Source organism: Antechinus flavipes, chromosome 6 (assembly GCF_016432865.1).
Source record: "Antechinus flavipes isolate AdamAnt ecotype Samford, QLD, Australia chromosome 6, AdamAnt_v2, whole genome shotgun sequence".
NCBI classification, from domain to species: domain Eukaryota; kingdom Metazoa; phylum Chordata; class Mammalia; order Dasyuromorphia; family Dasyuridae; genus Antechinus; species Antechinus flavipes.
The window spans coordinates 9,116,692-9,238,587 of record NC_067403.1 but is presented as its reverse complement, the minus strand read 5'-3'; the positions used below and the strand labels follow the sequence as shown (position 1 = coordinate 9,238,587).

The following is a 121,896-nucleotide window of genomic DNA, read 5'->3' as shown; positions in this document are numbered from 1 at the left end:
CCCGAGGTCCCTCTCCGCCACTGGGGGGCTGTCCTGGCCCGGCGCTGATAGGGCCCCGGCTCTCCCACCCCTGGCGCGCCTCAGGCCCCGGGCAGCGGCTGCCGCATTCGCTCCGCGGTCCCCCGAGCACGCCCCGCGCCCGCTCGGGCGCCCAGCTCCCTCGGCACGGCCCCTCCCATCTCCCCCCTCCCCGGCGGAGGTGACCCTCGCCAGCTCAGCCCCCGGGCTGCCGGCCCGCGGCCGCTTCACGCGGGAGGCTGCGGGGGCTGGAGCCCAGAGTGCCGCGGGGAGACCCTGCCTGCTCCGGCTGGGGGGAGTGGTCCTGCCTTCCCCAAGTAAAGGAGCCAGGAAGGGCAAAGAGCGGATCCCGCGTCCCCGGGGCCTCTGCCTTCGGGCGTCCCGGCCCTCCCGTGCCCACCTCCGCGCTCCGGGGAGACTGCCTCAGCTCCGGGCCGGGAGGTCCCAGCTCCCCGGGCTCCCCAGCTTTCCCCCGGCGCCCGAATTCCCAGTTCCCTGCGGCTGCCCGTGGCGGAGGGGCACCGGGGGGAGACCGCGCCTGGCACACGGGCTTCTGCCGGCTCGGGCTTCCGAGGGAGGGTGATCTGCGGAGGCGCGGGAGCGGAGACAGCTCGGGGGGCGCCGGTCCCTACGCATTGCCGGGGGCAGCCGGGGAGGAGACCCCGCTGCTGACGGGGGCGGGACTGCAGCAGAGCCGCTCTCTGCTTCCAAGTCACCCGCGCGCCTCCTCCGGCGTCTCCCCCGCCCGCCGCGGTGGGCGAGGAATTAAAGCAGCCCCCAGCCCGATGGCTTCTGCTCTGAACGGCAAGCTCCCCCCGCCCGGGCCGGGCAATGGCTCCAAGACGGCTCCGCGCGGCGGCGGCGGCTCCCGGGAGGAACCCACCCCGGACATCCACGTGAAAATGTGCAAGAAGATCGCCCAGCTCACCAAGGTAAGTGCGCCGGGCCGGGCCGGGCCGAGGCTGCCTGGCTGCGCCCGGGCCACCGAGCCCCCTCCGGCCCGGGCGAATCGGGGAAAGCGGGCTCGGAAACTTGGGCTGGAGGCGGCCGCCTTCTCCTCCTCCCCCCCCCCCGGCGCCTCACGGTCAAGGGCAGAAAGCGGGGGTCCCGCTCGGGCCGGCACAGCGGCGGCAGGGGGGCCTGCCCGAGCTCGCGGTCCCGGGGCGCTGCGGCGGAGTTGGAGCCCGCTTCCCTGTGGGACGGGACTCCCCCGCCCACCCCGGCCCGCCCTGCCGCACTGGGGCCGGCTGGAGTCGGGGGGCTCCGGAGCCCTTCCGTCCGTGCCTTCGGCAGGTGTTGGTCGCCCCTGGGCCAGTGCGGGCGGGCGGCGCGGACCCTGGCCGATAGAGCTCGCCCCTCCCCGGCCCGAGCACGAGGGGGGACTAAGCCTGGAATCCAGGGGATTCCCAAAGACCTTGAGGGGTCACGGAGGCTAGACCCCCGGCCTGGGGTTCGTCCAGGTGCTACCCCTGCCAGCCGGCGGCGGCGCCCACGCGTCCCCTCCCGCAAAACCACGAGTGGAACTAGAACCCGCTGAGGGGGCCCTGCCCTGCCTGCACCGCCGCTCCCGCCGCCGGGGTCTCGGGGACCCAGAAACTTCCCTGCCAGAGAAGCCCTGCGGGGGACCGACCCCAAGGCCCTGCTTCCGGGCTGAGCGAGGACATCTGCGGCCGACAGAGGGGACGGGGAGGGACCTAACCCACTCTGGGGGTTGGGGACCTTGGCGAGGGCCTCCGAGCCTCAGTTTCCTCCGCTGGGTGAGGAGGAGCAGCCCCGTGACTTCTCTGCTGGCCACTTAGCTCGGGCCTGGCTCTCGGCCGGCTCTCACTGATGCTTGGGCTCTTCCTTCAAGCCTGCCCGGAGAGCTTTTCCCCTTAGAAGGCCCGGCTGTGGAGACCTGAGAGGCAGTGCCCGGATCCATTCCAGGGTCCCGGGGGCAGGGGGTGCAGAGCCAGAAGGGGGGCGGCCTTCTGGCTCCGTCCTGCCATCTCTGCCTGGTTCCTGGGCCTCCTCGGCCCCTCTCCCAGGCTGCCTCCCCCCAATTCCCAGAAACAGCCCGACACAAAGCGGAGACCCCCAGGGCGGCACTGGCCTTCCCGCTGTTTGCTCACCCTCCCCAAGCTGCCCAGGAGCTCTCGGTGCAAGCCAATGCGGCCCCAAGTCTTAGTTAAGAAGCACTTGTTAAGCTTCTAGCATGTCCGGGGGACTGTGCTGCTCACCCCGAAGGGAAAGCGTTCCTGCCCTCCCAGAGTTTGCATTCTCTCAGGGGGGACACCCGGAGCATCTCTCAGGCAGAGCAGGGCCCTCCAGAAAGGGAAGGCGGGTCAGCCTCCCGGGGACAGTCTGGCCCGTGTGTTTCTGGCGGAGGAGGGAAGCGCACCACCCGGGGCCTTGGGGATTCCGGGGAGGCAGCCTGGGAGAGGGGTCTCTTCCGTGAGGAACAGGGCCCTGAGGAGGGCACGGAGGCACCCCAGGCACGGGCTGCAGCGCTGCCCAAGGTGGGGCAGTCAGGGCCAGGCCAGGGAGCCAGGGAAGGAGATAGCGAGAGCCTGTCAGACATCAAGCATTTATTAAGCGCTTACTGTGCGCCAGTTACTGTGCTAAACCATGGACCCCCTGTGATCTTGATCAAGTTAAGTCACACCTCTGAGTCTCACTTTCTTCTGTGGAAAAGGAAGAAGTCTAAGATTTCTTCTAGCTTGAAATCCTTTGACCCAGGGAAATACAGCTCTTCTCCTCAGAGGGCATTCCCTAAGGTGGTTACAGACACAGGGAATGCTGACTTAGGGCAATTCTGGGCCCTGGTGAAAATCAGCAAGATTCCCAGAAGAGCCTTAGCTTTTATTGTTGGGCCATTGAGGGAGGGTAGGGCATTTGGGGGCTTTGACAAGACTTTACTCTTTTGCTGTTTTGTTGATGACCAGAAGACATACCCCCCAAGGATCTTCCTCCTTTCCAGCTTTTAAGTGGGGACAGAATGAATGTATTTTGCCTGTGGGCTCCCCCCACTCCCGAAGGCTAGCTTCTTGCAGTGTCCCTGGCTTGGGTGCTTCTGATACCTCCAGCCTCTCCCATTTCTTTTTTTTCCCATTCCTCCTCACTCAAACTTCTCAGGTTTCTTGAGATATTACTGTACTCTGGCTCCGATCCCAGACCAGTGAGGTCAGAAACAAGTGCCTTCCACTGACTTTCCATTTTCTAAGGGGGAGGGGAGAAGCACTCTGGGGTCACTGTATCTCTGTTTTAAGCCCACTCTTAGTTTTCTGTTTAAATGGTTCCTTAAAATGATTTCTTCTAGAAAAGCCATTCCTGACTTTGTAGTGTAAACTGGGCTTGTAAATCCAACCTCTGTATCAGAGGACACCGTAAAAAATTATTGGTTGTTAAAATGGCCCATGAACACAAATTTTAGGATTAGGGTAGAATACTAATCACGGCAGACCTGGCCAAAGAAACTGAAAAAGTATACAATGGGTTCTTTTCAATCTTCTTTCCAGAGGAAAAGCTGGGAGGGAGATTTTCAGTATGAAGAAGCAATGGAAGGACTTTTACACAGATCAGCAATATCATGCAATTAAGCAATTTTGTTCGAGCAGGTGCATTGTAGTGGGTAAGAAAAGAAAGAAAGAAATAGCTTTGAGATATGGTTGTAGGAGAGGTTATGATCCATTATTCTTTTCCTCAATCCCCCACAGAGGTTGAATGAGATGTCGAAACTCAGAATTTAGATTAGAGTGAGATTAGCTGAATAAGAAAGCAGTGACAATCAGAGAATTCTTGCTTCAGAATTTTCAGCTAATAATTGTGAGAACTTACAAGGGGTTTTGATACTAAAATAGACTGAAGCTGTGGAACAAGAGACATGTCAAAAAATGTTTTGTTATTCTTAAGAGAAACAAGGGGAATTACAAACAAGAAAGCTGAAGGAAATTTGGGGGTGGAGTAGATTAAGGGAAATGAAGAATGGCCAATACAGTTAATTGTACCAAGGCTTATTAAAACTTTGCTATGAAGTCTTTAAAAATGTAGCAGTCATTACTATTATTGGGGGGAAAAACTTGTTGAAAGACATATATATATATTTAGCATTGCCTTCATTTTCAAATATATCCTTTTCTCTCTTCACCTAGAGAGCCACATCTTGTAATGAAGAATAAAAAAGAAAGGAAAAATTGTTGTTCAGCAAAACTGACACATAAATCAAGTCTGATAGCAAATTCAATAGTCTCCCATTTCTGGAAAAATATGGGAGCTTGTCTTCTTCTCTGAGACTAAACAAGCTTGGTGGTCATATAGTTATATAGTATTGGGTTTCATTTCTTTCCCCCCTATTTATTGTGTATATTGTTCCCCTAGTTCTGCTGTCTTCCTTATGCATCAGTTCAGTGCGAGCTTTCCCATACTTGTCTGATACAGTACATCAGCTGGCATTTTACATCCATGTAGCACAATTTCCTTAGCCATCGTCCACTTGATGGACCTCTACTTTGTTGCCAGTTCTTTGCCGTCCCAAAAAGGGCTGCTGTGAATATTGGAGCATCTATGGGACCTTTACGGGCCTATGGATTCTCTTGGTCAAAAAGAGTGAACATTTTAGTTACATTTTTTATCCCAATTCAAAACTGCTTTATAGAATGGTTGGACCAGAATGAATGTTTCTTACCCTTACTTGTCTTGAGAAAGATTTTTATATCAATGAAGGAAGCAGTGAGAAAATATGCTGTTGATTCAATTAACTCATAATGTTTCTTCTTGAAGCTTAGTTGCCTGGACCATTGGGCCATCTTGCCCGATTGCATTCCCAATCATCGGCTATAGGCAAAGTCCTTAGGAAGAAAGGGAAAGATTCAAGTGCTAAGTCTACAAAGCTAGAAATAAAGTGCCAAAAGTAAGGGTACAACCCCAGCTTCATCTTGCTTCTTATCTCTAGCTTTCTAGGAGGAAGTCGAAATAATAGAACCAAAACAGTAGGTAGAAAACAGAATCAAGAGCCAGCTGCGATCTCAAGTCAGGTAATAATGCCTGAGAAACACCTCGGAACTTTGTTAACCGATTTCTGAAGCAATTTCGTGTTTAACGAGTTCTTACCCTCATTTGAAAGATGAAAAACTGGAGGCTCCCAGCAATTTTGTGCCTCTGGAGGCCTTAGGAAGAGAAGGAATTCAGTTCTCCTAACGAGTCCAGGTCTCGGAGTCTTTAAAGTTTTAGGGTAGAAACTTGACCTTCAGACATCTTAAACTTGGGATGGAACTTCTTGTGGCCAGAACCAGTGACCAGCCTCCTTTCGAGCACTTGCTCTTTCTCAAGCACCTCTTACAGCTTGGACACAGTAGAATACTCTGACTTTCAAGGAGCTCCTGTTGTAATGGAGGAAGAGGACTGGGCTGTAGGTGTGTGAGTGATTAGCAGGATGCTGCAGCGGGCAGACAGTGAGGACTCTGGTTAGGAGAGAGCAGCGGCCGTAGAAATGGCAGCGCTCAGGAAGGCCTGAGCATCTTGTGTCTGAAGTTCTTTTGCATCATGGGCTGTTTGGACAAGGTCATGGTGTAGCCATAGCCCCACTGCTGTTATCCCCTGCTCTATTCTAACTACTCCTGCAAACCTGGGCTTGTTACACTTTGAAAACTCATTATAACTGAAATCTGTGCCCCTAACATCAGCTGAACCAACAAAGAAGGCGCCTGGCCATCAGAAGAGATTGTCCGAGGCGCCATATTTAACAGGCTATACAAATAAAGGCTCAGAAATTCGGTTTAACTAAGCAGACAAAGGTAATGTATCTGGTCATAGACATGTGGGATTCAGCTCGCAGGGCAGAGAGACCAGCAGGGGATTCATCGACAATAGAAGCTGCTTCCTTTCTTTTTCACCTGACTTCCTGTATTTTTGGATCCAGCCACCCTGCCCCTTTTTGCCCAAGACTCTCTTCTCCAGGCCGTTCCCCAGCCCCAAATGCCCTCCCTTCTCCTTCCCATCTGCTGGTCTGACAGTCCCACCTCCGGCAGGCCTTTCCCGGCCCCCCTCACTTCCTGAGACTGCCCCCAATGTGTTCAGTGCCCACGGTTGTTTGCCTGCTGTCTTTCTCATTAGAACCTTTCTTTTTTGCCTTTCTTTGTATTCTCAATCATTATTCCCACTGCTTAGCACTGCATTAGGTCTATAGGGAGCTTTTAAGAAGTGCTGATCGATGGGCTGACTGTAGTGAACTCTGAAAACAGAAGCTGCTTTTTGTTTATTTTTTGCCTTTCTTTGAATCTTGGCACTTAGCAGAATGAGGGACACATAGTAGGCATTTAATAAGTGGTTATTTCCTTTTTTCCTGTGTAAAAAGTTCTGTAAAGTGCTATGCATCTAGGAGCTTATTTCTCATTTTTAGTACTTATAAAATGAGAAACTATCCAAATCCAATTTGTAAATTAGAGTGTGCATGTTAGTCGGGATATGTCTTTGGTACAAAACCGTGTTTATTGATAGAGTTAGTGGTTAAAGTGGCCCAAGAGTGTTTTATTCTTAGATTCCCTTCCAGAATTTCAGATTCTCTTCTTCTGAGAAGTCATTTGACCAAACCCTCCAACCAAAGAGTAAGGGACAAATTGGGGGTCTAGCAGATTACTTCTCTTACCACTTAGGAAATTGTCCTCATCAAAACTTGGTGAAAGAGTGCAGTGCAATCTACTCCTGAGGCTAGAAAACCCCCAGCACAACAGCAAGCCGGCCCTCTCCATGGTAGGAACAAAACCTGCCAATGCTTACTGGCCCGAGGGCTCCGAGCAGCAAGCGGGCACCAGTCATGGTTGGCTGTGGCACAGATGAGTCGCAAAGGCACCCGATGAGTGAGGAGATCCCTGGGGAGGGGCACATGTCTCTGGGAGTGTCCCGGATGGGGCAGCTGGACCGAGTGCCCAGCGGGCAGTGACATTGTGAGCCCTGAGTGACATGTGGGTGTGGAGTACTGGCTATTTCCACCTCACTAAAAATACTGCCGTGCCCGCTGGAACACCCCCAGGTATGTGCTTACACATTTGATCCAGATCTCCTTCGGCATTCTCCATATCGACGAGTACCGATCTCTTTTAACCAGTTTCTGTCTTGTAAAAAGGATTCATGCGCCGCACAGCTCATACAGTAGGAGTGGGTTTCACAAGACAGGATGCCAATAAAGGAAACGATTTCTCCGAGCCTTAAGGTGTCCATTGTAGGGAAACTGAGCAATCAGTACCTCTTAGTCGAGAGTCTGCTATACACTGATCATTCTCAGATGTCTATGATGGACTTTCCTGAAAAAGAATTGCTACAGACATAGACAGCACATTCATGCTGCTCCTAAAATTGCAATTCCATTTGTCCAACCATTCTGGAAACCAAATTGGACTTAGACCTTAAAAATCATGAAATTGTCCTTTCATACCTTTTGACCTTGAAATACCACTGATAGACTTACATCTCCCAAGAGAGTTAAGAAAAAAAGAAAGGGACGCCTATATTAAAAGATTTGTAGAATTTTTTTTCATATTAGCAAAGAACTGGAAACTAAGGGGATGCCCACCTGTTGGGGAATGAATAAATAAACTAAGGTAGATAAATATAATGGAATATTATTTTCCCATGAAAATTGATGAAACAGAATTTCTGAGGATGTTTTGAAGGCCTCTTTGAACTGATGCAGAATGAAGTAAACAGATCTAGAAGAGGGATTTATACAATAACAACATTATGAAGGAAAGCAATTTTAAGAGACTAGAATTCTCTTTTATCTTTTTTATTGAAGGTTTTTATTTTCAAAACATATGCAAGGATAATTTTTCAGTATTGACCCTTGCAAATCTTTTGTTCTAATTTCTCCCTCTTCCCCCCACCTCCTCTCCTGGATGGCAAGTAATCTAATATATGTTAAACATGGTAAAAAATATATATGTAAATCCAATATAGGCAGATATATTTATACAATTATTTTGCTGTAGAAGAAGAATCAGATCAAAAAGGAAAAAATGAGAAAGAAAACAAAATTCAAGCAAACAACAACAGAAAGAGTGAGATTGTTATGTTGTGATCCACACTCAGTTCCCACAGTCCTCTCTCTGGGTGTAGATGGCTCTCTCCATCACAATATTATTGGAACTGGCTTGACTCGAAAAGACTAGAATTCTGATCATTACAGTGATATCTGATGAATGGATTCCTGCTTCCCACCTCCTACCAGAGAGATGATGGACTTAAAAGTCAGAATGAGATGTACATTTAAATATGGCCAAGGTGAAAATTTGTTTGGGTTTTTTGACTGTGGATATTTATTATTAGGGTTTTATTCTTTAATCTTGTTCAAGTAGGAGAGGGAAATGAAAGAGATAATAAGTCTGTGTGTGAAAATAAGTAAAATTAAATTCTAATTTAACATATTTAGATAATTTGAAAAGTAAAGGGGGGAAATGACCAATCTTGGGAGGGTTTGTGTCCAAAACGGGGAAAATCTAAAATATTCTCCATCAATTGGGAAGAAAAGTGTAACTGTAAGGAAGGCTAGTTATCAAAAAGCACTAGACCTGATGGCTTCTCTTTTCTTTGATCAATCCATTTTAAAAGTCATCACACATTAGGGGAAAGAGGCCCGGGCTTGATATCTATCTGGAAGTTAGAGTTGTGACTCTGGCTGACTGAGGATAGAGCCTTTATGATCCTGGTTCAGCTTCCCTGCCTCTTTGCCAGGGTTAGGATACCCGGATTCTGCACCTTCCAGGCTTAACCTCTGGCGATCTGTACTTTATTTTTATGGGTCATGGCCAGGGGCAGGGCCCCCACCAGCCCCACCTTCTTTAGCAGAGGACGCCTTAGGGCTGAGAGGATACAGCAAACAATAGAAACCTTTTCAGACTTCAGGTATTAGCCAGGAAGATGGGCTCTTCTAAAAAAGGATGTATAATTGTCATTTAAACTTAAATGGCACTTTTTAAGTTTTCCAAGGCACTTAGCTGACAACCCTGTCATTTATGTCCCTGTTTTACTGAAGGGGAAACGGGCTCAGAGAGAATTATTTTACTCGCTGGACTTCTTGTGGGTAGGAAGGCTCAGTGCTCGATTCAGGCTCCTGCTGCTTCTCCCCATTGCACACGCATCCAACCTGGCTAACACAAACCCTGCATATTTCAAATGGCTTATGCTTTATTTTTTGTCTCTCCCCCGACTCCTAACACTGAAACAGTTCAGCTAGAACAAAACATGTTTATAGAACCAATGGTGTCATTTCTTTCTACTACCGATGGGTATTATGATGGTGGCTGACTGTTCTTATTCTCACCTTTGCAAAAGTTGTTGTGAAATAAACCCTTTGAAATGCCTTTTTATACTGTTGGTGGGCTCTTGAGAAAGAGGAATTATCCAGAAAAGGCTCCCAAGTTGCCCTTAGATGGCAAGTGAATGATATCCTCTCACCATTCACTGAATGATTAGGATGAAGAACACATGAGCAATTCTTCTTGCCTTCAGCTAATTCAGTTTCTGTCACTGGACCATCAGACTGAGAGTTTCCAGAAGCAGTGATATCATTTAATTTAATTTAAACCTTTGGAGATGAAACTGAAAATTTGTCCTGCATCTGGCAATGGCTCTCTGGGAAAAGCAACTTGCCCTCTTAACTTCCGAAGTAACCATTTATTAAAGTGGATCTAAATGGTAGTTGATGCTATTTCAAGGATAACACAGTTTCTGAACTCCACCCTCTCCTCCAAGTATTTTTCTTCCTATCCCTTACTCTAGACTCCTGGCTGATGCCCAAATCCCATATTAAAGTATATTTAGTGTTTTAGCTTTTTAACCAATTTGGATTCTTCCAATACTCTCAGAAATCTGTGATCCCATGGATGTGGGTCGTCTCTAAAGATCAAGATCCTAACCCTGTGATTCTCATTCATGGCCTCTAATAAGATAGGGCATCCCTTTCTCAATCCCGTCTTAATCCTCTCAATTTGCTGTGGTTCTTCCTCAGGTTCTTTCTATTTCATGACTGAATGGAATATATCGACTGCTCATTGACTAGGACTTCCTCACTAGCCTGTCTTTTTTTTTTTTTCCCAATCATACCATTTTTTGATGATCTCTTTTATGCAACTTTTCCTGGGGAATTCCTTCTTCCTGATGTATTACAGGGGGCAGCAGGTGGTATAGTAGATAAGAGCATTGGGTCTGAAGACAAAAGACCGAAATTTAAATAAGATCTCAGATACTTATTAGTTGTGTAACCCTTGACAAGTCACCTAAAGCCTGCATGCATATGAGCAGAAAAGGAAATGATCCCTAGACACTTGGTCCAGACAGTCATGTAGAGTCAGACAGGATTGAACAGAAATAATGTCTCATTGTCATGTGGGCGATCCTCAGTACAAAGGTTATCCTCTGTAACTCCTAGTCACCCGATGTCATTAGAGGAATATTGGTATTAAAAGGGGAGCCCTTTGTTTCAGAGTTAAGGTCATTCGTTAGAGTCCAGCTCCTGTAGTGAGATGAGGGATGTGAAGACATATTGGAGCCAGGAGAAGAAATCCTGGTTATGGACTCTGAAGTTTATTGATTAGAGACACAAGTACATATACCTTAAGTGCACAAAGTGCACTCTTTTAAAATTCCTATAGCCTAACAAAATTTTGCTATGATGTAAATGATTAAACCCCTTGAGCTCTGGATCTGGGGTACTTAGACAAAGATGTAAATAGTTGAGATACCATCAGAGTAAAGTTTATCATATACTATCTCAGGTATCTTTCTCCCAAATACCTTTAGTCTCCTTGTGGACATTCTTTCCTGTCCTAAATTCAAAGGTTTAGCTTTTGATCCAAAGAGGAGTGTTTGCCTTTTCCTTCAGTCGCTAGATTATTAATTTATTCTATTAATAAGCAGTCTCTGCTATTTCAATAAGGGAGTTTTGGTGAGCCAAGTTATTGTGAGACTCAAAACCTGGAATATGGAGTCTTACCTCCTGGTCCTCTAGTCATTTAAAAAAAAAAATCAAAAATCAAAAAGTAGTTCAACTTTCTCTTCTCATTCCAGTCCATTCTGGACCAAATTGATTGTCCCTTGGTAGTATCTATCCATTTACACCGATGGACACTCCTGCCTGGACAATAGGTGTCAGCCACTGGTTTTTGATTGGGTGAGACTTCCTGGAACTATTAGAGATTTCATTATGAAGATTCCTCAGTGTTCTGAGCCAATATCACATCATCGACAGCCTCAGCTTCTAGAAAAACTCACCATTTAACAGGGATCCCATTGCAACTTGAATTTTGTGCTGAAGTTAAAAAAACCGCACATATTCCCTAGATCGAAACTTCCTTCTTCCTGCACATTTTCTGTTTCTCCAATTTGATTAGGAGATTCTCTTTGTGCTTACTGATAATGTCTATAGGGAGAAAAGAACATTGGTCAATAGAAAGGGCAAGAGTCAAGCACCAAGGGAGCTGGGGTGATGGAGGCTGAAGATCCAGGCAGACCTCTCTTGTTTAATGATTTTACTTTGGTCTGGTTTGGATTCCGAGGAAATGGGAAAGATCTTGCATTTCTGTTCATTTACCAGTTCCGTGCCTCTGGAGAGCTGGCCAGCATTTGCACTTCTTCATGCTGGTTCTAGTCCATCATAAATCAAATGTTCTGACAAAGAAATGGCGAATTGCACTAACGTGCTTATCAGTAGCTACAGTGTGCCTTTTATGTAAGATGAGGATCTAGTAAGTACTCTTTAAAACCTGAGGGCACAGGTCAGTTTTCTTTCAAGGGAGACTATGATAGGATCTGTAAGAGCTTGGAATATTTTCAACATTCATTTAACAAAGCTTTTCTGCTCATTGCTGCCAAGAAACCTCCACCCAAACTCGATATTCCTGCCCTTGGAGCACTTTGGAGCCGAGCCCATTCGTCATAAGATCTATCAAATTATCTGATGATAAAATCCAAATAAATATGATCGAGAGGATTGGAACCAAAGTGTGGGTTTTGTTGAGTGTGAGTGGGACTGATGTAAAGGCAGGCCCCAAGAAAGTAAAAAGCAGGCATTAGCTCACTACCTTTACGAAGCCCTTCTGATCTAGTCGGCCTTCATTGCCAAGTGCCGGGTCAGCATTGCTGAGTACCCAGGTGCCTCAAGTTGTCCCTAGGGGAAATAATCTGAGAGGGAAGAAAGGAAACAAAACATTACCCTGCATCTGACACTGGATGTTAGAGATGGAAAAGATGTTTTACGAATTATCTTCTCCATTGGTTCTCAGACTTTGGGTGATGGCAGAACATTCACATTCTTACTGTTTAATTTTAAAATTGATGCTTTTTTGGACATAGCGGATGCATTACAACAAACCCCCAAAGACCCTTAATAAGCTGCGTGAATTACTGAGGGTTGGAGGACTGACCTCATGGACTTGGTCGTTCAGTTGAATTATTTAATTGAGCTCTCAATTTATTCTTAGTCAAAAAGGAATTCTGAAGACCTTGTTAACTCTAATTTTCTATGAATTGCATTTGTTGGATGTAAAGGACTGCTTGCCATCTGGGGGAGGGGATGGAGGGTGGGAGGGGAAAAATCGGAACAGAAGTGAGTGCAAGGGATGATGTTGTAAAAAAAATTACCCTGGCATGGGTTCTGTCAATAAAAAGTTATTTTAAAAAAAAATGCATTTCTTGGGTAAACCTACAATTTATAATAACACAAAAAGAAAATCTCTTTGATTTGAGACCAGGAACATAAGAAACATTGGTTAACTCAGGTCAGTATTTCTGGAATTATTTTGAATTTTGTTTGTTATGTGAGCTCTAGGGAAAGTGAATCTATATGAAATATAGTAAGCCTCTGGGAAATAGAAAAACCATGTTACCTTTTTAATCTTGGGAGCTTTCTTCTGTTTTTATTTAAGGCCCATTGTACATTCTGCTCTCTTCTCATAACGTCTTCCTTGACCATTCCAGGCCACGCTGTCTTCTCTTGCATGAGAAATTGGTAATAATCACAGTAGTTAGCATTTGTGTAGAGATTTAAGTTCACAAAATGCTTTACAAATATTATTTTCATTTTATCTCCACCTTAGAGGACAGATGCTATTTCTTGCCCAATATTAGAGATGAGTAAACTGAGACTGCCGGGGATAAGTAACACTCTCTCTCACACAGTTAATGTGTGTGAGACTGGATTTGAACTCATTTCTTCTGGACTCTAGAACTCTATCCTCTGCCCCACTCAGCAGTATTCACTGTTACAACTGTTAATATGTTGCTTTGTCAAGAAGTTCCCCCCAAATACTCATTCCCCACAAGCACACACAAAAACACACCACCAACACCATCACCACACAAGAGATATATTCCCAGAAAACAGCTAGGCCATCCTTAAAGGGAAGTAGGAACTTGCCCTTTAATTTAGCCTTCACCTAGTAATTGTTTTGTTTCCTTTGCATGTCTTATCTGTCCTCTCAGATTGTAAGCTCCTCTTCCAGGGTCCCTAAGCAGATAAGCTGCTAAATACTGGAGGATTTTCTTTTTGAACGTTGGATTAGTAAATATTCCAATTTTTTGGTAACTCAATTTACCGATTAAGCTTCTGTAATGTGTGGAGCATTCTAAGGAGTTTGTAATCTAGTTGGGAAGATGAGAGATATAGAAAAGTATTATAAAAAACATCAGAGAGATACAAATAAAGGCCACGAAGAGCCATTTGCTGCTGAGGGAACTCTTGCTTATTTTTTCTTCTTCCTTTCCATTTTTAAGTCATTTTGCTCCCCAAAGGATGGGGACGATGATAAGAGAAAGGTGGGACTTAATCTGTCAAGGAAGCCCACTGCCAGCTGGTGGGCCTGGAGACTCGGAGGGATGGTGCTGCTTTTTATCTGAAGGAGGCGTTAGAAAGGCCCGAATGTTTGAAGGTGGAGTGGAGTAGGGGGTTGTTTGTGGGGGTGATTTCAGCCTAAATGTCTATTCATGACAATGCACCATTGGCAGGAAAATGAAAAATGAAATAGGGCTTTGTGCAGATAAATCCCAGAGATCTCGTTATCCTCGTGGAAACAAGAGCCCAGAAGGAGAGTGTCTGGCCTGGCCATTCTCTGAAATCGGTTCTGGTCCTTGGAGTCCAAGGCGAGATCGTGTTGCGGGGAGCTGAGAATCTGGGCCTGGAGAACGGAGCCAGAGACAGTTTGGGGAATCGTCTTTGTGCTGGAGAGAGTTAAAATCTGCGGAAAGAGCTTTTCTCGCTGCTAGAGAAGTCACATAAATCAGGAGAGCTCCGGGCAGAAGCGTGAAGGTGGCCGGTGGTTAATGAGCAAAGAGACTGGAGGAAGGAAAGATTAATCAGAGGCGGGAACAGAATCAGCAAAGCCAGGGTCAGAGAAAGGAGAGGGCGAGTGCTGGACGATGGAAACCAGATTTTAAAACGACCAGCGAGGAGGGAGAATACAAGGCAGGATTTTCCTTGCTCTGATTAAAAGAACAAGGGCCCCAACCTTGGGAAAAGCCGATTCTGGCTCTGGCATCACATTGCTTCTGACATTAGTTATTCTTCTGACTTTGCCAGCTTTATTTTTCTTATCTGTCAAATGGGTATAATGCTCCCTCTCATCTCACCATCAATCAATCGGTAAGTATTATCAAGCACCCACAATGGGCCAGGTGTGGGAGGGTCAGGTGCTGAGGATACAAAAGGAGGCCCAAGCCAGGCCGTGGCCGATGAAAACCTCAAAGTGTCATGGGAGAGACAGTGGGGAACAAAAGAAACAGGCCGCGTGTGCCCTGTGAGTTAGTAAGAGCGAGCAGAGGGAAGGAACCGGGACTGTGGGAGGGGCTCCCTACAAACAGGGGCCGCCAAGGAGGCCGGAGGCAGAGTGCAGGCGGGGAAGGCCCAAAGGGCCGTAGGCCGGGAGAGTTCTGGGGGAAAGGTGAGGAGCTGGCCGAGAAGAAATTCCCGCCTTTGTGTCTGGACCGCCAGACAGCTTCGGGGCCTTGGCTACAAACAGGGGGCTGTTGGGTGGCTGTTGACTCCGGACACACATGGCAGTCCTGAAAGAAATCGCTGACTCTGTATTTGAGCCTCATCCCGAGTATGTTCTGAGGGGCAACAAGGAAGAAGTGAACCCGGATGGTTATTTGACAAGAAGAACCAGAAACTGTTGCTTCCTGGATTACCTTTGGTGTTAAGGGGTGGGGGTGTGGGGGGGGTGTCACACAGCAAAGCCACAGACTGGAGCTAAGTTCTACTGAATCTCAGGCCGGGATTTGTCCGACCACCCTACACGGTCCATCTGTGTCCCTGGGGTCGCCACCAAGACCTTGGAAATATCCTTTATCCATAGACATATCTTCAGTTAGTCAGTAAGAAAAAACTCAAAACAGAGTAAGACAAGGATAGTGAGAAAATGAAGGACCCACTCCTATTGTTGTTTTATAGTGGGGGAGGCGACTGCCTCTCGAAGGCAAGATTTCTATACAGGATGTCCCAAAAGTCTCGGTGTGTTTTATGCTACCAAAGCTGCCTTAAGACTTTTAGGAAATCATATACATAAATAAATCACTGTCTATTCATGCATTTTCTTTTTTTAGAGGGAAGAGGAAGAGGGAAGACTAGCAAAAGGATCAAGGAAGGATTTTTTTTTTTTAATTAATTAGCATCCTGATCTTGTCTGGGCTATAGATATAAGGGATTCAGAAATCTTCCATAGGAAGTGAACCCTGTGACATGTAATGCTGTGAAGACCAGGACTGGAGGAACAAAGAGAGTCTGTTCCTTTTAGGGAGTCGGGGGAAGCTGGCAGAACGGGTGGCCCGATGTCCAAACAAAGGCTACCAAAAATGGGTGTTGGGAAAGTCAAAGAAAAGGTGGTTTGTCATCTTGGGCAGATCGAGCCTGTGGTCTCTGGGACCCTCCTGATATTCTGGATGAGCCACAGCTGAGCTAGGGACGCTCTCTTGGCTGATCCAAAACAGGGAAGCCACGTTCAGAAGTCTCTTCTGCAGGATCATACATCAGGGCTCTCTGCTCTGAAGGAAGAGGGTCTTCCACTGACATTTATATAGGCTCTGCAGTCATACACACAGTAGACGCTTGTGGATACTGGTTTAATTCTGCTTTTAATTTTGCATGAACAAATTGAAGTTCCCGTAACTAGAGCAGTAGTTTTTTGCATCAGTTCATGTCAGTCTTTCTCTGCTTCTCTATATTAATCATGTTCATCATTTATTTTCAATCTTATCAAAGTACCATAATTTGTGTAGCCATTCTCCCACTAACAGACATTGATTTTGCTGGCAGAAGTAAAAGTGCCGTTCTGGATAATTGGATGCCCGTGGGCCCTTTCTTTTCCGGCTGGGACTCTTTCTGGGAAATGTCTAGCAGTGAAAGCTCTAAGGATGGGCATCTTATCTCACCCTTTGCACTTCAGATTACTTCCCAAGATTGTTGCACCAATGCAGGCTCCCCCAACAATTTTGGGATGTGCCTTGTCTTTCCCCAACTCCAATGCTGATCAGCCCCATCTTTTATCGTTGTGCTGGGCAGAAACAAGGATTTTGAGATGCATTTATTTTACTCTCAGTAACTTGGAACATTCTTCCAAATGGCTGGCAATAACCTACATTTCATTTTAGAAATCATTGTGCAAATCCTTTGAGATCTTATCCCTTGGGGAATGCTTTTTAATCGTACATATTTCTGTTACTCAGTTGGCCGACTGTGTAATATTGTGGGATCCTTGAAGGTCTCTGAGGGATCTTTTAGCTTTTGACATAGGATCCTATAATCTCAAGGCCCCATATCACTAGCAGCAGCCTTTTCAGACATGTTGCCTATTGATCCCCTTCATGGGACTCACTTCCTAGGGACAGAACTTGAATTTCCTTCTCCCTATAAAAAGGGCAGCCGGCTTCCAGGCATACGGGGATAATCTGCTGACTGCCCATCTGCCCGGGAGCAGGGAAGCTTTGAGGCCTTAATTAATCTCCCTGGGCCCAGCCAGGGACACAGGGGCTCCGATATGGGGGAGCATGGAACCCTTCCCCTTTGGGAATTCTCGGGGACAGGCAGCTCCTCCCCAGCTTCTCTTGTCCTTCAGCCCAGAGAAGGGCAGTCAGCCGGAACTGGAGTCTTCAGGAGTTATCTCCCTGGGGAAACACTTTAGGGCCCAGGGCAAGCAGCCCCACGCTCAGTCCCTACAGGCAGTTCTTGCGGGAGCTGGGTGGGATCTCACCTCTGAGAGCCAGGTCCCCAAATCTGAGCTGTGGATCTGCCTTCCTGACAGTCAGGTGTTGAGGTTCAGAAGGAGACCCTAAGAGGGTGGGGTCCTCATCAGGTGTCTCAAAAGAATCTGCAGAGTCCAGGGCCCAAATTACTTGTAATTGCAACATGAATCCAAGTGGGCTGAGATCCAAAAGAAGTGAGGCAAGAAGAAGGAGCAAGGAGACAAATTTCTAGCAGAACACAGAGATCTGGTCCTTCATCTCACTGAGATGCTAATTTTAGGGCCCAGAGGTAGAGCTGAGGAGCACTTGGGTCTGTGGGCCCCTCACCCTTGTCCCAGAACCCTCAGCTTGTTGTCTGGGGAGCGGGCCCTGCCCAGGCCCCGGGCCCTCAGGGTACTGGCCCACTTCCCCTCGAAGCTTCGTCCTGTCACTGTGACCCAAGCAGGTGGCAACTCCCTGGCTGCTCCCTGGACAGCTCCTGTATTTTTCTGACTCACAGTCTTCCCTCACCTAGAAGCTCTTAGTGACTCCCTAATTTGAGGGCTCTTTATCCTTGAGCTCGCGGCCCAGATCCCGCCTCTGAATCCCAGAATCCCAGGAGGGATCTCCTTTCCCTTGACCCTTCCCCTTTCCCTGCCTCCTCTGTGACTTTTCTCCCACTTTGCTCCGCGCTCCCCCCCCCCTCAACTCCTGGAGGGTCGGGGGCTGGTTTTCAGCCCTATAGCCTCCTCCAGTACCATGTCCGCAGAAAAAATCCAGTCCGGGCAGGATCGTGCCCTGGGCCCAAAGGAGGCACCCAGAGACCGGTTGTAATAAAAAGAATATGCTTAGAAAATGTGTGTGCTAATTGCAGCAATTTTAATGTAAACCATTAAAAAAGCAGTTCGGTGCTGGGTGCGGGCTGCTTAAGTGGGATCCACTGTTGGATAAAAATGGCTTTGGCTGCAAGCACAGCAGCCGCTCTGGAGAAGGGGTCCCCAGGGAAGCCGTTTTCCTGATCTCCCAGGGAGCTCCTTGTTCACCAGGGATTGCTTCCTAGGATGTCATTTTGTGGGATTATTCTGAACCAGCTTTTCTGGGGGCTGCCCCTGAGGGCTTTGCTTTAGTCCTCAGATTTTACAAACAGAAGCTGTTTCTTTTGTCTTGATTTTCCACCAGGTGAGGATGATATAATTGGATCGTGATTATTTGGCAGATATCACTTAATGGCGGGTGAATTCTTGATAAGTCCCTTTTACTCCCCAAAATAATTCTTTTTTGTGCCCATCAGTGCTCCCCGTAGACTCCGCGGCCCTCGGGATATCCCCCATTTTGGGACCCTGAGAATCATTAAGATAAAATATCGAAATGAAAGACCCGTTATGAATGACCCACATAATCACACAAGCGTTGCCATATTTTGCTTGGGATCTGAAAACTAAGCCAACTTATTGGCCTGGATTAAAACGATAGTTCCGGGTTCCGTGGCCCCGATCCCCAAATAGCAGCACCGGGAAAAGGTTCTGTTTTTGCCACCATCTTCCTCTTCCAGGTATTTTCATCTAATTGTTAAAACCTTGTCTGAACGTAATTCATGGGTAATTGTGAGTCTCTTGATTGTACAGCGTATGCTGTTGACTGAAATACACTGTCCCATGGTACATTTAACAGTAACGGAAACGGGCAGTAATGTGTGCAACAAGGTGTGGAGGGGGGCCTTGGGCAGCGGCTCCAGATATAGTTTGTAAGAGAGATGACGTCATTGCGAACGCTAGGCTAGGACTCACTTGAAGACTTGCACTTTGTACAATTGTGACAGTAACTTTCTAGTTTTGTGGCTGGAGTTTTGAAACATTGCCCATGAACTTAAGGATTTTCTTTGGGCCTTTCACATGCATTTCTGATTTATAGTATAAAAACATTCTACTTTTTATTGTTTTCTTTTTTCTGATTATACTTGCATATTGATCTTTTGGATACACATTTCTTTAGGAATCATGTTGGGAGAGAAAAATCAAGGAAAAACCACAAGAGAAAAAAAAAACAAGAAAAAGGAAAAAAGTGAACATAACATATGTTGATTTCTATTCAGTCTCCATAGTTCTCTCTCTCTCTCTCTGTCTCTCTCTGTTTCTCTCTCTGTCTCTCTCTGTGTCTCTGTCTCTGTCTCTCTGTCTCTCTGTCTCTCTCTCTCTCTCTGGATGCAGATGGTTTTCTATGCAAGGTTTGTTGGAATTGCCTTGGATCACTGAATTGCTGAGAAGAACCAAATCTCTTATAGTTGAACATCCGCCTTGCTATTACTGTGTACAATGTATTCCTGGTTCTCCTTCTTTCACTCAGCATCACTTTGTGTAAATGTTTTCAGGCCTTTCTAAAATCAGCTTGTTCACCATTTTTTCATGGAACAAAAGCAATTACTTTTTGTTGTTGAGGAAGTGTTAAGTGTCTGAGGCGGGATTCGAACTCAGGTCCTCCTGACTTCGGGGCTGGTGCTCCGCCCCTGCGCCACCTAGCGGCCCCACAGAATAATTAATTTCCAGAAAGAGTCCTTGTATATGAGGTTCGGATAAACAGAACCTGTCCCCTACAGTCAGTATCAGTATTCCAGTCTCCAGTTCGTTCGTGCCACCGACACCACGAATGAGATTTTAAACTCTAACTTCCACTTTCGTGTAAAAACACGCGAACGCGCTCAGCCCTCAGGGCCTCCCCTGACGAGTCTCCCCCTGACGCACTGGGACCGGGGACAGCGCGCATGCGCCACCGCAGACGGGGGAGGCCTCTGGGGTCTCGCTTAGAGCTCTGTTTCGGGGCGCCGAAGGCACGAGATGCGTCCCAGCTCCTGGGGAAGAGGAAAACGCCTTCTACGCCCGAAGCGCCGGGTGTTTGTTGGGGCTGCGGGCCGGCGGCCGGAGCTTGGTGGCGGGGGACGAGCAGCGGGGAGTGGGACTTAGCCATCGCGGGGCTCCGGACTAAAAGCCAACGTCTTCCAGCAGAGTCCGCTTCAACGGCTCCGCCCAGAGGGACAGGATGCCGGCTGGCCGGAGAGCAGGAGAGAGGCTGGCTCCCCGGCCCTCTCCCGTCTGGGCCCCCGGGCTCCCTGTGGCTGCAGACCCTGAGCTGCCCCCACGCTCTGGTCCCTCTCCCAGGGATTCTCCGGGAGGGGGCTGCTGCTGGGGAAGGAACAAAGGGAAAGGAAAGGGGCACTTGTCCCCCGGCCTCCCCGCCAGAGTTCCGGGGCGTCCGAGCTGTGGCTCCCAGCATCCCGGGCCACCTCTGACCCCGGCCGGGATCCATCTCCGCAGCCAGGCTCAGGGAAGAAGATGCCGGGGTCCGGGAAGGGGCTCAGGACTGGAGAAGGCCTACTGGGAGTGATGGCGGGCAGCATGGACAGGCTGTCCCCCTCCCGCCGTACAGAGCCCGGCTGGCAGAGAGGCAGCGGGCCTGGGAGCAGCTCACTGTGTCCGGTCCCTCGGAGGACATCGTTCTCGGTCCCAGGGAGTTGCCAAGGAGACGGGTCCTAGGCACAGCGGGGCTGTCTGAGAGCTCTTGTCCATACCTGCCAGCCTGGTGGCAGGGGCTTCCGCCAGAGACACAGAGTGCCTGGATTCCCCGGGACACTGAGCGCTCCCGCTCTGGGGTTTGGAAGGGCCAGCCATTGTTCATGCTCATCCGATGGAGCTCAGACAGGAACTGAAGACCGGAGAGCCAGACGTCCTGTTTGAGATCAACACAGCCCCAAGAAATCATGGTCAATCCAATCTTCTCATATCCTCCGATGTCATCCAGCCCAAAGCAAATCAATGAATGGTACCCCTCCCCCCAAAAAAAGATTTTCCTCTGGCTCCCGTTTGATTTTCTTTGGGATTCTAATATTGAATACTGGGTTTAAGAAGAATGGCTACACTGATGCTCACGCATCATTACATAATTTTATGAAACCAAGATATATGGAGCCGCAGAAATTTGGGATTTGGGGCATTGTAAGTTTATTGTATTGGAAACTTATTTTGAAGAAATCCCCTCAACCAGATCTGGAGTTTATAGTGTTGGAGTCGCCTGGGACAGCTAAGAGATTAAATAATGTATCCAGAGACACAGTCTGGTTATGTGTCTGACCCGGGACTCGAATTCAGGTCTTCTTGACTCCGACTGAAGCCACCTAACCACTGCTCCTCTCTGCATCTTTACTAGGAAGTATGTTATATGATGGGCTTTAATTCTGTGGGAGCTACAGCTTATCACTCACCAGGGCCGGCTGGGACTGAGCCAAAGGTCTGGAAGCAGGCTGCGGGCAATAAGGAGAAGGAAGGCTGAAGTACCAGAACAGCTGGGCCCTTCCTCTGCCCATCCCCAGCCTCAACACTATTGCATCTGCTAAAGAACCTACAGAACTTGAGGACCAGAATGAATTTCAGACCTCACTTAAGCCGATTCCATCATTTGCAGATGAAGAAATTGTATTCTAAAAGGTTAAAGGACTATTTAATGACTATTTCTTCAGTTGTTTAGATCTGTCATTATTGACATGAGAAGTGTTTTATAATTGCATTCACATAATTTCTTTGTGTGTCTTGGCAGGTAGATTCCCAAACAATTTATGTTGTCTGAATTTAATCTTTCTTTTATTGTTTTATTTTACATGTGACAACTTTGCTAAAGTTGTTGATTGTTTTAGCTAAGTTTTTTTAGTTAATTTTTTAGGGTTTCTATAAATATATCATCTACAAAAGTTATTATTTTATTTCTTGTTGCCTATGCTTATTCTTTATTTTTTTTTTGTTTTATTGCTATACCTAGCATTCAGTATTGAAGGATAATAGTGATAAGGAAGAGCCTTTCTTTACCCCTGATCTTATTGGTAAGACTTCTAGTTTTTCCCCATTACAGATAACACTTAATCTTGTTTTTTGAGAAACTCTACCAATCCTTTAAAAAGAAAAGCTCCACTTATTCTTGTGTTTTAAAGTATTTTTACCTAGGAATTGGGGTGTATTTTGGCAAAAGTGTTTTCTGCATCTATTGCTATAATCATATATTTATTGGTTTTGTTATTGATAAGGTAAATTATGTTGTAGTTTTCCTAATGTTGAACTAGCTATGCATTCTTGGTATAAATCCAGTCTGGTCATCATGTATGATCTTTATTATATTTTCATTTAGTATTTATATTAATTTCATTATATTTATTTATATGTTTTATTTAAAATGATTGTATATCAATAATCTTAAGAAATTTGGTCTATAGTTTTATTTCTCTATTTATTCTTCTAAGCTTAGATGTCAAAATCATATTTGTGTCATAGAATTTATTAGAACTCCTTTTTCATCTATTTTTTTCCCCATAGTCCATACAGTATTGGAATTAATTGGTATTAAAGTGTTTGGTAAGATTCACTTGTAAATGCATCTAGTCTGGGTTTTTCTTTTTCCTTAGAGAGCTCATTTATTTTAATACCTCGAATAGACACAAGAAAGTCTTACAGTAACTGTAAAAAATCATTGATTATTCCAGGAAACATTCTCACACACTGTCAAAATAAAGTCTGATGTAAACCTCAGTAGATAAAGATTTGTTTGCATTTCTGCTTTTAGGGTTTTGCTTCTTTGCATTGGCTCAAACATATTTGTTCATGTATAAAATATAAAGCGACTCATGGGGGAAGTGACTGGTTTGCAGATGGGCAGCATGAGCCTTCCCAGCTGCTTGGAAACATCTCGAGCTGATCCAGTGACTTGGATGACATACTATAAAGGAAAACAAGGGTCCAGATGGGCAGGATGAACCCAGAACTGCCCGGGGGCAAACGTTGTTTCTCTGCCTTTATAGTCATCTAAGCCAATTTCTCAGAGATTTAATTCGTTGTTTTTTTTTTTTGTTTGTTTGTTTGTTTTTTTTGAGGAGTCTTGTCAGGAGGGAGGACTTTTCTATCACCTTGGGTACTCCAATGGAGTGGGGGTCTCACTGATGTGGGCGTGCACCCAGGCCATACTTACCCATCTTATTTACTCCTTTTGTTGGGGTCCAGTTGTTTTCAGTCATGTCTGACTCTACATAACCCCATTTGGAGTTTTCTTGGTGGAAATCTTGCAGTGACTTGCCATTTCCTTCTCCAGTTCATGTTACAGATAAGGAAACTGAGGCACATAGGGTTGAGGGACTTGCCCAGATCACACAGCCAGGATTATCTGAGGTTGGATTTGAACTTAAGTTTTCCTAACTCCAGTCCCAAGATCATGTGTTTAACTCTATACAGGCTCATGAATTTAGAGCTAGAAAGAACCTTAGAAGCCTCCTGTTTCCACCCTCTTTATCTTGAAGCCCAGAGCATGACAAAGGTAATAGTAAGTAGCAGAGCTAAGACTGGGACCCAATTTCAGGTTCACCTGCTCCAAAATGGGATTCTAGCTACTTGAGCACTGAAGGAGCCCTTAGTGTGTGCCAGGCCCTGCACTAAGCTCTGAATATACAGAGAAAGGCAAAAAGTCCCTGCCCTTGAGGAGTTCCCGGTCTGGTTGGTCTCTCTGTACAGAGAAGATCTATCAAGGGTAACTTGGGGGTAATACAAGGAAAGGGGTTTTAGCCAAGCCCTGCAGGAAGCAGGCTGCTGGAGGCCTGGAGAGCCCTTCAGGCTTGGGGACCGGCAGTCTTGAGAGTCTCTCCTGTTTCCAGCCGCTGACATTGTCAAGGGGTTTGTCATTTTTATTTTTTCTTTGATGGGGGAGACAGGATTAGCTCCCATCCATTGGTAGTTTGGTTTCTGGGGGAAGCCCTAACAGTCACAGGCGGAGACTTGGGATCCTCTGTATGATAAAGAGAGCAGTAATCACATTTATTGTTAGCCATTTCCTGGAATCTCCAGTAGTGAAGGACACTCTGGTAGTCTTCATTCCCCTGAAAAGCTTCAAGACGCATGGCAAGGAACAGGAAACGAGGAGATCCCTGCTCTTCTGAGGGAGTTACTTGCCTTTTAGGGACTCTCACGCTTTATGATTAAGGCTTTTAGATGATAAAGGATTCTCCGGTTTTGATAATTCCAAAACTTGTCTTTTCTTCTCTAGCATCCCTACTCTAACTTGAGGACTGATGCACTGAATAATCTGTGAAGTGAAAGAGAAATAGTTGTGGAATTATACATACACATACGTACATATGTGTATGTTTTTATACAGCTACATCATCAGTAAGATCTCCTGTCATTTTCTAATTCATGAATAATCTGTGAAGTGAAAGGGACAATGATTGTGCAATCACACACACATGTACACCTATGTACACATTTATATAGCTACATCAACAAGACATCTTTTCATTTTCTAGTTTACAGATAATCTGTGAAGTGAAAGGGGGGGATAGTCTAGTGTTGAGTTTGTAACATCCACATGGATTTATTTACGCCCTTAGTAATATCCCAGAAACGCATGTGACTAGATGGGAAGCAAAGGGGAAAATGAAAGGGACACCAGAGAAGAGTTAGAGTCTCTTCTTTGTAGGGGAGAGGAAACCAAGAGTGCAGTTATGAATATGCAGTAAAATGTAAGGGAGAAGTGCTGTAGGCACTGAATAAAGAGAGCACTACCAAGCCTGAATTCAGGAAAAGTGGACACATAAGCCATGTTATAGTTCATAGAAGTGTTTGAATTGGTAAGACAAAATCATATCACCAAGCTAGAAGAACAGAGGTCTTAAAACTATTGTTTTGCAGTCCAGCTACATACATAAGGTTCCAGCAGAAACCTTAGCAGTTAGGCTAAGCTCTTCAAGGGATCAATTCGGTCCCATTAATCAAAGATTTATTAAGCTCCTGCCATATGCACGGCCCTGAGAGTACAACAATAAATCTGACTCGGATCTTACTCTCCAGGAGCTGACTTGGGAGCTAAGTAGGAATGCCTTGTGATACTTTTGTGCCCAGTGCAATCAGCACAGTGTCATCTGCCACAGGCTGCCTGACCTACCTCTGGGAAAAGAGAAAAGCGCTTTCATTTAAGCTTTTCCTAGAAGATCCCCCATGACGCTGAGAATATGGATCCATATGGTATCCATTACTTGGAATTAACACTGACCAAGCAAAATTCTCTCTCTTGTTCCATCTATCAGAATCCCAGTTCATCTTAACATATGCGTGGGGGAAGACTTTTTTAGAGTCATTTTGTGCCACTAAATCAAACACCTGTTATAGTTAACAGGAAGTACCTTTGGATCAGTCGTGGGAGCAGAAAGATATGATCTGCTATCGAAAATCATCTGCAAAAGGCTGGCCATTTCCTGATCACATGTTCCCACAGGATATTGATGAGACCTGCACAGACCATTCTCATAAATTTTTATAGTGACACAACAGCACGCATGTGAGTCAACAATCAAGATCTTATTTTAAAGTTTTGTTTTTTAGTGATGGCACTTTTTTTTTTTTTTTTAAATGTTTCTGGGATCTTTCCTAAAGACATCTTACAAACCATGCCTGAATTGCTTTTGAGCTCATGTTATCTCTAGGACAGATTTCTGCTGCATGTATTTAGCTAAAAGAGTCCAAGCTGCTCTTCTGGATGTCATCTTTTTAATGGGCATCGCCTCTTCCTTACGTCGAAATTAGATGCTGAGTTAGGTGTCAAAGTATGGGGGCTCCACGGTTACTGCTGAGAAGAGATGGCTGCGCCATGTCACGTGGGCCTCCCATTCAACCCATGGTCACGGAGGTGACCAAAGTGCGACTCTGACTAAAGAGGTGAGGAAATAAATAAAACAAAACCAGCAAAAGGCCCCAGATAGGACAAAAACACTTGTAGCAGCACTTTTTGTCTTCCAAAGAGTGAGACAAAGTGGGCGTCCATCAGATTGGGAATGGCTGAAGAAATTATAAGGGAAAATAATGAAATATTTTGTTCCATAAGAATAATTAATGTGAAGTGTGAGAAACTCAGGAAAACTTGTTTGAACTGATATAAAAAAAAGAAAACAGATCCCAGAGAATAAGCTATAGCATGACCTCCATAATAGAAAGCAAAACCACATGAAGCATTCAGGACAATGATCAATGCAATGATGAGTCTTTCCCAAATTCCAGCCCAGCTGTTGAATTTCTCTACTTAAAGCACAAATTTAACCACATCATCCTCTTATTCAATCAACTCCCTGTCACCTCCAGGACCAAATAAAATCCTCTTTTTGTCTTACAGAGCCTTTCAAAGCTCTGCCTCTTGGCTCTATCCCAGTCTTCGTAGTCCTTCCCCTTACCACCTTCCTCGCCCCTAAATACTCTGGGATCCAATGGCACTGGCCTTTCAGCTTCTCCTCAATAAACCCTCTCTTTCCAGACTCCCTGCATATTCATAGTGTTTCCCAAGCCTGGGACTTGCTCCCTATTCTCAGTCTGGGCTACACTGGTGCTGTTCCAGTCTTAGCTAAAATCCCACCTGCCTCAAGAAGCATTTTCCAATCGCCCTTAATGTTAGCTCTGGCTCTCTTGGTTGTCTCTTGTCAGATAACTGGAAGATCAAAAAGATCTCTGGACCCCAAAGCTGGATGGTGTGCCTATCCCTTAATAAGCCTAATCCCTAGGTCAGAACCTCTGATCAAATTCTCACTCTCTCCATCTTAATTACATTTTCTTTCTTTCTCTCTGTTATCTTCTCTATTGAATCCTTCCCATCTTCTCAGGTTTTCCCAATCTTAAAAAAAAGTCTGCTTTTGATCCTCTTCTCCATCTAGCAAATTGTACTGTCTCTTCCCCTTCCCCATCCAGCTTTTGAAAGCATTTGTCTTTAAAGCATTTGTAATATGGTTTTTTTTGCAAATATTTTAATATTTATTGTGTATATATCTTTTTTTTTAATAATTATAACTTTTTATTGACAGAACCCGTGCCTGGGTAATTTTTTACAGCATTATCCCTTGCACTCACTTCTGTTCCGACTTTTCCTCCCTCCCTCCACCCCCTCCCCCAGATGACAAGCAGTCCTATACATGACAAATAAGTCACAGTATATCCTAAATACAATATATGTGTGCAGAACCAAACAGTTCTCTTGTTACACAGGGAGAATTGGATTCAAAAGGTGAAAATAACCTGGGAAGAAAAACAAAAATGCAAACAGTTTACATTCATTTCCCAGTGTTCTTTCTTTGGGTGTAGCTGCTTCTGTCCATCCTTGATCAATTGAAACTGAGTTAGATCTTCTCTTTGTCGAAGAAATCCACTTCCATCAGATACATCCTCATACAGTTGTTGAGGTATATAATGATCTCCTGGTTCTGCTCATTTCACTCAGCATCAGTTCATGTAAGTCTCGCCAGTCCTCTCTGTATTCATCCTGCTGGTCATTTCTTACAGAACAATAATATTCCATAACATTCATATACCACAGTTTACTCAACCATTCTCCAAAGGATGGGCATCCATTCATGTAATGTGGTTTTTATTCCTTCCTTTCTATTGAAATTCTACTTTTAAAGTGATTCCTAATCTCCACATGGAAAAAGTGATGGATTTAGCATCTCAGGACCTAGGTTCAGTTGTAGAATCTGCCATGTGAGACTTTTGGCAAATTATAACCTCTTGGGACCATCCATAAAATAAGAGGTTCGAAAGAGGTTTGGCTGGAAGCTCTCCAAGGTCCTCTCCAATTCTAAATCTTCTGACTTAGATCCATTGGCCATTTTCTATTTGTAGTCCATCTTTAGTAACACTTGACCATGTTAACCATCTGCTCTTCTCTCAGTTTCAGAGAGAAGCTCTCCAACTGCTCTCCCTCCACCTCCTTTGCTTTCTCATCAGCTTCTTTAAATTGAATATTCCTTAAATTTGCCTCTTTGGCACTTTATCATCATGGGTACTCCCTTGGCAAACTCATTTAATTGCATGGCTTCAACCAGTAGTTTTACCCTGCTGACTCCCAGATTTTTATTTCTGGCCCTAACTTTATTCCCAAACTCCAGCCTCACAGCTCATATATATTTCATATAGCTCATATATATAGTATAATCCTACTTTTATGTTTTTCTAGTCTTTTGGATTCAGCGTATGCAAACCAAGCTTTCCAACTTCTCCCTAAGACCCGTGACCCCTTCTGGCCTGACTATTTCTCTCAGGGGCGCCATCTTTTATCCAATCTCCCATGATCAAAATGTTTGTGGCATTTTTCACTCTGTCCTGCCATAGTTTTCCTTTCTTCCATTTCATCCTTAACCCCCTAAATCTATTTTCCAAACCATCTATTCATCTGATTTTCCATCCTCTGGCTCCACTTTTATCCCATCTAAATCCAACTTTGTATTTAGCCAAAGTAACTTTACACTGTTATCTCATGTTCCGTCCTCCCTCCTGCCTCCTTAGGCCATTCTTGCCCAATTTTCTTCTTTTTAAAAACTTTTTAAGCACGCTTTTTATTTTCAAAGCACACGCACAGATAGTTTGACAACACTGACTCTTCCATAGCCTTGTGTTTCAGACTTTTTCTTCCTTCCCCCCTCCCAGATGGCAAGTGATTCAATATATGTTCAACACGGTAAAATATATGTTAAGTCCAATATGTGTAAACATATTTATAGAATTCTCTTGTTGCACAAGAGAAATCAGATCAAAAAAAGCAAGTAAATAGTAAGAAAACAAAATTCTTGTCCAGTTTTCAACCCTGAATCGACCCCATCATTGATCTCTGTTTCTGCTCACCTGGTGCCCAATGCCCACAGAAGAAGCCAGGTAACTGTGGCCTGGGACCTTGCGGCCCTAGTGCAAATAAAGTTGAGTGTCCTTTGGTTCACTCTGTACTCCCCTCGGCACGTGTCCGGAAGAGTGGCCAAGACGGCAGCGGGCCTTCACCTCATCCGGAAGTGACCAGTAGGGGGGTGTTTAGGGGGCTTGGCCTAGGAAGGGAAGATTTGGGGGGTGGAAGGCGTGGCTTTGAAGGGTTGTCACAGGATTCTGGCCCCGGAAAACAGAGCTGGGAGCAGTGGGAAAAGTTGCCCAGGTTTGCCATAGAGAAAACTGTTTTGAGTTGTCCCCAAACGGGACGGTTCCGTTGGCAGGTCGGGTTGTCCCTCAGTTCTCCAGCAAAGGCTGGATCAGACCGCTGGATGTCCAGTCCTTGGACTACAGGGACTCGGGTATATCCTCCAACTCAGCTTCTGTGAAACTTACAATGCAACAATGAGCACTTATTAAGCGCCGGGCTCTACTAGACACTGGGACATAAAGATTCAATAGGAAACAGTCCGGGCGCGGCTGGGGAGGAGCCTCAGACGCTCAGTCTGTGTGGCCCTGGGGGTCCCCGAGCCCCAGGATGGGCGGAGATAATACACATACGAGCTGGTTTACAGTTCGCGCAAGCGAATGTGTGGAGAAGGGCGGAACCGGATTCCGGGTAGAGGTTTCCCAGGGAGGAGAAGCCGTCCAAGGTGACTGCTCTTGCCTGGGGCGCTGAGGGGCTGGGTGAGTCAGTGGTTATGGGGAAGTAGAGATAACGACAATGATAGCTTTTTATTTTATTTATGTATTTTTATGTAGCTTTTTATTTTATTTATTTTTGCTGAGGTAACTGGGGTTAAGTGACGTGCCCAGGGTCACACAGCTAGGAAGGGTTAAGTGTCTGAGGTCACATTTAAACTCGGGTCCTTCGGCCTTCAGGGCTGGTGGTGTGCCCACTGCGCCCCCTAGCGGCGCCTATATAGCACTTTAAGAGAAAACACTGACAGGGCCGATTTGCGCTTCTGGGCCGGTGGCGCGGGGGCTTCTGGGGCGGGCTCAGCGCGCTTTTTGTGTCCTCCCCGCCTCCAGGTGATTTACGCCCTGAACACGCGCAACGATGAGTACGAGGCCAGCTTGGAGGCCCTCCGAGAGGCGCACCAGGGCGAGCTGGAGAACGCCGTGGCCGAGACCAGGGCCAAGCTGCTGCAGGGCCAGGGCGGCGCGGCCGAGCGCGGCCTGCAGAAGCGCGTGCACGCGCTGGAGAGCGCCCTGGAGGAGCAGAAGAGGCTGACGGAGGAGGCCCTGGCCGAGTCCGCCTTGTACAAGAAGCAGGCCCGGGACCGAGAGCCCAGAGCCGAGGCGCCCCTGTCCCCGGAGGCGCCGGGCCCCGATCGCAGCCCCCCGAAGGAAGGCCCGGGCCCGAGGCCGAGGCGGCCCCGAGCCACCGCGAGGAGATGCAGAGGGCGCACAGGGAGCTGGAGAAGCTGCGCGCCGAGAACCGGCAGCTGAGCAAGGACTACGCGCTGCAGGCCCAGCAGCTGCAGGCCGGCTACGAGCGGGAGAGCGAGGCCGCGCGCGAGGCCGTGCAGCAGGCCGTGGCCGAGGCCCTGCGGCGCTGGCAGCAGGACGAGGCCGAGCTCCGCAAGGCCTTCCAGCTGCAGGAGATGGCCCTGCAGGCCCAGGTCCAGAGGCTGGAGGCCGACCTGCAGGCCAAGAGCCAGCGCATCAGCGACCTCAAGAAGTACTCGCTCAAGCTCAAGGAGAAGATCCAGGTAGCGGGGGAGGGGCTTCCGCGCGGGGGCGGAGCCAGCGGGGGAGGGAAAGCTGGGGGCAGGGCGTGCACGCTCCTCCACCTCCTCCATCCTCTCATCCATTTCTGGTCAAGTATCGAACCCTGATTTGGAGCTTGGCCGACCTCTGACCGAGCATGTAACTACCGGTCTTCGGCGCCCCAAGCCCGGGGGTGAGCCCCTAGACAGGAAGGTCGGGGCTGGCAGGGACCGGGAGCTCGCGGGGGGCGGGACCTTTGTCGGCCGGCTGCGTCCTGGGAACCCCTTCCCGAAGGATGCTGAATAATCGCAGAGAACAAAACGCGGAGGAGCCCAAACGCGATTCCCGAGTGTCTCAGAAAATCCCCCCTCGCCCCCATCTACACCAAGGGCGTCCTCTCACGGAGGAGACAGGCGGGGACGGGAGGAGGGGCTCAGAGCCCAGGCCCCGATTTAGGTAAAGCGGCAGCCGTGGCCGCTCGGGGCTCTGGGGATCGGGACACTCTCCCGCCCTCTCCGCCGCGTGGCCCGGACCGTGGCCCTGTAGCCCGCAGAGCAGATGAGGAGGGAGGCCAGGCCGCCGGGCCCGCAGCGTGGGCGGCCTCGGGCCAGAGAAAGGGCCGCTCTGGCGTTTCTTCTAGGACTTGGACGTCCAGCTCAGGGCGGCGCAGCGCGAAAACCTGGAATCCAAGAGCACCGCCAAGCTCCTCGGCGAGAAACTGGCGGCGGCCACGGAGAAACTCACGCTGCAGGAGTGCCAGATCCTGCAGGAAACAGGTGAGGGCCCGGGAGCGGCAAAGAGCCTCCCCGCCCGGAGCGCCGAGGGCGGCCTGGACCCGCAACCCAGGAGCGTAGGGCCGGGCTGGCCTGGGAGGGTGGGGGGGGACGGAAGGGACCCGGAGGCCGTGGGACACTTGGGGAAACCGAGGCCCGGAGAACACGTGGCCGAGGCAGGACTGAAAAACCGGCCCCAGCCCCCTGTGCGCCCCTACTTCCCCCACCGAGGCCTTTCTGCCTCTTCTCTCTCACGGCAGCGGCTGAAGCAGGCGGGGAGTCAGGCTGTCCCCTGTCACCCAGCGGGGCTCCCGCCAGCGGGGGGCGCTCTAGCTGTAGGGGCTCCCGAGACGGCTCTGGCCCTCTCACACCCAGGGCTAGCTAAGCATCGCGCGCGGAGCCCGGGGCGGGACGGGGAGGGGCTTCCCCCACGGGAAAGCAGGCTCTCCTGGGAGCTCCCCAGTTACCCGAGAACAATCCTGAGCACCCGAAGCCTCAGCCCCTCACCTCCTCTTCCCCTGCTTAGTAGGGAGGTTCTAGGGGGAGCCCGGCGTGCCCACGGGGGTCAGTGCCCCCAGGCGTGGTTCGCTGTGAAGGGGAAGGTGGGGGCTGGGCTGGGGGTCAGTGCCCCCAGGCGTGGTGCGCTGTGAAGGGGAAGGTGGGGGCTGGGCTGGGGGTCAGTGCCCCCACAGTGAAAAGGCTGGGAGGATGGGGCTTGGGGATAGAATTCCCACTAAGCGCTGGGCACTTGGGGGGAATAAGCTGAGGTTCCCACCCCGAAGGATGTACATGTTCTCGGGGAGACAAGACTCAAGGCAGAGCAGCCTTGGGCCCTGGGCAGGCTAAGGGAGTGGTGGGGAGAGAAAGCCTTAGAAGGTCAGAGGTCGCACCAGCTGCAGGCCCGAGAAGGGCGCCTGAGTGGCCCAGAGCCCCCAGAGCCCCAGGGTGGACTTGCGGGGCAGAGGGGGAGAGGGTACGCTCCAGCTTTGTGAGGCACACCTGGGAGGGCCTGGAAGAAGCTGCAGGGGGAGCGGGAAGGAGGGAACATGAATGGGGCGCTCTAGACCCAGAGGCAGCCCAGCCCAAGGTGCGGAGCTGGAGGTCAGAGCTGTGGTGGGTTTGGGGGGGCCAAAGCTGAGGGGTTTCTGCGTCCACAGATGAGATGAAGACCTTGCTCAGCTCCCAGAGTGACGCGGATGTCTTTAGAGCCCCCAGTTTCTGCCGGCAGCAGGAGCAGCAGCCCCCCACCGAGTGCGCGTGCACCCAGAGGAGTGAAGGAGCTCAGGTAGGGCGCCCCGATGGTTTGGGTGCAGGGGAAGTTGGGGCGGGGGGCAGCGTGGAGGAAAAAGAGGCCCCTGCCTCCCAGCCCCCTTCTTAAGGAGAGGTGCCCCCTGGGAGGGAAGTGCAGGGCTGTGGGAGGAGTAATCAGGGCGCAGAAGAGGCCTTGGGGGGCTCGGGCACCGGAGCGTGCCGGGGCGTGGAACAGCAGACATAGGGAGAGTGGGGGGTGGGCCGGAGCGAAGATCTGTGCCAGCAGCAGCGGTTCTGGCTGAAGCAGTCACTCCGCCATTTACAAATATGACCACCCTCGTTCCTCACAACAACCTTGGAAGATAGGTGTGTCACCGTCCCATTTTATAGCTGAGGAAACTGAGGCAGTTAGCCATGCAATGGCTTGCTCGGGTCACACAGCTGGGAAGTGGAGAAGGCCAGATCTGGACTTGGGACTTTGCACCCCTGACCTAGCAGCCTCCCCATGGGATGCCGTGATGGAGAGCTCCTCCGGGGAGGGACACAAAGTCGGTCTGGGAAGCTGAGCGGAGGCCAGGTGTCAGAGGTCCAAGGGGTTTGGTTCCGGGGCCCAGAGGAGCGCTGTAGACTGGGGTGAGGATGGTCTGCATGGCCCTCTCTGAATATCCCTGTGACAGCCTGTCCCAGACAGTCTGCGCAGTCTGTCCTAGAACAGGAGCGTGACCTCAATCAAGCGCTGACTGCACGCAGCCTCCCCTCGGGCACTGAGGGGTCCCATCCAGCTGACAGCCAGCCGCCTCTGAGAGCCAGAGGGAGATCCCTCGTCCAGCAGTTCTCTTGGGGTGCTCATGAGTGTCCCCCAAAGGCAGAAGCAGGAGCGAGCGTGAGCCTGTCGGTGGGCTTCTTGCTCCCCCCGCCAGGTCCAGATTGGCTTGATTTACAATCAGAGCAAGCTCTGTTGGGTGGGATTCACAGCCCTGCTTATTCGCCCCTCCATGTGTCCGAAGGCCCTGTTGCTGAGCCCGGCTGGCCTGGGGGTTGTAGCTGAGCCTGACCGATCTGGGCCCTATCACTTTGCCGGGCCGGTCTGGGACCCGTGGCTTTGCCGGGCCGGCCCAGGGGCCGTAGCTGAGCCTGACTGACCTGGGCCCCGTCCCTTTGCCGGGCTGGCCTGGGCCCTGCTAGGCTCTTCAGCCACTTTCTTGGCTGGTGGGAGCTAGCTCAGCAAGCCGTCTCACTCCTCCTTCATCCTGTTCTGACGGCCTCTGCGCCGACCAGACTTCGTGTCTCTCGGGGGCGTTCAGAGAGAAATGAGGTCTCTCAGGGGCATCCCTTCGGTGGGGAGGGAACAAGATGCCGTTCCTTGAGACGGGTTCTCCCTTACCCAGAATAGAGTCAGTCTGTAGAAGAAGGACCGGAGGACCTGGGATGATAAGAGGGAGAGATGGAGCTCTGGCTAGGAGCTGAAGGAAGAGACTGAGGAGGGCCCGAAAGAGGGAAAGGACAACACTGAGCAGGAAAAGAGGAGGAAAAGTCCTGCGGGCCTCAGGTTCAGTCTCACCTCATACGAGGAGGATGGAAGCAGAGATAGTGGTCCGCTCCACCCCCATATCGGACCCCAAGTTAGACACGGCTGTTCCTGAAACGTCACACGACAACAAGAGCTCATCCTGCGGGGTCGGGGGCCGGGCAGCTTGGGCTCAGGTGGACGAAGGAGCTGGCTCTGCAGACCTAGACTCAAGGGAGATACGTAGAAAGGAACCCAAGGAGCAAGAGGACTCAGCAAAGGGAGGGGGCGAGGCGGAGGGAAACCTCAGAAAAGGAGTGGGCAGGGCCAGCGTGGAGGTTCGGCCAGATGCTGTCCAGAGACAAGGACAGTGAGAGCTGAGGAGGCAGACAGAGAGACAGGGAGGTGGACAGAGGAAAAAAGGAGAGAGAGACTGCGGGGAGGGGGCGGTGCAGAGAAAGAGGGAGAGAGAGACAGAGACAGAGATGGAGGGAGAGATACACAGAGAAGAGAGATAGACAGGAGAAGAGAGACAGAGAGAGTAGTAGATGAATAGATGGAGTGAGTCAACATCTATTAAGTGCTTATTGTGTGCTGGGCACAGAGCTAAGGACTGGGATACAAAACTATTAAGTAAAAGAACCTCTAAAATGTCCAAGATAAAAAGCTTATAAAATTCACTGGACCTTTTAATGGCTGCTGTAAAAGCATATCAGCAGTGGAAAGAGTTGTACGGAGCAGAACAAGTTCATTTTGTATTTGGAGTGCTCTACTTTCTCTGCGTCTCTTCCTCCGCTTCTCTGGGTGCCTCTTTCTGTCTCTCCCTTCTCTCTCTGTCTTTTTTCATCTCTCTTTCTCTGTCTCCCTTCTCTGCATGTGTGTGTGTGTGTGTGTGTGTGTGTGTGTGTGTGTGTGTCTCTTTCCATCTTTCTCTATCTCTCCCTCTTTCTCTCTCCATCTCTCTGCGTCTCTCTCTGACTTTCCTCATATGCACATGTGTATTTATGTGTCTCAGGCCCAGGAAGCTGGAGCTTCTTTGGAGAGAGAACACATGAAGCAGAAACAGGAGCTACAGCTTCAGAAAATGCGGCACCAGACGGAGGAGATGAGGACGCACCTCAGGGAGCAGCTGGTGAAGGGCCTGGAGGACCTGGTGAAGAAGCACTCCGTGGAGATCAAGTCTCCGCAGTCCTTGGTGGAAGTGGACAGAAAGAAGCTACAGAAGGTGAGCCTCGCGGGCCTCGGTTATCCGCCCGCGCCTCCGGCCTTGCTTTGCGTCTGCCCCGGGTCTGGCACAGGGAAGGCCGGCACGCTCGACTCCCCGTAGTCTGTGTGTACGTAAGTGTAGACGTTTCTACACCAGCAGATTTAAGCATTTATATAGACTCTGGTCCAGTGCTCGCTCCCCCCACGGGTCGCTGGGTAGGAGCGCTGCCACCTTGGGTTCACGTCTACATCCGCCATCAGCCGTGGACTTTTTGATCTCCCTTTGCCGAGGGAGGGTCTCGGAGCACGTTTGTGGGCCGTGTGTGCTTACACGTATCTTGGGGATAGTAATGACAATAGGTACAGGCCTCGCCTCGTGCCAGGCCCTGCACCAAGCACTCCACAGTAACCCTGGGAGGCAGTAAATGGTCCCCATTTTACAGGTGAGGAGACTGAGGCAGACAGCAGCCAAGTGACGGGCCCCGGGTCGCAGAGCTAGAAAGTGTCTCAGCTGTGATCTGAACCCAGGTCTTCCTGGCTCCGGGAACTGGGCCGTACCCTTTCTCCCTCTGGCTGCCACAGTTATGGATGTTAATAATAAGTCCCACGGTGATGTCATGAAACCGTGTACATGGCATGAATGTAAAACACAGCTAGTCATTAGCATGCAGCACTGTTCCCAGGCTCGTGCTCCTGTTATCATCACTGCCTTCGTTACGATTTAAAGTGGCTGCGGTGGTCTGACCCAGAGAGCGATCGGGCGGTACTGGGCCCATGGGCCCGGGGTCGGGCCTGCCCTTGGAGTCCTGTCCCCAGGGCCACCCTCTCCCTGGGCCGCGACCGGCCAAGGCCCCAGATGCCACCACGCGCCGTGCCCCTCGGCCGGCCAGACTCTTGTCTCCACGGTGGAGCCACAGGTTGCCTTGGTAACGTGCTTGCTCCACAAGGGGCTAAAGGTATAAATCTCACTAAAAGTCCCGTCTGCTGCTGGCTCAAGAAATGAATCATGTTGAAATCATCCATGCTCTCTCCTTTTTCTTGTCTGTTTCTGGTTTTTGCAAAGGTTCTCTTTCCCAGGTGACTTCAGCCTGGAATTTGACATGAGACACAAAATCTGGGAAGAGAAAGCTGCTCTTTCCTGAAAGCGTGGGCTTGCAGACTCAAAATGGCCTCCGTTCTCCCCCGTGTTCCACGGGCACTATCTCCCGGCCACCTTGAGTTTGTGGGGCAGACAGGTCTGCCTGGCACCCCATGTGTCCTTTCAGGGGCATCTTCATCGGGCTGAAGGAAGGGGATTGTGGGTGGTTGGCCCCAGGGCAGGTGACCTTTCTGTGTCCTAGAGAATTCCACCTAAGTCTGAATGGGAGAATGGCACTTTTTCATATGATCCTAGAATGGGGGACCGATGGGGGCTTGTGGAAATCATCGTCTAAATTAAGAAGAAGCCCAAAGGGAGCTCATTAGCATGCACGTACATACACACACGTGTGTTCCTTCTACCGGTTGGGCTGTGAAAAAACAGATTATTCCGTCTAGATTTATTCAACCATTTAAAAGAAAATGTAGCATTTATTCAGCTCAGCCTAAAATGCCCTTGAAGATTTCCTTTGAGAGGAAAAATGGGAAATCTCAGTCTATCTAGGTGAAGAGTAAGAAAGACAAAGGTAGCCAAGTCACGAGGAAACTGAAATTACTCCAAATCCAGGGCTGTCCCCACTGGTCCATACTGCTTATGTAACGGCAAAATTAACCAGTCATTTTCGTATTCATACCTGACATGGATAGGCTTTTGTTCTCTGGAACCGGCTTTTGAAATCTCTCCATTTAAGGGTCGTATAATATGTTGACTGATTTTCTATCATCCCCATACTTAGGGATTTTTAAAATAAATTTTTTATTAAAGCTTTTTATTTTCAAAATATATGCAGGGATCATTCTTCAACATTAACCCTTGCAAAACCTCGTGTTCCAATTTCCCCACTTCCCCCATCTTTCCCCTAGATGGCAGGTATTCCAATATTTGTTAAACATGGTGGAAATATATGATAACTCCAATATATGCGTACATATTTATACAGCTACTTTGCTGCACAAGAAAAATTGGATCAAAAAGGAAAAAAAATGAGAAAGGAAACAAAATGCAAGCACACAGAGAGGGTGAATATGCTGTGTTGTAGTCCACACTCAGTTCCCACCATCCTCTCTTTGAAGGAAGATGGCTCTCTTCATCACTGAACAGTTGGAACCGGTTCGAATCCTCTCATTGTCGAAGAGCCACGTCCATCAGAATCGATCATCTTATAATTTTGTTGTTGCCATGAGCACGGAGGATCACACATTTTAGATTTTAAACAGACTTTAGAAATAGATCACCAAGACCAGACTTTTCACCTCACACATAAAGAAATGTGGGACTGGAGGAACTGACTGACTTGGTGAAGCTGACACAAGATCCAGTGAGCCCTTCCTTGATTAGTTAGAAATAAACTCCCATAGGGATTCAATTTTTAAAAATCAGGTTTCAGGTTATATGTAGGGTAAGCTGACTCGCAGTGGATTAAACTTTCTATATCTGCACTCTTGCATGGTCATAATTTGATATCCAGAAACAGATGCGTAGAACATTCAAGACGGAAGCCATCGCCTTAGACCTAGAGGTCGTCTCCTTGCAGAGGGGAGGAAATCGGGCACAAAGGCTGCGACCAACGGAGCTGGGATCACGCAGGGGGTCAGTGGGACGCGAGTCCGGCTCTCTTAGGTCCTGCTCTGTGCCCGTCACCCGCAGGTCTCTTTCTGCCCCTCTTGAGCTGCATCTTCCCCCCATAAATAGGACTCTTTGAGGTTTGAATGTTCATCTAGTCTCATGTTGAAGCAGGGAGCAGATAAAGGAGAGGCAGGCCCAGGAATGGGAGACCCCGCTTGTTTCTAATTGGGCCATTCATTCACTCCCTCGGGACTGGTCGAGCGCCGCCCACGTACAAGGTCCTGGATGCTCTGAAGGGTCCTGGGGAGGAGGAGGTTGGAACCCTCTCCTCATGGACATTGTAATTTCGTTGGAAAGGTAAAAAGGGACTTTGTAAGTACCATGGAAACGGGACAAGGGAATCACTCTTACTGAGGGCCAATCCCCCAGGTCCCAGTCTTCCCTGTAAGGTAGGAGGGGAATGGACCCAGATAAGATATCTAAGGTGCTGCCCAGAGCTAGTGTTCTATAAAATGCCCTGGGTTCTGCTATTTTCCTGGCCCCCCTGACCCCTATTCACTCCCTTTTAACAAGGACCCATTTCCGCAGCACTTTGACTGACAGGTCCCGGGAGCGAGCACAAGCCTTAGTATTTCTGTTTCGTAGGTGAGCAGACGAGTGCAGAGAGGTCTGACTTGGCTGAAATCGCAGGCCTGGTGAGTGGGGGACCGAGCTGTGGTCTCTCCTTGCTCTCACCTGTGACTCTGAGTGGGGGATGCACTTGGTAGCCCGTGGGGATCTCCCGGAGCTGGAAGTCCGTGGTTCCTATCTTGACCTTGACATCTCTCCTCCTTGGGACGTGGACACTGCTGAATTTCACCTAGATTGAATAGAGTTCAGAACCTTCCAAAATCTTCAAGGTCATTTTAGGCTGAGTTGGATATTGGTACTTTAAAAAAAAGATTATTGAATAATAGCATAGATTATTCATTCATCATCATTCATATTCTTCATCATGTTCATAATTAATAAATCTAGACAGCAGTCTGTTTATTCACAGTCAGCTGGTAGGAGAAGCACACGCGTGTGTGTCTGTAGATATGTGTGTGTACATGCGGATGACGGATGGGCTCCTAGAACAAATGGCTGGCAGAACTCCTGCCGAGTTCTGTAGGACCGAAGTTTAAGTTTTCTAGCACCAAAAAGCTCTATTGAACCCATTCTCCCCCGCCCCCCACTCCTGGACAATTCAGTTTCGAGCTTTTCCCCATAAGGCAGCTGCCGTGGCTGGTTCCTGCGATTGATTCCCATTGTATCATGGGAAGCTTGGTACCGAAAGTAAAAATAGAAAGTCATTTTGTGAGGTGACTGATCTTTTCTCAGAATGACTTTTAATTTCTCTTTGTCACTCACATGAATATGTTTGGGCAGAGTTTGAGAGTATTTATATCTATAGCAAGATGAGTTTTAAATAACCCGTGGAGAAAAAAATTCAAAATATTAGCTGAAGGCTTATTTTGAGAGTTACCTGAGAAGAAGAGCAACCATTCCTTAAATGCTTTTTGGAAACTTGGTGCATTTCCTTTGCCCCTCAGAGGGAAGGGCTATTAGCATTATTCTTCAGATGAAGAAAGTGGGGGACATGAAGAGTGAGTGGGGATTCGGGGACCCACAGCTGCTGAGTCTCCGAAGCTGAACGCCAGCCTCGGTTGACTCCGGGTCAGGGTTTTGTTGGTGTCCGGGCCGTGTCATAAGACCTTCAGTTTCCCAGAGATCTTTGGGAGCTCTCTAGGGCAGTGCTGCTTGGGCTTGGAGTTAAAGCCCCGGAGGGAAGGCCTGGCTCTGCCCTACCAGAGTCTCCCTCGTGATTTGTGAATAATTCATTTGCTGTCCTTGGCTCTTAGTTTCTTTCTGTGAAGTAGGGATAATAATGGTGTCTCTACAAGGTGTTTAACAGTATTGACTGAGCACCTACTGTGTGCCAGTCTTTGTACTCAGCACTGGGGATGCAGAGAGAGGCAGAAGGCAGTTCTGGCCCAGGAGGAGCTGACAACTAGCAAACAAATATGATCAGGGCTGTCTGTGCAATAAATAGGAAGTCATGAGCAGAGGGAAGGACCTAGAAGTAAGAGAGGCTGGAAAGCCTTCCAGGGAAGGGGATTTAGCTGCGACTTAAGCCAAGGAAGCGAATCATTGGAGCGGGGAGAGAGCTCCCAGGAACAGGGGACGGTCCAAGGAAATGCTTCTTTCTTATCCCTCAGCTCCATCCTCCTGCGGTCCCGGGGTTCACCCAGACTCCTCACCCTCAGTGGGCGTTCCTGTGTGATTTGTCTTAGAGTAAAACTGTCTCCAGTTTACTTCGGGTTCCTTGAGGGCTCCGGTTGGGCCATCTGACTATTGTGGGCCAGGAATGACATCTCGTTTTAAAACAGGCGTTCCATGATGGTCTGGTGGTTCCGCTCCCTTAATGAGCAGAGGAGGAAACTTCGGGTGGGGGTGGGGGGAAGAAGGGGAGGAGGCGATGGCTCAGGTTCTGCATTTCCTTGGGATCTTTTAGCTCCTGATTATTAACTGATGTCATTATGGAAGCCATCTCGTGACTTAGTTGCGTATTTTTCATTAGCTCGGCCTCCTCCCAGTCCCGCGGCTTGCCGGTCCCGTCGCCCACCTGGCCTTTGTGCTTTTGTGCTCCCAGCAGGCTTACCTGGACACCCCAGCCTGTCACCTGAATCTCCCTGGGTCTCTCTGCCCTTAGAAGGGGCAGTGGAAAGGGCCCTGAGTTAGAGTGTTGTCTCTCTGTCACTCGCTTCCAGTGTCTGCGTGTGGAAGCTAGTTCACCACATGGGCCTCAGTTTCTGGGTCTGTAACATGGGAGGCTTTGCTCAGATGACTTTCAGGTGATCCCTCCCAGCTCTCCATCTAGGGTCCCGTGTCCCGGGGGCTGCGGCAGAGCAGGCCTCCCGGCGCCTTTTCCATGCTCTTTGGCCATGTTCCTGTACCTTCCTGTCTGAATGATTTCATTCCTGTTTAGGAGGTTCAAAAGCAGTTGGAGGAAATGAAGAAGAAATCTGAGAATGAAATGAAACGCCTGGAAGAAGAGAAAGCCGCCCTGAACATGAAGCTTCAGGATTCCTTGCTTGAGGTGAGCTCTCCCTGGAGTAGGGAGGGGATGCCGCCGGCAGGGCCCGGCTCTCAGACCTGGGTCAGCAAGTCCCTTATCCTGGGATCTCTGTGTCCTCACCCACAGAACACAATCCCTGATGTGAAAAGTGAACCAGGGAAAGTGATACACACAAGGCCCACAAAAACAAGGGGAGCTGGAAAAGGTGGGAAAAGGCAGCTGGGAAAGGTGAAGGAGACAGACTGATCCAAGGCTGGTCCTGGGCCACACCAGGTCCTACCTTACAACTGTGGGACTGATTTTTTTCCCCAAAAAAACAGAGACTGGGAAGTAGCACTTTCTGAATTTGCTATTCCATTGTTGACTTCACCAAAAGTTTGTATGATGAGCCTTAGCTATTGGGGCAGGATTTTTTAACCTGGAGTCCAGGAACTTATTTATAAAAAGATTTTGATAACTATATCTTCACATTTTGCTTTCCTTTTTTATTCTGTGTACTTATTTTATGCACTCTAAACAAGGAGTCCTTGACACAAAAAAAGATTAAGAATTCTGTATTAAAGGATTTTAATTTCATTTGATTTATTCAGTATCCTCTACTCCCTCCCTTTTATCCATTGTAGCAAATCCATTTAGAGGTAGAATGGCATGCTAAGAGTCATGGAATTAATCAATCCAGCCTAAATTTCTTCTTCTTTTTTTTTAATCATTTCGACTTTCTTTTTTTGTTTGGTTTTTATAAAAAAAAATTTTTTTATTACAACTTTTTATTGACTGAACCCATGCCTGGGTAATTTTTTACAACATTATTGGAGGGGATGCGGGAAAACGGGGACATTGATGCATTGTTGGTGGAGTTGTGAACGAATCCAGCCATTCTGGAGAGCGATCTGGAATTATGCCCAAAAAGTTATCAAACTGTGCATACCCTTTGATCCAGCAGTGTTTCTATTGGGCTTATACCCCAAAGAGATACTAAAAAAGGGAAGGGGACCTGTATGTGCCAAAATGTTTGTAGCAGCCCTGTTTGTAGTGGCTAGAAGCTGGAAAATGAATGGATGCCCATCAATTGGAGAATGGCTGGGTAAACTGTGGTATATGAATGTTATGGAATATTATTGCTCTGTAAGGAATGACCAGCAGGATGAATACAGAGAGGCTTGGAGAGACCTACATGGACTGATGCTAAGTGAGATGAGCAGAACCAGGAGATCATTATACACTTCGACAACGATATTGTATGAGGATGTATTCTGATGGAAGTGGATTTCTCTGACAAAGAGACTTAACTGAGTTTCATTGGAGAAATGATGGACAGAAACAGCTACACCCAAAGAAGGAATACTGGGAAATGAATTTGAACTATTTGCATTTTTGATTTTCTTCCCGAGTTATTTTTACCTTCTGAATCCAATTCTCCCTATGCAACAAGAGAACTGTTCGGTTCTGCAAATATGTATTGTATCTAGGATATACTGCAACATGTTTAGCATATATAGGACTGCTTGCCATCCTGGGGGGGGGGGGAGGGAGGGAGGGGAAAAAACGAAACATAAGTGATTGCAAGGGATAATGTCGTGTAGAAATTATCCTGGCATGGATTCTGTCAATGCGAAGTTATTATTAAATAAAATAAAATTTATTAAAAAAAAAAATTTTTTTTTACAACATTATCCCTTGCACTCACTGCTGTTCTGACTTTTCCCCTCCCTCCTTCCACCCCCTCCCCTAGATGGCAGGGACTCTTTTACATGTTAAATATGTTATAGTGTACTCTAGATACAATATATGTTTGTATAACCGAACAGTTTTCTTGTTGCACAGGGAGAATTGGATTCAGAAGGTAGAAATAACCTGGGAAGAAAAACCAAAATGCAAACACTTTACATTCATTTCCCAGTGTTCTTTCTTTGGGTGTAGCTGCTTCTGTCCATCATTTATCCATTGAAACTGAGCCTTTGTCAAAGAAATCCACTTCCATCAGAATACATCCTCAAACAGTATCGTTGTTGAAGTGTATAATGATCTCCTGGTCCTGCTCATTTCACTTAGCATCAGTTCATGTGAGTCTCGCCAGTCCTCTCTGTATTCATCCTGCTGGTCATTCCTTACAGAACAGTAATATTCCATAACGTTCATATACCACAATTTACTCAACCATTCTCCAATGGATGGGCATCCATTCATTTCCCAGTTTCTAGCCACTACAAAGAGGGCTGCCACAAACATTTTGGCACATACAGGTCCCTTTCCCTTCTTTAGTATCTTTTTGGGACAGGCTAAATTTCTAAGACTATTTTACATTAAGTATGATTTAAAATGAGGCCTTTGCTTAAGGTAAAAGGCAAAGACATGGCCTCAGGCAGGGTCTATACACCCATGGGGTTTCTGTTGGGCACGTGGGGCTCTTTCAGTATAAATCTGCACAGTCACAAAGGATGAATCTGTCTCCAGGCATTGGACTTAGTCCAGAATTGGACAAATGCCTCTAGTATCCATAGGACATGGAGCCCATGTCCTTATTTCCTTGCCTTAAAGTACCGAGCTCCCACTAAGCCTCATCACTTTCCATTGTTGCCATTTGGGAACTCCTCTCCCTAGCTAACTTTAAAAAAAAAAAAGCTTTATTTTGGGGTTTTATTTTTACATTACAGATATTTGCAGATTGGTGAGAGGTCTCTTGTACAAAGCAAAATAAGTAATACAGGACTTGATTTGAAAATATATGAAAATCTATAGCATGTCCCAGTTTTTTTTTTTACATTATTTTAAAAATCAATAGGAATCTATTTTCTCTTTCCTCCCGCAATCCCAGTCCCATTGGGGAAAAAAAAAAAAGAGGAAAAAACCCCAAATTCTTTGTAAGAAATATGTATGTAATATTGTATCTAGGATATACTGCAACATATCTAACATATATAGGACTGCTTGCCATCTGGGGAAGGGGTGGAAGGAGGGAGGGGAAAAATCGGAACAGAAACAAGTGCAAGGGATAATGTTGTAAAAAAAAAATTACCCTGGCATGGATTATGTCAATATAAAGTTATTATTAAATAAAATAAAATATAAAAAAAAAAAGAAATATGTATATATGTCTCATACTGCACCTTAAATCTATCAGCTCTCTGTCAGGAGATGAGTTATATGTGTTTCGTCATCATGTGTCTTCTGTAATTGTGGATATCAATCATTACTATGTCTTTGTATTGCTGTTGGCATCTTTCTGGTTTTCATTTTTAATATACTGACGCATTAATATCCTTTTTTGGTTCTGCTCACTTTGCTCTCTGTTGATACAAGTTCTCCCATGTTTCTCTGAAATTTATTTTCTCATTTCTCAAATACCATCGTAATTCTGTGCCATTCATATGCCACAGCTGACTCAGCTGTTCTTCAGTTGATAGACGTTCCACTATAAACATTTCCTTACATTGTTTAATCTTTGAGAGATAAGAGGTACAGGTTTAGCAGAGGGAGAATTGGATCAAAAATACACCTAGTTTCCCCAATGCTTATATTGGGTCACAAGTCTACCCATTGTGCATCTGTATGCCTCTTTCCCTATAACTTCTACATTTATCTCTTTCCCTTTTTTTCCCAGATGGCAAAGGGTGTGAGGTAGAATCTGTTGTGATTTGGAGCATTTTTTAGATGGCAGGAGAGAGCCTAGTTTATTGGGAGTGATCATTCCCCACGTGGAATTCCCAGAATGGCAATGTCATCCCCCAGGGCCCATGGGCCGGCCCCAGACATTGTTCGAAGCACCGAGATGATATGATGCAGCTGCGGGCGGGAGGAGAGGGGGAGAAGGGGAGAGGGGGTCCACACGAGACCCCGGCTCTCTGTGGCAGCCATCTACCAGCTTCTCCTGAGTCACATGCCTGGGGAACATCTAGATCTTCTGTTCATCTTTCTGTGAGATTTTTGAGGGCAGGAGTCAGCAGAGGGACCCCAGATGGGCCAGTCGGACTCACAGGCGACAGAGCTCGCAGGAGCCGATCCTGCAGCCGGCATCCTGACATGATCATGGCCCCAAGAGACCCCAATGGCTCACATCTTCATTGTCTAGCACAGTTTTGGGCACACAGCAGGTGCCCAGTAAATGCTTCCTGATAGAATTGCTTAAAAACTAGAAATGTGATTTCATTTATGCATAGAGCCAGTCTGGCTTCCTGGGCAGGAAGTCTGGCTCTTGCAGCTTTTGCAGCCTTACAGGGGGGTGGGGGACGATACTGACTCTTTATCAAGGAGGCATTAGGAGCACAAGAATCAGCACTTTAATCGAGGAGGAAGCCAGACCCCGTGCTCAGAACAACGAAGGGCAGAGTCCCAGAAGGAGAAGCAATAAAGCAGTTCCCTCTGTCTTCCTGACCCCTTTCCTCCCCCTCTGCTAATGAAATATCTACCAGGCATAGATTTAGAATTAGATTACAGACGGGGACACCGAGGCTCAGCTGGACAGTGGTGTCCGAGCGGAGATGCGGAAGCAGCTCTGTAGCCATCGTCCCCCGCGTGTTCGTGTTACCATCATCTCCTGGCCTGTCAGCATGTTTTAACGCCCGTGCTCTTCGGCATCTGTCTGGCCAGCTGGGCAAGGTCACCCATGCAGGGGCCCATTCAGTCGCCAAGGGGAGGATCTTCTCCAGACTTAGGGTTTGTCCAAGGACGGAGGGAAATTCGCCCGCCTGCAATCATTGGGATCGGCTCAGGGCCTTCCCAGGGCATCTCCCTAATTCTGCAGACTAGAATCATCTTGGGCTTTCTAAAAGCCCTCCATCTATGAAATATGTACTTTTCAGCTCTGCAGAGAACCAGTTGGGGTCCTCCCTACGGTAGTCATGGTTTTTGCCGTCGTCACAGCCGATTTCTATTTCAGATATGCTCTGGAAGCCTAAGAACCAGAGATGCAAGTTACAGAGGAGGAGCAAACTCAGGGCTTCCAAACAGCTTCCCCAGCTTTTCCTGGCTTTTCCCACATCTTCCAAACCTTCTCTTTGGAGGCCCTGTGGCTTTCTCGTAGCTAAATATCCCCAGGAGAGACGAAGGCAAAAATCAATCCGTTTTATTGAACGATTTTAAGTTTTTGTTTGTGCTTCCGCCAAACTGGTCTGCTTAAATCTATAAATGACCTGAGCCTTTAAACAGTAGCGTCCCTGTTCTCCTGTTTTCGTGATCCATTGGCACTCCGATCTACGTATTTATAACCTGTATATTTATATCGGATCTGTATATTTATAACCAGGTGACTCATGGGCTGCCATGCGGGCGGGGAGTTTGCTCGTGGGTCTCCCAGTCACTTGAGATAATTGGGACATTTCTGGTTTCTTTGGCTATTCCCCCACCAGGTTACTTATAATACCCAATACGAGCAGGCAGACATGGGCCTTGCCAGCGCCAGGGCCCGACTCGGTTTCTACATTATGAAAGATGGAGAGTCAGCAGGGCTGCCAATAATTTGTGAGACGTGGTCCTTTACTCACCTCCTTTGTAAGGAACGATTCCTAAGATGATTCCGAGCTGAAAGGAGGTCTTTACTATACCCCTGACATTTTTCATATGAGGAAAGAAGACTGTGAGATTGTGGGGGACCCGTGGCCGCGTGCCCGTCCCCACCTCAGTGTGATTAATGCGGATGAATACAGTGCTGGGCCTACTATGTGCCAAGCACTGGGCCTACTGTGTGTCAGGCATTCGTCCTACTGTGCGCCAGGCACTGGGCCTACTGTGTGTCAGGCGCTGGGAGGTGCTTTTCTATGTTTCCCCATCTCACAAGGTTGGAAAGCAGGGGCTAGTATTCTTGCTCCACATTTTGAAGTTGGGGAAACTGAGGCAGGCAGAGGAAAGGGGATCATGTGGGATCACCCGGCGAGTGAGTGCCGCGAGGTGAAGTTGTCTTCCCGACCCGGCCTGGCTGTCGGTGCCAGAGGTCTGAACTTGTGGTCTGATACAGTTGACATCTCATTGGGAAATGTTTGACAAAGTGAATTAGAATCTAACAGCCCGGGGATGTTCATTCTAAGCCAGCTCGCAGCGTCTGTCCCGGCTGCCTCGGGAAAATGAAGTTGTCGTCTGGAGCAGACTCCTTAAAAGCAGAGTCACCCAGGGGGCCGCTCGAGGAGGGCGTGACCGGGAGAGCGAAGGGAGTGTGTCCCCCCGCCACGTGGGTCACCTCATCACTCATCAGTCCCTTGGGAGAGGCCGTCGCCGCTCTAGGCCCGAGGGCATCCGGGCCAGAAGCAGGGCCCTGCCCTCAGGAGCTTCCCTTCCATCCCACCCAGACGGGGACACAACACGACGTGCCGTGGTCCAGGCTGTCCGTAGGGTGGGCGACGGCAGGCAAGGGACGGCTCGGGTGAGCAAGGAGCCCATTCTAGGTGTGAGGGACAGCCAGGGAAAATACCTGGAGGTGAGAGAAAAGGGAAACCTCCGAGTGGCTGCACTGCCCAGTACAGGGAGGAAGGTGACAGGAGACCACGAGGGCTTTCTGTTTGGTTCTGGAGGCAGCAGGGGGTCGCCTCCTATTGTTTCCTGAACTGCATAGAGCAGGGGGCTCTTCGGGAGACAAGGGGGTCTGGCGCTCCCGTCTCTGAATCCTTGCCACGTTTTGTGTGATCCCCACGGTCACAGGCTTTAGGACAAATTTTGCATGAAGCATTCCTTTGACAGCTGTAATTTTCTTGAAGAGATTCCATTTTCCCTGTTCTCTTTTCTTCCATTTCTGCTCATTGCTCTCCCCTCTCCCTCTCTTCTCTGGACGTGTGCCTTCAGTGGAGTGCATCTCCTCTCCCTTCTCTACCTTTCTCTCTCCTTTCCCCATAACCATCTTTCCTTGTTTTTCTTTGGAATCCTTTTGTGGCTGCCTCCCGTTCACTCTTTCGAACCTGTACCCGAAGTAATCCCTCACATGTATCCAGCACCTTATTTCATATTCCCAAGAGCTCCTCCCTGCCGGCCTGATGGTTCTCCCTACCTTCTTTAAGTCTGAATTTTGCCTCGGAGTCACGGTCAGCCCCGGGTGCTATTTTGAGCGACACGTTCATCTTGGGGCTACTCATGGCCCGGCAAGCGTCCCTGCCGCGGCAAGGCAGCGATCTGGGAGGTGGGGCTCGTCATCTTGCCTCTGCTCATCTAGGATCTGATGTTTTATAATCTTAACACAAAGTTGGGAGCAGGGAAGAAGATGCTCAGGTCCCCCCAAGCACTGACTGCTCACAGTTACGTTCAGGCGCTAATACTCTGCAAAGAATTTCTCACAAATATTAACAACACAGGATAATTGTTGAAATGGAGGATTTGGCCAGTTACACTCTTATAGTGACGAAGAGAGCCATCTGCACCCAGAGAGAGGACCGTGGGAACAGAGGGTGGACCACAGCACAGCATTCTCACCCTCTCTGTTGTTTGCTTGCATTGTGTTTTCTCAGTTTTTCTTTTCCTTCCTTCTTGATCTGCTTTTTCTTGTGCAGCCAGACAGAGAACTGTATAAATATGTGTGTGTGTATATATATACATACATATGTATGTATGTATGTATGTATATATACACATACACATATATGTATATATATGATCTAACATATAATTTAACATATTTAACATGTATTGGACTACCTGTCATCTAGGGTAAAGGTAGGGGGAAGGTGGGGAAAAGTTGGAACAGAAGGTTTTGCAAGGGTCAACGTTGAAAAATTACCCATGCATATGTCTTGTAAATAAATGAATAAATTTTTTAATCTAAAAAAAAAGGAAAAAAAGAAATGGAGGGTTTGGGATCAAGAAATAGAAATCACCATGCATCTGTCAGGAAATGGGTAGCATTCAGCCCTCAGGAATCACGTGGGCCATTTTGTGTGGTGCAGAGATCTTAAATCCTTCCAAGTGGTCGGTTTTTACAGCGGTATTGTTATAAATTGTGCTCCTCATTCCCCTCGCTCTGCTCTGCATTGGTTCATGCAAATGTCCTGATCCCTTTTATAATTTCTTCCTATCTCTCTCTCTAGCATCTATATTCCCCAGGTGTGAGCCAAGATGGCCTCCTTGCCGTTCCTGTATGTGGCCTTCTGTTTCCTAGTGACCGCGAAACATTTACCTTGTTTACTCCTGTCAGATGAGCTCCGACGCCACATTCTCGTGGAGACCTTTCCCAGTCTCCCTGTCTGTCTGTTCTCCAGCTCCCCTCTCCTGAATTACTTTATGTTCTACAGATATTTGAGACTTAGGTATCTGTGAACACAGCGGGGCTCTCCAGTAGAATGTAAGCTCCTTGAGGGCAGCTTCATTTCTGAAGTCTTCATGTCCAAAGGGGGGCCCAGCCCAGTGCCAGCCATACGGTAAATGCTTGGTGAATTGAGTAAAATTTTGGAACTCCAAAACAAGTGAAAATGACACACAGATGATCAAAAAGATGCGAAGAGGGAAGGCTGGTGGGCCCACTGAATCACTACTTCAGGCTCGGTGTGGCTGCGAAGCCCGGGGGTTACGGAATATAATGGTGGGGCCGGACCTTACCAGCAAAAATGGGTATTGGGCTCGTTGGGTTCATAGGATCATGAGTTTAGAGCCAAAAGCTGTCTTAGAAATCATCTAGTTGGAGTCCTTGGGTGGACAGAGGGGGGAAAACAAAGCCCAGAGAGCTTGGGATTTGTCCAGAGTCTCCTAAGTCCTCCTCTCTACATCGAGGAGGAATGGAGTACATGAATAAGAAAAAAATTGGAGAAGAAAAAAATGACTCTTTTTTTTTCTCTCTCTCTCTTTTCTTCCTCCCTTCCTTTCTCCTTTTTTCCTTCCTTTTTCCCTTCACCCCTTCCATTTTTCCTTCTTTCCTGCATTCCTTCCTTCTAATCTTTCTATTCCTTTCTCCCTCCTTCCTTTCTTCTTTCCCTTCTTCCTTACTTTCTTTGCTTTTTTTCCCTTCATCCTTCCTTTTTTGCTTCCTTCCTTCCTTCCTTCCTTACATTCCTTCCTTCTAATCTTTCCATTCCTCTCTCCCTCCTTCCTTTCTTCCTTCCCTCCATCCTTCCTCCCTCTTCCCTTCCTGACTTTCCACCTTCCTCTTTTCTTTGTTGCTTTAGGAACAGTGCTTCAAACAGAACGAACTTTCTAAGACACCACCTGAGGGAAGAAAATGCCAAGAACAGTTGGCAGAAGAAACAGAAACTGGCCCCAAAGAGGAAGAAAGGTAAGGGGGCTCGCCCCTCCCACTGCCAAGGACCCTTGGCCTTTAGGTGGCGCCTCCATTTCCCTTTGGCTTTCCCAGCGATACCGGGAGCTCAGCAGAGATGCTCTGATTTCCTGAATGAGACAATGGAGATTGCCAGAGGTCGGGACCTGGTCTGGGACCTCCCCTTTAATAAGGGGCAGAGGCAGCAGATCGAATAAATGAGAACTCTGCCTTGGAAGAGAACGGTTCTTTGTCTTAGGACACTTTAGGGAAAGCTCTTTTGCTAAGAAATCTGGAGACCACTTGCAGGTGGGGGTAGAATCACGGTCTCCACATGCAGCCCCAGAGACGGCCCGGCTTCAAGGTCCAGCTGAGCCAGGCGTTAATGGGCCATCCCTCCGCTCGCCAGCCCCTGTTCCCAAGCTGGGTGCTAGGTCCTGGGGGGAGCCCCGACGGGAGGCAGGCCCCCTCACAGGCGTGCCCTATTGGGAAGGTCCGACACGGTCACAGGCGAGGTAACAAGAAGCCAGGAACACCGGTGCTACGGCGGCCCGGACGTTTGCATTACTCGCTGTCTGCCACGGGCCGCGCTGTGAGCCGGGAGAAGGGGAGCGGTCCCCGGGAGGCTGGGGAGGGGGGACTGCTGAGAAGTGAGAGGCGAGAAGGGCTCGGGGCAGCGGACGAGGGAAAGAGGCCGTGTGGGGGAGTCTGGGAGGCCTGCAGGGAGGCAGCCGCAGGCTCTGGACACTGTCAGCAGGAACGAGGCTCAGGACCTGCCCGAGACCCTCCCGGGTGGGAGGCGCGCCAGCTCCGTAAGCCATTGACCTGGCTAAGCTTTAGTTCTGATTGTAAAAGTGGATCGGATTCAGCTGTCGGACTCAATGGCCCCCGCAGAGCCTTCGGGCTCAGAATCGAGGATGCGGTGATTAGGGCACGGCCGACAGGCTCACGGGCCAGCAGGAGCACGTGACAGAGGCCTCTGCTTTCCTGCCCGTCCTCCCTCAGGAGCACTCCCAGGTCCTTTCTGCCTGGTGCTCCTCACCCTCAGAATAAAATGAGTCTCGACAGACGCCAAAAGAGCGCCTGGTGTCCGTGGCGAGCGGAGAGTCGGGAGGGCGCCTTTGGCCGGCCCGAACGCACTTCTGGGATCACACGGTGGCGGCGGCTCTGGAGGGCCGGCTGTTGGAGGCTCTGGTGCTCTCAGGGTGCTTCCTCCTCAGTGCGGACCCAGAGCCGCCCCGTTTGTCCCCTCTGAACACCTTGCCCCTGGGGGCCGCAATCATGGCCCTCGCCCTCACACCTTGGCCTCCTTTCCTGCGTCCCTCTGGGAGTTTCTTTTGCGCCTCCCCAGCCACGAGAGGGCTCTGAGAAGGGTCTGCCGGGCGGGCGTGTGGGCGTCCTCCCCCCCCCCCCACAGGGAGCGCGGTCAGCCGTCCCCCTGCTCGCCCCTTCCCCTGACTCTCACTGGAGGGAGGGCCAAATAAAACCCATTAATGCCGACGGGATGAACGGCGACTTCACCCAATTAGCCACGTTGCTGAAAGGTCGGCCCCAAGGAGACTCTTCTCATGTTTTCTGGGCAACCTGCACTTTAGGTGGCAGCTGGGTCTGGGGCGGGGACCCTGCCTTTGGGCAGCTGACATCGCCAGCCTTACGGTGGCTCCCGCCGGCCTTCTGCCCCCCGGTGACTAACGTCTGGCCGGTTCTGGCCTGGTCAGGGCCCGGGGGACTCTCCGGAGGGACTTTTGGGGCCCAGGCCTGGCTGTTTCTCCCCCTTCCTCTCGCCGCTGCCACGGGCAGGGTTGAGCCCGAGCGTCCCCCCGCTCCCCGAAGCCAGCGGGTGTTGGCTCAGTGTGCAGACGTATGGCTGCGCCCTCGCTCCGCGCTGCTGTGCTGGGGGGATGGGGGACTTCGGGCTCCCACAGTCTGATCCCTGTCTCTTTGAAGGCCCGAGAGGCCGTGGAGAGAGCGCCAGCAGCCCCCGCTCCTGAAGGAGGAGGCGTCCCAGACGCAGTGGCCCGAAGACTGCCCGGCCCAGAGGGCCGCGCTGCAAGCTCAGGTACCCCGGGCCCAGATGCTGCCCTTTGTGCTGCGCTCCGCCGGGGGCAGGGAGAGGAGGGCTCCTGGGCCCGTCGCTTAAAGCCTCAGTCTCCTCATCTGTAAAATGAGATCCCTCCCCACGCTAACCCCGGGACGCTACGACTCCCCTTCCCCACGTTCCCCACCCGGCCTTCGCTCTCTGGAGCTCCTGTGATGGGGAGGCCCTCCACACCCGACGGGTGCCCTGGGAAGGCTCTGGCCCGTCCCTCCCGGAGCCCACATTTGGGGCTTTGCTTTTGCCCAAGTCCCTCTCTGGGTCCTGGGATCAAACCTGCGGGGCGGGAGCTGGGGGCTTCCCGCTCTAATCTGAGCAAGGTCACGTGACTCAGCGGTCACACGCCTGGTAAGAGCAGGGCGTAACCTGGACCCAGGACATCCGCCAAGCCTCAGCCCACGCCCTTTTGTCTCATCCTTCCTAGATACCCCCTCACAGTGCTTGCCCAGGCTGGGGGTTCCCAGGGGACCGGCACCCCGGAGGGGATGGAAAAGGGGCCGAGAGAGCCCTAGCGCTGAGTGCAAAAGCAACCAAATAAAATAGAGCAAACCAGCCCATCCCCACTGGGGAAACCCCCCAATGCCATTACAGAGCACCCAATGTCATCCATTACAAAGCGCCCAGCACCATTACAGGGCACCCCAATGTCATCCATTACAAAGCACCCAGTGCCATTGCAGGGCACCCCAGTGTCATCCATTACAAAGCACCCAGCGCCATTACAGGGCACCCCAATGTCATCCATTACAAAGCGCCCAGCGCCATTGCAGCGTACCCCAATGTCATTACATTGGGCCCCGCCTCCGGCCCAGAGCTCGGGGGCTGACTCGAGGCCCTGTGGTTGGAGATTTCGCAGATGAAGCAGGCCCTGGAGCAGGCGGCCCACAGCCACCGGGAGGACCTGCAGGAGCTGAAGCAGCGCTCCGACAGGGAGCGCGAGGGCCTTTTCCGAGAGCTGCAGGACCACATCCGGCAGAGCCAGGCCGCCAAGGCCCAGCTGGAGGCCTCCCACCAGGAAGCCCTCAGGGCGATGGAAGACGCCAAAAGCCAGGAACTGAAGGTAATGTTCCCGTGGCAGCGGGGCCCGGCCCGGGATCCTGGGGACCAGGGGTCTAGCTCTGGGGCCAGGCCATGTTGGGGTCCTCCCAGAGGTGAACCCTAGAGGTCACCGGGCGTGGTTCTGCCGACCTGGGAGCTCTCTCTCTGCTCACATCCAAGCCCACTTGGGCTTGATCAGTTCCTGGCCCTTCTGTTTTAATGCTCCTTTATTTGCACCGGGCCTGTGCTCTCTAGGCACCAAACAAGCCCAACTTAACTTCAGGAGCCAGAGGTCACCTGGGCGGGGTGCCCAGGGCAGGGGCAGGCTGGTCCGGACTGCTCGCCTCCGTGGCCCGAGGGCCTCTGAGCACCCTGGGAGTCGAGTCTGCCTGAACGCCCCGGACAGACTCCTGGGGACAGAGGGGCTCCTGGTCCTGCCCGTGTCCGGCCTCAGCACGGCCGCCAGGCCCGGGCCCACTCAGGAGTCCCCGCCGCCGTGCTTTGCCTGCAGGAGGTCGAGGAGCGCCTGAAGAAGGAGTACGGCCACACGGTCCAGATGCAGCTTCAGTCCCACCAGCGGGAGCTCCAGGCCCTGGAGGAGAAGGCCAGCAGAGACCTGCAGGGGGAGCGCGAGCGGGCGCAGAAGCAGCAAACACTCCTGCTGGGTACGCCGGCGGCCGGATGGGACGGGCGTGGGGGCGGCCTTCTTCTGGGCAGGGACCATCGGCCCCTCTGATCTCCAGTCCTCGGGCCTGGTGCTTGGCACAGAGGGGATGGGGGCTCAGGGAGATGCAGGGGGAGCAGTGGGGAGGTCTGAGGCCCTGATGCCGGAGGGGAGCTCGAGCAGGGTCCAGAGCGTGCTTGGTAGAGCCGGGTGGGCATGGACGCCCGAATGGCTGCCCTGTGCAGCAGCACAGAAGTGGGGTGCACGTGTGTGGGCGCCGGCTGCGTCATACACATGTGTTCTCAACTGCATTATGCATGTGTGTGTGCCCGTGTAGCCATGTGTCTGAGCACATGCACAGCCTCCAGGTGCTGGTACAGCTGGTACAGCTAAGCAGTCCCCTTGGGGCAGGCTGAGAAGGGGGCTGGCTATCAGGCCCAAGAGAGGGGGCCTTTCTGGGTCCCTGGGGGATGGGCACCAGACCGCCTCTCCTCGCAGTGCTCGGCCTCTCTGACGCCCCCTCCCCCGGCCTCCATGCCCCCTAGATTCCCTGAAGCTGGAGCTCGCCGAGCAGCACGCGGCCTTCGTCAGCCAAGAGAAGAAAATCGAGGAGCTGGAGGCCGAGCTGAAGAACCTGAGGGGGCTGAAGAAGCAGCAGGTAAGTGCTCGGGCTGGCTGTGGGGCTGGTGCCCAAGGGGCACCCCTGCTTCACCCACACAGAGAGCCCCGCAGCCCCTCCCGCCTGCCGGACCCGGGCCCCTTCCTCCTGCCTGCCGGACCCAGGCCCTCCTCCCGCCAGCCGGATCCCATCTGGCTTCTCCCAGTTGCCTCTTGCCAGCACTTCTGAGCGGTCCGGAACGACCTGTCGAGCTCCTCCTTGAGAGAGGGCCGTCTCTGGGGAGCAGAGAAGCGCCCTCGAGAGGAATCCGAGTGCGGCCCCCAAGGTGAACCCACCTTTGGCCGCGGCAGGAGCAGCGCGCTGTCCGGGCCGAGGAAGGTGGCGGTCGGTCCCGCTGCATCCACCCCGGCCGGACCTGGTGGGAGTGCCGTGGTCCTGGGCGCAGGCGTGGGCCCCACACCTTCCTTGGAAGAAAGACATTGATGAGTTGGAGTCACCAGAGAGACCTAGGTCTAGGAGAGAGCAGAAGGTGCTGCTGAACGAGGAGCCCTTGAAGGATCTGGGCTGTTTATCCTAGAGAGTGAGCGATTTAGGCTCACCCCGGGGAAGAACTTCCCAGCGGGCATCGCTGTCCAGGTGGAAGGAGCTGTCCTGGTGGGCCGGGGTTCTCCCTCATTTAAGGCCTCCCAGAGAAGGCCACATAACCCCTGAGGGGGATTATTGTCAAGGAGATTCTGGGCCGGGGAGAGTTTGGGCCGGATGGCCGGCGCTGCCGTCCCAGGATCCCACCTCTCTCTGGGGCGCGCCGCCTTCCGGGACGCTCGAGATGCAAGCACGGCAGGGGAAGCCGAGTACGGAAAATCGGGACGTTACGTAAACACGGCGCGGAATGACGCTGAGGAGGAGACCTGCGTGTGAATAATGGGAGCTGTTAGTTTCTCACGAAAGGAAAGGTGGGAGAGTGGAAGAGGGCGCCGACGAAAACGTGGGAGACTGACGAGGGGACGGGTACGGAGGAGCCACATTTGTCGGTTTTCAGCAAATCCAAAGTGAGCGTCTAATAGCAACGTACCGTGTGGGCGAGTGAGACCCGAAGCGGGAATGGCCCCATTGGAAAGTTAGCCCCACGTAGTTTTTTAGAACTAAAGCGATCCCCGGGGGAGAGCAGCGAGGCCTAAGTGCCGAGGAACACACACAGAAGAACCGAGAAGTTGGCGAAGTCTTGGGAGCTAGAAGCTGAGGAGGAGCCGCCCAGGAAGGAGGCCTTGACGGCCAGCACTAGAAGGAGAGGCGGCCCCGGAGGGCGGCCCTGGCCCAAACCCGGGGTTTTTGAGAGCATGCGCCTCTGGCGGAAAGCGGCCCTCCTGAAATGCGTCTAACGGCCCTCCGCCTCCCCCCGCAGGAAGGGAGCAGCCAGAGCCAGATCAGCGCGCTGGCCGGGAAGGTGGAGAAGTGCCAGCGGGAGATGGCCGGCCTCAAGAACGAGAACGCGCTCCTGAAGGAGACCCTGCAGCTGCTCAGCGCGGAGGCGGAGATGCAGAAGCAGGGGGCCGTGCAGCTGCAGGAGAGGGAGCGGCAGCAGCGCAGGTGGGTTATACACAGGGAGGCGGGGGTGACCCTTTGTTTGTAACTTTGTGGCTCACAAAACTGGCTCTAGGCCCGCGCCTCGGCCCGCATCTTGTGGGTCTGTTTCCTCTCGTGGACAGTCTGGTTTGTCCTGCCTCCTCCGAGGGGACCCAGAGAGGCTGCCGCGGCCCCCCCAGAGCGTCTGGTCTGGTGGCCAGAGCTAGGTCAGGATGCCCGGAGACGGCCCGAGACCCCAGCGGTGACTGTTGGTAGAAGGGGGTCGCAGGATCGGGGACTGGGAGGAAAGGCCAGCCTCCATTCTCCTCCTCCTTGTCTCCAACCTTAGTCTCCCTTAGTAGTATTGGAGGCTCAGCTCTGAGAAGTGAGGCTTATGGCAAGGGCTGGGCTGGGAGGGCTGACAGGCCACAAAGAAAATGGGGGCTTCTCAAGCCCTCATTGGGTCCGCAGCGGGGTCCTCCCCGGGCTGGAGAAGGGAGGCACTCTGGGGGCCCAGGACAACCAGCTGGGCGGTGGCTCGGGAGCTCCCAGTAGCTGAGGAAGGACAGAGGCTCTTGCCCTTGGGCCTCCTCCATGTCCATCTGAAGTAGCTTCCTTGATGCTACGGGGAGGGCTTGTGGAACAGGGAGAGATGCAGAAGGGGGTGGGGCTCCCCCGGGCTCAGGGCCCCAAAGTCGGTCCCCCACAATTCTCCATGTCTGAGCGCCCCACCCCGTGGAAAAGTTCGAGTTTAGCGCAGGATCCCGGGGCGCTTGCGGCCCAGCAGAAATGACGCCCTCATGCTCGCTGCCAGGTTGCTGGAGGAGGACCTGCAGGTCAAGCACAAGCAGGAAGTGGAGACCCTGAAGCAGGACCACCGGAAGGAAATCCAGAGCCTGGTGTCCGACTTCAGCAGCACACAGGCTCACCTGCAGAAGAAGATCGTCTCCTTGGAAACGGAGTAAGTGCGGGGCCGCCAGTGGGGACACTCTAGGAGGGGGCAGCGGGGGCCCCTTCATCTTGTCCCGGCCGGCCACCAGGGAGCTGTCTCCTCCCCGAGCCTGGCCAGTGTCCATCTGTGGCCCAGCGGCCGAAGGTGGCCCTTGCTGCCCAGCCAGACGCCAGGAGGGCTGAGCTCTGCGCGGCCCCAAGGCCCAAAATGGCCGATGCCTGGCCGTCTGGCTGTACTGGAGCAGGGGCCGTGGCTTTCAGGAGGGATCCTCCAAACGCAGGCCCTCCCCTGCCTCCATGTGTGGGAAGGCCCTCCCAGGCTCAGTGGAGGGGAGAGCGGGGAATCTGCAGAAGGGGGGCCAGCTGAGGCCTGCTGACCCCTGAGCTCTGGCCAGAGATGGCGCCAGCAGCATCCCTTGGACAAAATAGGCAGTGGGCGGTGTAAGCATAAGCATGTGAGCCCAGGGCCGGAGCTCTCAGGCAGGTATCTCTGTCTCCCTCCCTCTCTCCCAGTTTCTCCATCTCTCTGTCTCTCTTTTTCTCTGTCTCTGTCTTTCTGTCTCTGTCTCCATCTTTCTGTCTTTTTCTGTCTCTGTCTTTCTCTGTGTCTCTCTGTCTCTGTCTCTTTCTCTGTCATTGTCTCTCTGTCTGTGTCTGTCTCTGTCTTTCTCTCTGCCCCGCCGCGGTGCCAGCCTGAGAGACCCAGCCCAGGCACTGTTGCTGCATCTCAAGAGCAACAATGAGAGCAGAACCTTCAGGCTGCTCCCACACTCAGCCGGTGTTTGCCGGTCCCGCCATTGCTCCGGTCCAGAAAGGCCTGGGCTGAGCAAGCTGCCGCCATCTCTGCTCGTACTCACTCTCTTCTCAGTCTAAGGCAGGGCCAACGACTCAAACACGTGACCTGACCCTAGACCCCACTTGACCCCAGTCACATCCTGCTCACCTCTGTTTGTCTGAACAGCCTCAAAGACGCCCAAGAGAAGCTGCGCAAATGGGAGTCGAGGTCCGAAGACTTGCACCTCATCAGCATTTTGCAGAACCGGCTGAGTGAGCGTGAAGAGATCATCAAGCACTTAACGGTAAGGATTTGGGGTCCCTGTGCGAACCCGAGGGGCCCCTGCTCAGATCAGGGCAGAGGCCAGAAGCGTTGCCCCCATTAGCCTATTGGCGTAGCTCCGGAGCTCAGAGAGCTCATCTGGGCTGGCTGTCAGTCACTGGGCAGAGCCCTTCAACCCCTGGGCTGGCCGTCTGTCAGTCCCCTGGACAGAGCCCTTCGAGGCTGAGTCCTTCACCCCCCTGGGCCGAGCCTTCACTCCTGGGCTGGCCATCAATCCCCGGGGATCCACCTGATTGTGCTGTCCTCGGCCTTGGGCCCTCCCTGGCTTGGGAGACTTCATCGCTAAGCTGCAGCCAGAGGCCGCCTTCAGCCATTAGTCCAAAGGAAACCCTCCCAGAACCTCTTTGCCCGTGGTCCAGTGGGGGGCCAAACTGTCAGGGAGCCGTTATATCTGAAATTTATACAAGATCTTTTTTAGGGAGCAGCAGTGGAGGAGGGGAGCAGGAAGGTTCCTTACATGAGACTTAGGTGATTTGGGGGAGCAAAGGGGACAGGGATGGAGGAAGGGAGCAGAAAGGCTCCTTACGTGGGACTTAGGTGATTTTGGGGAGCAGAGGGAACAGCGATGGAGGAAGGGAGTAGGAAGGCTCCTCATGTAAATGGAGATGCACAGTCGACTTAGCCGAACAGAGGGTTTCAAAGAGCTGGAGTTAAGGAAGGAGGGCATCCTTGGCGGGTGGGACAGCCAGAGCAAAGGAATGGAGAAGAGAAAGTACTTTTTTTTTTTTTTAATTATAGCTTTTTATTTACAAGATATATGCATGGGTAATTTTTCAGCATGGACCCTTGCCAAACCTTTTGTTCCAACTTTTTCCCTCCTTCCCCCCCACCCCTTCCCCCAGATGTCAGGTTGACCAGTACATGTTAAATATGTTAAAGTATAAATTAAATACAATACAAGCATATATGTCCAAACAGTTATTTTGCTCCACAAGAAGAATTGGACTCTGAAATAGTGAACAATTAGCCTGTGAAGGAAATCCAAAATGCAGGCGGGCAAAAATAGAGGGATTGGGAATTCTATGTAGTGGTTCATAGTCATCTCCCAGAGTTCTTGCCTTGGGTGTAGCTGGTTCAGTTCATTACTGCTCTATCGGAACTGATTTGGTTCATCTCATTGCTGGAGATGGCCACGTTCATCAGAATACATCCTCCTACAGTATTGTTGTTGAATTATATAATGATCTCCTGACCCTGCTCATTTCACTCAGCATCAGTTCATGTAAGTCTCTCTAGGCCTGAGAAACCACTTCTTAACGAAGCTATAATGGATATCTGTAATCATTTCCCTTTCTAGATGTCCACTAGCAGTATCTTTACTGATCATTGGTCTATCTTTCATGATAGATTTAGAAATTGACATCTAGCTCACTGGCCAATAGTTTGCCATTCTGTTTTCTTTTGCTGAAAATTGGGACTTTTGTCCTTCAATTCTGGGGTGTCTCTCCCATTTTCAAAAATAATAATATAATCGCCAGCACTCATCTGTGATTTAATGATTATCTACAGAGTGGCCCTGCAGTCACACCTGCCAGTCCTTTCCATATCTCAGGATAAAATATTCCACTCCAGTGACTTGGTCCTCTGTCTCTCTTCCCTTGCTGCCTTCCCAGTTTTACTGTGTGATTGCCAGTGTAGTGCAGTGTCGGAGAAAACAAGCGGAATCGGAATCAGATCATTTATCTTGCCATCCAGCTCAAGCTGAGGTCACATCCCTCATGTTATTTCCAGACCAAGCCCCATTTGTAGTTAGTCTGCTGCCTGTCTTGCTTGCGTTGACAAACGCTTTTTAAATGTCAGTTCCTTTCGCATCCACATTAGTCTCTTCAGACAACTCTCATTTTTCTTTCTCATTGGAATGGTCTCTTTTTTCTTCTTGGTTTCATTCTGGAGCATCTGCTGTGCCTCCTGAGCTGACTCTCCCTACAGAATTTTATTTCCTAGCGCACGAGCGGACCTTGAAATCTGCTCACTGAAAATCGAGGGTACCCGTGGACTAAGACTCTCTCACCGACTCCAGGAGGGAAGAATTGCTTCTTCTCAAGACACCCATCATTTCTGTCCCTGACAAGCAGCTTCTGGCTGTTAATGAGCATCAGATCCAGAAGAGGATTTCTCCTTTTTGGTTCCCTCCACCTTTTAGAACAGAGATATCAAACTCTCCCAGATTTTGAGAGCAGATTAAAATCTAACTGGGGAACATTAAACAAAATTAAAATATCATATAGTGTAAATTTGTGATTTTCTGAGTCAATTTGCAGTCTACAAGAGTCCCTTTCTACCCGAGTCTGACACCGTTTTTTAAAAGACGCAGTCTCATTAGGGCAAGCCACTGGCTGCACTGTCGCTCGTTTCGCTCTTCGTCGACCATCCAGAGGCTTTCCACCATGCTTCCCCATTTGGACTCCTAGGCTCTTTTCCGAAGTTCTTTATATACAATGCTGCCCCCACCCCCACTACTTGTGAGTGTGTATGATTAAGCCCTATGCACTTGAACCCAAGACTCACCAGCTACTCAAGACTCTCCTTCCCTTTCCCCCTTTTTTTCTTCCATCTTGTTCCCCTTCAGGTACTTGTTGCTTAGTTCTCTTTGACTCTGCTCCTTCTCCTTCTCTCCCAGAAATGGAAAGCAAAATCTAGATGGCTTTGGGGACCGGACCTGGAGACTGTTGATAGGCTGTTTCTCAGTAAACCCCTCCAAATGCCCTACACACTTCCCTCCTTTTTCTTCTTCTACTTAGGTCTTCTCTTCTCTCCTCCTGTTTCTCCTGAAAAAGCTGGAAGTAAATTCAATACTGACTTCCAGGGTAGCCCTTGAGGACCATAAGATTTATGTAGGAACTTAAGCATCTGGTCTAATGTGTTTATTTTACAGAACCAGGGGCATCGAGTGCTGGGTCCAAGCTCACACAGGTAGCAAAATGGCAAAGACAGCATTTGAATCCTCACCCTTGAAACTGAAGGCAGTTTTATCCCAAGCTAAGAGCGCTCGGCACATCTAAGCACAGATGGTTTCCCTGAGTCACCGGGAAAGAGTGCTAAGAATCTAGAGGCGGTCCTTGACTTCTTCCCTCCCCGGACCCCGGACGCTCAGCCCCCATGACGACTTCCTTGTCGGATCTGCCTGCCGGCTTCAAGGCCTTTCCATCTGTTTGTTTTTCAGGAGGAAAGGAGGTTTCAGTGTGCAGCCCTCCCCAACACCCTGTCTCACCGGAACAGGTCCTTTTCTTTCAACCCTCATCCGGGCTACCTGACCCCCTCCATGAAGGTGAACAAGTTCTTTCCTATTTGAAATATTTACAAAGTATCCCACATACACTGTCTGGCTCAAATAGCATTTTAGGTCTATAAAATGTAGAACTGGAAGAGACCAGGGGATCATGGTCCAGGAAGCCAGCGCAAAGAGACCACCCTAAACTCCTCTACATTAGGAAGAGAGCCTATCATATGGGCTGCAGATGATCAGGGAGCCCCAGTATCATACCGGCTGCATGTGGCGGTCAGTCTGTTCATCTGCATACCTTGGATGGAGGCTGCACATGGTCAGGGCAGGCCCAGAACGCTCACTTGGGACACTGCATGGGGATTCCCTTCATTCTGGCCCTGGATTTTCAACATCATTCTCCTGGTGACACGAAATGGTCGTGATTAAAGTGTAAAGGAAAATGCAGGGGCCCGTGGCAGGGTTAGGTAGGGTGCTGAATTAATGCTCCAAGGGCGAGCTCACCAGGAAGTGTCATAAAAGGCATCATCAAAGCGAGGTCAGAAAAACTTGGGGAGGTCACGTAGGAACAGTGAAAGCTACGTGAAGGAAAGCCTTTGGTACGATGGGCAGGTCCTCTTAAGGGAGACTTGTTACACTGATGCATTATCATATTCACTCCAGGGCTATCACAGATCCATTATAATCTTGAGTAAAAACCAGTGTCCATTCATCAACTTTCAAATACGAAAACTTAAGTGATCATATGTAAAATGTCAAGTTTTTTAGTTTTTTTAAAACAAGCATTTTAACAAACTCATAGCAAAAAGTTCCCATCTCTCTCTGACACATACTGGCTGTGAATGGGCAAGTCACTTAACCAAGCAAGCCGGGCAGTTCTCCAAGGATCGTAAGTTGCAGAGCAGCCGAAGGCTTGTGCCATGATCGGCGTGTGGGCCGCCATTTTGGTTTTACCTCTCACTCCACATTTCTTGGTACGGCTCCCTCGTTTATCAGTATCCTGCACGTGCTTCCTTTTTTATGGCACAGCTCCATTCCATCACATTCACATTCTCTAGTGGTTGCACTCATGGCTTATTCCAGGAAACCACTTCTCGCCGAGAGCTGATCCCTTTGCCAGAGGAATTCTATGATCTTTGAGATCTCGGCAAACGCTGAATGATTTAGAACCCATCAATGGAATAAAGGCAGCCCGTCCTTTAGGGACCTGGAATGAAGTCCATTGGCGTTGAGCACTTTGATTCTGGCATTCTGAAATACCAGTGGTCCTTTTTGTCTGCTGCTTGTGTCTACGGTGCCCTCCAAGTGCGAGATACCTTATGAACCCTTCCTTTAAATTAACAGAAAAAGAAAATGGAGGAAGTTCCCAGCCGGGTGGTCAGTGTGCCAAACTTAGCCTCCTATGCAAAGAATTTACTGAGTGGTGATTTGAGTTCCAAGAGAAATGCTGCACCAATAACCAAATCACCAAGCTTAGACCCAAGTTCCAGCTGTGTTAGGGCTGGTCATCAACCAGTCAAATCTCCAGATGCTAAAACTGCCACAAGGTAAGCAGATAAAACGTCTGGTTCAATTTTTCCATGGAGTTGCTTGGAAAAATAAAACGAGACTAAACCTACCACTAACAGCCGATTTAGAATTCAAAAGGTGGCAAATACTTGAACTGTGCTTGTCCGTTCTTTTCTGGGGGGAGTGGGAAAGGGAGAAGTGGTCTTGGCCCGTGATGTCATTGGTGTGGACATTTAACATGGAAACTCCCTCCACCAACGTAGACTGGCAAGCCATCTGTAAATTACGGCCTTCGAGAGTTGCCTGGGGGACCCGGAGGTGAAATGACCATAGTCACATAGTATGTGTCAGAGGAAGAACTGACTCCTCTTCGAGATCAGCTCTCTATCTTCTATGCTACATTTACTTACCTATAATAGCCAAATATCTGATGGGAGAAGTACTATCCAAGGGACTAACTATACATGGGCACTATATATGTATATGTATGTATGTGTATGTACAGTCTGCATGCTTACTGAGCAGATTGCAGCTCCATATTGCCCAGATATACACGTACATTTTCTAACTTAAAAAAACCAACTTATCTATTTCTAGAGCAAGAAATTATTTGTGATTGCTAAATTATTAATTACAAACATGATAATATCATGTTTCCGTTTTTCAGGACTGAAGACAATGAAACAACCCAAGCCAAAGAAGTCCAAAAACAAGGTTCTCAGCATCAGGAATGGTTTACAAAATACTTTTCATTTTAGACTTTTAAATATAATCTGAAAGATAACGTTTGAGAAAAAAAATTTTTTTTCTTCAATAATGTCCAATTTAGGAATGGATTGAAAAAGAAAAGCAATTACATTGCTATGTAATGACACTTCATAGCTTAGAAGAACTTTAGGATTAATGTTCTATAATGAGTTCACTAAGGAAGTTCCTTAGATCAAGGTCAAGGTAAGATCATTTTCCTTCCTACTTGAATACCAGAACAAATTATTCAGTGTTAATCAGAAAGCACTCATAGGGAAACTTTCCGTATGGGTTTTGTGTCACATTTTTGGTGTTCACCATTTACAGAATGTCAGTCCTTGCGAATTGTGTAATTAGTTGGCTTTATTTGTGGTTTTGTTGGTCCAGAAAGTAATTTTGTGACTTTTAGAAAAGTGATTGGACTAGAAACATTTTCTGTAAGCCAATTCTGTGGAGCACGTCACCACAGTAAAAGGAGTAAAAGTCATTTTCATTGATAAGAAGCTAATTGATACCCATAGAGGCCGTAGAACCGTTTATCTCATTATGGCTGCACTGCATGGAACTTCTGTACATTTAAAGGTAAATGGTTTGGGGTGAATCAGGTCCCACTTAAACCGGTGGGCCGTTTCCTAGCATTAGATGTTTTCACAAACTTTTCGTTTCTTCATTAAATCCACTTTGCACCTGGCAGAACGATGGGATTTGACAGGACCCAACACCTCTTATGATCCAAAATAACCTCAGCCCTTTGGTGCTGGCCTAAATGGTGCTTCATGAAACCAATTCCAGTAGATGATGTTTACTCTCTGTACTGGGCACTTGCTGAGACAACCAATCTTCCTGTACTGCCACTTTTTAAGTCTTTTGTTTTGAATAAAGCCAACAGCTGGGAAGTCAAAATGGCTGTCGTGTGTTCTTCAGGAGAAAGCTGACGTTCCGATCCACAGCAGAGGCTGAGAAGGGATGAGGGATCACTGTCCAAGTGATGGGCAACTTGATTTCACTTCAGCAAAAAATGCTTTTGTGAAAGAAAGTGTACTTTCTTCCAGAGGCCATCTGCCATTTCCATTTTTTATGTATCTGTCTGTCCATGGTAAGCAAAACACAAAGATCTAGGGGAGATTTTAAATAGGCAGCTGCTGGTAACCACACAGAATTCTGAAATGTTACTTGCAGAAGCAGAATGTTGTTGTTCTTTTATTTCCTTCCTTTCTTCATTATGTCGTCAAATGGCTACTGGGTGAGGCGGTCTTGCTTTATTTCGGTACTTTAGTGAGATAACATTAGTGCTTTTCTTGAGCACCAGAGAAAAAGGTAAACCTGCCCTTCTTTTTCGGCTATAGCCTCAGAAGGCGAGCGACTTGCTGCCCAGAATCCGAGATTTGAACAATTTCCAATACTCAAGGAGTATCTACTCTCAATCACTGTCTCCAGTCACAATGGGATACTAGAATCTTTTTATTTGTTCTCAGTAATTAAAACAACATGTTTACATAGGACCTTCTTTCAAAAACCCCAAAGTATTTACAAATATCAAGTCTCTTTGAGACAGGCACGGACACAATGTACCACTCTGAATTTAGGCACAGGGAGGCCTCCTAGTAGTAAAAGAATCAGTTTCTCAGATATTAGAATCAGTTCTTCAGAACCGATTAGAATCTATTTCCCAGACTACTTTTCTTCCCGGTGCCTTCATACTCAAATATATAGCATGGAATAAATGGAAATCTACACGAAGAGAGTCAATTAGCTATGCGAATGCAACTGAAGGCTAAAAATGTGCTATAATAAACTTGGGAAGCTAATGTCTCACATCCAGCTAAAACACAGAAGGCTCTGGATTTTCTCCAATAAACATGTGTTAGCTGGGACATTTAAGAAATCTCTTTAGAAAACAAATTCCAAATGGTTAATTTAATTATCCATAAATAAATATTAACGGCAGTAACCTCTGCCCAAGTAACCCATTTCCCCTAAAACAAAACCAAAGGCATCTAAGTGATACAGCAACTGACTAAGCTTTGAAAAAAGTATTAATTTCAGTTTACCAGAACAGCATGCATTCCAGACAATTTACAGAAATATACTTTTAAAAACTCTACATAAAAAAAGAAAATATTTAGTAAAGTTGAATTTTTTTTAAGCAAAATATTTTGTATATCAACATTTTCCACTAAAATTACAAATAAGAAAATTCTCAATCATCTATCTGCTCCTTTTGTAATCGGCACTCGTCACGTCTGCTTCATGGGTGCAGGAATATTGGCTGACGCCTGTTCGAGGTATGCCAGTGGTCCTTGGGGTATGTCAGCAGGTTTCTTATGTTGCATGTTGATCTCTTCCAGTACCTGTTGCCAGTGCCGGAGCTTTGCCAAATGCTTCTGGACCAATGCTTCTTTTCTCTGTAATTCATTTCTTAACTCGGAGACGTCCTATAAGGAAATCCAAGGAAAACATAACTCTTGACTATGCTGTTTGTTTAAGAGCCTAAGGAAACTAAAATGAAAGAAATGGAAGATTCTGTAACTGAATTCTCTACATTCCAAAGCCAGAACCAGCTCTTTGAACAATCAGATGGAATGATTCCTAAATTTGGGGAATTATCCATGAACTCTTGGTTGGAAAGGCCCTTAAGACTCATTTCCAAGAGTCTACAAAGATCAAGTAAGCTAACTAATTCCCTGTATAAGCCATGATAGAACTTTAGCAACAAGCAGAGGCAGATGTGCTCTAGCAGCAATCCAGCCTGGGTCTGGGCAGCTCTAAGTGTCATTAAGTTTTTCCATATAACAAGCCCCAAATTTCCCTCAGTAATGACCTCCACTGCTTCCACCTGAAGCCCTTCCAATCCCTGCCATCATCCTCTTAAGCCCTGCCTGGTTCCCTAAACGGATTCTCCCCTTCCCCTGCTGTGGCCCAGATCCCGAGGGTCTCCATCTGTGCTCTGACAAAGCTCGCAGTCTCCATCACGGACACTACTTCCTGTCTAAATCCACGTGAGCTCATGTCTGGTATCTGAGTCCAAAGGGAGACTCAGAGATGTTGGCTTTGTAACCAGGACGAGCTCAATCCTAGGAGCCAGTCACTATCGGGGTGGACCAAAGCACATTCCCCACCTCTCCGGACTCAAGTTTCTTACTGACAAAATGATGGGATTAACCAGGGACAAGGACCGGGGTTCAGAAAGGACCAGGGCCCTGTTTCCCATGCCGAACATCCTGAACTTCAGTATCGGATTTGACACGGTACCCCTGAATTTCATCTAATTACGGCCATCCCATCACCTGGTGAACTCTGTTGGGGTGCCAATTCAACTTGTTAGCTCCCCTTCCCAGCTTCTTGAAAAGCACGTTAACTGTGCTGAGGAGGATAAGGACAAGAAGGGACCCTAAAGCACTCTACGGAGACCCTCCAGATGGGCATCAATCTCTCTTCTGCCTTCTGGGTTCAGCATTCAACCAATTCTTAAATTATCTAGTTATTCTATTGTTTATTATTTAATTCTAGTTATTTAAATAAATAAAATTAAGTTAATTCTACTACTTGTTATTCTTTTATTTACGTACGACATTATAAATTTTCTTGATATCCCAATCTAATGATATCTTCACCAAAAAAGGAATGAGATTTTTCAAGGTCATGTTGGCTCTTCGAGATCACTGCTGTTCCCTGCCTAAATACCAAGGAACATATAACTAACCTTCAACCAATTTTTTTCTAAATCCTCTGAAGTTAAAACCATCACCTAGTGTTTGACCAGTCCCAGATGTAAAGATCGTTTAAACTTATTTTCAAGGTTTTGGAATAAAACAGCACCACTGTCCTATTCACGTTTAATCTTTAAAAACTTAATCTATTATTAACTGTATGAAATTATAACATCACCTCAATTAGAAACATACTACACTGACCAGTCTCACTTGTGTTTTCCTTAAGAATTAATATTTGGATCGAGATGGGTATTTATTTGCTTGTGCTAAAATCTGAGTGGCTGAGATAGCGAGAAAGTTGAAATTCATTACCTCTTTGATAACTTGCTCTGGTTTCTGGACAGACAGCTGTAATCTTTTCTGAAGGAAAAAGCACTCTGTTTGTCTTGCAACATCCAGAAACTTCTGAATACACTGATCCACACCTAAAATTCAGAAATCATGTAAATCCCCAAGGCAGAAGAAATAATGATGTAATACAGGAATGACTCGCCAAATTTCTCTCTAAGTCTTCCAAAGAAGCACTTAATTTGGAAATCAAGCTCATTGGATTTTTCTAATCCCACTATGCAGTTAAAATAAGACAAATCAATCCTACCTATCAAGCACTGGAATGACCCGTGGCTATCAGTCTTCCTCCATCCCAAGTTCAGTTATGAGCCCACAAACAGTCCCCGACATCCTCCAATTTGCATGTTGATGTGGTCCCCACCTTATACCCCTGATCTCAGGACCCACGAGTTGGACCCTTTCTAATTCCCAACTCTCTTTTGCTCTATTTGAAGTTCAGTCCTTATCCTTCCGCTCCCACCTCCAAGCCTCAGTCCTTCTCCCTCACTATGGCCTCAGCCCACACCTCCATCCTTTCCCACCCTTTTAAGTCATGAATTCAGTCTCAGGCTCCTCGCCTCCTTGTCCCACCGGCTCACATTTCTTGCCAGACCCCAGGCTCATAGGAAGTTAACCATCTGCCTTGTGCTGCCAAATGCTGATGGAGAATCAGTCGGTTTATTGGATCTGCTTCAAATCTTGCCTATGGGATCTTAACTGAGCCCTTGGTTCCACTATAAACTACCCCTTTTACTGTTTCTGACTGATGAGCTGTGGTTCCAAATCTCTTCTTAAACTTTTATTGAGCACCTCTTGTGTACCTGGCAGCAACACCCTTCCTACCTCTGAAACCTCCTTTTTAAATAGAACTTGTCACACTTCACTGAAGAAATGAAGGCCTCCAATCCTCCCTGCCTCCCCCTTTCTACACTTCAGAACAACTCAGCAGCATCCCGGGGCTCTCCTTCTTTGGACTAGTCAGGATGACCTGTCTCTTGCTCTTGAACCCAAACTACCTCCTCCTACCTCCTGCGAGGGCCTGCCTCTTCCCTCACCACCCCCTGCCCTCATTTCTTTTTTATATCAGGCTCTTTCCCTGCTTCCCACAAACACTGCTATTCCCTCGGGCCATCACCCCTGGCTCTCCGGTCTTCACCTCCTGCCTCCTCTCTCTCACTTTTCATGGAGACTGTTCTCTTCACTTCCCCAGTGGCCTTGGCTTTGCAAAATTCATGGTGGCTCTCAACCTTCTGGACCTCCTGCCTGAGACCTGCGGACCCAAGGACATTCCCTTTCTGGATCCCCCCTGGACTGCTGGGAATTCTGTCAGACTGGCTCCTGGCTTCCCCTTTACGCTCACTGTGCCAAGGGCCAAGATCACCTCCACTGAGACAACTTTCCCAACCACAGATGTGGCTCCATTCGTCCACATCCTCATCACCGGCCCGTGACCTAACTCATCTCCTGACTCCGGCCCTCTCCTTGTACCTTCCGTCCAGCTCAAGAACTGACATTCTTAAAGCCCAGGTCAAAGTGGGTGCTTTTCTTGCTCTAGAAGCTTGGGATTAGATGATTTCCTCGAGAATGACACAGACAATTAGAGACTGCTCCAGGGGAAGATATGAGAAAGACATCGAGAAGTAATTGGAATTAGGAAAACCTTGGGCTGGGTTTGACTTCTCACCTCTATGGAAAATTGCTTTTGCTTCAGCTCCCCCTTCCATAAAATGGGATTATACAATTTAAAGAGCTCACAGGATTATATACAAACCATGAGTTATTTAACAAAGTGCCCCAAGGTCATTCCACTAAATCACACCCCCTTCTTGTCACTGATTTTTGGGGTCTTTACCCCCAACAGGTCATTTTGGCCTCCTAGCCTGATTATTACAAACACTTCTTTGCATTCTTCACCACAGCCAAAGCAGTCTCCTTGCTATCTGCCAAATGTATCAGGTGTTGTGCCAGTCCTACCCCTAAACCTTGGCAAACTAAATTTCTTCCCCCTTCAAAACACAAATTCACTTTGTTCATACCTCGAAGGTTCTGGTTATTTCATTCATGACTATAATTCCCAATAGAAGAATACTCCCTTGTAACATTCTCAATGTTCTCCTTAAAACCAAGCACCACTGTAACTCCCGCAACCTTCTTCCTACAAATTATCTCACAGCATAAGGACGTTAGGGAGGCCCCCCGGTATTTCCCTGCAGATGAAAATGTGTGTGCACGTGTTTTTATTTCTGTAGATGAATAAAATGAGGCAGACAAAGGCCATGTGCAGGTCCATTTGGAGAAACTGACCTATGTTACAGAAGCACAGAATTTTAGGAAGAAGGAATTTCAGAAATCAGGAGGAGAACAGAGACTCTAAGAGGCTTGTTCAGAGACTGAATGGCAGAGCTAGAAATAACCAGGCCTGGAACGGCCTGCCCTCCACCTGAAGCCAGCTCTAAGAGGGGCTGAGACACGCTCCTTCTTTCAAAGAGAAGTTTAAAAGAGTAACATGCCGTGAATGTGCATTCTGAGAACACTGGAAAAATGAATGAGAAATGTTCTTCGGGCATTACTTTAGAACACATTCTTGAATAAAAAAAATGTAGCCGGCTTGGAAAATGTGTCCGAGACACACTTTCCAGGGGCACCTGAATATGCATAAAATGCCAAATACCAAGTGAGGAGAGACCGAGGTTCCGGGTGAGCCCCAGCCTCTGCCACGAATGACCTGTGTGAACTGCAGCAAGTCCCAGGCTCATCTGACCTCGGGTCCCTTCCAACGACAAGTGTCTGAACGCAGACCGAGCTCTTTTATCCACCCAAACCTTACTCCCAACAGAGTAACTTATTCCAAAGGAGTGACAACCAAGGGTTGAAACCAACGTATCAAGAATGAGGCGGGTAACGGATGAAAAGCAGTAACTTTTGAAACAGAAATGACTTTCTTACCAGTTCGGATTTCCTCCTGATCAGTGCCATTGACGTAGTCCTGGCTCACCAGGGAAGCAAAGCAAGCCTAGGGGCCAAAGGCAAACACAAAAAAGCTTCGTCCATAAAGAGAAGGGGATCCTTAGTTCACTTTAAAAACCAGTCACAAACTACGTGGGCCAAGGACATAGCTTATTAGAGAAAATCTGACTCCGTAACTAACGTCAGGGAAAACCCGGGGTCACTGACATTGCTTAGGAAGCCTCCGAGCCGCAGAATGGCTTGGCCGAAGCCCACCGCCGACCCAAATTAGCCCCCCTCGAAGCCCAAGTCTCCATTCTGACTACGAGGCGGCGGCGCCCACCACAACGGCGTCTCCCGTCCCTGTACATCCCAGGAGCCCCAGAGGATTCTCAGACCCCGTTATCCAGCCCCCAAGGCGGAGCCCCACCTTCCCCGGCCCTCCCTCTCCCCCACCCCCCGGCGCCCCGGGTTCATCTTCTCAGGGTGGGCCACAAAGGGAGGAAAGGGCCTCCAAGAGAGCCGAGGGAGTCTCTATGCAACCGGGGCGCCTTACCTCGAAAGACGCCTCCAACTCGTCCACTAAGGTACTGTTGGAGCTCCTCAAGCCGCCCGCCGCCGTCGGGAGCAACGCCACTTGGGCCGAGCTCCCGGGGGGTCCTGGAGGCGGAGGCGGCGGAGGGGGACCCGGCTGCTGAGGCGCGAACATCCCTCCCAAGGAAGCTGCCATCTTGGGACTGAGTTTCCTCACTGAGCTTGCGCGAGGTGGGGGGGAGGGGGAGAGAAATAGGCTTCTTGGAGCATGCGCAGAAAACGTCACGCGAACCAAGCATGCGCCACCTGGACCTGAGTTAAAAGCTGATTGGCTGAAAGGGAGAGTCAAGTAAAGAAAAACCCGTGGGCGGGAGATGGAGATCGGGGAAGGGGCCAGAGCTTGGCTCCGGTCTCTGATTGGTCTCGGCCAGTTTACGCTCGGCCGCTGAGTCTTTTCCCTTCGGCCCGTGTTTGCCCCTAATTCAGAAGAAAACTAAACTAAGATAAAAACTAAAGTTGTCTTGATATTTTCTGTTTTTTACATGCCCGGCATTCTACCCCTTCCTCCGGGACATTTTTAAGAGGAAAAACCAGCGGCCCCAAACTGTTTAAGTCGAAAACTCGTGCTAAATGAGGGCGGCGGGGGCGGAGAGGGGGCGGGGCTTCTCGCTGTCTTCTGTGAGGCTGCCGGATACATTCCCTTTTCATTCATTTATTCACCTAATTAACAGTTATTTGCAGTTTATCTTCCAAAGACCCACCTGGCTTCCCTGGATGCCCAGAGTGAGGCCGAAGACACAGCCCTCCCCCATTCAAATTCAACGCACTTGCGTGGCCTGACGTCACCTCCCTGACGTCATGGTCCTCTCAGAACTAGAGACGGATGACGTCATCTCACACTAATCCTTTTACGCAAGAACACAGCTTTGGGGAAAGAGCGCTCCCCAGACTTGGCGTCGTGCCTCCCCCCACCTGTTGTCAGGTAAGCTGCCCTGAACACCCCCTTTTTCCCTCGCGGTCCAGTCGCGACGTCCCTCCGGCGGCCAAATGACCTTGCACGCCTTCTCCGGCTCTGAGAGGCGGGAAGCTCCGGGAGGGCAGCGGCTGTAGCACTTGGGGCACATACTACCACATGGCACCCCAGGAACCCTATTTTGCACAGTTCTTTCTGGCGCCATCCCCCCAAACTATTTTCTGGTTCTTGGCTCTAAAGACCCGGAGAGGAAGTCCGATCTCTCATGTTACAGTTAAGTGTCAGGGAGTGGAACTCCACCTCCTGCTTCCCCAAAGCGCTCTCTACAAATCTTGCTTTTTGAGTCTCCCCTGCGTTCTTTATCCGAAGCCCTAAATAAAATGCTTACCCAGTAAGAGGCTGCACAATTACACTAGCTTCACAGGAGAAATTAAGGTCTTTTTTTATTTTTATTGTGTCTGAGATGTATCTGAAATAAACTTGGTGGGGGAGAGGGTCAGGGTTCATGATTGTGTTGCTGCAGGCAGGAACCCCCTCCTGTACTGATGCAGGCTGACGGTTGGTCAACTTTCAAATTGTCCGTATTTACTAAAAGCTACAAAGCCTTGGATCTATTTAGACACTATTAGAAGACCTTTTGAGTGACATTGGCTACTGAAAAGCTGCACCCAAGAAAGCAGAACATCCTCCCTCCAATTCTCTGTATCTTTCTCTATAAAGCTCATGGAATTAGTTTACCAGTAGTGACTCCTAGATTAAAAGCTGTCAGAATGTTAGAATTCTCATTCATTCTTTTTGTTTTACAAACGAGGCCATCACTGGATTTGTCCAGTCAGCCAGGAGAAGTGGCAGCTGGCTCTGGACCGGGTGTTCTGGTTCTGGCACTGAGAGGTACTCTTAACACTGTCTTTCATAAACTTCTGATGCCGACATAGACAAAACAGTGAGCAGGGCTCAGAATCCAAGAGGAGAAAAGCCATAAATTGCCCCATCTTAGCCATTTCAAACAAATCCACGTCTACACCTGACCAAAGAATTTAATTTTATACGGGGCCGTCTTAATAAGCATCTAGTAATGTACAAATTTATCAGAATCATGCTGAAGCCCAAATGGATCATCAAAGTGGCAAAAATACCAAGGTAACCTAATTGTTTTGGTCATAAAAAGGCTAAAAGAAGCCAAGTAGTTGCAAATCATTAGATTCTGAGTTTAAAGCACAAAAATAAACCACAACTAACTCCAGAAAGCATACAAAGATGAGTTTATTGCTTAAGAACACTGCATAGTAATTTTGTTCATGGTTTCTTGTAGCAAATCTAAAATTATCAGCATTTTATCTCTTAATTCAGTAAATTGAAAAGAAATCATTTTTTAAAACCATCAACCTTAATTTATAAACATCTTTAAAAATCTGTTGTCAAGTAAGTCTTATGTAAAATTTACCCTTCATCATTGAATGTTTGTAGAAAGTAAATGGCTATATTCACGATCCTAGGCAAATGTTTTTCATTTTATTCCAGCTTTAGGAAGCCATCATTAAAACATGGTTTTAACTGAACTATCCAATTGAAGATGAAATAAAAGAATTTTCAGATGCACTTCATTGAGAATTGTCTTTACTCATTCGAACTAGGAACTCTGTCAGGGTCCTCGTGGGCCTTCCTGACATCCCCTTCTTCAGATAGGGAACCTCATCTTTATTTGTCATCACTCCGGCTATATCCAAATGGGCCCATTTAGAATGGGTTACAAATTCCTTCAGAAATGCCGCAGCTGTACAAGCGCCCCCAGATCTGGAAAAAAATTCATAATTTTAAGCTTAGGAAATTATATCAGCGCTTTAAAAATGCACACTTGACTACTCTTATCAATGCACACGCCAAACTCCCTACGGCTTAATAGATGATTCTTCATGAGCCACTGTGGTCGAAAACAAAATCGTTTGGTTTATCAGATTGGACCCTAAAGGGCAGACCCATCCATGTTTTAAGCCTTTATAGCTTGAATCTGGCAGTTTATTTTATATCTTTTAAGAACCCAGGGAATCTACCAGACTAGAAAAGGACTCAAGTAAGAAAATTACAAAAAATTATGTTTATGGAGACAATTTTTCTGGAAAAGAACTCTGCCTCCATGTTTGTATGTATGCATATAATTTTTATGTCAATGTGACTAAATTTAAAGTTATAGAAAAATCATTTTTACAATATTCATTTTCAATTATCGCAGCAGAGCCTTTCCTTGCCATGGAAAGGCTCTTTCTCCTTCCTTTCCCAACACACACCCCACACATTTTACCACCATATTCAAACTTGTCAGGCCCAGTTGAGCTCAAAGTAGTAAATTAAAAAGGGAAGATGACTTTTGCAGCATACTCTGACCCTCAAATTTCCTTACTGGCTGTGGTGTCTATAGCACAACTGACTCCAGAGAGAAAAAGGCACGACAAGTTTTTGTTAGCAACATGCAGTGCCATCAGGAAGGCCACGAGTTTCGGTCAGTTCCTTACCTGTATTTCCCGATGTTATTCAGATCGGCCAGCTGACAATCTACAACTTGTTTCGTATAATGTTCGAAGAGAGGCATCCTCCACATGCGGTCCCCTGTCTCGGTGCTTGCCTGCAGAAGAAAAAGTCCAAGCTCCCTTAAGCTTCTAATAAGAATATCCAGATAAGAATATGAATTACTCAAAGGGAAATGTTACTTTCCACATTAGAGTGAACACCTAGCATTGACGCTGCACATGGTTCTCTTTCTCTAAGGCAGAAAAGGCTAGTTTAGCTTTCTGGGAGGTGACACTGGAAAGGATGATATCGTCCTCTACAAAATGGCCCTTGGAGACCGTCAAAATGAAACCTGTTGTTCATTTGGTGTAAACTACCTATTTTTAAGTCTGTATATATTTGTGTTTTAAAAACACAAGTCAGAATTCTGGAAGCCCAATCTCTGAGAAGTATGAAGGGTCAGCAAAGAACCTGGAAACCTCGACTGAGAAATGCCCCACATTTCACAGAGCTCAGAACCAAGCAGTTTACAGGTGAGCTGAAAGCATTTCAGGGAGGATGAAAAATATCTCCGGACAGCCCTAAAGGGAGCAAGGGCTCTGAATGTGGAAGGACCAGGGGCCTGCTTGGCCTGTCAGAGGGAAGCGTTAGACCAACAGCATTCAGGGAGTTGGGGCCTTAACCAAAACCGATGCACTTTTGAGAGAGGGAAATCTGGACTTGTGTCCATCAACTCTCGGTGTGGAAGCTCCCTTCGCTGTTGCAGATGAGCGACTTGTATGTGGCTGCCCAGGGTGCTCCTATGGATCAGAAGCTTCTCGGTAACATCTTTAACAAATGGGTCACAGAGCATGGGGCCACTGATCTGGATTTGGGGGTGATCTCGTCCAAATCCTGCCCATACCCCCAATCCCAAAGACACTGGCTCACTTTGGGGCCTGAGCTGTCGCCATGCTGGCTCCCAACAGCCTTGTGAAGGAGGGAGTTCCAAAGCTAAGGATGGGTCTTTACATCAGTTCTGAACCTGTTCTTTGCTCTGCCTGGACTGCTGACACAGGCAGGCTCAGAACTGGTTCTGGAAGGGCTGCGCTCTTTCCAGCACACAAGGCCTACATACACTCTCCTCCCACCAGAGGCTCAAACCGCGTGGAGGGAGCTTTGGCCTGAGCACCAAGTGGCCATCTGGCGTCTGAGATGCGCTCTAGCCAAGATGGCTCCTTGACCAAATGAAATCTGATTCGGCCAATTGATGGGGGACCGAGGTCAGAGGCTGAGGACTTTGCTCAGTCATGATGGGGCATCCCTGGTGGGTAATCCCTTTCTCAGCAGACAGGCCACCAGTTGGCTGAGGAATACACCTCCATTCCATAACTCTTGTGTCTAATGATCCTATTTCATTATAAAAGAGATAACGTATTCCTTATGTGCCTTAGGGCACATCAGGAAAAGCAAAGGATGGTTTTTTCCCCATTTTGTCCAATGTGGGCACTCTGCTGATGCAGATCACAAACCCTCTGAGTTTAATTCCGGCCTCAGACACCAGGTATGTGATTCCTGGGCAAGTCACTTAACCACTCCTGTCTGCCTCAGTTTCCTTATCTGTGAAATGAGAATAATAATCACAGCTAACTTCCAGGATCGTTGTAAGAATATTTGTACTCTATTATTTGTAGAGTACTATATAAATGCCAGCTATGGTTATTTGTAGTACATTGTGTAGTGAATCCCTTACTTAAAAGCAGAAAGTCACTAGTCCGGCGGTGACCCCCTGCAGAGCTGGGCAGGCTGACGCTTCCAGTGTAGACATACCACCCGCATCCAGCATGGCAGAATCTGCCACCTTCCACTTCACTAGCCCAGCAACACTTAGGAAAATCAAGGCTCCAGGCATGAGAAAGCTATTAATGGGGGTTTTCTTTCTTTTGGCCATTAAAAGTCATTTAATTTAGTCTACGAGGGTAAGTTTCCAACTAAAGAGCCAGAATCTCACATTGTGCCTTAAAAGAGTGCATTTCAATCAATACTCTGCAGATTAATGTTTAGACCATAAATCTTAGCCCACGTCCTACCTCAAAGAGCTTAGTCCACAGCCAGGATGAATTGGTAAACACTCCAGTGGCAGCCGACCCCAAAGCTATGTCCATGGCACCTGCAAAAGAAAATCCCAATGTTTAAAATAATACATTTTATTTAAGTTTTAAATTAATTTAAAACAAGTTAGACTTTAAGGAAGGCTTTTAAAGTAGATATTTGGGCATGAAGGACAGTAGCAGGAGGAGAAAAATCACAAGCAAAACAAATTTCTGGATTCTGAAGGAGATGGAGGGTAGAGGAGAAGAAAAGAAATTCAATATGAATCTGACAAAGTCCTTTAGTCGGCTTCTCAGACAGCTGGTATACTGCCGAAAAAACACTGGGACGCAAACACAGTGGGAAGATTATTGCCCCGTAAGAAAAGTTCAGCATTGAGGCACTGAAGTGAATAGAACCAGGGAACAGTTTATGCAAGGAGAGCAGCACCGTGAAGAACTTGGAAGCTTTCACTCGGACAGGTACAACTGCCAGCTGGCTGCAGGGGACTGGAAGGAAGAAAGGCGAGAGAAACGGGGCGCATAAAGAATGCCCTGCTTGGGACAGAGCCACTGTGTGAGTTTCGCTTCACTTGACTCAGCATTCCTTCCTTTCTGTTTTCCACGGAAAAAGGATCATTAAAACTTTTCTAAATGCACGAGAATCAAGTTCAGAAAGAAGCCTAGACAAGCTGGACAGTTTTAGAAGTATTCTAGAATTTACTATATTTTAAAAAGCCAGCAGTAAAAAAATCCTGTTTGTTTTTTTCCCCCCTCGGTTTTCTGATATGTATATGAAAATTTAAAAATGAAGATTAAAGGAAAAAATCTTGGAAAACCATTTTACTGGCACATAACCAAACCACATTCCCATTTTTTTGGTGGCACTTAAAGAAGCATATTATGTAACTATAGAATTTTCTATTACATTTCATTATCAGATATGTATTCAGGCTATGTTCAAAAAAACAACATTTACATGTGTTATGAAAACCTCTAAGAATTATAGAAGTCTAGTAAGTCACACGTAAAAAAATACACAATATTTTACTCTGTTACTGGCAGATTGTCTAGTCAATGAAATATATAGATTCACTTCTTCTGCCTGATACCTAATAAGCACTTCATAAATAAGTAAATGCTTGTAAACTTTCTGACACTTGTTTTAGCCTTTTGTTATTTATTGCCTTATCAAATTCCTAGAGGAAAGGAGAAGAAATGACTTTATACCTGGCATTTTAGAAGGAGCGACTTAGTAATACCAGCCTTCACAGTGTTTAGTACTTTAGAGCTTACAAAGAACCCATCATCTCATGAGGCTCTCGAAGCCATTCTTCAAGGTAAATGGGGCAGGGAGGTATTCCCTCTATTTTAGAGATGAACAATAAACTCAACGGTATTAAAGGACTTGGCCAGTGTCCTCAGTGACCCTCAGGAACTCACACTCACCATTTCTGACTTCGTCACCTACATCACACACACGGCCGTCACCAATGAATTACGGGAACCTTTTACAGGATAATTAGGTCAAGAAAAATCCAAAGCCTTTCTATTATTGATGTGCCCATTGTTTCACAATGACAACAAATTGTAGATATTTATGTCATATTCATGTAGAATCACCGTGGCTAGCAGTCAGTGCCTAATTTTTAAACTGAATAAATTCTGAACGGTTTTGAGTAACAAATGCTAGGTTAGCCAGTTTCTAGCTCCTTTCCCATGTATTCATGGAAAAATCCAGAGTTAATTATAATGGTTCAAAAATATCTTGGCAATGTTGTTCAACATTTTACCAGGGTTTAACAAATGAACTTTAACATGCGCTGTCATTTATCCTCAAGATAGTTTTTGAGGTAGATAACAGATATCATTACCCCTATCTTAACTGTCAAGACAAAGATGGAACCAAACTTGAAAAGCAAATGGATTGGATCTTAAGGCCTCACTCCTAAAACACGATTTCTTCAAAAGGGGAAAATACGTACACGTTGGTATATTCTAAAATTGCTCACATAGTATATTTAGATTTTGTATGGACTAGATGTGAGAGAAAACATGTGTTTTATATTTAAAACTGTCAAGTCACAGGAAGCAGAAGACATCATTTTCAGTGCCCTGCATCAAATTAACAGTAATCTGTGGGCTAAAAGTAATGGAGCATTATCATCAATAAATACTTAATCAGAACCTGCAGGAGGCTAAGCACTCAAGGGCCTACCGCGTACCTCAAACAAGAGTCATTACTTTATTTCCAATTACAGAGGTGGCAGACAAATCTGACTCATGTTAAATTGAAGTTGTCAGGGATGATAATTATTAGGATTAATGCATATCAAACATTCAATAGATTTAAAAAACATCAAAGATTAAGTAATGTGACATTAAGGTAGGGTAATACTGGCGTTATAGAACTCTCACCTACCATTAATTGAAAGGATGCTTGTTAAATAGAGTAAATATAATCTTAAAGCTTTTATGTCAAGCCATTAATACAAATCTGCTACATTACAATGGGTTTTAGTGACCTCTGTTTCCCCTCCATACTATTACTAAGTCCTAGAATCAGGTGACGAATCAAACTGAAACTCATCAGTTTAAACTCATACTTCTTCTTTTTCCTCTTTTGAAAATAACAAAGCAAAACAAAGACTCTCTTCCAGTTTCTGTTTCCTAGAATATGATGACCAAGTTCAAGAAACCAAATGGTGAGAATGAACAAATCTGCTCCCTAATCTAGAAGGGAGAATTAAGGCCCAGCCACGGAAGCTATGTATGTTCTATCTACAAGCTTCTCAATACTAGCCTGTCAGTTAGATAATATGTCAAATGGCCCCCTTTTTATAGATGGCTCAAAGAGTAACTTTCCATGGTCACTTGTAGCTTGAAAAGCAAGGTATAAGGAATGAATCCACATTTTAGTCTCCAAATTTGAGACTCTGAACTTCTGATAAATATGTCACCTCTCTCCTTTTTGGGCAGTCCTTACTAAATAATATCTGTGGGTGCCATTTTTCAAATAATGTGCCAGATGGAGGATTCTAATTAGATTATTCTGTGTTCTGACACTAGAGACTAAAAAGTTAAAAACACTGATATTTTTTAAAAATCTAAATATTTTTAAAGATTTAGTAAAAAGCAAAAATGTAATATTTAAAGATTATTATTTTGCTGAAAAACCTCCAAACACAAATGCAAGTTCTCTTTTTAAAATCTAAGCATTAAACAATATAGCAAATAAATTCTTCAGGAAAAGAAAAATTGTGTTACCTGTCAACGTCGCAGCATTTATTATAACCTTTGGGTTAAACGTGTGTGCATAGCAGAGAGCATCTGCCAATATGAGCCTCCCCTCTGCATCTGTATTATCAACCTTGGGATAAAAGATAAGCAAAAATTAAGATTCGATTCAACAAACATTAAGCACCTACTGTGTGTAGAGCACCGTGCCTGGTGCAGCAGGGATAAAAGTCTATGCCCCGAGTACATGGCATTGTGGGGCACCGAGACTCGAGCACTCACAACCACCACATAGAGGGTCCTTAGGGAACCCTGGGTTCAATGCTAGACAGATTGACTAACTTGCTGGAGTCACAGAGCTGGAACTGGAAGGACAGGATTCAAGGTTCTTTAAACCAAACCACTTTTCCTCGTATTTATGTGTAATCAGTTAGAACTGCTGGTTGCCACAATAGCCGTGCTTGACAATGCTCTCCCAGACCAACTGACCCGGACATCGGCGGGACCTGGATTATTCACCAGGCACTGAGATCATAAAGGGTCATAAAGGGTCTCAATGCCCCTGTAATCATAAAGGATCTCAACACCTCTGTCCCCCTTGAAGGTTGCCGACTGAGGGCTTTTTTGAAAGCAGAATGAATGCGAGCAATCTAGCCCATCAAAATCGAAAATGTCACATCACAGCAGTGTTATAAGGACAAAAGTTGGAGGCCCAGCCTCCCTGCTCACAATAAAAGCCCCTTAAAAACCATCTATTTCAGCTTTCTTCCTTTTCTTGGGAGTGGAAAGCCGGGCCCAGCCAGCAGCCAGCCTGCAGGAATGGGTCTGTATTACTGAAGATAAAGCTTAACTAAGAGCAGGTTTCTCCTTGGGCATGTCCAAGTTCATTGAAAATGAATGGCAGTTTATTGAATTCTGCAGTAACTCTCTCAGACACAGCGCGTTAGGGGCTCCAAAATATTTCTCTTACTAGCTGTGAAGCAGGTGGCACATGCAGTATCAGCCTCCTCGTCAGACCGAGGAAGCTGGAGCAGGAAACTTGGTCTACACAGGCTCCTGGCTGCAGCATCCCTGCCAGGGTCTATGCCCCTCCGCCCATCCACGACCCAGCCCCAAGGGCTCAGACTCTTTCCAGCAAAGGCTCACAAAACTATGAGGGACAGGGTTGGGAAGACACGAGATGAGGGAGAATTCTGATTCAAAAAACCAACTGTGGGCAGACTTGCAGCATGTTTTACGTTCGTTAATAATCTCACCCCCGGATAGTTCATACATCGACCACCGTGTAGGGGATGCAACAAACGTATATAAATACCTGTATCGTTTTCCCGTTCTTTGCCTTCACGACGTCTCCTGGTTTGTTAGCCTTCCCACTGGGCATATTTTCACAAAGTGGAGCCAAGCCTGGTGGGGAGAGAGATCAAACACAAACACAATGAGCACATGGCTAACACCATAAGGACCCAGAGCTGTGGACAGAACAACTCAGGAAGGAAGGGAGGGAAGTCAGACCCTAGGACAATCCTGCCTCTCCCAGGCCTGTGGCAGACAGTTCTCCCTTGAAAAAAGCTTCGGGGTGGATCTGGAAAGCTCAGGGCGCTCCGTGTTCTCCCAAAAGTAAGCTATCTGCTTTCTAAATCATGTTATTGGTGTAGCGCAACACAATTTATTTTAGGAATGAAAAATGAGGTCTCTGCTTGCCTAGGAAGAAGCTACAGGAGCTGGTAGAACTTTTTAAGCCTTTTCTCCAATCAGTGATGGCATTTATTAATCACAGAGCCCATATTAACACTGCATTGGGAGAAGCAAGGGGACTGGGGAAGGGGAGAAGAGAAAATGCCAAAAAAAGCAGAAATGACGGTTCCTGCATTTGAGAAGCTTGGATATCTCGAGAGACAACCATTAGCATATAATGAACAAAGCAAGAGCATTATAAAGCAGTTCCCAATGAAATGTGATCTTAAAATGGGTGATAAACAATGAACTTAGTGCTGTGGATGGGCAGTGACCTCAAGACATGTGTCAGCAGGGCGGAGCAGAGAAGGAATCCCATCTCCTCCATTGTGGATATCGTCATGCTCAGTGCAAAAGTACAGTCATCCCTTCCACATCACGACTTTCCCCTCACACACAAGGTATCGCAGACGGGCATCAAGAAATTAAATGAAAATTTGGAAAGTGTTTGTGGAAGCCAAGGATGATACAGAAGATGTTTAAAAACTCAGAATTCATAATATATAGAGAGTATTGCATAACACATTTTCTTTTAATACCATAATAATTCAGACTTCTTTGGTACAAAGATAAAGCCCAAAAGTTTTATGCAAATATTCCAGATCCCAGGAATACTGTGGCCCTAACCCCCAAGAAGTAAAGGGGATTTTTAAGATTAGTGAAAATAAAAAGAAAAGGAGGAAAATGATGAGGGGAAAAAAATCAGCAAATCGATCGATACAGGGAAAAAAGTTTGAAAATCTAGGACACGGAGTGGGAGCGGAATGGAGTACCTTCTCTGATCTCCTCAAGGTTATCTTGTTCTTTTGTTATTTTAAGTGTTTTGTGGTTGTTTTTACACCATGATAAAAGATGAATTTTTAATCCAAACAAATAACTTTATATTTATTCCTCTTCAATTTCACCTTGTTTAACTTAATCCAACATTGTAGCCCATTAAGATCACTGGAGTTACTACTCATTGCTGTCAGTCATCCCTTCCACCTTACAAATGTGAAAAGCCTGATTTCTAGGCCTTCATCCAATGCACTGATAAACAAGGACCAAGGATCAGCAGGGCTACTCTGTACTAGAAAAATCCTTCCATCCTGGGTCCATGCTATTGCTGTAATTTTGAGCAAATGACTTTGCCTTTCTAAGGCTCCATTTCTTTATAAAAAGAGGGTGCTGGACTGGATGGCTTCCATCACCTTCCCAGCTCCAGAGCCGTACTCCTACCCTTACTGTCAATTTTCATCTTGCTTCAATGAGCTCCCCGAAAATCTACGCAGTTGCCAAATCAGCAAGGGAACCTTCCACCGTTTTTCACTTCTACGTGACAAGCATGATTCACACAGTTTCTCTAAGAAAAGCAGATATTTACAACATGTTCCTATTCCTTTTCTCCGCTCCTGACTCACCAATAAGATTAAGGGGTAACTTGAGCCTTGCTGCCGTGATGATGGCTGAACATATGGTCGCGGCCCCTCCCATGTCAGCTCTCATGAGATCCATGTTTGCAGAAGGTTTGATTGAGATGCCGCCACTGGTGAAACAGAGAATAACTATTAGGAGAAATCTGGTCTCGACTGTGGACAGATGTGCCCGATGAGGTTACCTACTGTCTGAAATAACCTTCCAATTTCTTCTTGAAACCTCGCAGAAGATAACTAACAAAAATAGTTGAGAAGCTTAAAAGACATTTAAGTTCTTCTAATTTTGTCACAATCAACACACAACACTCTGAAAGCAACAAGACTATTAAAAATAAAAATCCTAGTACAAGGTGATGGTAAATCAGATGACTACCATGTGGATCGTAACAAGTTTTGTTGCCAAATTGAATGGAAATTCAAATCAGTTTTTACTATTGTCCCCTTACTCCCTCCACATTAGCTATTTTTTGTCTTCTATCTCCTTAACTCTATTGACTATTTCACTTGGTGATCTCCTCAGCTGGCCTGGATTCAAGGGTTCTCTCCACATCCCCAGCTACCCACTGGACATCTCAAACTGGATGCCCCATAAACTTCTTAAATTCAATGTCTAAAACTGAACTCATTACCTTTTCTCCCCCAAATCCTTCCACCATCCTCCCTCTCACCCAGGCTCACATCTGATGGGCAATCCTTAACTCCTTATACCTCATCCCTCATATTCCCTCTTACTCTAGTCCTATTGATTTCACCTTTGTAACCTTCCCCAAATATGCTCTTTCTTCTCCCCTCCGGTGCGATCATCGTGCTGGCACAAGCCCCTCAAGCCTGGCCTTTTACAGCAGCCTGCTGGGGGCCTCCTCACTCCAGCCCAGCCTCCACTCTCTGGTCAGCCTGACCAGCCTGATCTCCCCCATTCCATAAATTCCCCAATCCAAGATTAAAACCCTTCCTAAGAGCCCCTCCTACCTTCCCAATTTCCTCTTTACTCCCCACCACACACTTAATTACAGCATGCCACCTAAGGACGTCCTTGCTGTTCCTGAAACAAGACCCTCCGGCTCTCGACTGGATTTTCACCAGCTTCTTCCCTTGCCTGGAATTCTCCCCCTCCTCAGTTCTGTCTCACGGCCTCTTTCAAAAACAGCTAAAATCCCTCTGCCCACTGAGGGTCTCTGAATTGCAGCGTGCATCTCATCTGTACATAATGGTTTGCAGGTTGTCTCCCCATCAGACAATTAGCTCAAGGGAAGGAACTACATTTTGCCTTTTTTGGTATCCTCGCATGCTTAGTACAGACCACGGAACACAACAGGTACTAAATAAATGCTTATGTGAGTCAACGTTCTAAATAGGTGATCTCATCACATATTTACAAAAGTGGTCCGGTTATCCTGCCAAGAGTGAGGTCACGCTGCCTTAAAATTGTGCGCAGAAGCTTCATGTGGGAAAAAGACACAGGAGAATTCACCTCGCGATCCCTGTTAGCTGAACATCATGCTCCAGTGTAGCATGATGGCAGCACCGGAGGGGAGAAGGAGCATATTTGGGGCAGGTTACAAAGGTAAAATCAATAGGACTAGAGCGATTAAGGATTGCCCTTCAGATGTGAGCCTGGGTGAGTGGGAGGATGGTGGGAAGGATTTGGGGGAGAAAAGGTAAGGAGGAGCAGTAAAGGAGGGAGGGAAACTTAATCCAAACTGCAACCCTCCCCCAGAGACAGCCAAGAGTAAATGCTCTCAGTGCTCTCGGGGTTAATCAGCCCTAGCACCTATGCACTGGAGAGGCTTTGACTACCAATCAAACCGGTTTTCTGTATTTTTACCAGCTGACACCCCTTAGGAAGGCAGGTGTGTGGTTCACAGCCAAAGATCCTCAAAAGAGACAGCTCCGAGTGGAGAGCGGGCTCTCAAAAATCAGCTCTTGCAAACAAAATCCCAAAATGCTCCTGATGGAACAATGCAAACAAAATCCCAAAATGCTCCTGGTGGAACAAAAGCCCGAGCCATCTGCATGGCTCCTGTCTTCTTACTCTACTCTAAGCTCCCAGAAGGGGAGGAATCACATTTGATCTAAAAGTCACCATCCTCCCCCTCAGTGACTGCCTGTGATCTGTCACAGAGCAAGCTTTGTTTGTTGAGTGAATAAATACCCACATAGAGAAAGCATCTGATAAAATTTGTGCGACTACAATGAACTTGCATTTTAAAAGGATTACAGGTGGAAAGAGGGTCCCAGAACCACAAATACATATGAGTGGCTGGGAAAACCAGAAGCTAATGTCAAAAAGTGTGGACTGCTAAGAACAACCGAAAGAGCACTCAGCCAAATTCAGAGGCAAATGTAGAACAAGCAAAGGACAATGCTCATTCCTTATGGAAACAGATCAAAGAAATCAAATGAACTTCTACTTGGCTTCTGGTGAATTAATCAAGAATGAGCTATAAACCAGAAAGTGTGAAAAACAAAACAAAACATGGCGAAGACCGTAACAAAGCCCAGAATGGCAAGAGGGTATAGCTAGCTACGTAGCCACCTTAAGTGCGGCTCGGTTCTCTTCTTGGAATTTTGACATTGATCTCCAGCAAAATTCTAAACCAGAAGCAATTAACAGTAACCAATATGAATTCATTAAACATAAGTTTTGCCAAACTGACTATCCACATTTTAATTTTTTTTGATAGTCACTAAATTAGCAGGAAGATCAGAAGAATGCTCTACTCACAGCACATTCACTTTCCTTTTAGGAGAAAATCAAGAAAAGTAGATTGCTAGAAAACTTACAATTTTTTAAATACACTCGCCCCCAAAGTCTGCCTAATCAAAGTCCACACCATTCCGGTATATCACTGTGACCTGTTCTTGACTTTGTCTTATTCAAAATTTTTATGGAGCTGCATTGGGAAAAGTCCAGACCTCTCCCACACTAATGAAATCACAACCTACAAAGCTTGGACTTTGTTCGCTCTTCCACAATGGCTATAAACTCACCTGTCAAAGGTGATCCCTTTGCCAACAAACACCAAGGGTGAGTCATCAGCATTTGGGCTGCCTCGATAGTGGATTTCCAAGAAGACCGGCGGTTCATCGGACCCTTTTGCCACGCTTAGGAAGGCTCCCATTGCTTGCTCCTCGATCCAAGATTTGGTCCTAGAAGAAGGAAATACAGCGAAGAAGGAAATCAGAATAAATGTACTTTTATTATTTTATTTCAGATGCTTAAAAATCTCAATATATAAAGGTACTTACTGCCTAAACTTTAAATAATACTTTTTAGAGATAAAATGCATTTTTAGATGGTGGTTTCTCAAATGTCTATGATTAACTTTGACTCAGGAAATGAATACATCTGTCTCCATAGTTTCCCATAGTAAAACATGGGGACTAAAGGAACAACTTCTGGTAGTAAGTCATAAAATCCCTGATCATGCGACTACCATCTATGCACACAGACTTAGTTAAACAGCAATAATGATTGATCACCACAAATCCCTTTCTGCAGTATAGAAAATTCTGTTCATTTCTCTTTCCAAGCCAGAAAAGTTAAGACACACATGTCAGTAATTCCTATAGCTCATGAAATATTCCTTCCATTTACACCTCCTTCTCTGGCTGAAATATTTTAAAGAACAAACTGTATTAGATTATTTCATATGCAAAACTATTAAGCATATATTATTGCCCAATAAAGAAATAACCAATAACTTTTAATTCTCAAGAAGAAATAAAGCAACATACTCTACATATGTATATGGACATAAACACATACATAGGTAAGATACATACATAAGCTAAGATTAAAAATCACTTAAAAGGGGATAAGAAAACAATGTAGATGTTTTATAGTCAAAAATGGCAATTCAGGAACAAGATGTTTTTTTAAAAATGTTCTTCCCCCATAGAAGTCTTGTGTTTAAGCACATGCAAACATTGGGGCAACATCCATTGCCAGCTGTAGAGGACCACAGATAGTGGGGGGATTCTGGGTGAACCCAGAGGGAACCTGCTGATAGTATCTGATTGGGCTCTCCATCTCCCCTAAAGGGCTCCCTGCCTTCCTGAGAAATCAGGGGGCAGTGACAACCTGTGTTGTAATTAAAGCAGAGTGATACCAGATGGCAAAGAGTCATCTGCACACAATAGCAAATTGTTTATGTGGTCCAGCAAGTGCAGTATATATTTAGTGCATGCACAGTGTGCTGTGGTTATCTAAGGGTATTAGGGTATAGAAGGCTGAGAGAATTTGGAATAAATAGACTCCATGTTTGACCACCCACGCGAGTCCCACCTCTTCTAAGACCAAAGACCCGGGCTGGTACTGAGATCCTCCAGAGAGCTAGTCCAGACACAAATATAATATGCCAACTAGTTTCTTTTCATGAGAAAAAAAAAGATGTTCTACCTTGAAGTGTTTTTCTGGAATTGAAACGATTTCTAAGACTAAAGCTTAAAATGCTTAATAAGTGGACCACACACTCTACTGAATGTTCTGGTTTTAGCCTGCAGGTGCACTTCAGCTTATACAATGGTTGTATTCCCTGAGAAAGGTATAAATCAATCCTATTTTTAATATCACGGAGACATTTGCTACAAGAATTGCGACCAACTGCTTTATGTGATGACAAAGGCCTCTTCAAAGCAGATCAGCAAAGCATAGGAGGAAGTTCCTCCTATCTTTTCAGAGAGGAGGCGGCTGGGAGCAGACCCTGGCCCCAGCCTCCCCCAAGTCCTCTCTCACTGACTGTTCTCACCAAGCAGTTATGAATTACTAAGGGCTACAAAAATGGGACCTGCCAAGCCATCTACTACAAAGACATCTGAGTGTCTTTGTGTTACGAGCGCAGTTGTACTGAAAGGTGAAATCCAAGGATTCACCGCTACCACGGAAGGAGAAATGACGGCGCATACCTGACGTGCACCTCGGCGCTGTCGCTCACGCGCCTCAGCTCCTGCTCAATGATTTCGGCAAACCTGGTCGGCGTCATCTTATTGGCCGGGGTTTCCATCAGGCGTCGGGCTAGGTTCTGCCCCTCGGCAAACACAACTCCCTTCTCCCAGGCTTTACCATCGTCACTAAACAGAATCGGGAAAAGCGGCATCCTGAGAAAGACCCTGATTCAAACCCCGATGACTTAGCGCTTTTACTGGCCCAAATATAGGCCATCAATGATCACCAGGGAGACTCCGACAGGAAATCTTCCTAACAGTGTTGTGATATATATAATGTGTACATTTCTTAGATGTCCCGTGCACATGTATGTATGAAACACCCATTACAAGTCATAGTCACGTCTTAAACCACATTGGGGGGAAAAGTTTGGCTTGTATTCAGACTACATCTTATTTTAAACAAGAGAGGAGCACCAAAAAGAATACTGGAGTGCAGCCAGGGAGCACAGTGGTTAGAGCCCAGGACCGGAATTCAAATCTAGCCTTTAGCACTTGATACTCACTAACTGTGTGAGCCTGGACAAGTCACCTAATCCTGACTGCCTCGAAGGAAAAATAAGAGAAAAAATACTGGGTGCTAGATAAACTTCCAGTTTGACACAGTAGAGGCAGTGTAGTATAACAGAAAACAAATGGACTGAAAATCAGGGAACTTTTCCAGTCCTATCAAAATCTAAATATTTCACAACTTAGTCATGTGAATTTGGGCAAGTCAGTCAATTTGTCCCAGGTTTTCTCATCTGAAAATGAGAGGGGATTGGAGATACCTTTCAGGTTCCTTCTGGCTCTAATATTTTTATATCCCAACAGCAATCTCAATGGGGTGCACTGGAAACAGCACTGGACTCCAAATTGAACTACCGGGGTCGTGTCCTCTTCAAGGATACAATACCCCTGTGATTTGGAATAAGCTCTTTGCCCTGGGCCTCCCATTCAGGGTCTGCAGGAGGGGAAAAAGCCAGCTGACTTCTGTGCTCCCTTTCGGCTCTGTTATCATCATTAAAGAGGACTCCAGATCTAGTGTCAAACTCAAAGATCTCCCGAGTATGGGGTCAGTTATCTCCAAGATTTCTTTTTTATAAAACTCTAAAATCACACTGGCCTTTTAGTCTAGATCACGCTTGGTTCTGTCTTATTACCTCCCATAGAGTTGAGCGCAAACCAGAGTCTTCTTTTTTTGTTTTAGCTCATCATATTCATAGAGCCCAAGCACGGCTCCCTCTGCAGCAGCCTGAGCGTCTCCGCAGGGATCCACTTCCACAGAAGTGATTTCCAAGTCCTGAATTTGCCTGCATCCCGCTAAAAGGAAAATCACAATGCAGATCAAGTTTGAGGCGATAGCTGGGCAGAGCACAGGGGACCCAGAAAAAGAGTTTCTACAACTTTCCAAGGTTCTAGCCAAGTTCCCACATTTCCTCCAAGCTGGCTGGAGAGATGACACAAAACAATAATGAAGCAACTGAGCAGTCCATTATTAACATGGCATTTCATTAATGACAATCTCTAGGTCAGTAAAATCTGAGAAATTCAAATAAGGAAATGATCACTCGACACAAACTTTTGACAAATAAATTTAATAAGCATTTATGATGCAGCTGGCGGCCAAGATCAAACACTAAATTTGTACTGCTTTCCAATCACTTTATGTGGCATTTTATAACCACAATCTCCTTGCACAACTTCCTTTGAGGCTGAAAAATGTTCACAGCCCCCAAGTGACAGCCAGTAAATGGGGCTAATATTTATTTGCCTCCAGCCATCACGTGCAAAGAGATAAATACTTTTCTTCTCTTTGCTTTGACTTGAAAATATGTATAATCTATATAATTTGGAGGCCGGGAAACAAGGAAGCTGCTTTGTAAAAGAAACAGAACTAGCTATATACCAGAATTGTACCATTTTCCACAAAACGCAATGAAATGGAAAGCATGTCAGGCCTGGGAGACAGGAAATCTAGAGTCCTGATTTGCTACGAGACCACAAGTGGCTACCAGTACTGACTGTATGTGGCTGTTGGAAGGAAAGTGTTTTGTATACTATTATGTCCCACATGAGCAGCTCTCATAACAGAAAAGCAGAATCACACTAGGAGTGATTAGCCAATGAATAATTTTTCAATATTCATGATAATGTTAACTTCCCAATTAAGATAGCACCTGAGGACTTCACAATATTCTTTCTGGCTCATCTGAAACAAGGTTTCCAAAGCCAAATCCACTAAGATCTCGTGGTTCCTTTTTAAATGAACATGGATTACAACTTTTAAAAGGGATAATAACCTGCAATAGCGGCGCGGATATTTTCTTTGCCTTCATTCCAGTTTTCCAGTTCATCGATCCCACACGTCTTTTTGCCCAGGCCAGCTACAACAACACTGGGGAAGTCCTAAGGCCAAAAACAACAAACCCAAAACTTTTTGTTTCTTTACAATCATCACGCTTTCGTTTTAAGAAGCAACACAAACCGATGCAGGTGGATTTGGTGGAACAGATGGAAAGCAACATCAACATTTTCTAGCGCTTGCTTTTGACCGACAGGGCCAGCGCCAAGAGTAACCCTTCCCCCTCTTGGGCTCTGGGACTTTCTGAAAATGTATGTGCCTCTGTTACAAACGGGGCTACTGAAACAGAACCCAGACCTGGTGCCCGGGAGAGACCCCCAGTTTTCCCATAGCAGCAGCAGCAAAGAGCTCTGAGGTCATTTGCCAACGGACAAATGATGAACAATACAAACAAAAGGTTCCTGAAAGACGAGCAAACCAATAGCTATCAAATGAAGGATTGCTCTGAGTTCTGGATTAGAGAAATGCCAATCGAAAAGATTTCTTTTCACTTATACCCAGAAAATTGGCCACGATGGAAAGTGTTTCAAGGGCTACAGGAAGCCAGGCACACTTGGAAAACAATTTGAAATTGTGCTAAGATATTCACCGAAGTATCTGGGCCCTTTAACCCACAGAATCCATGGCTTAAGCCTATACGCCAAATGGGTCAAAGCAAAAGGTCCCATGATACACAATCGGGCTAAAGAAAGCATTGCTACATCAGTGTAATGCAATGGGACATCACTGGGTTGTAAGAAGTTATGAATAAATTCACAAAAATACTCATTAAAAAGAAAGAAGGAAAATGAACAATTCAGAGACTGATGGGAATATACACAACTATGTAAAGAACAAAGAACAAACAAGTCCATCACAGCAGTGAAGCTGCACGTAGTCTACTGGAGCAACAAGCTTGGCCCTGAGCGCTGAGAAGAGCATTCCTCTGGCTCTTTATCACAGTCAAGGAGCCTTTCCGAGCCTCAGGCTTCTTTGCCGAGATAACGAAGGACTTGAAATGAAGGTACTCTAAGGTCCCTTCTGGCTTTTAATCTTTGATCCCATGACTACAGATTGAAATTACCCACATATTCAATGATAGTATATGCTGGCTTGCTTTCTTGAACCCAGTTTTTCTTTTCTTTAAAATTTCTATTACCAAGGACAGATCCTTGGATAGGAGAGGAGATAGAGATACTGAGAAATAAATGTGATGTAAAAAATGAAAGGTTTATTAATAAAAATTAGCTAAGACTTAAAAGCAGTAATCTTCTATGAGAAACCAAGAAACTATATGATACATCTGAAAGTCAATATGAATGGAATCCTGCTTGTTTAACACTACAGAGATATACCAGAAGTCTTCAAACAGTAGCATCTCTTCAAATTCACCAGAGAGCAAATTTGAGTATTTTGTAATTATAAAGCCAATATCAATGTGACTTCTTTTCATCATTATTAGTCTGGTTGGTTCCTACCTGATGAAGACCATAAAACACACGAGTTTTGCCTGCTTTCAGTGGAGGCCCAGATCTAAAAGGAGGAAAAAAAAATTGTTTATAAAAATGACAATTGACCTCAGTTTTTACAGCCCTCAGCTATCAATTATTTCTTGAAGGTTTTCATTTCTATTTTGTATAGAACAGATCCATTTTTCCTCTGTTTCCTCTATTCAGTACAGCAATAGATTCCTGCACACAATTTAAACTCTTAAGTCTCACATTTAAAACCCTTTCCAAGTTTCCCAACTTTAAAGATGCTCCGGCCCTTCAGTTTTCACTCCTCTATACCAGTGATTCTCAAAGTGTGGCCTAGAGAATCCCCCAATGGTGGGAAACTAAGGCCCAATTAAGTTTGGAAGTTCCCATTCACAGAGGGAAAATAAATGATTGATTAACAGAAGAGAAGATCAGGAGGGATTATTCCAAGGTAGGCAGAACTCACTAGCTATTAAGAATCAGATGGCAGAAAATGTTTGTAGCAGCCCTGTTTGTAGTGGCTAGAAACTGGAAAATGAATGGATGCCCATCAATTGGAGAATGGCTGGGTAAATTGTGGTATATGAACGTTATGGAATATTATTGCTCTGTAAGGAATGACCAGCAGGATGAATACAGAGAGGCTTGGAGAGACCTACATGGACTGATGCTAAGTGAGATGAGCAGAACCAGGAGATCATTATACACTTCGACAACGATACATGAGGATGTATTCTGATGAAGTGGATTTCTATGACAAAGAGACCTAACTGAGTTTCAATGGATAAATGATGGACAGAGACAGCTACACGCAGAGAAGGAACACTGGGAAACGAATGTGAACTATTTGCATTTTTGATTTTCTTCCCGAGTTATTTTTACCTTCTGAATCCAATTCTCCCTGTGCAACGGGAGAACTGTTCAGTTCTGCAAATATGTATTATATCTAGGATATACTGCAACATACTTAACATATATAGGACTGCTTGCCATCTTGGGGCGGGGTGGGGGTGGAGGGAGGGAGGGGAAAAAACAAAACATAAGCGAGTGCAAGGGATAATGTTGTAAAAAATTACCCTGGCATGGATTCTGTCAATACAAAGTTATTATTAAATAAAATAAAATTTAAATTAAAAAAAAACAATAAAAACCAACCAATAAAAAAAAAAAAAGAATCAGATGGCAGAAGCCCTTTCAGAGGGTCTACAAATTCAAAATTAGTTTTTATTTCTAATATGGTAAATAGCTATAAATACAGCTCACATAAACAGAAACTCTTTGGATAGATTCCTCCTAATTTTTAATAGCATAAACAGGTTCTGAGAACAAAAGTTTGAGAATCAATCTTCTAGAGTAGGTGTTAACACACCGCCTGTAAATTTTAACAAAATATATAAGCACACATTGGAATATAATGTTATTAGGTGGTTTTCTAAGTCACCACACAGTCTGCAGAGACCCTCAGGAATGGCCCCGTGGTTGCCTTTTCTATTCTGAGTTTGACCCTTCTTGCCTCACAGGACACTTTTTCTCCAGGCAAACACACCCTCCAGCTTTCTTTTTTCTCCAACATTATCTCCTTCCCCTTCATTCTTTCCATATGAATTCATAACCCTAATCTGAAGCCTGGATCAAATACCACCTGGTTCTCTGTACTCCTTTCATTGTCCCACAGAACTCAGAGAGCATTTTGTTCTGTACCTCTGATGCATTTACCCCATCAAACAATACATCAGTTATCAGCACTAGATTATCATTCATCAGCAACTGGCGCTGTGCACCTACGCAGAGCTTAAGAAACATTTCCAGTACCAGCAGGTCCTACCTCTGCATTCTCTCTGCCCCTCCACCCCAATCCCAACTACAAGGCCTTGAACGCTACAGACGTACGATAAACGCTTAATGAACAAATTATTCCAACTATAGATCTCAGTGTGGGCCACACTGACCAAGATGAGAGCGAGCCAGATGGACACCTTTTAAGAACCTCTTCACTCCATGCTGACATCCTCAGTGCTGGACAATGATGGGAAACTAAGGCCCAATTAAGTTTGGAAATTCCCATTCACGGAGGGATAATAAATGACTAACAAAAGAGAAGAGCAGGAGTGATTACTCCAAGGTAGTAGAGCTCACTAGCTATTAAGAATCAGATGGCAGAAGCCCTGAGACCTGTCGCATCATGTTAGGTTAGTTCTGGAACATGTTTTTCAAGATGGTGATGGAAGAAGCCCTCTCAAGAAGTAGAGCTGCCAACGTGGCTAATATAGTAGTTATGGAGGGAGGGGTACAATTATATATTTACTACATCTGACTGGCGCGATAGCCAACATCAACCCGAAAAATCTACCAGATGAGAGTAGAATAACTCAGATAAATTTTAAAATGACAAGGAGCATACAGTGGCAGGGTCCTTTATTTGAAGTCAAACCCTCCAAGTCTGGGTACCAGTGTTGCCATTTATAAGCTCGTTAGTAACTACTGCCAAGTTATTTCCTGTACTCAAGTCTCAGTTTCTTCATCTATATGTCAACAATGACCTTTTCTCCCTATATCAAAAGGGCATAAAAAAATTATTTGTGATAAAATGTGTTATTTGTAAATGGTTTTCATAGTGGTCAGATTTTTTTTTTTAATCTCTGACACTATCAATTTATTTCCTCCCCCTATGTGGACTTTGGTGCCAAAATACTTAATTTCTCTCCCAAAGCAAAACACAAAGGAACCTGGGGCTTTCCATCAATCTGAAGAGTGAAGGAGTCTATTTTTTCCCAGCAGACAGGGAAGAAATGGAAAGTGGAGAAACTTTTCAATCTTTCTGGTCTTTTACAGTATGGCTTCATTTTTAATAGCTATAAATTCCCCCCAGTGCAGACTTCCTCATATTAAGATGGAAGCACTAAAGCACATAGGACAAATCATTCTGCCATCGCTCTCCTCTGGCCTTTGTGCAGGAAAACCAAACAATGGTCTAAGTTAGGATTTCCTCTAGAAATCTTGAAATTGATCGCCATCTCATCCACACAAATAACTTGCTCCAACCCTGAAGAGAAGGTCTCACTGGCTGGAGGAAAACTTACAGGGTCACAAGTTCTCTAAGCTTTCCCGACACAAGTTGATCGAATTTGTCTCCGGCGCTGGTAAACTGAAGCGCATCCTCGTCCTTTTCTTTGGCATAAATGCCTAAAACGAGGCCCTGGAAAAAGATGTCCCAGACAGGACAGAAATGGTTTTACTTTCAAAATGATTCCACCAGAAGCCGTGGCCGGCATTTGTTTCAAGTCTTAAGCAAGTCGCCCTGCCTTTGGGTAAGACTTTCTTAGTCACACCCATCCCCAGGAAGCAGCTGAAAGTACTTGTCCTTCCCGTGGAATGGGATGGCCAAAATCGGGAGAAAAGGGGCCCCGGGGAGCCGGAGCGGAGGGCCACAAAGCCAGGTCCCCCCACCTCCCGCTACTTTGTTGCTTTCTGGGGGTTACTTTGTTTCTTTGATCTTACCAGCAGAATTCTACAAAGGACCGTTTCAAAGCTGAATGGAAACTAGGGCGTCCCAGCCCCTGCTTCCACCCCCCGCGCACACCCCCTTCCCGGGGTCTCAGACTTCGGGTTTTCAGGGGCGCTGAGGTCTCTCTCCCAATAACCTGCCCAGTACTGCGCCGGATGGCCATCACCACACGCACAGGGGAAAGGACTAGGGATGGAGAATCAGAGCCGAGTTCTGCACTCTGGGGCACCCCAGCGCATCTTGGTAAAATGAGTCCCCGGGAGCTCTTCCTGATCTCCGCCCACGGTCCTAAGGGACTTGGCCAGGGTCACTCAGGCGGGGCGCGGGTCTCCAGAAAGGCTCCAGAGGCGGCGCGCGACAACAAAGGACCCTGCTGGAAGCCGGCGGGGAGGCTCTGAAAGCGCTCCTGGGGGCTGTCCCCAACCGTGAAAGGGATAGGCAGGGGCCGGAGACCCCTTCCCATGAGCCCCCGAAGCTCCGAGGAGCCGGGCCCCCAACCGCTGAGAGGCCCTTTGCCCTGATGCAAGAGGAGGGGGCGGTCTGCGAGCTCCTTCAGACTGGGATCGTTGTGGGCTGAGAAGAATGACCAAAGAATAGGTAGGGGACCCCAATTCTGGCTACTTCTCGGGGAAGGGGGGCGCGCACGGGCCAGGCTCAGTTTCCCCGCTGTCAAACCTCGGCCCCAGGTTCCCCGGGTGCAGGGCACCCGCGCCCCCTTATCGCAGACAGGGTTACATAAGTGGGGGAAGGGGCACTTAGGGAGCGCGAGCACGTAGGGGAACCGCCCCCCGCCCCAGGCCGGGACCCGGACCCCCGCCGCCCAGACCACGTGGCCCGTGCCCCGACCTTGGTCATGGTTCTGCTCTGGTGGAGGGGGGACGACGCGCAGAAGCCCCGGCACGCGAGCAGCTTTCTCCGCTCGCTCCCCACGGCGAGTCTCCGCAGTGCCGGAAGAGGCAGCGAGAGCAGCATTTTGTGGGGCCACCGGGAGCCGCCCTCGGGCGGGCGCGTGGGGCACGGGGGAGGGGCGGGAGCGTGGAGCGCCGGGGAGGGGGCGGGACGGAGGGAAGAGCCGGGGAAGGAAGGGGCGGGGCGAAGGGAAGGGGGCGGGGCGGAAGCCGTGTGAAGGAGGAGGCGGGGCGGAGGGGGCGCGCGGCTACTGGCCGCGGAGAAGGGAGGGGCCGGACCCCGGCGCTCCTACTCTCCTCCCCTCTCCGGCTCTTGAGAAAAGAAAGGGGGGCAGGGTCTCGGGTGCCAGGAGGCCCCGCCCTCTCCCCGTGACGTTGCCCTCGTAGGCGGCGCCTGGTGCCCTGAGCAGCGCCCGGGGTCTCGCTCGGCCCTCTGCTGTGCTTGCGCCGAATTTGGCTTGATTTGGAGCCGGTCTGGGGTTCTGAGGCCTGGGCGTCCTCGCGCTTTCTCTCCCCTCTAACGGGATTCTTGAACCCCACGTCCCTCCCACTGGTGGTTATAGATCCCGGGTGTTTGCCGCCCCGCTCCGCAGTCTTTGTCTCCGCTCCCCTACCTGTCCTTACCTCCCCCGCCCCTCCCCCGCCCCTCCCCCGCCGTATGGAGAGCTCGCTTCCTTTGTCTTCCCTGTTCGGCTCGGACACAGCCGGCGCTTAATGCGTGCTTAGGGACTGTGTCCTAGGAGGAGAGGCCGAGGAGGCCGCAGGCTGGCCAGGCGGGCTTTCATCCTTTCCGGATGTCCTCTGCCTAGGGGTGCGGGCTGCAGAGTCTGGGGCTGGCTTGGCGGGGAGGAGGGGCGTTCTAGCCGGTCCTGAGGTCACGTTTTCCCGGTCGGCTCGTGGTAAAAATGAAACTGCATTTAGGAGAAGTCAAGCTGGCCTTCCCGGAATCTCGCCCGTGGCAAGAAACGGGGCCCTTTCCCCGACGTCCCGGCGCTTACGAGGAAGGCCGGGGCCATAATAAGATGGCTTTTAGTCTCGCGTGCTTCCCTTCTGCTTCCCAGTGATAATTTAATGAACAATACTTGCCTCACCAAATCACAAACTTAGGGAAGTGAATTATGTCCCCCCATAGTGGGACAGAACCCGCTCGCGCCCCCGGGACAAAGCAGAATGCAAACAAAAGCAAAAACCCCCGAGTTTGGGGCTGGAGACTCTTATCTTGGAAAAACACTCCCATTCTTATTGCACGAAAGCCGTGCAGTGTGGGGTGGGCTGCTTACCTCCTAAAACCCCCGCCAAGGAGACGGTCCCGGCCTTACTGAGCCCCTCCACTTTGGACCCTGGGGCGTTAGTGCTCTCTCCTGTCAGATAGCTAGGGAGTGTCAGACCCGGAGGCACCTGGCCTCCATAGCAATTCAGTGGACCAGCCTGGGAGGAGTTACTAGAAATTAATAAAATTTAGAACTAGATCGGACATGGAGATGTGTTTAAAATGACTGGGCATTGCTTGCTGTCTTGGGGACAAGCCGAGAAGGAGGAGGGAAGGGAAGGATGGAGGAGAAATTTGGAGCTCGGATTCTTACAAAAATGAATGTTGAAAATGATATACGTAATGGAAAAATAAAATGCTATTAAATTTAAAAAGCGATTGGACCTTAGGGGTTCCCTTAGTCCAATCCTCTTGAAGAAAGTGAGGTTTTAAATGGCTAAAGCCTTGAGGGACTGGTTGGTCACACAACTGGTTAGTGGCAAAGCTCCCAGCATCACAGAGCAATAGATCGTAAAATTTCAAGTTGAAAGAACCTTAGATATGATTCAGTCCAAGCCCTTCATTTTACCAGCAGGAAAACAAGCTTGGATGCCATGCCAGAATGACAAACCTGGGGCTTTGGTTTCCTCATCTGGTAAATGAGAAGGGTGGATTATATGATCTTTAAAGACCCAGTGCTCCTATGGGATGAATTAAACTGGAAAGACTGGAACTAGACAGGCTGCTGTCTGAAAACCGACCCTGCTAAGAGCAGAGGCTCATCACCATATGATTGACCCTGACTTTGAATAATTGCTATTTTTTTTATACAAGGCAACTTGTAAATTCAAAATGGCTTTTACTCTTGCGTGCTTCCCTTCTGCTTCCAAGTGATAATTTAATGAACAATAATTGCCTTACCAAATCACAAACTTATGGAAATGAATTATGTCCCTCCAGAGTTGTACTTGGTTCATTTCACTTCCTTTTCCAGCAAGTTCATGTAGTTCTTCCTAGGTTTCTCTGGAACCGTTCTTTTCATCATTTCTCAAGGCACCATACTATTTCATTTATTAATATTTATTTCATTTATATACCATGTTTTGTTTTATCCATTTCTTCAACTGCTTTTGGTCCTTTGTCATTACCAAAAGAATTGCTGTATAGACTTTTGTATATATAACTCCTTTCCCCCTTTATTTTTTCCTTCTTCTTTTTAGATTATTCCTTCCACTCCAACTGAACAATTCTTAAAAAAAAAAAAAAAAAAAAAAAGCAAGCCCCAATAACATAAAATAAATTTCCAGTGTCTGTGTCCAAAAGCATGTTTCATTATGCATATCAAGTATATCACTTTAGTCTTTCATCCTCAATTCTCTAAACTTAGGGTAGATTTGAGTTTTATAGTCTTTCAAAGTAGTTTTCTTTATAGTGGTATTATCATTGTGTAAATTATTCTGGTTCTCTGTACTTTACAGTGCATTAGTTCATAGAGGTCTCTGAAGATTCCTCTGAAACTGGCCATTTCATCATTTTTATAGCCCAATATTATTCCATTATATTCCTATACCACAGTTTGTTTAGCATCTTCTTAGCTTCTTTTCTTTTCTTTTCTTTTTTTTGACTATTACAATAAGAGCTGCTATGAACATTCTATAGCTCCTCTTTCTCTGATCTCTTTGGGAACACAAGTCTAGAATTGGTATAGCTAAGTCATAGTGTAATACAAACTTTAGCAACTTTTTGTGCATAGTTCCAAAGTGCTTTCCAGGATGAGTAAAACAATTCACTGCAACAGTTTGTTAATGTGCCTGTTTCCCCTCAATCTCTCCAACCTCTGTTGTACTCCTCCTTTGTCATCTTTACTAACGTGGTAGGTGTAAAATGAAATCTGAAACTTATTTGTATTTTTCTAATTAGTAATGATTTGGGCACAGCTTTTTTTTGTTAAAAAGTGAACAAAATCACTAAGTTAGCTTCATGTTCCTTATACTTTTTACCTTCAAGTTCCTCCTAAATAATTGTATGTTTTGCCTCCCCCCTCTCCCCTTTTTCTGTTGTGCCTTATCCTCAGAAGTATCAGTTCCTGGAGGAATACAAAGGGTAGATGTTGTGACCAGCACAACACAAATGGGCCAGTGACTAGGTTATTGATAATTCAATAACCATTTTTTGTGAGAAATCATGTTGCTTCTATATCTTAAAACCATATGTTATTCTGAAAGGGATTGTTCTGTGACCAACTCTGGTTTTTGTTTTCTATGATCTAACTCTCTGAAGCATGTCGTTAGTTTCTAAGGACTCAATCTTATGTAAAGTTCACAGTGCCCCAGTAATTGTGCCAAGACTTTGTTTTCCCATGATTTTAAGCATATATGCACCCTTGATAATCTTAGAGGAGGGGAATATCCCAGTTATCAATTTGTCTAGCTTCCTGGGAGTTCTCCACAGGCAGACATTGTTCATGGTGTCCTTGATGGTGCAGTCCATTTCTATGTCCTCCTCTCCCCATGATAATTTTCTTTTCCATTTTCCCATGAAATACCCTGAGTTCATTCCTTCCCGCCCTTCTGATGTCCTTTGCCCCCAAGAGCAATTCTTCTACTGAGGTAGGATGCTGCCCCTGGATACATATAATCTCTGTAAAATTATTGTATTACATTACTAAATATCCCCTTTCTTCTAAGGGAATATTACTGAATAAAATTACTGAAAGTTTTCCCCTTTCTTTCTCTTGTTTCAACACCTTCCTTAGCCACCTTCCCCATTTTTCCATAGTCCCTCTTCTTCCTGAGAGGCAGGGGGAGTTATTTTCCCTTCCCTATTTACACGTGATTTCTTAAAGTCAGTTATAAACAATTCCCTCAATCTTCTTTCTCCCCTCTCCCTTTTTATTCACTCTCCCATTCTGCATTTTGTCATACCAAAAAAAATCTTGATTCTCCTGTAGGTGGCATATTGGTAGATTTCTGATTATCACCATTAACTTCTGTCATGGAAATTCTCCTTTCATCTTTATCTTGTATACTTTTAGAAAGAAATCTCTTGATGAATTTTATGTTACTTTGTAGCCCATCGTTATCTTTCTGGTGTTCCTCCCCTTTTTGTCTGGGGTAATTTATTGTATTTTCCTTGATAGCTTTTTCTTGTGTTACTATCTGAGATGTGGACAAAACACACAGTCTGCTTACCTTTGTGCCTTTTTTGTGGGAACCCTTCAAATGTCTTTTTTTTTTTTAAATTGATGACTAAGCTTAGGTTTACAGAGTAATTTTGTCACCTGTAAATTGAGTTCTCTGCCCTTCAAAATACTATTCTTTTTTCATGTGGTTTCTCTTGGCTGCCAAAGTCTTGCATCTTCCTTGTCTTTATGGTCCAAAGTTTTTCCTGACACTTGCAGAATTTGTTTGTGTTTGGAATTGTTCAATGTAACAACTATATTTTCATTTTTTTTTTCTGAAGGTGATTGGCGGATTCCTTTGAATGATATTTTAATTTCTGTATTCAGAAGTGTTTTGGGGGCTGTTTGGGTTGATTTATTTTATTTTATGGTGTTGTTTTTTAATTTACTGTATTTATCAACGATATATGTTTTTTCTCTGCATCCTATTTTTGAGAGCAATATGCTTTGCTTGTATAAAGATCATTTGTTCTTTCATCATTATTATTTTTGTTTATTTGTTTTCTTCCAGATTACCCTTTATTACTATCGATATTCGCAATCAGTTGTTCTGATTTTGTTTTTGCTTTGATGGCAGATGCCTGGAGGACTGAGCCTCCTACCTAATTGGGGAATTCATTTGTCATCAGCTTCAGTTCCCACCTCACGTAGATTTCTGAACAGACAGAATCAGCCCCAGCGACATCCCCATCCTTATTCCTTCAGGACTGGTACAGCAGCTGTTGTAGTTGAGGACAGCTTATACTACCACCCCAGGCAAAGCACTAGACTTCCATCTCTTCTGCAGAGGAGATAAAGAGTAGGAACACTGGCTTCTGCTGCTGGTTGCTACAGATTGATGGGGGGCACAGTAAGGGCCCCGGGGTCCTGGCAGAAACAACAGCAACAAAAAGGATTCCAGCATCTAAATGTTGTTGTCCAGTGGGGAATCCCCGTGCTTGGTGAACTGACTAGGAATTAGGGATTAGCCTTCTCTGAGGTTAATTTGTCAGGTGGTTACCTCTTTAGGGTTTTGCATATGTCTTTGCATAAGGACACAGTTGTTAATTCCTTTCTATCTCAAACATAATTTGTATAATAAAGATGACATTGAGGAGATTTGAAAGTTCATGAAAGTGTTACCTAATAAAATGAAACAGATTAAGAGAAAATGTCCAATGTGCCATCGTGGCTCCATTCTATGATTTCTTAAATGAGATTTGATGGTGTTTTGTTGTGGCAATGAGTTATAGAAACCTGAGCTATTGGAATCCTAAATCTCCAGGTTGGAAGGAACCACTGAGATCATACTTTCCAGTTCCCCTCATTGGAAAAATGAAACTGCATTCCAGAGAACCAAAGCTGGTTTTCCCAGAATCACACACATGACAAGAATCAGGGCCCTTTCCCCAACATCTCGGCCTTTCCATAAAGGCTTTGGCCATAATAGGAGGATGTTGGACCGCACCCCAGTGGACACGCCTGTGCTTCCACAATAGAACAAAATGCAAATAGAAAATAGAAACCTAAGTGTTTGGGGCTGAAGACCAGAGAGACACACACTCTTATTGTGTAAAATCCCTCCCATTTTTATAGCGCGGAGGCTGCTTACCTCCTAAAGACACTGTGAGGTAGACATTGCCAGTGTTACTGAGCTTCCTCCATTCTGCAAGGGGTACACTCGAGGTTTAGTGCCTCTCTCCTGTCAGATAGCTAGGGAGTGTCAGAACTAGGCTGGCCCCAGCCTCTTGACTGGACCATGACTGTGAGGAGTTAATAGAAATTATACAACTACAAGGGACCTTAGAGATCAGATGGTCTAATCCAACTCCCGTGAGGAAACTGAGGCTTTGAGTGGCCAAAGCTCTGAATGACTGGTTAGTGACAAAGCTCAAGACATCACAAAGCACCAGCTCATAAAACTTAGAATTGAAAGAACCTTAGATATGATTCAGTCCAAGCCCTTCATTTTGCCAGCAGGAAGACAAGCTTGGATGCCATTCCCAGCCTGCAGTGATGAGACTTGTGCCAGAATGACAAAGCTGGGGGTTTGGTTTCCTCATCTGGTAAATGAGAAGGTTGTGCTACGTGATCTTTATCTCAAAAGATTATTTTGACAGTGATGATATACACATATGCCACAATTTTACAGTTACTGGATATTTATTTTTTAAATTTTAAACTTCCTTTGAAAAATTGTTACAAAAATACACTAATTGTTTTCTTTTGCAACATGGCTAATAGGTAAATATCTTTTACATGAACATCTATGTCAAACTGCTTGCTTTCTGGGGGAGGGGAAAGGAAGAGGTGAGGGACCAAGGAGAGAATTGGGAACTCAAAATATTAAAAAATGAATGTGAAAATCTGTTTATATATAAAAAAAATTTAAATATAAAAATTTCCATATAAAAAATTTAACACATTCAGAAAGGCCTCTATGACCTAACTCCTCTTCTTACCACCTTTTTGTGCTTTTTAAAATAATAATTTATGGTTAATTTATAAACTAAATTTCTGCTGTTAATAAGAAATTAAAATGAATTCTCTTCATTGCTTTTCACTTTTAGAACTAAGAGCTAAATACAAAGTTTTATTCATAAGCACACCAAGAGTTCATTTTCTAGAGATATTATGTATCCATAAACATTAACATGCATTTTTTGTTATATTCTTGACATTGCAGATTATTATTCCCCACTCCCACCCCCAGTTTCACAATGATAAAAATTGTAGAGCAGATTTGGCCACCACTTAGTCTCCTTAAGTATATAGAAAGTTTCTGGTAAATTCATATATGTTCATATGATAAAATGGTGAAAAAATTCTGGTAATGTTTTTAAAAGGAATGCTGAAAGGAATAGAAGCCTTTAAAAAAAAATTACATCAAGCATTCCATAAAAATAAATAATGATACAAAGTAAGATAAGATTAAATCTACATTTTCCTATTCTGCTTTTCTACTGAACTATGGAGAAATAAAATAATCCTCAGGGTAGATAATATCTCAGGAGTGGTTATAAAAAGGCAGAGATAGCCCAGTTTATTTTATCTTTTGCTTAATTACTTAAGAGATGTTCCTTTTTTTTTTTTTTAATGTTAACAAATATAAACTCAGAGTTTCCATCCAACAAAGTTTCATTTGATAATTTTTCATTCAGCACTCAAATTCTTTTTACTTAACACTGTGAAAAGGAGTTTGTTATTAACATTAGTCTGTTATTAATACACTGTTATTAATACATCATTATTATAGTCTTCAAATGATAGGGTATAAATATTACAAGGCAAAATAGCTAAAACACTCTCATTAGTTTTAGATGATTCAAATAACAACTGAAAATAAAAATATGATCTCTAGTTGCTTCTAAAAACTATTTCTAAAAGTCTTATCTTTAAGAAAAAGTGATCTAGTTCACAGTACTCACTGCCATCTAAATTGTATTTAAATAAATTTCAGCAACAAAAATAGAGACTAAGAAATGTTTAATATGCACCCATACAAAACAAAATTTTGCTATACACAATGGATTCAAATAAAATTCACGTTCTGAAAGGATTCTGAAATTTCTTCAACTTCCAGCCCAGTAGAAAGCAAAATTAAGCAAGTACCATGAAGCAACATTCCCAAACTAGACTTTTTAATGGAAATATTCAGTCACAATTACTATTACCAGTATTGCTGTCTTCTATCATAATTTAACTAGGTATCACAAATGTACAATATTTATCAGTTTGTGAGATTAAATCACTAAAAGTTATTCTAAGTAAAAAATACTCAAATAATAGTATAGTATTTCTAAACTATAAGGACGGTTTAAAAAAAAAAACCAAAAAAAGGAAGATATGAATTACACAGTGCAAACAATTATCTGATAAGAACTTAACAAGAAATTTTGTACTAGGTATAAAGTTATAGTTTTATAATTCTACACTCTCTGCAAAAAATAATTTCATTCCATATTTCTGACCAGTAGGTAATTGACAGATTTTCTGCATTTTGACATTTATCCTAGGGGGATAGAAATCCCCCTGGGAACTCTGCTTGTCATATTTTCCACAGCCTTTAGTTCTTCTATAGTTCTTTAATGTAGTGTTCTTTATTGATAGGAGTTAAAGGCTGAGAGTTAATACCTTGCTCACAGAGATGTCTACAAATGGAGTTTCCACGTCCGATATTCCATTCGATATGCTTGAAATCTCAAACAGCTTTCACGTTCTCTCTCATTGCATTTAGATTGGCCATGACAATTCTTCTCCTGTACTATGTTGCATGATTTCTAAAAGACCTGCCCAGCTATTATATAGATGGATTGAAGCTAAGAGTAAAGGCTTATTATCACCAGAAGTTTGACCATGAGGTGAACTAGTCAATCAATTAATTTGGCTATGGTAACTTATGAAACCAAAACAAAAACAAATGACCCCAAGTCTTGTGCGGGTTTCTTTTGCTTCCATGCTGATAGTGACAGAACTGGTACTCTCTTTCATGGTGAAGATTTGTCTCATAATTAACAAGCTGATACATAAATAGTACAAGCGAACCATCTACAATTTGACAATTCTATTATAAGTGAAATCAGAAGCCATTAAGAGATAGCAATTGTAGGTATGGTTGATGGGTGTGCACTTCAACAATGTGAAGAGGGGAGCAAAAAACCAGAGGGCTTTAACCTTAGCTGGCCATTGAGACTTAATAAAAGTAGGAAGGAGAGGCAGTGGTAGAAAGCATCAGAGAAAATGACCTTGCCCACAGATTCAGTTGCATATCTTTTTCTTATCTACTCCTTCCTTATTTACAGAGGCCAGCAGAAGGTAGAGGTTTTAGAATTGAGAAACTGAGCCGCTAGACCATAAATGTCTAGGCAGGTTGTTAGCATTTGGGGCAAAGATGGATTAAATCTAGTATAACCATGGGAGAGATATAGGTAGGCACCTTAAGTTAAAATGATATCTGTAGTGGACAGATCAGTTCTATTCTCATCAGAAAGTTTCGAATTGTTGTTGAAAAGACTATTGTATTTGTCCTTTGTTGTTGAAGAGGTAACGTCTTCACTAGTGGGTGAATTGGACCCAAGTGAGACAGAGTTGCACAAAGTCAATGAATTCCAGCAACAAGATCAAAGTCAGGATGATTGGCGATGGCTACAGATGCTTGGGATCACGGGGATGTTCTCGGTGTCTCCCAAGGCTGACCCACCTTGAAGTGCTCTACATTGCTTGCTTTAGCCACCTTAATGGACGTTGGAACAAATTGTTTTCCTCTACCCGGTCTAATGGGATGGTGAGGTTGGTGATGGTGGTGATTCCCATGCTTGGGGTGGATACCTCACCCAACTCACCTATGGGTCTGTGGCTTGTCCCTTACCCTCAAACAAGGGCGACCAATGGTTAAAAAATAGATTGGAGTCAAACTGCTTAATGCATCCAAGAGTTTGGCAGCCGAGACAAAGAATCTTGCCGATGATGAAAAGCTTGTTCTAGCCAAGATTGCTTAAAAAATAAACAATAAGACAGATTGCTTCTTCAGAGGAAAAAAAACTGAGGTGTTCTCTTCCTACCACCTAATTCTGGTCAGATCCCTGCAGCTTTTCTTAATTAAAGGAAATAGAAACCATACAAAGCTTCTGGTTTGGGGATTAAAAAAGCGTGACCCAACCTTCTTGTAGAAGCAGAAAGCAAAAAGAAGCTCTTTAAATGCATGTCTAGGGGAATAATGGCCAACAGAGACCCAGAGCAGTATCCGGTAGAGACAATCTACTTGGGGGAGACTGCATAGACTGTGCCCCTAGCAGACACCAACAGAGAACAGCCTGGGTGGAATTATGGCAGTGGGATGACATCACCAGAAAATCCTGGAAACCCAGCAGGACGCAGCCTGAGCTACATTTCTCCATGCATATCCTGGCTGTTCACCAGCTATTTGCTTCTCTCCAAATATTCCTAGTCCATGATGTACATATGGAGGATGACACTTATTTCCCATGTGTAGTTATTCTAACTATTGACTTGTGGAAGAATATGCTCCAGTTCTCTCTAAAAAAGGAATGCTTTATGGTAGTTCATTAAATGTCACTGCTTTGGATTACTTGTGTTCTGATTATTAAAAGTAAAGTAGTTAAGAATTCATTCAAAAATCATTCATATGATCATGTGATATGATGCAAATAGCATATGCCCTGCACTTTCCTAGGCACAGAAGAGACAGAGACAGATGAAACAATGTCTGTCCTTCGAGAGGGCATTCTACTAGAGGAAAACAAAGATAAGTAAGTACAAAGTATGTGCCAACTAATGGAGTGGGTGGGAAGAATTGAGAACAGGATGGTGGCAACACTTTAATTGAGCCTTGAGGGAAGTGAGAGATTCTGTCAATATGGAGAAGAGTTGGTAGAAGTTTCTTCTGGGCTCAGGGATACAACTTGTGCAAAGGGGTGGAGATGTGCAGTGGAATCTCAAATAAGGAATAGGATATGGGCCAGTTTGGCTAGAAGACAAAGTGTGCGATAAAGAGTAACGTGTAGAAGGTAGACGGGGAGCCATCTGTATGTGAGAGTCTGTATTTCTTTTCGCAGGCAAATGAGAGTTGCCATTTTATTCTAGAGACTCATGGGAGCCTGGAAGCTTCTTGAACAAGAAAGTAACATGTGATTTATGAATATCAATTTGAAGATGATGTGAACCTATAGAATGTCTTGAACCTAGGGTAGCTTTGTTAAGCAACCCACAGTGCAAATTGAGGAGAGGAGTGCTACCAGTGAATAAAAGAGCAGCTTGGGTTATTTTCATTACTGTTAAGTATTAAGCATAGGCAATTACTTTATTGCACAACTGGAAAATTATCAACTTAATAAACCACATTCATAATCATAACAGCAAAAATGATATCATGTGTAAAAGGTTTTTGATAAGGTAGAACACTCATTCATGTTTTTTAAAACCCCAGGAAACATAGGAGCAAATGGACCTTTCCTTAAAAAAATAAATAATATCAACTTTAAAAAAAGATAAAATTATATGTAATGGAGATAGATGGGGACTTTCCAATAAGATCAGGAGTTAAGCAATGGTATCCATTATCATCACGTTATTTGTAGTACTAGAAACACTAGATATAGAAGATAAGAAATTTAAGGAATAAGCATTGCCAGGAGGAAATAAAATGAAAGCTTTTTGCAGAGTGTACTTAGAAAATCCCAGAGAATCAATTAAAAGTCAAATTTAAAAAAACAGAATTTCTTTTTGAAAAAGAAAACCACCCAGTAAAGCTGAAAGATAAAAAATAAACTTGAATACATCATTAGCATTTCTGCCTACTACTAACAAACAAAACCCAGCTGGAAAAAGATAGATTCCATAGCTGATAGGAACTATATGGAAATAAACTTGAAAAGTTTGTTTACAGAAATAGATATAGATCTAAATAATTGGAGAAATGTTCATGGGGAAATCAAACAAATAAAAAACAACAACAAATTGATTCACAATACAAGTATTTTTTCAGTTGCATATCAAGCTATCAAAATATCACCTTTTTGAACTAGAAAAACAACAAAATTTATCTGGAGGAAGAAAAAAAATTAAGCATCTCAAGGGAATTAATGGAAAAAAGTGAAGGGGAACATAACATGCCAATATCTGATGTCAAACTAAAGTCCAAAGAAGTGACCAAAAGTATTTGGCACTGCTTAAGAAATGGAGGCTGATCAGTAGAACAGATCAGACATAAAATTTATAGAGTCCAATAAATACAATAGCATTATATTTGAGAAATCAAACACTTTGCTGGGATAAGAATTTGCTATTCAACAAAAGCTGTAGAATAACTGGAAAACAGTCTTAAAGAAACAATATATAAAATAAGACCTTGTATTGTATGCCAAGAGAAGCTCTAAATGGCTACAAAACTTAGACATAAAGGATAACACCATAACAAATTAGAGGAGAATGGAAGAAATCACTTTTTACAACTATGGATAGAAAGATTTTATGACTCCCCAAAAGAGAGAGAAGACTAGAAAAAAAAATTACACTAGACAGTTTTGATTCTATAAAATTTAAAAAGTTTTGCAAAAACAAAATCAAGACAGCTAAAATTAGAAGGAAATTACAACTGGAGAAATACATTTGCCACAAGTTTCTTTGATAAAAGGTCTCATTTCCAAGATATATAAAAGGCTGATTCAAATCTATATCAGTCAGAGGCACTGCCCAATTGATAAAATGGTTAAAGGTTATGAACAGGCAGTCTTCACAAAAAGAAATCCAAACTATCAAAAACCAGAAGAGAAATACATTCTCCCATTTATTAATAATTCAAGAAATGCAAATTAAAACAACTTGGAGATTTGCCATCAAATTGGCAAAAAAAAAAAAAAGGAAGATGACTTGTTGGAGGGCCTATGCAAACAGTTATAATAATTTACTATTGGTAGAGCTGCAAATTGTTGTTGGCATTCTGGAAAGCAGTTTGGAACTAACTCCTAAAAGCTATTAAACTGTATATATTCTTTGACCTATTAATATCACTATAAGGGCAACCCCAAACAATGGCAAAAAGAAGAGGACTTATATGTATAAAAGTTCAGTTGGAAAACAAGGCTTCATAAAACAGGAGTCAGAGATAGTTTCATCAAAGAGCTTGGTGTGAGACTCAGTTAAGCAAATCATCCTAAGAACATTTCTCGATAAAATTTGGAAGGAGAGAAAATAAAGGAGAAATAAACAGACTTGCCAACATTTTTACATAGTGAAATATTTTCATTAGCAATCATTGTGGAGTTTCCACATTTGGACTTCATCACCTTAGTACCTGATGAACTATAGAGAGGAGAGGAATGATGTCTAAAAAGATGAAAGACAGATAGATTGGGAAGATTTTTAATCTGAAAAAGTTTAGAATAAACCCATGCTTTAGTTGACACAATTTTAAAGACACTTAGGGGATCGAGTTTTAAATTTCTCAGAAAGATTTCAAAAATATAGAAAGAATACTGACTTAAAAATTTTTTTAACAAGATGTTATCAGCAATTGCTGACAATTATGATTGTCTCCTCATTTATAAAATTTTATAGCTATGTGTGTGTTGAGAATATCCTTAAAGATAACAGGAAAAAATAAGGAAGGATTTTTATAGATAACTATTTTTGGAGTCATGTAAGTGTTAGAGATACACAGTAAAAAAAAAAAAAATTTAAAGCATTTGACCTGATAGAATCAAATGTAGCCTTAAAGATTCTTCTCAAAGAAAATATTTCCTATGTAGGCTAAACTCACACTTAGTATTTTAGATAATTTTGTTTAGTAATCCACAGAGTATCAATATCAAGTGAGTTATAAAACAAGGAGATATATGTTCATATAAGGTAGTCAATAGGGTCATAAAGGCCTAAACAGAGTCCAAGAAGTAAAGGTTACCAATATCATTATTAAACTTTTCTGAATAATCTTTCTCATAAATGATATTTTGCTAATTACATCAAAACCTGGAAAACTACCAAGACTGCTCAGTGAATCGCTAGAGAAAGATCAACTTAATCATCTGCATTGGAAAAACAGGATAAAAATACATATTGCTGGGAGTATGGCAAGATGATGAGTTCATCAGTAGATAATCTTGGGTAGTTGCTACAGATGGACAATATGCTAGGCTCGAAACTGAATAGGAAGAGATTTATCTGGGTCTCACATATTACAAACTTTCGTGATTAAATGTTGTATGTTCATTGCAGTAAAACTCATAGTTTAGCCTGTCAGTGTTGAAAGTTAAGATATTCTTTAGCTGGCCGGTCATCTCCACAAAGCAAAATTGCAGGTAACTTAATGGACAGTGGAAAAATAACGTGTAGTTGAGTGAAGCATATCATCACTGATAGTGTATATATAGTAAATGGCATAAAAAGAGCCTGCAAGTTTCTCACATCTGGTTTGTACCAGATTAACATGTAGTTTAGAAATAAATTAATTAATTAAAAATTAATTTAAAAATTTAAAATTAAATTAAATTATTAATTTAAAAAATAAATAAAAAATTTAAAAATAAATAAAAACAATAGAACACAGATAATAATGCTAATATGTGGTTTTCTAAGTCAACATGCAGCCAGAAGAGATGCTTGTTATATATAGTTTAGTGGCCATTTTTGCTGGTGTTGGAATTTGACAACATGGATATAAAAGATATCAAGAAGAACATAAGGAAGCGAGTTGGTTGTGTATTTAAAGTGCAGGATAATTGATGAGTGGCTGGTTGTAGCTCTGGTGTTCACAGTATATTTAGCAACAACCTCAAACCAGAGGAAAGTCCAGTGCAGATTTCCTTCCCTTTTTAAGGCTTTCAGTGGGCTGCTCCATGGACAAGAATCCCAGAGGATGAGAAGGGATGGAGGACTGCAGTCTTTCCAGGTGGGAGGATATTACGGACATGATGAAGTGTGAATGAATAATTTCTGGGACATTACTGTCAAATAACTAAGAGGATTTGGTGTCTGGATGTAGGGAACAAATGCAGTGTGGGAGGAAGAGCTCTGGATGTGGAGATGGAGGACCCTGGGCCAAATTCTACTACTGCAGTTTACTTTCTATGTGACTCAGATCAGCCAGCCTCTCTGCTTCCAGTTTCCTCAGTGTAAGTTGAAGGATTTGGGCTAGCTGACTGCTGATGCAGCAAGACGATGTAGTACTGGACTTTGAGTCAAGAAGACCCAAATTAGAATCCGACTTCCGACATTTATTAACTGGGTGACTCCAGGCAAGTCCTTTAGTCTCTGCTTTGGTTTCCCCACCTGTAAATGGGGAATAATAATAGCACCTACTTCATCCATTGTGAGGATCAATGAAATAATACTTGAGATACTTGGGAAATAATACTGTTGGGCACTGTGCCAACAGTAGGTGCTTACAAAAGGATTGTTCTCTTTTCCTTTCCTCTGACTCCTTTCCTTCCAGAATGAGATCTGGGATCTTATGCTACATGACTCCAAGAGTTCAAAGTTAGAAAAATACGAGTGCCATTAATAGAAATGGAGAAGTTAGGGAGGGGCCGTAAGAAATGACGAAATAGACGATGTCAGAGGAAATTAGAAAAATTTTTATGACAAAGAGTGAGCAGAAGAGGGAGCACAATATATCAGTGTCCCAAAAGTCTGATTGCAATTTATCAAGACCCTGGACAATGATGGATAGCAAAGTTATAAAGAAAAGCACAGTGATAAACCACAAACACACACTATCCTCCTGACAGAGAGATGACAAGCCTAAAATGTAGAAAGAGACATACTTTTTATCTACAGCTGATGTGGGAATTTGTTTTCCCATACACCTAGGGATTTATTTTTTGGATTAATTTTTTTTTTTTTTTTTGCTCAACTAGGGAGTGGGTAATGGGAAGGAGAGATTAATTTTTTTAAATGCCTGTTTTTTGAAATATAAAAATAAGCTTTAAAAAACCTATCCGTGGAGGGAGTTTCCATATTGGTGAAATAAAGAAAATGTATATGTTTATAAAATTAGAGAAGAAAGCTGCCTGGTATGAAAGAACAATGGAGTTCAATTTTATCATGTGGAACTTGAAGAAATGATGTCATAGTCCAATTAAAATCCACTCCCTCTCTCTGGACAATAGAGCAGCAAAGCTCAGAAACTGCACCTTCTGGTTTCTGGCTCTAAGAGTCCTTTGTAAGTGACTAAATGAGTCACCCTGAGTGTGCTGTGGGTGATCAGCGTTCACTGGAAGTCCATGATGTCTCTGGCCAATTCAGACAATATCACCTGAAGGCACAATGTTCTTATAAATCAGAGCCAGGACTGTGCCAGTTTCTGGGGAAGGGCTTCAGGGATTTGAGCTCCTGCCCAACCTTAGGGAAAGAGAGAAGGGAAACGGGAGAAACCAGCTGATCTAGAAGCAGCCTGAAACGGCCCTCACTGTTTTAGAAGCTTGCTGGCCGGACGTGTTTCACAATCCTGGCAGAGGAGCCCAATTTTAAGCGAAGGCTGTGTCCTGGAGGGCAAAGTGCACTGACCCGGGAGGGAGTCAGGAGACCCGGCTTCAGGACCAGTGTCTTCAGTGGAAGGTGTGGGAGCACCTTCAGTTTGGGCCAGCCTGGTCAGGGAGACCCAGGAGTCAGAACCGAACCAGAAAGCAAGGCCCAAACCGAACCAGAACACGTTCCTACTCGGCTCAAGGGCCCAAAGATGTTCACAGACTGGGAAGAAATCCTTGCCAACTAATATTTCTAGGCTCCTGGTACAATGCATAGCCTCATGGGAGCTCAGTGTTTTAGGAACATAAAAGGCCTGAATGCTCATCTCCCTTCCCTTCTGTGGGACCGGGAATCTCCTTTACAGTGTCTTTGTCCAGGGTCCTGAAGACCCGCTCAGAGGCAGCCTGGGACACTTTGCCCCACAGCTCTGGGGAATTTATCTTTACACGAGAAGGGTGGGGTTGGTTGCCCTCCCCCCACCCCCAATTTTAGCTATGCTATTTTAACTAACTCTCAATCGTCTATCAAAAGACTTTAGAATGAATTCTAGAAGAATCAGGTCCAGAGGGCCACAGTCCTGGATGGTCTTTGAATCAGCCAGCAAGCTGAGAGGGGAGGGAATTTTAGCAACTGGAGCAAGTGTGAAGCTCTAGCTGAGCACTCTTAAGAAGGAACTCCTTGGTGGGGAGGGAGAGGAGGTGGAGAAGGGAAAGAAAAGCCCTCTTCTTCAGGCTCTGCTCCAAGGACTCAGACTTCCCGTTTTCCCACTAAGGTCCTAGAACCCTTGCAGACAGCAGTGGCTCCCCTTGGTGCCCTCAGAGGCACCCCTGGATCATCTGGAAACAGTGTCTGAATCATTGAGAACCAGGTGATATCCTGGATTTAGCAACCCTACCCGAGGCTCAGTGAAGAACTAAAGTGTGGAATAGAGAGATAAGGTGAAGAACTTATGGGAATGTATGAATTCTTTTTCTGCATTTTATTTTCATTATTTCTATGTTTCCCCTATGACCCGCATAATATGTGCAGGCTCATATTTACTTGAGCCTTGGCCGCTAGAAACATATTTACTTAATCTGAGCTGATGACATTTATCGGTATTTAGTCTATTAGCTGGACTATTATCTGCTTGATTAAGCCTGAAGACCTGATTTTTTGTTTCCTAGAAATCAGGAGATTTTGGGAAAATAGAGACCTTCCATTCCAATCTCTCCCAATAGCAACAATCAGTTAAATGCCTCCCCCTCCCCTTCTCAATGCTCTCTTACTTGTGATGTAATTTCTTACATAAAAGCTAGGTATCTTTATTACTTCTTTAGCCCTCCTACCACGATATCTCGTGATGGGATGGCTCATCCTCCTGATGTTTTTAATAAACAAGTTTTCTGCTTTCTACTGAATGATCTCCAAGTAGTCATTTTGGGTAAAGGTCTTCTACATCCCTCACATACATCACACCAAACTGGAACTTCTTGAGCATCCCAAAAATAGGAGAAAAGCACTTTCTCAGACAGGATCTGTGCTACTTCTTTGTCATATTCTCCAAAATTGAGCCTCCTTTCCTCTGAGCTCTATGTGTTGGAGGAGATATTTCCAGCTGAAAAAAGAAAAAACAAAAAACAAAACTGAGGCTGGGAGAGATGAATTACTTTCCCAAAATCATACAGTTAATAATCCGGAGTCAGGATTTGACTTTGGTGAACTCTGGCTTTGGTGACTATAAATTTGGGATTTTTTTTTTGTTGTTGTTTTTTTTTCCCCCCAACTTTGCCATCTAGTGAAAGAAAGATTGGACTAGATGGTCTCTGAAACGATTCTCCTCTAGATCTTTGAGCTTATGACTATCAATTGCCAGCTATTCTTTGAAGTCCCTCAGTAATGTTCTGCATTTAAGGGTCATTTTCAGATTCTAGATTCTATGAAACTGAATGTTTGTTTCCATGAGCTAATACTTCGAGATTCATCTTAAATAAAGCTTTAGTGAGTCAAAAAATGTACAATTATCTGCATGTTATAAAAATATTTAAAAATTTAAAAAGTTGACAAAGCATGGATGCATTCATTTGTAATATCTGCTGAGAGCAGTTTTATCTCTTCCTTGGCATCCTCCAGCATTTTCCCCACCAGATCACCCTGTTAGTGACAGACACTAGTTCAAAAGGGCCAAGGAATGAATTGCCTACAACTTTTAGTGGAAATAGAAATGACAACAGGTCAGTAATTACTGAATTGAGTGGGCATTTGCTTGGAGACTTGCTTGCCCTGGTACCACGGTAGCCTCTGATTAAAGAGTCCTTCTGTCTGTTAAGATACAGAACCGCCCCTCTTTCTTGGATATGTCAAGACTTTAGCATCCTGGATCTCAAAGCCATGGCATTACCTGTCTGATCTCAGCCAGAGAAGACAACTGACATGGCTCCATAGAGTGTTTGCTGAGCATTAATTAGGAAAACAAAAGCCACTTCTGATCTTGAAATTTTTCTTAGATACCAAGGAGCCAATGGGTGCCCCTCTTTCTTCCACTGATTTTAAGAGTGGAACATAGGACTGTGATCTCGCAGAGAATCATTCAGGAATGCTGAGAAGATTGTGTGGGTCAGAAACCATTTAATAAAAAAAAGACTGGAGAGATGTCTAGAAGCAAAGCAAAGTTTATTATACGTTGTTCTCACGAGAATCGGGCGTTCCACCCATCGAGCAGACAATCGAAGGGAGGAAGCACCATAGTGGGCAGGGTCAAGGCTTTTAATCCCTAACGAAAATTCCCCCTCTCACCACTGACTCTCATCCTTATCGGCTGAGGATCTTACATTCTAAACGAGGGAACTACCCAAGAAATTGAACTTGACCAATAAGTACATAGTTGCCCATATTTGCAATAGGGAGGATAACAAGAAGGGGGCTTAAGTATGCCCTTAGGGGGATAACAGGGAGGAGACTTCAAGTAAGTCCTTAGGAGGATGGCAGGGAGGAGACTTTAAGTATGTCCTTAGGAGGATGGCAGGGAGGAGACTTTAAGTATGTCCTTAGGAGGATGGCAGGGAGGAGACTTTAAGTATGCCCTTAAGAGGATAGCAGGGAGGAGACCCTTTAAGTATGCCCTTGACTTAATGCTTAAAGTCCTTCAGGCCTGCTCAATCTTTGAAACAGATGAAGCCTTACTCAATTTTCACAATTGTCTTGAAAGATCTCACCTTATCTCGTTCAAGATGGAAAGAATAAGTGGATGTTTTTCATAGTATTACTGAAGGGAAGGAACAATGTTTTGCTTTGTAATATTTCATTTCAATTGTTTTGTGACTTTTTCTTCCATTCACATTATACCATTTTCTTGGCTCTGTTTAATTCACCTGATATCAGTCAATCAATAAACTCAGTAATTCATATAAGGTTTTTCACGCACTACATTCATGTCCACAGTTTGTTCTTTCCATTTCCTAACCACTGGAATCCAGTTCTTTGTTACCATAAACAGGGCCCTTGCAAATATCTTGTTATACATGAGACCTTTCTTTTGATCCCTGATCTCCTTGGGGCACGATCCGAGCTGTGCAATTTCATTGAACTATGGCATAATCCAGAACATGAGAGCTTTGGAGAGAGAGTTGGTCCATTTATGAGTTACCTAATAAGACTTCTTACCCTCTTTATGTTATTTAGGGGACATAGATAAAATTTGTGTACTGTGAATTTAGGAGGAACATCTCCCCCAAAAAAGTAACTTTAAAGGTAAAAAAACAAACAAACAAAAAAAAAAAACCAGAGCTAATACAGAGGTGTCTAAATAGAGACAAACATTCAGTATGTTTTATTCAACAAAAGGATAAGCCCACTGATTCTATGGGGGAAGCTTCTATGTTTTTTTTTTTTTTTTTTTTTTTTTAGAAATTTCCTGCCCCCACTAGAATATTCCTGAGATTAAAAAAAAAAAAAATCCCCACAGGAGCAAACCTGATCAGTGGTAGCTCCTGAGATCCCCAAGATTAGCATATTCTCCCCTAAATCAACTGACATCCAGTCTCCATAGCTTTACCTCCTTAATAAGGACAGTAGCTGAGGAGTCTTATTTGGTTGGATTCTTTTTATTTCTAATAGTACCACCCTAAAGCTGTGTATCTCCCTTAGTCTCTTTACCTACTTGCTCTCCACCTAACAACTGACAGCTTATTTGAATTAAATTTTTGCATCTTCTAGCCTTAATCTCTTGAATTGATTGACCTCCAGGCAAACCACCAAGGATGGAAGGGATCCTCCCGGATCTGATTTGAGGAGTTCTCCATAAAAAGAATCTTGTACCACGAATCCTTTTCAAAGCAAAACATTGAGAGCTACAATAAAAGTGTGGTTCATCACTGTGTTTTATGTGATGATTGACCTGCTATCTGAAAAGAGTGAATTTTATAGTTTATAAAACTTCAATAAACATGTAATGACCGTGTATTTAAAATCAGGTGGAGTCAGAAACTCAGGTTAAGGGGAAAATCTTCAGTCTTTATTGAAGTGAAGAGGTGAAAAAAGATTGCGACAGCAATATGGGCAAGAAGATTTGCAATAGCAATATGGGCAGCTGCAACAGGAAGCCAGCTAGCAGAGAAAGTGGGGCCTGAGCTCTCCTCTCCTTCCTTTTTCACTCCCCTGCTTCCACCCACCAAAATCGTCTTTTCCTATACAACACATCAGGACTTGCACAAAGAGTGAGTGGGGGCCATTCTTTTTCCAATCTTATATATTAATAGAGTATATGGTCCAATTACTATTTAGCCTCATGTGCTTGGGACCTCAATGCATCAACTCAAGCCTCAGCCCATTACATCAACATTTCTCTAAAAATGCTTATTTTAGCACTTTTAGAGTGCTAATTACTGTGACTGAAGATTAAAAGAAAAAAAAAAAAAGACCCCTGTCCCTGAAGAGCTTGAACTCCCCTGGAAGGATACAACACATAAATAGGGTATCCTGGAAGCCTTAGTGCAGATTTAAGCCTTTTAAAAATGGCACTCAGATTTTTGGGAAAACTTTTATATATAAGATAATGTCTGGAAGGAGAAAGCTAAGGGGATAATGAAAAGCTTCTCTTTGGAGGTAATACTTGAACACTTAGAAAACTCTTAGCACAAATTCTTTTTTAAAAAAATAATAACTTTGGGGCAGCTAGTTGGTGCAGTGGATAGAGCACCAAATATTAATGGGTTTTCTCACTCCAAAAGTTCAAGACTTGATTTGAGGGTTGACTGACATGAGAAAGAGCTCAACTAACCTGTTTTCTCTCCGCCATCTTAGCTTTGCCCTGCTAGATTCAAATAAGAGCATTCTGGGTATGTTGAATAGGTCAGAAAAGATCAGTCAAATATCATAGAGCTTGTATATCTACAGAACAATGACAATCGATGTTTGTAAGGTATCCTAATAGTTTCAAGGGTTTTTTAGATCAAATATTTTTTTAAAAGCACATTTTTAAGATTTCCCATTTATATATATATATGAATAATTTGGATATACAACCTTACTGATAGAGTGTTATAAGATTGAGTGTTGCCCAGAAGACTTTGCGATTATATTGAAGTACCCCATAAAAGAAACTACAAACATTGTGTAGCTCTTTCAGCCTAGTCATAGTGAATAGAATGCTGGTACTGGCATCAAGAGAATTCAAGTAAAAATCATACCTCTGATTATTCCATCATTATTTAATCCCTGAATACTCTGAATAATCACAAAGGTGGTGGCTCCACTCTGCTGCAGGGGGTTTACAAGCCAAGAGTTCTCCATGTCAAAATCAGTATTCTAATTCTTTTAAAACTGATAATATCCAGTGGAGGAATAAATAGTATCTCAGTTAGCAAGAATTTTAAAACTATTAAGCAAAGTCATTAGATATTCCATTTAGAAGGAATTAACAATGCTGATCTACTGTTCTCACTCACGATTTTTTTCAGTACTATAGGAGACAGATTGTCTGAGCTATGAAACTTAGCTCATTGACAGGAGTTCCATGCTTTTTCTCTTAATCATTTTATTCACTCCTTTTCAGCCCGACGATCATTTCCTTTAGCTTGCTATCCCCAAATAGGGCATCACTAATTCTCTTTGAATAAACCATGTATTTCAAGCAGGGGATGTATTCCTTTCATGTTATTCTTGCTTCTCTAATAATGACTTTAAAGGCCCTTTTTATTATCCTGGGTATTTTTTTTTTTAACAAGTTGCAGCTTATTCTTCACTTTGGTCTTTTTAAGACCATTTTTATAGGATGATACCACCCTTAACCATTTGTTTGTCCTCCTCAGCCTACATATTCTTTTTGAGATCTGAGGCCCTGGAGGATTCCTTGTCACCAAATTAACCTCTGTGTAAATGTTTCTTCTTTTTTTTTTCACCAGAATATTACATGACAATATAATGAAAATGAAATGAGTAAATTTCACTTTTTTTCAAGACTCTTCTTGAATGACTTATTTTTTGGAAGTGGGCTCTCCCTCTCTCTCTCTCTCACACACATATATGTATATATATGATACATATATATATATATTTGTATTTTTGGAAAATTCAAAATTTCAAAGTTTGACCCTAATTACAAAAACTTTTCTTCTCACTTTCCAGAATCCAATTCTGGACTATAGTAGAAATAGTTAAATTAATTTCTGCCGCCAAGCATTTCACACCAACAGATTGCAATGGGATGTCCATAAAGCAAGGACCACAGTTGCTAGGGAAAGAGAATACTTCACTTAATTAAAATTCTTAGTTGCTAGCTTACATAGTAGGCTTTCTATCGGAGTTTATGATGCTTATTGGCTGTGAATTGCTTCCCTCTAGTGGTGAAATGTAACCTTGTTATAATTCACTTTTTGAAAAAACTTCATACTAGATTTGCATGGCAAGATTTTTGATTTTCCTTTTGTAAGATATGATTTACATGATTATCGTAACCTAGGATTTTTATCATCTTGATACAGGATTGTACCTGAATCACCGTGATCACCCAACAGATAATGAAATGAAATTTAAAATAGTTTTGTCATTTCTTCATTTAGGAGCTTAGGATTTTGGAGCTGGACAGGGAACTTAGAGAATATTTAGTTCAAGTACCTATTTTATAACTGGAAAGACTGAGACCTAGAAAAGTGAAGTGATTTGCCCAGCCATGAAAATTTTAAGTGACTCATTTTCTTTCCTTTTTGTTTTGATTTTTCTTGTGCATCAATATGTTTATACATATTGCATTTAACATATATTTTAACATGTATAACATAGGTTGGATTGCTTGCCATGAAGGGGAGGGGATGGGGGAAAAGGGAAAATCTGAAACACAAGGCTATGCAAGGGTCAATGTTGAAAAATTATCCATGCATATGTTTTGAAAATAAAAAAAAGTATTAAAAAATAAATCGACTTAATAGGGCAACCAATTGAAAAAATTCTAAATGACATAGTGAAGATTCACACTCAGGGTCTCCCAAATCCATATTCAATTCCCCCTTAAACTATTCCATTATTTTTCTTATGCCTTATTAACAGTTTGAGATGATAGTAATTTATCACCTTTCTTTAGCAATTATCTCGCAGTCACTTATCTCATATATTCGTTATACCTGCTCCACTCCAGCATAACAAGTGAAAAAGCACAATCCCGAGGACAGACAAATTGTAATATTTGGCAGGTCAGTGCCTTGCATGTGGCCGGCCCTTGACCGATGCTATTTAAGTTGGATTATGATTGAATAACTTTCAGTCTCTTCAGTTTAGCTCCTATTCTCAAGTTGCCCTGACACCGACAAGAGAACAATTCATTTTGTTTTGCGACGCTTCTTTCTCCATATCTGTGGAAACTCTGCTCAGAGACATCTCTGTCTTTCCTTGGCAGGCTTTGGTGGCATTCTGACCTGTGAGAAATCGCAGCAGACTGGAAAGCCAGAGCGCACCGGCATCGATCTCATATAGTGAAGAAGGGGCAAGAATACTCTCCGAGTTCCAAGTTCCTGAATTAGCAAGCGGGCCGGCTCTCAAAGCCACTTCCCTCAAAAAACTGCGTGAAAGCAGAGCGAACCCTGGAATTAAATGCCCATTGTTGCTTGCTGTCCCTACTGCGATCGAGCCAGTCAGCTTGACATTTTGTCACAGTCTTTCCTGGTGGGGGACCAAGGGGGAGAAGAATAATGGGTCCAGGCAGTTCTCATCCCTCAGCTCACATGATGACTTCATAGGTTCCAGATGATCGTGTTCCTTCGGCTGCACAGAGAGAAGGATTTAGTTACCGGCCATTGTTTTTAAGACATGGTTTGTTGGATTCCCTTCTAGTAATGGGAGTAGCTCGCGTCACATAGAGGCAGATGGGATGGGCGTCTGCAGGACCCTGCAGGCCGGCAGAAATCCTCGTCCTAGAAATACTTGGTTCTGCCCCAGAAATTGTTTATTGGTTTGTGGGTCGTCGTCCCATGGATCAAAGGCAGTCCTTGCTTGTAGGAATGCTTGCAGAGAACTCAGTTGTACAAAAAGCGATCAGAACTAAGTTTTGATTGGTGTAAGAATGCAGCCAAAGGCAGAGCTGTATCTGAAATAATTAAATGCTCTCTGTGGTTGCTCTGAGGTCCCCCTGGCTCTGGTATCCTGTGATTTTAGTAAGTGCCTAATGTTCAGGAGTCAGTCTGGATTCCTAGGCCCCACAGCTGACCTTGCTGCCTTCTCCTTTCCTTCCTGCGCTGGGTATATGACCCTGACCAAGGGTACTCTTTCCCCAGAGGGTCCTTTCTCGTACTGACATACTATATTCATGTATTTAGATCCTGGCTATCTCTGCCTGGTGTGAGGGCCACATACGGCCGGGGTACAAGCGTGTTGGAGCAACTTCCCCGTTTTCTCCCCTGAGCGGAGGTGTCCACGCCGTGCCTTCTGCTCCCTCTTTCGGATTTCAGGCATCATGTGGCTTCATGGGCAGACAATCTGCCGGACAGCCCAAGGGCTAAGATGTTTTAGCTCTTCATGACGACATCCCTCCACACTCT

General features: G+C 45.7%; 3 protein-coding genes across 3 annotated transcripts; 1 reads left to right on the top strand and 2 right to left on the bottom strand.

Annotated features, from left to right (window-relative positions):
• The first annotated feature begins 426 nt into the window (after positions 1-426).
• Positions 427-64,786, top strand: FAM184B (family with sequence similarity 184 member B). The gene is given in 18 exon segments (XM_051964120.1): positions 427-950; positions 29,976-30,261; positions 30,264-30,658; positions 31,297-31,432; positions 32,587-32,714; positions 35,203-35,412; positions 41,108-41,218; positions 50,269-50,375; positions 52,305-52,416; positions 53,309-53,512; positions 54,002-54,155; positions 54,700-54,812; positions 56,176-56,360; positions 57,151-57,297; positions 58,249-58,366; positions 61,568-61,672; positions 62,972-63,174; positions 63,804-64,786. Coding segments are annotated over 18 exon segments (2,952 nt in total). The 5' UTR covers positions 427-803; the 3' UTR covers positions 63,895-64,786.
• Positions 64,787-65,326: 540 nt separating this feature from the next.
• MED28 (mediator complex subunit 28) lies at positions 65,327-71,638 on the bottom strand. The gene is made up of 4 exons (XM_051964122.1): positions 71,429-71,638; positions 70,873-70,939; positions 67,909-68,021; positions 65,327-66,318 (listed from the first exon to the last, which is right to left on the bottom strand). Exons 1-4 carry the CDS (start codon positions 71,600-71,602, stop codon positions 66,121-66,123), a joined length of 552 nt encoding a protein of 183 aa, XP_051820082.1. The 5' UTR covers positions 71,603-71,638; the 3' UTR covers positions 65,327-66,120.
• Positions 71,639-73,618: 1,980 nt separating this feature from the next.
• LAP3 (leucine aminopeptidase 3) lies at positions 73,619-96,604 on the bottom strand. Its single transcript, XM_051964354.1, has 13 exons — positions 96,439-96,604; positions 95,168-95,283; positions 92,088-92,142; positions 90,569-90,674; positions 89,429-89,588; positions 88,248-88,412; positions 86,331-86,489; positions 83,325-83,449; positions 81,506-81,594; positions 80,221-80,323; positions 76,954-77,033; positions 74,890-74,999; positions 73,619-74,173 (listed from the first exon to the last, which is right to left on the bottom strand). Exons 1-13 carry the CDS (start codon positions 96,562-96,564, stop codon positions 73,981-73,983), a joined length of 1,587 nt encoding a protein of 528 aa, XP_051820314.1. The 5' UTR covers positions 96,565-96,604; the 3' UTR covers positions 73,619-73,980.
• Between the last annotated feature and the right edge of the window lie 25,292 nt (positions 96,605-121,896).

Excerpts from the sequence above, each read along its gene's own strand:
- MED28 (XM_051964122.1), bottom strand. The coding sequence starts at position 71,602 with ATGGCAGCTTCCTTGGGAGGGATGTTCGCGCCTCAGCAGCCGGGTCCC. Across the intron at positions 70,940-71,428 it reads AGTTGGAGGCGTCTTTCGAG|GCTTGCTTTGCTTCCCTGGT; the intron begins GTAAGGCGCCCC and ends TTTGGCCCCTAG. Across the intron at positions 68,022-70,872 it reads TCAGGAGGAAATCCGAACTG|GTGTGGATCAGTGTATTCAG; the intron begins GTAAGAAAGTCA and ends TCTGAATTTTAG.
- LAP3 (XM_051964354.1), bottom strand. The coding sequence starts at position 96,564 with ATGCTGCTCTCGCTGCCTCTTCCGGCACTGCGGAGACTCGCCGTGGGG. Across the intron at positions 89,589-90,568 it reads TATCCGCGCCGCTATTGCAG|CGGGATGCAGGCAAATTCAG; the intron begins GTTATTATCCCT and ends TTTTCCTTTTAG. Across the intron at positions 81,595-83,324 it reads GTTACCCCTTAATCTTATTG|GCTTGGCTCCACTTTGTGAA; the intron begins GTGAGTCAGGAG and ends TCTCCCCACCAG.